The sequence below is a fragment of the Ostrea edulis genome, chromosome 4 (genome assembly GCF_947568905.1).
Source record: "Ostrea edulis chromosome 4, xbOstEdul1.1, whole genome shotgun sequence".
Lineage (NCBI taxonomy): Eukaryota > Metazoa > Mollusca > Bivalvia > Ostreida > Ostreidae > Ostrea > Ostrea edulis.
The window spans coordinates 20338279-20482457 of record NC_079167.1 but is presented as its reverse complement, the minus strand read 5'-3'; the positions used below and the strand labels follow the sequence as shown (position 1 = coordinate 20482457).

Here is a 144179-nt window from a genome sequence, read left to right as displayed (position 1 = left end):
GAAGTTAAGGGTGGAGAAGCTGAAATCATCCCATTTATCATAAAGTTGAGCTGTTAGTTTGCCGTTAATATCTATTTTCAATAAAATATCTAAGTATGAACGACTTTGTTGTGTCTTTTATTTCGAGTTCACAGGGATATATCGAATCGAAATATGAATGAAAAATATTATTGTTAATAGATAAAACGTCGTCGACATATCTAAATGTCGCATTATAGGCCACGACAAGAGATTTTTACTTTTCACGTAGGAGTTTTTGAATAAATTCTGCTTCATAAGAACACGAAAGCAGGTCCGCTAACAAAGGAGCACAATTTGTGCCCATGGGAATTCCAACACACTGTTGGAAGACCTGACCACCAAAGACTACGAAGATACTGTCAACGAGAAACTTCAGTATATTTTTAATTTCAACTTCAGAGTACTAGTCTTGTGCGTGGAATCAGAGTGGTGTTTAACAAAGTAATTTTTCGGATGACTGATCACTAGATATGAATGTTTCCGTTTTCAATTTTTGTTGAAGAAGCAAAATTAACTGCCTATGATGTAAAAAAGTCTCGTCTCTAATTCATCGTAAGGAATGGTGGTGTAAAGTGTTGAGAAGTCATACGTTTTGATCTTGTTAATTTGAGAAAAGTTTTGCGATTTCAAGTTTACTAAAAGTTCTTTAGATTTTTTTTAGAATCCACATTTAATCTACATCACTTCTGCCATATGTTGTGGCACAGTACGTTTGAAATATCTCCTTCACAACTATTGATATTTTCGTTATGAGCAAAGATGGATGCTTGGTAGAATACTTACTGAGATCCAGCGATGTATCTTTGTTTGTAAGGGTTTTTATGAAGTATAGGAATCCAGTATAGGTACAGTAACTCATATTCATCCGACCCATTGACTGGGGTATATTAAATGTGTCTAAAACTGAAGCATGATTTTGAAGAATTTCATCCTTTGAAACCCAGAAAGGGCAGTTGGAGTATAAGTACAATTACCAAAAGTGGAATATTAATTAATGCAAAGTTCGTTTACAACACAGAATAAATAATGAGCCTTACAAACAAAGACAACGTTGTTACAAGCTTTAAATTGTCAGTTGGAACCAAAACATATTCCTCATGTAACTTATTTAATTCTTTTATCGCTACTTGTTTACTAAACGCAAAAGGATAGATGGTACGTACTTTTGTTTTGATGTGTCTAATGTGGGATTTTAATATTCTGACAATATTTTAAATGCATCAAGTTCCTTTTTTTTTTTTTTTTCATATTCAACCCATCGTCTGGCTTAATTTTCGACAGAATATTTGACAAAAATACGATAAATTCTATCACATCGATTCATTTTTGATATTCAAACAATAATTACATTGATACAACGAGAAACTCCGGATATTTACGAAGTATTCAGAAAAGTTTTGAAAGTATGTTTTGTTTTTATCTGATTCTGAATCACACAAACTCTCACTATTATGTAGTTTTCCACTTCCTTTTTAAAAACATGATTAACATAGCGTTGGAAACGAGTCCAAGAGCAGTGACTCTTCATCAAGTTCATGAGAAGATTATTTAAGCGACGTTAAGATTTTATTAGGTAAGGCTTTTGATAAAACCTTTCCTCTGACAAATATACAAAACCCGATGCTTTTAATAGATCTACTAGGACCATGTCTATACGCACGGCCGTCGCACCTTATTGTACATCGGCCGGCGCGGTACAATCTTCGTGTGCGTGGCTCTTGTGGGTGACAGGTCTGTGTATATGTAAATAACTTACATGTGTATATACATGCCCACTGTTTATACATCTAAGAACATGTGATGCTCATCTCAAAAGGGTTTCCGCACAATGACCGACGTTACGCGTTAGTCATGTTAGTCACGAAGTTGGAAGGACGCGATGTAAACAACTGTTTAAAAGCACCTTTATTCTTGATAAAATATTCAAAACACGACGAATTGGTATACATATTGATTGTTAAAAGTGCTTGATTTGGATAGATGCGATAAATATTCTGATGCAGTTTGATTCCATAAATTAGGTCAGCCTTGGGTTTGTACAGATTTAACTGTAATGCCAGCTATTTCAGTAATACCAGGATTTTGCACAGGCACCTAAAGTGTGGTTAGCTTGTATAGATCTTATGTACATACCCCCCCTCCTCCTCCAGAATGAAATTATTTTATACAAAACCAAAAATGTATCCAAAATATGTTATTTCCCCACCGATCACCCTCATAAGTCGTTCTGAATAGTCAGTTTGTACCTTGTGTAAGCATTAGAGATGACCACTTGTGAGATACTATAATATATGTAAAGGTGTGCAACAAATCATGTAAACAAACAGGGGGCTACCTGCTTGGAGACCAATTCAAGGGATATAAACCAACTTTATTGAAGGAATTTCTGCGAACATCTCGTCAGGCTAATGTAGTTCTACTTATGTCTTTTATCTAAATCCCATGCCATCTGTTTTATTTGTCATATTCTGCCATTTATTTCATCGTACCCGAGCTTTTACGTCCATTGACAGCCTTAAAGGAGGTTGTGACATCACGTTGCATCTCGCGTTATCTGTATCATATTTCATGGAGGTCGGATGTTATAATGACTTGAGAAAATCTCGCTAAGTAGATATTTATATACGATAGAGGAAATAAAATGTATTGTGGATTTTTTGTTTTGTCTCCGCTACCAAACATCTGAAATTTAAATTAATTAACTTATGTTTTTGATACTAGGGTATTTGCTAGCGACATTCTGAGAAAAATAATCTTCAAATCAGGCAGATATTTTTGGAGAAGAAATGAGTCATCTTTAGCATCGCTAATTTATATATACAAGAGTTTCCCAAGTGACACATAATTTTCGTAACTTCGTTTTCTGAAGAGTTCCAAATTTTTATAGTTCCGACATCCCGCAATCTAATTAAAATTAGATGTTAGATCCACTCACATACTCGCTACACAAACATCTAACAACATCCCGTAGAGGGTCACGTCAGAGGTCAAATGTGCAACAGCCAATCAAAGTTCTCGCTTCATATCGACAGGGTATTATCCCACAATTCCATGTATTGTTTACGTAAGGAAGAGAAAAAATGGCGGCACCCACGATCGTGACTTGTTTATCGCGTGTTTTTATTTGAAGTTTAAACTATGGCGACATCGGGGATCTTTTCATGTATACTTCAACAAAAAAGACATTTAAGTATCTGTTCTTGTTCATTTTTCAAAGCCTCGAGATCAAATATCTTCAAAGCGGTTTTAATCGCTTCCATTTCTACTTCAGTCGCCATCTTTAATAAGTAACCAAATACAGTATACAATGATGATTCGCATTGGATGCCGATATCACTTTCGCCTTTGTAGCGATTGGTTACTTTTTCATGCAAATTTGACCTCTGACGTGACCCTCTGTGGGATGTTGTTAGATGTTTGTGTAGCGAGTATGTGAGCGGATCTAACATCTAATTTTAATTAGATTGGACATCCCGTATTGCTAATCCTATCAAATTCTTGCATCAAAATGCAATTTTTCAAAGAAAGGAATCACTATAACCATTTATAGGAAAACGCATTTGATTAAGTTATGGGAATTGGTGAGGGAACTAAATCTAGTAGGGAATATCTTGAGTATATCAGTAAAACTTCACGCCTTGCATCTAAGGATTTGCGCGTAAATGCACCTTTTTTCTTCCATCTAATTTACACCCAGGTACTAAGCACCAATAGTAACTTGGATCGTCATCGTAGGACTGCGCATAGCTCTTTACGAACCGTCTGCTAGCTAAACACCATTTGTATCAATGTCAACTTTGCTCTACAATTGGATACTCTCATGCGATAACAGTGTATAAATGTCAATTCTAAGCGGTCGCTTTGACACATGCCAAAAGTTCCGTATTCCAAGAATTTTGTATCCAGTGAAGAGTGTGCTGAGAACTGTTGGATGTGGTATTATCGTCCTGAAAAATTTAGGGTCCTTTCCGGAAAACTTGAAAAAATAGAGAGCAAAAACAACTGGCCAAAGACTTACAGCTAAAATGTATCTAAGATATATCTGTGTACTTCTGGGATTTATATTAACTTCTACAGGTATAAATGTGCCAACACTGTCAAAGGTAACACCCCCACCCCCCCTAAACTATGACACAACCAGATCAGCTGTTCCGTTGCTTTTTCATCGAGACATGAATCTAAACCATTCTTCATTATCCCATTGCCAGATCTAATGAACTTTGCCAATACAGATCATCAGAGAAAGTAACTTTACTCTTCTTGTATTTTAACTTCAATATCTCAAACCCCCATATCAAAAAGAAAAAAAATTTTTTTAGGCCTCATCGAGTTTGAGATAATGAGGTTTGACTGTATATACTTTAATTTGTGATGTACTTGTAAAACGACATTGTCATTTTATTTGTAATGCAGAAATAGTTAACTCTGCTGCTGCTACATGCAATATATTAATCCGCACCACATCAAGATGGTGTCCAAGGGAAAGAGTGATAAGAAATATTGAGTAATAATTGAATATGAGTTTATTTCCTTTGAAAAATTCTCCCCAAGAAACACTGGCTCCAAAAATAACAAATCAATTATTTGTGTTCAAATAAAGTAACTCTCCTCTTTCCAAGGGAGATATGAATTAGTGAATACATATATAAGGTGGTGTTCTTTAAAATATCTTCTCAATAACCGCTGCTTAAAAAATAACAGAGACAGGGTGATAACTGACATAAAGATTTTCGTCTGCAGATTTAAGTCGATCCCGATCACTTTGATTCTAGGGACCAGGATGGGGTCTCGGTAGATATCTTCACGGAAATGAAAAAAAAATTGCAAATTGTCAAAGTGATATGCAAGCATCCATCTATGCATGCCAGGTGTAACTTCAAATTTTTTTCTTCCAAGGGAGATACAGTAGAAATATTTTTAAAGGGACTAATTCATGACACCCCCCCCCCCCAATTTTGTTTTTTAAGTTTAATGATCAAAATCTACTCTCTAGTGTGTTTAAAAGGTTTCACAAAAAATCTAAGGCTATACATTATGACAAGCTCATTGTAGAGAGTTTATTATTTGTTTGGTTGAACAAAGTTTAAAGTGTGTTGTTGTTTACAAAGTCTTCAAAATTAATGGATATTTATCTAAGTTCATTATATATATCACATTCCAAATATTCTTTAGGTGAAATGTGTCATTTAAAAGTGAAGTATGTGACTGTGCCAAATTAAGAAGATTAAATTACAGAATGAACCTTTCACTGGTTTGTTTGTAAACATAAAAAGACTTGAGTCTTTGTTTACATAACACAGAGTTAAAGCTAGAATATTGCTCTTAAATTATCCTCGCATTCAGAAGTTCAAAGTTTGGTTGTTAACATTAAATGAGTTATATTCATAATATGTAACATCAAAAATGAAAATATTAATTTTAAAAAACGTGAAACAGTCACTTTAAGAACAACAGGTACAGGTTGTTATTAAACAAAATGATATTCCAGTATCATTTGTTTGAAAATTATGACTATAGGGACCAGAGGAAACATATAATCTTTGTCCAAAGATTTCCTGCTAACATCTGTTGTTTGATAGAATGGTTTTGTGTCACAATCAGAGCTATTTAAAGTAGTCATATCTTTATCAGGACATGTTGTTAAATGTTAGCATTATGGCCCATGAGCCTTATGTGTATGTCTAAAGTTTATTGAAGAATTGATATTTTGTTTCAGTAACGGATTCATCAACATGAAAACCTTACAAAAGATATGTTCTGTCTATGATTTTAAAAGGTATGTTACGATGGTGTTCTTTAATTCATTCAGTTCTTTTTTTTTTCATTCCCTTGAGACTGGGCTTGCTCAAGTCTTTATGTTAGTTTGCTTTTGCTTTCATGTATCTGCTCGCTTTCATACTTTTTAGCTCACCTGAGCCTTTCACCTGAGCCAAAGGCTCAAGTAAGCTTTTCTGATCAAAATTTGTCTGTTGTCTGTCGGTGTCGTCATCATTGTAGACTTTTTACATTTTCATCTTCTTCTCCAGAACCACTTGGTCAATTTCAACCAAACTTGGCCAAAATCATCCTTGGGTAAAGGGCTTTCAAGTTTGTTCAAATGAAGGGCCATGCCCCCTTCAAAGGGGAGATAATCACAAAAATGCAAAATTAGGGTAGGGACATTTAAAAATCTTCTTAAAAACCACTGGGCCAGAGGAGCTGACTTTTACCTAAAAGCTTCCTGACATAGTGCAGTTTCAAGTTTATTCAAATCATGGCCCCCGGGGATAGGTTGGGGCCACAATAGGGGATCAAAGTTTTATATAGAAATATATAGGGAAAATCTTTAAAAATCTTCTTTTCAAGAACCAATGAGCCAGAAGAGCTAAGATTTATATGAAAGCTTCCTGACATAGTGCAGATTCAAGTTTGGCCCCCGGGGGTAGGTTGGGGCCACAATAAAGGATCAAAGTTTTACGTAGAAATATATATGGAAAGTCTTTAAAAATCTTCTTCTCAAGAACCACTGAGCCAGAAGAGCTGAGATTTACTTACAAGCTTCCTGACATAGTGCAGATTCAAGTTTGTTCAAATCATGGCCTCCGGGGATAGATTGGGGCCACAATAGGGGATCAAAGTTTTAAATAGAAATATATAGAGAAAATCTATAAAAATCTTTTTCTCAAGAACCATTGGGCCATAGAATTTGACATTTACATGAAAGATTTCTGACATAGTGCAGATTCAAGTTTGTAAAAATCATGGCCTCCAGGGGTAGGTTGGGGCCACAATAGGGACTAAGGTTTTACATGCAAATATGTATGGAAAGTCTTCAGATAAGGGCCAAGGTGACTCAGGTGAGCGATGTGGCCCTTGGGCCTCTTGTTTATAATATCAGAAATCAGAATGTGTTCTAGGATATTTGAATTTAAACTGTCACAGAGAGCAATCAGCACACATTTTTTTTCAAAGAATTAAACAGAGACTTGAGCAAGTGTACCTTGAGACTTGCAGCATGTCATATGTTTTGGTAAAATTTGATTCAGTATCATGATTTATGAATTTTGGACCTCTCTCACTAAAGATATTCGTAAAGTTTGGCCTATTTGTACCACAGCAAAAGATATTAGTAAAGTTGGACTACATGTATTTGTATCACAGCAACAGCAATTTAAGAGGGTTAATAGAAATCACCATGTCCAGAATTGTAACTCTCTGGGTAATCCTAGTTTCCCCCCAGAATTCGAGTGACAGTTTTGCATTTACATGTCCACATGTCTGTCTTTTTACCTCACAACAGTAGAAATGTTGTAACTTTTTAATGGAGAAACATTAGTTCTGAAGCTTTTACTTTAGCAAATAGGTTTCTTATTACCAGATGAAGTGCCATGACTCTGATTTGAAATCATTGGGCCAGGTCAAGGTCATTATCATCATCATCATCCATTTTGATTATCGAGGCCAAATTAATCCTGAGACCTGTCTGTCCTTTCTAGTTTGAAGTTTGTTTTTCCATACTTGGTGGTCCATGGATTGACCCTATCCATTCCTGTAGACTCTAGGTCTCGTTTTACCAACTGATTCCGTCAGCTTTGGTTTGCCTGGAGCTTGATATCCAGTGACATTGAATATACAAACCTGTGATATTCAACCTGTACTACGCTCAATATGGCCTAGCCATCTCAGCCTACATGTCTGGATAACATCAGCGATGTTTTAGATGTTAGGCTGAGTACTCAAAAGTGACAGGTCACTTAGAAATATGTTTAAAATTTGTTGTCATGGCCATAACTGATTGTAGTGGAGAAGCATATGAGCACACACACAGCACAAAGGTCATGGCCAAAGAGTGCATTATGACATTGAACAGGTTCAAGGTCTGGGTGAGAATTTTGCAATGGAGGATATTCCAAGCTAACATTGAGCAGAAAGTTTGTGGTTTGATGATGTATCATATTAAACCTTTATCTAAGGTCTTTTGACCAATGTCTAGGTCACTGGTAATTTTTGTTGTTGACATTTTTGTTCAGGCTATATAACTTTCTGATTGGAAGATATTAGAAGTTCATATTTGGCATAAAGGTTACCTTAAAACAGATGGTGTATCTTAATCCTAAACCAAGGTCTTTTGGAGAAATTGTTAAATATGCCGGAATATGAATAAGTCTGGTGGTGATAAGGTGGGGGTGGTCCTGTAATGACAGCTTATGTAATCTTACCCACATGAACAACATAAACATGTTTTTGTTCTGTTTTCAATGCCTTCAATTTCAGGTTGATGAATCCGAGAGCAAAGAAAGGCGAGGCGTATGTTCCCACTGATGTAGAACACATGGCAAACATAATCACTCACGGGGTGAGAGATTGAATTCATGTATTAAAACCATCTGTGTATTCCATCATCATAAAATGTACACATAATCACTCACGGGGTGAGAGATTGAATTCATGTATTAAAACCATCTGTGTATTCTATTATCATAAAACGTACACATAATCACTCATGGGGTGAAAGTTTGAATTTATGTATTAAAACCACCTGTATATTCTATTATCATAAAATGTACACAATTACATTGGGCAACAGGTAGCTGCAGTGATATAACACAACCCGATTTTTGAAATCTTGACATAACAGATTGTTAGGTCATTCTTGGCACACTGATTTTGACTACAAATTAGTCCATTTACCTGATCAAAATATAGGGCTCACGACAGGTGTATATGGTCGACGGGGGATGCTTACTCCTACTAGACACTTGATCCCACCTCTGGTATATCCAGGGGTCTGTGTTTGCCCAACTCTCTATTTTGTATTCCTTATAGGAGTTATGAGATTGATCACTATTCGTTATCTTCACCTTACATATAAGGAGGAGGGTAACTGTACAGTATTACTGCTAGGCAATAGTCTCAAACTATTTACCAGTATTCCCTTTGGAGTAAGAGATAGTGAAAATACCACTACCTGTGCATAAACAAACATAACTTTGGGGTTTCTTTGATATACATGTTTTAAATCGTTAGTGACAGTTATTGAGTTAGGGACAAGATCAAAAGTTGAATTTTTGACAAATTAACATAGTTTTCATCAAGATCCCCTGACCCTTTTCAAACTAAATATGATGAATGATGATCCAAAATTATTTTCAATTATATGTACTTGTAACACTGTATATACCCTTTTTTTTTTTTTTTTTTTTTTTACTATTTATTGACAAATAAATATGTACATGTAGTTTGTAAATCTCTCCGTTTGAAAGTATATTAAAAAGTTGAATTTGTTTTAAAAAATCATGTTATCAATGTCTAATGACAGAAACTTATGGGAATTTTTATCCCCTTCCCCGCAGTTACTTAGGTCTTCGTCTGACATTGATCTTAAGCTTTCTATGATTTGACAGGCCTGCATTATTCCCAGTATTCTGGCCATGCTGTGGATGTTATACATTGTTTAAGCTTTCTATGATTTGACAGGGCTGCATTATTCCCAGTATCCTGGCCATGCTGTGGATGTTATACATTGCTCAGACTAGTCTTCAGTTCCTGATCGCTGTTATCTATGGCTGGGCACTGGTGGCCTTGTTCTCCGTGTCCTGTACATTCCACACGCTGGCGTTCAGTGGGAGATCCCAGTAAGTATTAGTATATATGTTCATTACACTGACAATGCAGCTGGAGAACATCAGCTACTGTAATATGTCAGATATCACTCAGCTACTGAATGTAGTATGTCAGGTCGATATCAACTATTGAATGTAATATGTCAGGTCGATATCAGTACTGACTGTAATATGTCAGGTCGATATCACTAAGCTACTGAATGTAATATGTCAGGTTGATATCACTCAGCTTCTGACTGTTATATGTCAGGTCGATATCACTCAGCTACTGAATGTAATATGTCAGGTCGATATCAGACCTGACCTGTAATATGTCAGGTTGATATCAACTACTGACTGTTATATGTCAGGTCGATATCAGCTACTGACTGTAATATTTCAGGTCGATATCACTCAGCTACTGAATGTAATATTTCAGGTCGATATCAACTATTGAATGTAATATGTCAAGTCGATATCAGCTACTGACTGTTATATGTCAGGTCGATATCAGATACTGAATGTAATATGTCAGGTCGATATCAGCTACTGAATGTAATATGTCAGTTTGATATCAGCTACTGAATGTAATATTTCAGGTCGATATCAGCTTCTGACTGTCATATGTCAGGTCGGTATCAGGTACTGACTGTAATATGTCAGGTTGATATCAGATACTGAATGTAATATGTCAGGTCGATATCAGCTACTAAATGTAATATGTCGGGTCGATATCAGCTTCTGACTGTAATATGTCAGGTCGATATCAGCTACTGAATGTAATACATCAGGTCAATATCAGCTTCTGAATGTAGTATGTCAGGTCGATATCAGCTTCTGACTGTAATTTGTCAGGTCGATATCAGCTACTGAATGTAATATGTCAGGTCGATATCAGCTACTCAATGTAATATGTTGGGTCGATATCAGCTTCTGACTGTAATATGTCAGGTCGATCTCAGCTACTGAATGTAATATGTCAGGTCGATATCAGCTTCTGAATGTAGTATGTCAGGTCGATATCAGCTACTGAATGTAATATGTCAGGTCGATATCAGCTACTGAATGTATTATGGTAGTTTGATATCAGCTTCTGACTGTACTATGTCAGGTCGATATCAGCTACTGAATGTAATATGTCAGGTCGATATCAGCTACTGAATGTAGTATGTCAGGTCAATATCAGCTACTGAATGTAATATGTCAGGTCGATATCAGCTTCTGACTGTACTATGTCAAGTCAATATCAGCTACTGAATGTAATATGTCAGGTTGATATCAGCTACTGAATGTAATTGAAGTATCTGTCCCATATAGTATATACTCATATTCTATACATTGTATTTATGTATGAAATATAATTTTACCCCAGTTGATCCGAACTGAATGGTATGAGTTGAGAAACACCCATTAAGTAGCATAGAGATTTTAAACTGGTCACATGATATACTGCAAATCTTCACTTTATTTTGAGCACCTTTATTCTTTCACATTTTTGGCTTAATTGCAACATACATGTAATGAAATGTATGCAACAAAGCTATTTCAAATTGTTTAGTTAGCTTTGTGCATGTAATATTTGTTAGTATAGACTTTGAGGCAATCAAATTCTATATACAGTGCTCCCTCGATATATTGTCAACTTTTGTCCAAGACTAATTTGGGCAATAAAACGGGGGTGGCAATATAACGAATTCACCATTTCTGACAATTCACTGAGCAGTCAAAAGAAATTCAATTCTGTAAATTTATTTGGGTTCCATTCTGTATAAACATTTAGATTATCTTGAGTTTAATTCAGCAATTATTATTAGTTAACTTGACAACCTGAATACCTTGTCCAGATTGTCACACTTTACCAAGCTACTCTCAAAGTGCAGATGTGATTACTGATGGGCATTAGGTAATTGGCATTGTTATCGGGGATAAACTCTTTAAAAATTTTACCATTTGACTGTTTGTGAAGATCAGTGGTATATGGCATTATGCAGGGTTGGTATTATAACGGGGGGGGGGGGGGGGGGGGGGGGGGGGGAGATATTGAGGGAGCACTGTACTTGTATTAAGTCAACTCAGGTGAACTATTGCAATTGATCAGTGTCCGTCGTTGTGCGACGTGTGTCAAGCATTAACATTGAACATTTTTAACTTCTTGATAACTACTGTCCCAATTCTCTTCAAATTTGCTGATGAGGCCTCTTTGGGACAAGGAGGACATAAATTGTAAATTTCAGGACTCCAGGGGTTATTAGTTTGAATTAATGAATTAAATGTTTCTTAGACTTAATTTTCAGCATTATGTTTTCACTATTTTACATTGGAGTGAAGGATTTTACAATAAATGAGAAAATTTCAGTATGCAGAGTTGATCATAAGTTCTTTTGTAAAATGCACCCCCTGCACTCCTGGGGCCTTTAGGACGGGGCAAAAACTGCTTAAAATTTACCAGTTTTCAAAAATCTTCTCTACAACCACATATCAGATTCTTTAGGAAAACCTGAATGCATAGTGATGCAGGAACAGGAAGGTTCTTACCAAAATCGTAAATTTCACAGTCCCTGGGGTAAAGGTTCTGACTCCAGGGCAGGGCCAAACTTGTACAGTGTATATATATATATACAGGGTTCGAAATTAACTCATGTCCGTAAGTCCGAGACTAGTAGAAAACATGTCGGACTAGTGAACTCTCTATAGCACTAGTCCGTACGGACTAGTGAAAATCCGGAAATCAATTTTGAATTGGTAAAGATTTTAGCAAGATTTGTCTGAGTCTGAGATGTTTGAACTTATGGTTGATTACCTGCATGGTCAGGTGTTTGCATGACTATGACAGTCTGATCTTCCAAACACATGGAGTGCGTTTGAGACCGCCGTTCTTCGAACGAGCACACATTGTCAAATTCCTGCCGATTCCGAACGCCGAGTACACATCACGAGAACATGTTCTAGGTGCAAGAATTGCAAGTAGTGTGGTCTGAGAACATGCACGTTTGTATGCACATGTTCTCGTCATTCGCGACTCTAACACAGTAGTTCATAACACTATAGCTCATGACTTGGTCAATTGAGTGAATTTTATTGACTTTCTTGATAAAATTTCGAACTCCTGTGACTCTAAGGTCTGAACACCAAAACAACAGGAATCTCGAACGCACTTATGGACGTTTATCAAAGGATTAACTCGGAGGTTAATATTGTATGCTTTTGAAGAATAAAATATGGTGGTCTCTTTTTCTTCTGTAGGTGTCAGAAATTGAATTGTTTGCAACTGTGATGTGTTTAGTTTGATTAAAATGAAGATCATTTTTTGATATACTGGACGGACTAGTGAAATGCTTTGCGGACTAGTGAACATCAATAGTGACTAGTCCGTACGGACTAGTGCTTGAAAAAGTGAATTTCGAACCCTGTATATATATAGTATATTTGTGTAAAACATTTAGATAGTATCTTCTTTAATGCTATTGATACTATATTGAAATTAATAACTATTCAGAAGGAGCAGGTAATCCTTTACCAAAATTGTAAATTTCATGATCTCAGGGGTAAGGATTTTGGTTGAGTGGGACCAAAATTATTATAGTAATTATTGTTTTTATCCTTTTAAAAAAGACTTCTAAGATTTTAAGTTTGCTGATACGATACAGTATAAAAACTAAATATTTAGGAAAAGGATAGACCAAAACTGAATTTTGCAACCCCAGGGTTTTAACTCTAGGACAGGTCCAAATTAGTCATATCATGTTGATATTACAAAAATATTATTATATGTGTAGTCTTTCATCAGTATGAGCACTTTTGGGGGCATTTAATTTTAAGAAACACATTTTGTTTTATACTGTTGTTAAACAATAGAATTTAGCTTAGATATGCAGAACAGGGATATTTTTATAGATTTCATAGCCCTTGAGACCAGTGATACTTTTAACTATAATACTCAGGTGATCAATAAAGCCTGTGGGTTTCTTGTGTTTAAGCTGAGCTACTGTGCTGCTTGTACATGCTCCTCTTCTGCTTTAAAACAAATCTCATTTAATCAGTGAGTTAGTACATGTAAATGATCCATTAGTACAATTTCATATGATATTGTTTACTTATAGTGTATAAGTATTACATTGTAGTATGTTTTCATGACATCATTACACGTTCATTACAGGAAGCTGAGGCATTTCTTCCACATTGCCGATCGGGCTGTTATTTATATCTTCATTGCCTCATCGTACTCACCGTGGTAAGTTGTACTAAATTTTAAAATATTTACAAGGATTGAAAGTTTGGCTTTTTTATGCCTTACCATGAACATGGCCAGGGCATATTAGTGTTTGTCACATCTGTCTTCCATCCTTCTGTCTGTCCTGTCACACTTTTAGCCCAGTTTCAAAGAAACTATTCAAGATATTTTATGCTGATACACATTGGTAACATCTATTCAACTGCATCAATATTTTTTATGGTACACTCGGACTGAGTGTAAGACGACAGGTGCTCAATGATTACATAAGAATCAATGCACTCAGCATGGTGTTTGGGATTTCTGGTCCCATATCTTGAATCATGTGTCTCAGAAGTTTAAGTGAGGTTGTTGTTGTGAGGTAGGGAACAGAAATTTGACATTAGTTTTCATTGTCAAGCAAGTACAGGTAGTTCAGCAAGATACCTCAACAAAAAGCATCCTTGGGTAAAGAGCTTTCAAGTTTGTTGAAATGAAAGGCCATGCCTCCTTCAAAGGGGAGATAATCACAAAAAACACAAAAATGCAAAAATAGGGTGGGATCATATAAAAATCTTCTCAAGAACCATTGGGCTAGGAAAGTACAAATTTACATGACAGCTTCCTGACATAGTGTAGATTCAAGTTTGTTAAAACCACGACCCCCGGGGTTAGGATGGGGCAAAAATAGGGAATAAAAATTTTACATGCAAATATATAGGGAAAATTTGTAAAAATCTTCTCAAGAACCACTGGGCCAGGAAAGAACTTTACATGAAATCTTCCTGACATAGTGCAGATTCAAGTTTGTTAAAATCATGATCCCCAGGGGTAGGGTGGAGCCACAATAGGGGATCAAAGTTATATATAGAGAAAATCTTTAAATATGGGCCAAAGTGACACAAGTGAACTGTGTAGCCCATGGGCCTCTTGTTTGTAAGAGGTTGATTGAAATTGAATATAACAAACTCTACTTACAATGCAAGTGACATTTTTTTGGTTTCAAATTGTAGGTTGACTTTGCGTGACTTTGGAGGAATTGAAGATGAGATGATGTGGCTGATTTGGATAATGGCAGTGTGTGGAATTGTCTACTCATACACATTTCATGAGAAGTAAGAGCAATATACTCTACAGCATTACACTCGCCGAGAATTTGAATCTGTCGTAGAGGTTATTTCTGTAGTTATGCCGATTTGTACCCTGTTGAGCTACAGGCCTATAAATGTGCATTGCATGTGGAATGTTTAATGATGGAAGACAATTTTCCAGATTATTATAATTTTGAATGGTATTTTTTTGTCATAGAGATATAAGTACTAATAAAATATGGTTTGTGGTTTGTTTATAGAATACTGGAGATTATTTTGTTCTTTGATATTCGTGTATGTCCTGTAGCAGTCATCTTCGCTAGCCAAGGGTTTTTGGTCCATAAATGGGAGCAGAGTGGACCAAAAACCCTTGGCTAGCGAAGATGTGTAGTAGTAGACATTGGAATTAACACATACTGTGTTGTATTTTATTTTTCCAGATACAAATGCTGGAGATTATTTTGTTCTTTGATATTTGTGTATGTCCTGTAGCAGTAGACATTGGAATAGGGGATTATTGAGTTCTTCCGTTCCGTGTGTATTTTGTCTTTTAGAATCTACCTAAGTCACATGATTTGGCGATATTTTTAGGCATACTTACTTCCGGTTTAGCTAACTACCAGACAGTTTGTTCATTTATTTTACTTACTGGTTTTGATTCCAAAATTAAGAACCAGCGTTATTGGTGTGTGTGGCAGAGGGATGTAATACAGATTTACAGAGGAGGAGGAAACAAGCATGTAGTATAGTTTTTCAGGGAGGGAGGAGGGGGGGGGGGGTGGTAGCCAGAGATGTCTTCACAATATTTTGTCTAGAAGTCTTGACAAGAATAAATATATAAATCAAAACAAGCAAAACCTAACATGTTCTTTTAACATTCAAAATCTTTCAAATTCCAAATACATAGAGGTGGATTAAGTAGTACGACTCATTATACCACAAAATACACACCTTTTAAAATTGGGGGGTTGGGTGTTAGGGTGGTAGTAGCATATGTCATATACATAAGCTCAAGGGAAATTTTTCCCAAACTCCGATTTTTTGAATTGTGAGGAGAAAACATGGATTCACTTCATAACTTCTACCTTGCATTCGCACCATTCACTTCTGCCATTAAATGGCGGTGTGTGTGTATAAATAATAGAAAATGATGGTTGTTAAAAGGGGGACCACTCCCTCCCCCTCCATGATTCTACGTGCATGCCTCGGATGTAGGGATATATCCATTATCAGATTTGTAATGCTGAAGTCACTGTTCATTCCAATGGTGTCCAATATTTGTGAAGATAAATCATGACGTCGTAACTCTCAGTAGCTGGTAGGTCTTCAGTTTTTTACCACATTTTTATTGATGATTTCCAACAATTCAATCAGTTTTCTTTTCTGTTTGGCGATTGACTTTCAAGAGCTTGAGATCAAATATTTTGTATACACAATTTTTTTTAGAAAGGATTTCCAAATTCATACCAATTGTAAGCTCACATAGCCTTTGTAAGTTACTTTTTTGGTAAAAGGAACTAGAAACACTCATCTATAACAAAATTTCTTGAATTCGATAATTGTGTAGAATCAACGTCCATTCTAGTAGGCTTACTTGTGTAATTACGTTAACGATAAACTGGAAATGACTATGCCTAAAAATATACGACGTAATAGTGACTAAATGCAGAATAAACATGGACATAGAACTCCAAAATCCCCTATTAGATAAATTTCCTCTATGAGTAGAGCAATATGTTGTTTCATTGATTTTAAGTATTTATGTTAACGACGATAAACCGGAAATGACTATGCCTAAGAAATATGACGTAATAGTGACTAAATGCAGAATAAACATGGACATGGAAGAACTCGAAAATCCCCTATTATTACATGCTGTATTGTATTTTATTTTTGCAGATACAAATGCTGGAGATTATTTTGTTCTTTGATATTTGTGTATGTCCTATAGCAGTAGACATTGGAATTAACACATATCGTGTTGTATTTCATTTTGCAGATACAAAATGCTGGAGATTATTTTGTACCTAGGCATTGGTGTTTGTCCTGCAACTGTTGCTTTCATGATGGTAAGTCTACATCCTTATAAATCCAGATCAATATAAGTCCAGATCATTGTAAGTCCAGATCATAGTCAGTTCAGGTCATTGTCAGTCCAGATCATTGTAATTCTGGATCATTGTAAGACTAGATCATAGTCAGTTCAGATCATTGTAAGTCCAGATCTACAATTGTAATTCTGGATCATTGTAAGACCAGATCATTGAAAGTCCAAGTCATTGTTAGTTCAGATCATTGTAAGACTAGATCATTGTAAGTCTGGATCATTGTAAGACCAGATCATTGAAAGTCCAAGTCATTGTAAGTTCAGATCATTGTACCAGTGCATTTATAAGTCCAGATTAATGTAAACTTATATCAGTATAAATCCAGATCTCCAGGTCAACCAGTTTCAGAATTTATTGATTCCGAAAGTAGTGATAAAACATAGCAATTTTTACAAAAAAATTCTTTTTTCAGAGGGAATTTTCTTTTTGCATATCCTTTGTATATATATATTTCATTCAGAGGGATTTTTTGCATTTTCTTTATTTTTCAACAGAGGGACTTTTTATTTGCATTTTCTTAATATTTTTGAATATTCAGAGGGAACGTTTGCATTTTCTCTATATACATTAAATGTATATTATTTTTATGCCCCCCTTTGAAAAAGAGGGGGCATATTGTTTTGCACCTGTCGGTCTGTCGGTCGGTCTGTAGACCATGTGTTGTCTGCTCAATATCTTGAGAACCATTCACTTGATGATAATGATATTTCATATGTGGGTTAGTTATGAGTAGAAGAGGATCCCTATTGTTTTTCAGGTCAAAAGGTCAAAGGTCAAGGGTCAATCTACTCTGGACATAGGAATATAATGTCCGCTCAATATCTTGAGAACCCTTTGTTTGAAAGACATCAAACTTGGCACACTGGTACATCCTAAGGAGTAGATGACCCCTATTGATTTTGAGGTCATATGGTCAAAGGTCAAGGGTCAAACTGGGCATAGGAATATACTGACCATTCAATGTCTAGAGAACCCTTTGCTTGACAGACATCAAACTTGGTACGCCAGTACATCTTCAGAAGAAGATGACCTCCATTGATTTTGAGGTCACATGGTCAAAGGTCAAGGGTCAAACTGGACATAGGAATATACTGTCCATTAAATATCTCGAGAACCCTTTGCTTGACAGACATCAAACTTGATACACTGGTACATCTTCAAGAGAAGATGACCCCTATTGATTTTGAGGTCACATGGTCAAAGGTCAAGGGTCAAACTTGACATGGGAATATACTGTCTGCTCAGTATCTTGAGAACCCTTTTCTTGACAGACATCAAACTTAGTACACTGATACGACTTCAGGAGAAGACGACCACTATTGATTTTGAGGTCACATGGTCAAAGGTCAAGGGTCACACTAGACAGGAATATACTGTCCGTTCAATATTTTGAGAACCCTTCGCTTGACAGACATCAAACTTGGTACACTGGTACATCTTCAGGAGAAAATTACCCCTATTTATTTTGAGGTCACATGTTTAAAGGTCAAGGGTCAAACTGGACATAGGAATATACTGTCCATTCAATATCTTGAGAACCCTTTGCTTGACAGACATCAAACGTGGTACACTGGTACGTCTTCAGGAGAAGACGACCCCAATTGAATTTCAGATCACATGGTCAAAGGTCAAGGGTCAAACTGGACATTGGAATATACTGTCTGCTCCATATCTTGAGAACCCTTTGCTTGACAGACATTAAACTTGGTACACTGGTACATCTTCAGGAGAAGATGACACCTATTGATTTTGAGGTCGCGTGGTCAAAGGTCAAGGGTTAAACTGTACATGGGAATATACTGTCCGCTCAATATCTTGAGAACCCTTTGCTTGACAGACATCAAACTTGGTACACTGGTACATCTTCAGGAGAAGATGACTTCTAATTATTTTAAGGTCACATGGTCAAAAGTCAAGGGTCAAATTGGACATAGGAATATACTGTCCGTTCAATATCTTGAGAACCCTTTGCTTGACAGACATCAAACTTGGTACACTGGTACATCTTCAGGAGTTGATGACCCCTATTGATTTTTAGGTCACATGGTCATCCACTCTTGACATAGGAAGATATTGTCTGCTCAATATTTTGAATTGATGATACTACTCTCAATTAAATGATGTGTGTGTGTATAACCCTTTTCAATTTTGCACCATGGGGGGCATATGTGTTTTACAAACATCTCTTGTTTTTTTTACAGAGGGAACCTTCAGGGATATATGAGTTATTTTTGGGAGGTGTTACCTTCATTGTTGGTGTTGTTTTCTTCAAGAGTGACGGCATTATTCCATTTGCTCACGCCATCTGGCACCTCTTTGTACTGGTGGGCACAATGTTTCACTATTACGCGATCAATTTGTACCTATTGGGGCTCGACCAGGATGAGATTATGTTGACTAAGTAACTTAGTTATCTGTTCTTATTTTGTTATAGTTTTTAAAAATATTTATATTTTTGTTGAATCTTCCACAACTGGTTTGTAGAATGTCATTATTTTAGCAAGCTGTGATTTCTTTCCATCTACACGTGGTATCACATATTCACAATTTTTTTAAAAAAATAATTGAATGCAAAAGGTATGATGTACATGTACAAAGAGTTTTAATGTATATTTGAATGCAATGCAGACATACATGTTTCCCATATTTATGTACATGTATATACTCTTTTATGATGAAATTTAATGTAGGAATTAAGACAACATCTAATCCAAAATCAATAGATATGAATTTCTCAAAACTACGTGTATCTATTGTTCATGTGAAATTCCTTCAAGATTAGTTAGCATCATTTTGTAGTATTATAGAATCAAGTTTATTTATGCCATGACATCACATCCAGTGTACAAAAGGGTGGGAAGGTTTTAACAAAGACAGGTTCAGAGGGGGTTCAAACCCCCTTTAAATTGGTCAAAAATACCTATTTTGTCGTATTCTATGCTATTTTACCGGGGTACCGTATATACTCGCCTATAAGTCGGATTTTTGGGAGTCAATTTTTGGTCCAAAACTCTATGTCCGACTTATAGGCGTGTCCTAAGAAGATTGGTATTTTTCTGGGAGGCGTAATGTTGTGTTTAATTTAAACAACTCCGACGATTATCATGGACTACCACACAAATGATTATTGTTCACAAATATCTAGACATAGTGTATTTGTTTATGTATTTTAAAATCATGTATAAAGTACAAGTATTTACATATTTTTGTTTAGTTAAAAATTATTTACCGGTAACTAATACTTTCAATTCAACTAATCTATCGTTTATCGGTAAAATTGAATTACGAACCCGATTTAATATTGAAATATTCATATGTATACCGACTGAAATATATTTCATGAAAAAATGAATATTGTTAACAGATAATTTAGATCATCATTCTTGACTCTTAAAAACTCTATTGTTGATACAATGAATAATACCGGAATCCCACAGTAACAGTTTTCGCGAGGCGCGTGATACTAAGTAAACACGGTGTCAGGTACTGGTAATTAGGAGACCATAATTGTTTAAGTAAACAAGGGATCATTGCCCATAACAGATCAAGGGTTGCGTGTAATCCCCAAACACCTATGGCTTGGATATTGAGCACCCCATAATTATCAATTTCTCAAAATATTTGTTGAAACATAGGTAAAAACACTAGAGCATTGACTTGAAATTGTCAACCGATTCTGACAAAATTTCGTACCGACTTATAAGCGGGTCAATGGCAAATTCCTACAAAATAACCTTAAAAACTACAACCGACTTATAGGCGGACCGACTTATAGGCGAGTATATATGGTACTTGTGAAATGTTGATTGTTAAGACTCCTAGAATAGGTTGAATAGTATTATCCTGTTTGATACATTTTGATATTCCTATGCTTAATTATAAATTTATTAATTAAGCTAATGTGTTAGAAATTTAGAGCCATTTATTTGCAGGCTTGATTTGTCTGTTCAACTATTTCGACCGAATTTCTTTTGACAAAAATCATGACCTATATTGTCTCGATACATTTTTATAGACCGATCTTTTTCTATTAACTCTGCTGTTGTTGACGACCCTTAATATGTCTATATATTTTTTATAGACAATCTTTTTCTTTGTTTTCTATTAACATTGTTGATGACGCTCGATGTGTTTATATATACAGTATTTTTATAGACTATCTTGTGTCTTTCTGTTAATATGAGATTAATACATATACAGTATGTAATGATGTGGACATACAGTGTAGTACATGTATATTGTACTAGTCTGGGAATCCTTATAAAAACAAACGTTACTGTCTCTAATAACATGCATTATCATGATGCTCGTTATAGTACAATGGTGCAAGTGTATTTTATAGGTGCTAAATAAGATGTTCTGGATATGTTTTGTATGTTTATTGTGCAAGATAAATGGCTTTCAATTATGAAGAGACATGATCTTCCTCAGATTTAAAGGAACACAAATATTTGTCTACCTGCAATGCTTTTACAATTATATTAGATAATCTTTGTGGCTTCAGACACACATGCTTTCTTATCCAAGAACCCTGTTTATAACTGTTTCTTTACACACTTTCATTTTATCAGGTCTATTATAGAATCACATGACTTGTATAACCAATGAAATGAAGGCAATCAGTCACCTGATCAATTGAGGGCAACAGTTTGTTAGAGTGTTCACTCAGGTGGCCGGTCAACAGAATAGTAGTTAAAGGATTTGGGATTTTTTTTACTAAAACGTCAAAATGGTATGTTTTAATAGGGATGATTTTATGTAGGGGAACATGTACAATGTTTAACATTTTGTTATAAGTACCAGTCAAGAAACGCCATATATGTTATTTGTAAAACCTTGGATGTTCATAATTATGTTATTTTTCTTTACTTATTTTCAATTCATATTTTGTCAGAAATATCTGTATCACTGTAACGAATCACTGTCGTAAGACAGGACATAAAATTACAGTTTCATCATGGACATCATGTGGGTCACAGCAATCAAAACAAAGGCTGTCCATTTTTACTCGTAATTGTTTTAACATTTTACACTGAAGAACAAACAATTACAATAATTATATGATCCGTTTTGTAAATTACAGGAGAACAAACTTAAATGTTGAGGTTTTCTTTGACCCAAATTAAAACCAATTTTGCAAAATATGGTTCAGCACATAAGACTTTGCATGAGGGTAGTGAAAAAAAGTCTTGGAAGTTACGCCAACATTTGTCACAAAATAGATACTCCAGCATTAGTCACATAACAGATACGCCAACATTAGTCACATAACAGATACGCCAACATTTGTCACATAACAGATACGCCAACATTTGTCACATAACAGATACGCCAACATTTGTCACAAAATAGATACTCCAACATTAGTCACATAACAGATACGCCATTGTCTGTCACATAACAGATACGCCATTGTCTTTCACATAACAGATACGCCATTGTCTGTCACAACAGATACACCACTGTCTGTCACACAACAGATACGCCACTGTCCGTCACATAACAGATACACCAATGTCTGTCACATAACAGATACGCCAATGTCTGTCACATAACAGATACGCCAACATTTGTCACATAACAGATACGCCAACGTCTGTCACATAACAGATACGCCAACGTCTGTCACATAACAGATACGCCAATGTCCGTCACATAACAGATACGCCAATGTCTGTCACATAACAGATACGCCATTGTCTGTCACATAACAGATACGCCAATGTCCGTCACATAACAGATACGCCAACGTTTGTCATATAACAGATACGCCACTGTCCATCACATAACAGATACGCCAATGTCCGTCACAACAGATACACCACTGTCTGTCACATAACAGATACGCCAATGTCTGTCACATAACAGATACGCCAATGTCCGTCACATAACAGATACGCCAATGTCTGTCACATAACAGATATGCCATTGTCTGTCACATAACAACCATTGTCTTTCACATAACAGATACACCAATGTCCGTCACATAACAGATACACCACTGTCTGTCACAACAGATACACCACTGTCCGTGACATAACAAATACGCCATTGTCTGTCACATAACAGATACGCCACTGTCTGTCACATAACAGATACGCCAATGTCTGTCATATAACAGATACACCATTGTCTGTCACATAACAGATACACCATTGTCTGTCACATAACAGATACACCATTGTCTGTCACACAACAGATACGCCACTGTCTGTCACACAACAGATACACCATTGTCTGTCCCATAACAGATACACCATTGTCTGTCACATAACAGATACGCCAATGTCTGTCACATAACAGATACGCCACTGTCTGTCACACAACAGATACACCATTGTCACATAACAGATACGCCACTGTCTGTCACATAACAGATACGCCATTGTCTGTCACATAACAGATACGCCACTGTCTGTCACATAACAGATACCCCACTGTCTGTCACACAACAGATACACCATTGTCTGTCACATAACAGATACGCCAATGTCTGTCACATAACAGATACGCCAATGTCTGTCACATAACAGATACGCCGTTGTCTGTCACAACAGATACACCACTGTCTGTCACATAACAACCAATGTCCGTCACATAACAGATACACCACTGTCTGTCACATAACAGATACGCCATTGTCTGTCACATAACAGATACACCACTGTCTGTCACATAACAACCAATGTCCGTCACATAACAGATACACCAATGTCTGTCACATAACAGATACGCCATTGTCTGTCACATAACAGATACACCAATGTCTGTCACATAACAGATTCACTATTGTCTGTCACATAACAACCATTGTCTGTCATATAACAGATACACCAATGTCCGTCACAACAGATACACCATTGTCTGTCACATAACAGATACACCAATGTCTGTCACATAACAGATACGCCAATGTCTGTCACATAACAGATACGCCGTTGTCTGTCACATAACAGATACGCCAATGTCTGTCACAGCAGATACACCACTGTCTGTCACATAACAGATACACCATTGTCTGTCACATAACAGATACACCACTGTCTGTCACATAACAGATACACCAATGTCTGTCACATAACAGATACGCCACTGTCTGTCACATAACAGATACACCATTGTCTGTCACATAACAGATACGTCAATGTCTGTCACAACAGATACACCATTGTCTGTCACATAACAGATACACCATTGTCTGTCACATAACAGATACGCCATTGTCCATCACATAACAGATACGCCACTGTCTGTCACAGCAGATACGCCACTGTCTGTCACATAACAGATACGCCACTGTCTGTCACATAACAGCTACACCAATGTCCGTCACATAACAGATACGCCATTGTCTGTCACAACAGATACACCACTGTCTGTCACATAACAGATACGCCAATGTCTTTCACATAACAGATACACCAATGTCCGTCACATAACAGATACGCCATTGTCTTTCACATAACAGATACACCAATGTCCGTCACATAACAGATACGCCATTGTCTGTCACAACAGATACACCACTGTCCGTCACATAACAAATACGCCATTGTCTGTCACATAACAGATACGCCGATGTCTGTCACATAACAGATACGCCAATGTCTGTCACATAACAGATACGCCAATGTCTGTCACATAACAGATACGCCAATTTCTGTCACATAACAGATACGCCAATGTCTGTCACAACAGATACACCACTGTCCGTCACATAACAGATACACCACTGTCTGTCACATAACAGATACGCCATTGTCTGACCGATTCACTACCTCATTTTAGTGCATTATATGTACACACCACATAAGACAAGTCAGGCCACGGTATGTTATTTCAATGTTTCATGTACAAAGACAGGAACCTTTCCACCGAAATCAAGAGAGTATAACAAATTACACGTACTAGGCTTATTTACTTCACTCTTCCTTTTTATTTACTTCAGTCTTCCTTTTAGTATATCTTATTCACATTCTGTTATCTGTCTGAGTGCACAGACTTTATCTCTTTCTTTTTAAGTAAAAGTTACTGATGTAAAGAAAAATGTTTTCTTATATAGATCATTCCTGTCAACATATGGAGTGGATTTTTTTTTCCAAACGTAATTGTTATTTTGTTAAACTGGAAGGTACCTTTTCAGGACATAAAAGATATAGAAAAAACATACCACAACCTCATGTAACTTAAGATCAGTGTATTTCATAAACAATGGCATATTTATGATTTATTTATTTCATATCAGAGTTATAGAACAAACTATTTACTAAATATATGATTGATACTTTTAGTTTTTTATGGAAATTATACATATTTTTTTAAAGGGCCTGTATTTTATACAAGAGTGTCCCATTCCTGTAACCCCACCACCCTGTGTCTCATACTGAAGAATTGTATTTCATCTGTTCAAAACAGTGAAACCGTACATGTTTGTTAACTTTATAATTTATTATGACAGAAGATGTGTTAAATATTTTCTATACTATAACCGCTTTTTCATGAAACAGACAGCTTAGCCAATGTGTTGTGGAAAGCAACATTTTCTGTACTTAAAAACTTGCATGTACTTTCATCATGACGGCCATGCCAATGTGTTCAAGAATATAAAGCAATTGTTGTACTTAAAACCTCTATCAGCATGCTGAACAATTAGCCAGCTACTGATGAATTCCTTTATATGCAGTTAAATATAAATATACATAATGTAATAAGGATCCTGTTTGATATCCCAGCATTCTTTGTGTAACTTGGAAGTCCCTTGACAATGTTAAATTTTCTTTCTAATAAGAATTCTGTCTCATTTTACATTTATGGTCCCACATTCTTTGTGTGTGACATGGTGCTTTTATAGAATCACCTGTCTTTCTGTAGAAATATATTGTCTTATATTTTCTGACACTAATCATTGATTTTTCTCTTGTGGAAATACTGTATACCATGTAAACCTGAGCAGCACTGGTGTAGGTTGCGTATGACTCGGAAAAAAATTGTGTTCAATACCCAAGTTTTTTTTAACAATTTGAAGGTCACTTTGAGAAAAATGTGCTAGTTCTTCTTGCAGCTATATCTTATATTCATTATGACCTTGAGATGACATGACTTTGAGCCAAGGTCATTTATCAAAGTTACGATCATAGAATTTAGAATTTTCTTTTGATGTGTTACATTATTATTAATAAGATTTTGTAAGTGCATACCAATATGGTATTGAAGTGTGAAGTTTAAAAAAATATATATGCACCCATATGAAAAGGGATCCCTGCAATAGGACAGCTCTAGTTTGTTTTCTGTGTTTTAAAGGTTTGAACTCTGACATAAAAATGCAAATAAATGTATATTCCTTTTCTATTCTGTAACTGTCTTAAATATGCATTTTTCATGTAGGTCAGCCATATTGCAAGTCACAGATTTTTTTCGTTTTTAATACATGTATATATTTTGTGAGCTTGATAGAATGATCAACTTATATATGGTTGTTTTTAACTTGTTCAGTTTAAAGGTCGTAAGAAACAGATGTGATTAGCAGTAATTTATTTTTAGTATACAGGGTATCCACATGTACATGACGCAGTAGTGTTAGATTCCAGCAAATCAACTGACTGCAATACTGTTTGTATGACATCACATGACGAGTGACATCATGACGGGTGACATCACATGACGAGTGACATCACATGATGAGTGACATCACGATGGGTGACATCACATGACGAGTAACATCACATGAGTGACATCACATGACGAGTGACATCATGACGGGTGATATCACATGACGAGTGACATCACATGACGAGTGACATCACGATGGGTGACATCACATGACGAGTAACATCACATGAGTGACATCACGATGGGTAACATCACATGACGAGTGACATCACATGATGAGTGACATCATGATGGGCAACATCACATGACGAGTGACATCACATGATGAATGATATCACTATGTACTGCTTCTTTATCTTTTATGAGAAACAAGTATGAAGTATAAAAGAAAGAAATAATTGCCCTGTAAAATATAAAAAAATTAGAAGTGAGTGAAAAGCCGAAATCAATATTTAGGGATCAATTACACATACATTAGATGTGGACAATTGCTTCAATGACATCATATACCTTACAAATCCCCCTCCCCCCCCAATAAATTTGTCTCTAAAATACGGGCTATAGACGTAACAGCTCAGGTGTGTTCCAATACATTTTCCATTGATATAATAATTTTTAACATTTAGCAGTACAGTGTATATGCTTACTGAATCCATGTTCTATGAGTTTCCAACTGAAAAACTAATTCAAGGTAAAATACAATGTTTTGCATGGAATAGTTACAAACATGAAATTACATCTTCTTGTCATAACTAAATGACATCCTTAAAATTAAAAGCTCAGTTTTACCAAATGAATTCAAATCAGATTTTATTTTCAAGGCAATTGTATACTTCTATTTCAATATAGATTTCACCTCACTTTTCTTTTTGTACCATGTGAATGTTGGCATGGTCATTATATCTAGTTATGATCTCTGGTGAGGAGAGCAAATTAAGGAGGTACTCTACATCGTCATAATGGCCGACTTCCTTTTAAAACATGGATGAAATTATAAATATCAGCAACATTTGTCTATTCATTAGAAAAAATTCTTGTTTGATATTTTTCTCAGACTGCTTTCTACTAAAACTGCCTGTTTTTTTTTTTTTTTACTAAATAAAGTAAATTTGAAAAATTTAAATTTCAAAATATTGTACATATCCTCCACTTTTCATCCATATTAAATTTCTCTGGTGTAGCATACCTCCTTAAGCTGGGGATTGATTAAGCTGTACATTAATTACCGTGTTTGAGTCTCTGCAGCCAATCGGTGCATTTTACTACTTTATTTTACAAAATAATTTGGCATACCTTTTTTAAAAATGATGTCTTTGTATAATTATTTTTGAAGATATTTTGCTTAGAATTGTATGGCGATATACATGTGATATTAGAACTGTGAAAATCTTTGATCATGCAGAGTTAAAAATAAAGCATATTTCAAATCATAATTATTTGTCTATCTATCTACAATGTTATTTACAAGTCACATGAAAGCAGAAGAATAAATATTCAACATCTTTATTAAACTGTTTTTATTTAGGTAGTGTTTGTATACACACCTGGCCTATATACAGTAAACATTTCTATTAAATATATATGACATGCGGTACATTAAAATTACATGTACATTAACATGTTTAATGAAAGACTTAGTTAAAAAAAATTTTTGCTTCCCTATTGCAACATAAATAAAAACAACATCACAAATCACGTCACCGATAAGTTCGTTCTGGAGTGGAGGACATTGAGCGCCACCTGTGGAGCCAGTTTGTACACGCCCACATCCTGTAGTGCCTGCTCTTTCTCTGGAACGCTGTCATCTGACATTAAGACCTCCCTCAGCAACAGAGCAGAGCCCACCCTCAGACACAGCAGTACGCAGGCCTCGTTAATCCTGAAATTAAAAATAAATCATCACAATCAAATAAATACAGAAACAGCAGTCTGCAGGCCTCATTAATCCTGAATTAAAATTAAATCATCACAATCTTATAAATACTGACACAGGAGAACGCAGGCCTCATTAATCCTAAAATTAAACCAGTTCCGTAGAATCACAAGAGTTAATCTTATAAATACAGGAATGCGTTATATATGGAGCGCCAAAAGAACATATTACTCAAATAATTGAAGATATCTTTACTTATTTTAAGATATCATCAATTGATTTGATGTGTGCAACAAATTCAATTAAAGATCTCTTCAAATGATTAATGATGTCTTTAATTCTGAATTATTGTGAGCATTAATTGAATTCTTGATTGCATTAATTATTCTGCAGAATTGATGAGTGTTATAATTGAATTGTTGCTTTCTTTAAATGAATTAATGACATGAATTGATGCATGCTATAATTCAATTGAAGAGAGCAATAATTCAATTAATGCATGCATCAATTCAATTAATGTATATGCTATAATTGAATTATTGCTCTTTTCAATTGAATTTTAAAATTAAATCAATTGAAAATAGCAATAATTCTCTTAGAGAGAACTATATCATAAATATAATTGGAAATATTTTCAATTCAACATATCCACAACTAAATTAATGATCCCTTAAATTGATTTGTTGCACTCTTTCAAAGAATTGATTAGCATATTAATTCCTTAAACAAAGTTGTTTAACATGAGAGCAATAATTGAATTGATGCACTCATCAAATCAATTATTGCTCTCATGAATTGAATTAAGGTACGCATCAAATCAATTACAGTACTGTAGATTCCTAAAAAATACACGAGGAATTTATTATTGCATAATTTTACAAGAAGTACCACACGCGAAAAAAAATTGTTTGCTTTTATTTTTATAATGCTGAAATACATGTTAAAAATCTTGATCAACAGACCTTTCGCTAATTAATGTTCTCGCGATTTGACGTCCACATTCACTTTGCGATATCAAGTACTCGCATAAAACAGTATTGCACACAATAATTGAATAGATGATATCTTCAATGAATTGAACACATCTTAAATTATTTGAGTATATGTTAACTTGGCGCTCCATATTTATTATTTGAATATTACTAAGTGCTTTTTCATGCAGTCACACACCTGTCAGAAACATGTGAATAATAAAAAGTCTGCTGTTCTTCCAGGCTGTGACATAAAATTTATTCTACCATTCTAGCTCATGTGTAGTAGATTTTCGTATTGGAAATCATCATCTTTGGAACCAGAGTGTGGTCGAGGTGGGTGTACACAAAAACAGGATTTTAATAATTTACAGAAATGTTTTTTTGAGTCTTTCCTTCAGATAAAAAAACAATAGTTTGTCAAATTAACAATAGTTTGTCTTATCAAGCTTTTAAAATGTAAATACAGTCTACTCCGGATATAATGAAATTCAGGGGACCGACCTGAATTCTTCATTATATCCAAAGTTCAATATAACCAATGCTGAAATACACAAATATTGCTACTGGGGGATTTGATTTAACTTCAATATAACAGATAATTCAATATAACCGACTTCAATATAAGTGGAGTGGACTGTACAAGTTTGTTCCAATAACAGCCTTTGGTTCAGAGTGGATCAAGCCACAATAAATAGGTCCACAACTTTGCAGCCCATGGCTTCTCATTTTCTAAGAACTAACAAATTTACTGAGTATAGAAATATATAAGTAAAATTGATGCTAAAGAAACCCACTGTCTGAAGTAATTCTGTGGTTTTGTGGTGTACTCTGCGAACAGAGGAAAAAGGTTCCTAGTCATATCAAACTCCAACTGTTTGGCTCCAGCTTCACTGAACCGGTTTTGTAACACTACCTGTAAAATCACACACACACATATATATAGTACATAATGACACGCAAGGTACAGTAAAATGCAATTATAGCTATTGCTATTGGGGACAAATAATTTTGATTGATTATAAATCTAATTTCTTATCTTTTAAAAATGAGTTCATAATATGTTTTAAACCTATAGGGAACAAGAGGCACATGGGCCACATTGCTCACCTGAGCAGCAGTTCTTAACAATAATTACAAGCTTGAGCATAACTATCATTATACTAGCTGCTTGGTTCAGAAAAAACTTTTCAAAGGTAACGACTAAAAATTCATTAATTATCAAACTTAATTATTAAACGAGACTACAAATTCATCAATTATCATACACCCTTATAGATGAATATGGCCTTTCATATTAACAAACTTCATCTAAGGATGCTTTGTGCCCAGTTTGTTCCCTATACATTTGCATGTAAAACTTTCAATCCCCTATTGAGGCCCATTTCTAACCCCAGGGGTTATGATTTCTACAAACCTGAATCACCACTTTGTCAGAAAGCTTTCATGTAAATTTTAGCTCTTCTGGCCCAGTGGTTCTTGAGAAGATTTTGAAATAACCCCACCCTATTTTTTTTATTTTTGTGATTATCTCCCTTTTGAAGGGAGCATGGCCCTTCATTTGAACAAACTTGAATCCCCTTCACCTAAGGATGATTTGTTCCAAGTTTGATTGAAATTGGCCCAGTGGTTCTGGAGAAGATTTTCTTATATATCAGCATGTAAAACTTTGACCCCCTTATGTGGCCCCACCCTACCCTTAGGGGCCATGATATGAACAAATTTGAATCTACTTTAAACGACGAAGCTTTCTCTTAAATCTCTACTCATATGGCCTGGTGGTTCTTGAGAAAAAGATTTTTCCTATATATTTCCATGTAAAATTTGATCTCCTATTGTGGACTCATCCTACCCCTAGGGGTCATGATTCTATCAAACTTGAATATCCACTATGTCAGGAAGCTTTCATGTAAATTTCAGTTTTTCTGGCCCAGTGGTTCTTGAGAAAATCTTTAAATGGCCCTACCCTAATATTACATTTTTGTGATCATCTCCCCTTTGAAGGGAGATCTTTAAATGGCCCTACCCTAATATTGCATTTTTGTGATTATCTCCCCTTTGAAGGGAGCATGGCCATTCATTCGAAGAAACTTGAACTCCCTTCACCCAAGGATGACTTGTTCCAAGTTTGATTGAAATTGGCCCAGTGGTTCTAGAAAAGATTTTCCTATATATCAGGATGTAAAACTTTGAAAGGAAATGGGCTACTCATGGGGACAGGCACAGTATATTGCCAAGGACAGAGGTAGATGGAGACAACTTGTTGAAGCCTTATGTCCCACCGGGGATGAAGAGGATAAGTAAGTAAGTAAAACTTTGATCCCCTTAAGCGGCCCCAGCCTATCCATGGAGGCCATGATCTGAGAAAATTTGAATCAGCTTTATATCAGGAACCTTTCAGGTAAATCTCAACTCTTCTGGCACACTGATTCTTGAGAAGAAGATTTTTAAAGATTTTCTTTATAAATTAGGATGTATAACTTTGATCCCCTATCGTGGCCCCAACAAACCCCTGGAGGTAACGAATTTTACAAACTTAAACTTCCCTCCACTATGTCAGGAAGCTTTCGTGTAAATTTCAGCTCTTCTGGATCAGTGGTTCTTGAGAAGAAATTTTTAAAAGACCCCACCCTATTTTTGCATTTTTGTGATCCCCTTAAAGGAAACATGGCCTTTCATTTGAACAAACTTGAAAGCCCTTCACCCAAGGATGCTTTTTGTCGAGTTTGGTTGAAATTGGCCTAGTGGTTCTGGAGAAGAAGATGAAAATGTGAGAAGTTTATGCCACCAACGACATACAATGGACAAATCTTGATCAGAAAAGCTCACTTGAGCCTTTGGCACAGGTGAGCTAATAAAAAATCACTGTAAGTGTGAATTATTCATTATAAGCATGTTCACTGCAACTTTGTTTTACTGTAAGTGTGAATTCATTATAAGCGTGTTCTCTGTAACAGTGTTTTACTGTAAGTGTTAATTCATTATAAGTGTGTTCACTGTAACCATGTTTTACTGTAAGTGTGAATTCATTATAAGCATGTTCACTGTAACAGTGTTTTACTGTAATTGAAAATTAATTATAATAAGTGTTTTCTGTAACCATGTTTTACTGCAAGTGTGAATTCGTTATAAGTGCGTTCTCTGTAACCTTGTTTTACTGTACATGTATATTTGAGGTAGGATCAATATTCAGCTGTACAGAAAACCACAACAGGCTTCAATTCATTTGGTATGAGCACTAAGCAGTCCTGCTGATTGATTATAGAGCATTAAAACATTCAAATAAAGTAAACAAACAACTACATTTATTTGCAACTTGTCAATATGAAGAGTTGTTGAAGATTGATAATATTCTAGAGTGAGTCAACATTATTGTATATGTACAGTGTATTAAACAAGGTAACTCATCCTCTTAAACAAAAAAAATCATGGGTAAAGGACTCTTAGTAGCAAATATTCCTCACCTTACATGATCAAATTTTCTGACAATGCATCTCTGCGACACTGCATAACTAACATGATTTAATTACCTCGTCCAACATGAACTTGCTCATTTTGTCTGCTAGCTTCCTCCACAGTTTGACAAACAATGGTTTACTGAGTTTTCTGTTCATGGTCAATAAGTGGTCCCTGAGGACCATCAGCATGTCACAGGCCGCAGTGGTCAGAGAGAGGTCAGCAGATTCTTCCAAATCTCTCCACCTACAGTAAACTATGTATTACAATCTCTCCACCTACAAACACACCAACAGTAAACTATATATCACCATCTCTCCACCTACAGACACACCAACAGTAAACTATATATCACAATCTCTCCACCTACAGACACACCAACAATAAACTATATATCACAATCTCTCTACCTACAGACATACCAACAATAAACTATATATCACAATCTCTCCACCTACATACACACCAACAGTAAACTATGTATTACAATCTCTCCACCAACAGTAAACTATATATCACAATCTCTCCACCTACAGACACACCAACAGTAAACTATATATTACAATCTCTCCACCAACAGTAAACTATATATCACAATCTCTCCACCTACATACACACCAACAGTAAACTATGTATCACCATCTCTCCACCTACATACACACCAACAGTAAACTATGTATCACAATCTCTCCACCTACAGACATACCAACAGTAAACTATGTATTACAATCTCTCCACCTACAGACACACCAACAGTAAACTATGTATTACAATCTCTCCACCAACAGTAAATTATATATTACAATCTCTCCACCTACAGATATACCAACAGTAAACTATATATCACAATCTCTCCACCTACATACACACCAACAATAAACTATATATCACAATCTCTCTACCTACAGACACACCAACAATAAACTATATATCACAATCTCTCCACCTACATACACACCAACAATAAACTATGTATCACAATCTCTCCACCTACAGACACACCAACAATAAACTATATATCACAATCTCTCTACCTACAGACACACCAACAATAAACTATATATCACAATCTCTCCACCTACATACACACCAACAATAAACTATATATCACAATCTCTCTACCTACAGACACACCAACAATAAACTATATATCACAATCTCTCCACCTACATACACACCAACAATAAACTATATATCACAATCTCTCTACCTACGGACACACCAACAGTAAACTATGTATCACAATCTCTCCACCTACAGACACACCAACAATAAACAATATATCACAATCTCTCTACCTACAGACACACCAACAATAAACTATATATCACAATCTCTCCACCTACAGACACACCAACAATAAACTATATATCACAATCTCTCCACCTACAGACACACCAACAGTAAACTATGTATCACAATCTCTCCACCTACAGACACACCAACAATAAACTATATATCACAATCTCTCCACCTAGACATACCAACAATAAACTATATATCACAATCTCTCCACCTAGACATACCAACAATAAACTATATATCACAATCTCTCCACCTAGACATACCAACAATAAACTATATATCACAATCTCTCCACCTACAGACATACCAACAATAAACTATATATCACAATCTCTCCACCTACAGACATAATAACAATAAACTATATATCACAATCTCTCCACCTACATACACACCAACAGTAAACTATATATCACAATCTCTCCACCTAGACATACCAACAATAAACTATATATCACAATCTCTCCACCTAGACATACCAACAATAAACTATATATCACAATCTCTCCACCTAGACATACCAACAATAAACTATATATCACAATCTCTCCACCTAGACATACCAACAATAAACTATATATCACAATATCTCCACCTAGACATACCAACAATAAACTATATATCACAATCTCTCCACCTACAGACATACCAACAATAAACTATATATCACAATCTCTCCACCTAGACATACCAACAGTAAACTATATATCACAATCTCTCCACCTACAGACATACCAACAATAAGCTGTACAATCTCTACACAGCAAAGTCACAAAACAGAATCTTTCATGTTATGCAGCAGATAGATCAGTTGGTAGAGCACCTGACTGGAGATTCTCGGGTCCTAGGTTCAAATCACCGGTGGGTCACTTACTTTCTCTCTTCTCATTACACATATATTGTAAATTTATCTACATTTGTACATGTACTTCGTGTACAATGTACAGAAGTGTAAAACCTGTGGAGCATCAGCATGCTAAAGTAAATGTTGAACTCACTTCATTTTCCTATAAGGCTGTGATCGAGCTTGGACGTCCACAAAGGCATGATTCAGGATGTTCTTCTCCATTTCTATTTTTAACTTGTCATACAGGTCGATTCCTTCGTCAAACACACTCTTGTCTGCCATGAAACCTCCTCCTCCTCTCAAAGCAGGAATCTACAATACATGTTAAACATCTTATTATTGTACAGGAATCTATAATACATGTTAAACATCTTATTATTCTTATTAAAACATCTTATTATTGTACAGGAATCTATAATACATGTTAAACATCTTATTATTGTACAGGAATCTACAATACATGTTAAACATCTTATTATTGTACAGGAATCTATAATACATGTTAAACATCTTATTATTGTACAGGAATCTATAATACATGTTAAACATCTTATTATTGTACAGGAATCTATAATACATGTTAAACATCTTATTATTGTACAGGAATCTATAATACATGTTAAACATCTTTTTATTCTTATTAAAACATCTTATTATTGTACAGGAATCTATAATACATGTTAAACATCTTATTATTGTACAGGAATCTATAATACATGTTAAACATCTTATTATTGTACAGGAATCTATAATACATGTTAAACATCTTATTATTGTACAGGAATCTATAATACATGTTAAACATCTTATTATTGTACAGGAATCTATAATACATGTTAAACATTTTATTATTGTACAGGAATCTATTATACATGTTAAACATCTTATTATTCTTATTAAAACATCTTATTATTGTACAGGGCAATACTGAAAACCCACTTCATTCACAATGACTTTATCTCACGATTTACCAATGATGAACAAGTTTGCTGTGACTAATGTTCGCAACCATGATAATTTTAAACAAATATAAAAGGCATTAAAGGTTTGGTTTGTGGTGAGAAATATTTGTGATGCTGAGGCTTTTGTGAACTTTGCGAAAACTTCTTGCACATGAATAAAAGATGGTTTAGGCCTGACTGTACCTTATTACAGGAATTTACCGTAAATGTAACACAATATATATTGTACAGGGCAACATCTAATCAAAAGGAATTTTCTGTAAATGTAACACATCTTATATTGTTCAAGGCAACATCTTATCACAGGGATCTACTGTAAATTAACACAATATATATTGTACAGGGCAACATCTTATCACAGGGATCTACTGTAAATGTAACACATCTTATATTGTTCAAGGCAACATCTTATCATATCTACTTGACAAATTATATACTTTATTCTGAAGGGAGACATTTTGTAGTGTAATTTCTTCTTTATCTCAATGAAGTTTTGTCCTCATTATACCTTTCTTCCCATTTCACCTGGTATTCTGATATTTGGCATGTAGACACATCACTATATGAAGATTGTCAGAAGGAAACGGGTTAATATAAGTTGCTACAACTTGTTTCCGAATCCTGTGTACATATTACTTATTGTGTATGGATAAGATAAGATAAGATAAGTTTATTCTAATTTTGGGCCCAGAGGGCATAACAGTAAGACAGTTTATAAAGAAGGAAATTCAAATTCAAAAAAGAAAGAAAGTTTACAACATTAACTACAGGTTACATAGACTGCAAACTGTGTGTGGATGCAGCATGTTGGGGAAACAAGTACATACATATATGAATTGCTAATCATGTATATACACAAGTAAATGGACAGTATCAGTATTATACCAACATATGAATAATAAACTGTAATGTGTATATATATACTGACTTATTCAAATGAAATAAAGTTTAATTAAGATTGTCATTCACATTTGTGACCTTCATATGTCCTTGAATAATATCTCGAGATTAAACTAGGAAAATTTGTACATGTCATATCATTCCAACTGTTGGACCTTATATTATTAATAAGGGTTCTGATATCTAGTTTGTAGAACATCACCAAATGTTCCATTTGTCATTATAATTTTTATGAGCTTGTATAGTCTCGAAAAGTCAAGGTCAGACTTCATAGGAAAATTTGATCATGCCAATATTACATGTCGGTGTCTGGTGATTCATGTATATGCATCACAATGTAAGATTTATCATCATAATTTTGTAATGTAATCTTAAAGTCATTCTTATCTCATTGGATATTTACTCAAGCCCTTACAGGGAGCTGAGTTTATATTTAATTAAATAATCCATTTTAATGATATTTCTACTCCATACAGTATGTATTTTGTAGTAATTTACATCTCCAGGAGATAAAATTCAATCTGTCATGAAAAGTTTATATACTACAATATATTAATCGGAAACCAACACAAGAACTGTTCATCCTACTTAACTTTTGTGGGCATCAAGTTTAAATATGAGAATTTGACAACAAATACAATTTTGTTGGTTTGTAAATTCATGAGCTTTTGAATAAAATTTGTGGTGCATTGATTACCAGAATTCATGGTATCACACAAAACAATTAAAACAAAAAATTTAAAACGTGTGTTTAACAAATAAAGACAAAACTATTGTATGATGGTTAAATCTACTCTCTTATTTACCTTCGCATCTCGTTTACCGGGATCTGCTGCGAACTCTACTGGCCGAGCAGCGCTGTGGTACTGTAGTTCCACAAAAAACTGCAACATCAAAACAATTGTCAAATCCCAAGGATAACTCAGACAGCAAGTGCAAACAATGGTTTTGCATGACGATCATAAGATTATTTTGATGAATGCAAATCTTAATTCAAATATAAATTTGAGTTTTACTATATTTCAGTATAACCTGGACAGAACATGTTGACCTACCGTGGCATTGCACCACTCTCGCAGGACCTCAGTTATGTAATGTACAGCGTTAAATATTGCACAAAATGTGTCTCCTAGTGAATCGTGGGTCACTTCTTTCATGACCTGCACAAGACGAATTCTGAAATCTTCTAATAACTCCAGCTGCATGCCAAGAAACTTCAAGCGGTGGTCAGGTGAGGGAAGGTATTTATATCGGTCTGTGAAAAATTTAAACATAACTTAGTTTGAAATGAACTGTGAAAAAGCTCTACACTTCATGTACTGTACATGAATATACACATGTATACTCTGCTGAAGAATGTTTAAGTATGTATTCTCTCTGAGATGTGGTTGCTTGTTTGATATATATTATTACTGTCAACGAGATGTGATCTAACTCTTCGGATCAAATTACTGTAATAGTGATAAATTTATTATATACCCCCTTCTGTATTTTTAAACCCCATTCATAAGATAATGTATTCCAAATTATCAAAATCACAAACATACAGTGAAAATATTTTTTGTGTACACAGTTCATTAATATTTGTGAAGAGGTCGATTATTTTCCACCAAAAAAACATGAGTTGATGCATTGTGATGTCATCAATTTCAGAGAGACATGATTTGGAATCAGATCACCACAGTATGGGGATCTGGAAAGTCAGATCACACTCTGTGAATTTAACAGTATCAAAACACGGATTATTGATGGGTGTATATTTTGATTTAGCTGTGGAAACTTCTTTCCATGTCTTCTAAATTTCAGTTTAGGTAAAAAAAAAATTAACTTCTTAGTTCTAAGATCAATTTTGTCAAAAATAGATGAGAGGTGTTTTTTCCCTTTCTATTTAACTAATAAAAAAAAGATTGGGGATTAAAAAAAAATAAATTCAAAACTCACTATTTTTAAAAAGTTCCAGCACAGAGCAAGCATCAGATAAATCTTCCTCAATGTGCCATGGCAGAAAATTATTTGTGCTTTTTCATATATATTGTCCGAGATAATAATGTCATGATGATGAAATATTTGGAACTACATAATTCCGCCAACCATTTGCAAAATTTTAACTGTTTATGCAAACGTTGGGATGACCCAGACTTAGTCAAATGTTTTATAAATGAAAGTATCTAAACTGTAATCAGGGATTTATTTTTTTTTGGCATCAGACGACCAAATAAGAGAAATTTTATTTCATTTGTTTAAGGATAAAAATAATTAATATGCATTATTTAAACAGATACGGCAGGCCTGAGAAGCAAGTAATTAATTATTTAATGGCCTTACGGAGGATGCAGAATTCCAACTAAATCAACTAAGGATGAAGATGAGATCAGCTGGAACCCTGGTCTAGCAAAGATGACTACACACAAGAACCATCAGCATGTTTTGTATGACGTACCTGTGATGGTTGACACCAGCATGTTTTGTGTGACGTACCTGTGATGGTCAGCATGTTTTGTATGACGTACTTGTGATGGTTGACATCAGCATGTTTTGTATGACGTACCTGTGATGGTCAGCATGTTTTGTATGACGTACCTGTGATGGTCAGCATGTTTTGTATGACGTACCTGTGATGGTGGACATGAGGGTGACAAAGCTCTCGCCACATTCTGGAACCTTCAGCGTGTCAATGTCCGCGATGTTTTTGTATTGTGACTCCCAAGCTGTGGTGGAGGACAAAAGGGAATCCATCTTCTCTATGGCAACTATAATATATATAGTTAAATTGTACAAAACACAAGAAATCCATGAATTCTCCCAAGTTTATTTATATCTGGACTTAAATGTGCCCTATGCGAGGATATTTGAATATACGCTATCTGAGGATATCTGATTTCACTAGTTATATTCTTGGTTTTCTTTGTATATTGTGGGAACTACATGTAAATTTCAGATAAAACTATAGACCCCTAATGTGGTCCCATTCTGATCCTAGCTCAAGAGGAAAGATTAGAACTTTTAATATACATGTACGTGAGGAGGCTTGCTCATTCAATTATTTCTACAATCTGTAGCAATTCTATCTCATAAGATGTAACATGTACTAAGTGAAACACTGAGTTACTGTGATTGTGGTCTTGTCAAATTCCAGGGTCATGGTTAGAATGAAACTAAATCTGTTTGAAATACTGTGGCCTTTTTGGCTTTGTAGAAAAGATTTTAACTCCGAACCCCTATTGTGGCCCCATCCTTTCTTGAGGCCATAATTTGAACAAATATGAATCCTCAGTATGAAAGGACACATTCAGAAAGCTTTATTTTTGTTTACTCTTTCTATTCCAAAATATATAAGTAGCCCGGACCTATATACCTAAGGTTTAATTACTTCCAGTTATCAGCTAATAACAACTACTGTATGCATTAAAGAAACCCCATTACCTATTGATCTGAATGGGGTCATCAACTTGTCATATCCACCTTGCCTAAGAAGTTTGCTGACCACTGGTCAAAAGGTTCTCTGACAATTAACCAATATAGCAAGATGTAAAACAATTAGCCTGGGCCCTCTTCTTCGAAGTTGGAACAATTATCTATTTTTAGGAGGGAACTTGGCCCTTCATTTTCATAATTTTAAATCTCCTTTACCTACATGTATCAACTTTTATTTTTGTTCAAATTAGACTTGGGGTCCTGGAGAAGTTTATAGGAAAACAATACATTTGGAACTAAAATACATAGTGGTGCCTTACACTTTTTTTCTATTTCAATCCATCGGTCAAACACTCTGGGGACAGTTAAGATATCCATGCTGCTGTTTAGACCGGTGGGGTAGTGGTAGATTTGATGAAGTTCATGATCAAAGAATATGGCTTCATCAACAAGGTGACAGAAGAGATGTTCATCCTCCATAATTGTTGGGAGGTCCGCAGCCATCTTCTCCATCACCAACACCACAAGTCCTCGCATGAACTCCACCTGCTCAAAATTAAACATGCATATCAGGAAAAATTATGGAGACTTTATGATCATTTGAAGGCAGTCTTTCTTTGAGAATAAACATCATATAATCAAACCTTAGCATCAACCACATAAAATCCAGCAATTTCCAATAAATGTTGAATTCTCTGGTCCAAAAACGAAGAGTGGTCCCTGATCCAGTTCAAAACTTGTCCAAAGTACCACTCCGGCTGTAAATAATTACAAAACACTATAGAAAATCAAGTACCACTCTGGCTGTAAATAATTACAAAACACTATAGAAAATCTAGTACCACTCCAGCTGTAAAAAATAATAAAACACTATAGAAAATCAAGTACCACTCAGCCTGTAAAAAATTATAAAACACTATAGAAAAATCTAATACCACTCAGCCTGTAAAAAATAACAAAACACTATAGAAAAATCAAGTACCACTGCGACTGTAAAAAATAACAAAACATTATAGAAAAATCTAGTACCACTCAGGCTGTGAAAAATATGAAAACACTATCGAAAAATCAAGTGCCACTCCGGCTGTAAGAAAAATAACAAAACACCATAGAAAATCAAGTGCCACTCCGACTGTAAAAAAAATAACAAAACACCATAGAAAATCAAGTACCACTCAGGCTGTAAAAAAATAACAAAACACTAAAGAAAATCAAGTACCACTCAGGCTGTAAAAAAATAACAAAACACTAAAGAAAATCAAGTACCACTCAGGCTGTAAATTTTGTTTTACAAAATACTATCGAAAAATCTAATTCTATTATCAGTATCTCGAACATTAATATCTCGAATACTATATATGTTGAAGTGAAGTGGAAGTCCAAATGACATCTTATCTGTGTATTTAACCTCAAAATCTCAAACTTTTGGATATCTCAGTTTTTCCTCAACCCCATTGAATTTAAGTTAACAAGGTTTGACTGTATACAACAGCTTTACTAGTTTTGCTTTTAAAGTTACATAAATTAAATTTGATAAGAACATCTTCTCCATGAAAAACACCCCATTACCTTCTCCCAGTTGTTAGTCTGTTTGTTGCCGTAGAAATGGTACTTGAAGCGCTTGTGTAGAGGAGTGACTAAATGTTGAATTGGCAGCAACAGAGGCTTAAAAGAAAATTCCTGTGACAAAAAAGTCAGTGTCTTCTTCTGTACCTCTTTACTCAGGGGTTCTCTGTTTCATCATTAAGTCAGAACTTTATTTGCTATCTGTATTTCTCTGAAATGTGTGGATTCCTTGTCTATCTCATCCCAATTTCAATTTATGTCCTTGTTTCATGTTTGTTTTAAGCTTGAGATACGCCTTCCACTGGTATAATAAAAACTTCTATACATAAAAACAAACCCTCCCCCCCAACGCACACAAACCAATATTTATAATACGTAACTAAATTCTCAAACGTAAAAATATATATCTAGAAATTTTGCACACATGTCTGAAAGAATGATTTGTTTCACACCTTTTATATGGATGTCTGTATTTAAATTCCCATTGGAAAATATGTCTGGTAAATTCGAACCCTATTTAAAGTGCATTTTATATATCACTGTGTGAACTTTATTGTTCGTATATTTAAAAACCACATTCTTGTACATCCTAATTTATTATGAAATATTTTTTAAAGGTTTCAAATATTTTATTTATCGGTACTTGCAAATACAATTTTTCTATGACTGGGACAGGTAAGTAGTCAAATTTTCCAAGGCTTGTAGCTTTTGATGAAAAAGATCAATATGATGTACCTTACAGGAAATAACTATTTATAGGTATCTAAATGTGTCATTTTTGAGACTTCTCTGTATTTTTGGTAAACAAAGGGACGAAATTAAGAAAACAACGCAAGTGATAGAGGGACTACTGTTTTTAATCGAGGCTTAGAAATATTTTGTCTGAATTTCCCGGCAGGCCGAGATTACCGACATTTACTCTATAACCAAACTTTGTTATATCCAATAAAGAATTTCACTATTTTCCTCTCGTAGGGGAATAAACATTATTTTGTAATAAGCATGAATTCATTATAAGCATGTTTTACTGTATCAATAATGCATCATAAACAATATCGCCTCTTTCATTGGTGTTCGGTCCGAACTATTTCAATGAAGGATACGGTAACTGTAGAAGTAGCAGCTGTAAGAAGATGGCGTCCATACTGAGGGATGGATCCGAGGGGGGTGGAGGGGTCTTTATAGAGGTTGCAATTAATGGCCATCCAACAGCTTTCAAACTTTCCTCCAGTAAACTAAAATTGTCAACAACAAAATGGAGGATTCGAACAGGAATACAATTATAGAATTATATCTATAATGAATTTTAAGAACATTTTCTTGAACTTGAGCGTGTTGAGTGCATCTATTCTTATTGGAAAAATTCTTGCATGAATTTTTTGTAAGCAGCATAACTACTGGTACTTACAATATACACATGTCGTGACTAATTCACGTTTACATGTATAATGTATGATAATCAAAAAGTATACCTGGAAAGTCTTGCTTTGAGAAGGTCGTACCAAAACAGAATAGTGTCTTTGAGAAACTGCAGAAGATTCTGACATTGCGAATTCTGTTTCTGTATATAGTATTCTGTCAAGGAGCAGAACTCATCCACTGCCACAGCCGTTCTGTCCGCCATTAGTGCCGAGTGAATCTGAATGCTGAGCGAGAAGACACATGACAACGTCAACCTTAGTAGAACTCAAAGTGAACTTGAGACACATTTATGACAATACAAAGTCAATCTTATAGCAACACTCCAAATGAACTTGAGAGGTGCATGCAGTATGCAAAAAATACACATTTAGTTACTTAGATCATGAGATGTATGATACATTGTTGAAGTTTTATATGCCATAAAATCTTGGAAATCAGTTGAAATCAGTTTTTAAAGTCAGGTGAAAAGATAGCAGTTTATATGCAATTTTTGAAGAATTGTTTATTTACGTGAAAAGTTTCAATTTTGAGGAAGGAGACATGATACAAAAAGAAGTTAATGGTATATACATAAATGATGAATACTTAATGGTAAATACTTTAAAATTATATGTACATAATCATACTATTACTTAAATAATGCTTATTTTCATGATGCACACAAAATCTTAATGGTAAACACTTAAAATAGTAAATATTTCTCTGGTAAATACTTAAATGGTAATGTTTATTTTCATACAAGAGTAATCTGAGTTCGGAGGTATGTTATAATGCACAGTGATAATTTTTGCTTTGTACAGAAACATCATCTACACCTGCCTGATGTTCTCTATGTGTGCGACACATGATAGGTACTGCTTATACTTGTTCAGTTCATCTACTTGGTTGATGAGTGGCGTCAAGTCCTCCACAAGATTCTTGAGTGTTGTACAGTGATCTAGAATATCATGATGTAAAGAGTCACTCTTTGTCTGTAATGCTGTTACAGTTGTCTGTGCTTCTTCGGCATTCTGCAGAGCCTCGTCTACCTCGGGAGGAATATCCCATTCAGTGAGTGCAAGCTGTGAAATTCACACAGAGTCAAATTAAAGAATGCTCTTCCATAAAAGTGGCTCATATTAACATAAAAACTTATACTGTTTATGACACTACATGATAAGATGATGATTTTTTGTGAAATTATTCGTATTGATCAATTTGTTTGTCTATCATCGTAGCTCAGTGGATAAAGTATCGGGTTAGTGACCTGAAGATCCCAAGTTTAAATCCGCCAGTCTTTTGTTCATCTGTTCATATTTATTGAAAATGTTTTGGGAAAATCATGCTTTTCATTCATGAATCCAAAATTGTATGATTTTTGCCTTTTTGGCATAAGTACTTATTACACAGTGCTCTGGAAAAAAACCTCAACAAACACGAGAAGAGGGATTTCGAGGGAAACACTCATTGAATAAAATTATCAATGCAACATTAATTTTGAATTTTAATTCTATTTTCCTGGGTTAGTAAAAAGGTTATTGAGAGTAAAAATGCCAAGTTCACTCGTGAAGACTGCTGATTAAATCAAAACTGAATCACAGCCTTGCAGTTGTTACATGCATCATTAGCTTATTTAGTATATGTTACTACTCTTACTTAAACAGGTTGGGAACAATTCCCCTATAGCGAGATATTCTCGCTAAAATGCGATTATCCCTCTTTAGCGAGAATAAATATATCCTGTACAACCGAGAAAAACACCCGTGGAATACATCTCTTCGTGTTTCACGTGAAAAGAAGAAAAAGTGCTAAAATGTGTGATACTTCTGCAAATATATTAATCAAAACAAAAACACTCACGATGTGTATTGGATTTCAGACTGCTTCCCTCTTACGCAGCAACTTTGACATGCAATTTCATGACTATGTTGTCAATTTCATAGAAACAATTCGCATCATGTTGAGTGCGTGTACCACTTATTCAGCGTTGCACGGGATTTGAGATTATTTTCAATAAAGACGCAAAAACACCTGTTGGTGGTAATGTTTATTTCTCGCTAAAGAGGGATAATTGCGTTTTAGCGAGAATATCTCGCTATAGGGGAAGTGTTCCCAACCTGTTAAAAACAGCTGTACACAAAGATGAATTAACAGCCATGTCATGCTTACACGACTCTCCAATGCCTGTGTTGCTTTCCTTGTCTCTGAATAAAATGATTTTAAGTCAGACAATGATTTGATATCATTCCCAAACTTCTTATTCACTATTTCAACAGCATTTTTTTTGCTCTCATCAGAGTTTGATAAGGGCGCATCCATGTTGGCAAATAGTCTTCATCACAATGACGTTTTTAGAGAGAACTAATTCGAACCAGAAATATTTCGTGTTCAGTTTAATCTTTGCTGATCTCATGAGTTTTTTCATGGACTATTGTAAATATCCTAAGATACTTAAACAGCTTTCTTCTTTTGTAAAAGTTCCACTTTGATTGGAGCATAAAGAAATTTACACGCATAAAATTCGTCGAAAAATTATGTTTTATTCAACGTACGATATGGCATGCAAGATTCAAACATGAATAGAACCTTGAGTTTTGGATCACGTGACATTTATTGAGCGAAAATTCCCATTTACCTCGGAAATCCACATGAGAAGGTAAAAGTTTGATCTTTTTACAGACACTGGTGGTTTCATGTTTACCTTTATCGACCAATGAAAAATTAAAATGTAGCATAATTTTGAACTGTATGCTAAGCCTATTTCACCAACTTGGTTAATGTAGGAGCAAGCACTTGAAGGAAGGATCCGTGTCCCGTGTCGAGGTCCTGTACAAAGACAGAATTTTCACCAGGAAATTTTCAAAGCGAGCCCCGGACTCCTGTTATGAGCAGCTCGAGTCTCATGAAAATTTTATAAACCCCTATTCTATCCGATGATATACCTTAAGAAAACGGTAACATAAAAGCTGTGAAAAACGTATGCATAGATCGATTTTTATAATTTTGAATAGATTTTTTAAATTATACATGAAATTGAATATATAACTCATCATGAACAAAAGGTTGATCTTGACAAAAAGTATCCGGATAAGAGCTCTAATTAGCTGACCTGTGATCATGCGAATAGTAAATCTGTTCCAATCATCGTTTATAATCGAAAATCAGTCGATTGTTGGCAAATTCTTAGCGCTCGATTATTAAAATTTTATTCCAATTAATCGGTTTTTAGATTTTGTTTTCTCAACGACTGTAGTTTTTGAAGAATATTCCTGCCGTGACCTATCTAGTAACCTTAAAAGTTTTGTTTATCCAGGGCTTGAAACTCACTTTTTATGTCACCAGTCGAGCTGGACTGATAAGGTGTAAATTTCAACCAGTCCACAGAAAAATTTACCAGTCCACAGAGGTTTTCAGAAATAAACATTTCATTGATGTTATCAAAATAAAATAACAGAATTTAACTTGATTTGCATCAGACAATATTGTAACACTTATGTGAGATTTATATTTACTAATCTGGTTTATCTGATATCTAGAGAGGAATGCCAAATGTGTGTTTAAGATTCCATAAGCATGTTTTCCAAAATGACGTTTTAGAAAATTGACCAGTCCCATCGGACTGACTAAAACAAATGTCAGTCAGTCCGCCAGACTTTTAACCAGTCACAGACTGACAGGCATATGTTAATTTCAAGCCCTGTTATCGTAATGGCGGTACACACGAAAGCGAAAGTATCCATACACAGGGAATAAAGCATGTTTGCGTGGTCAGATACTAAGATAGACGTACTTTGATTCAGGCATTTAAACGAAGGACCATTGATCAAAGAGAATCTTGATATAATTAGCAAAACCATGTGTGAATTACGCAGGTAAAAACCTTTTTTTTTAAGGGCCACTGTTACTCTGCACGTGCGTATCGTGTTTTGAGTTGCTGATTTAATTTTTACTTGTAATAAGCTGGAGCCTGGTGAACATTCCATTGTAAGTTTCACTTGAACACTTTGTAACAGGTAGCCATTTTTAAACATAGATCTGTTATGGAGAAGTATGCTGTTTAAAAATGGTATCAAGTTGTGAACTTAGGAAAAGAAGGGATCATTTTCTCCTTGGACCTATTTGACACGTGTACTTTTTGATTTAAGGTGCTCGGGTCTGTCAACTTCAAAATGTTATTAGATGAAGATAACAGAGTTATTGAAATTTTTAACTCACTGTCAGACTTTTGGTTGGACAGAATTGAAAGTTCTGTTAGTCAAGACAAAATTTTGTCAGACCAGATGCATGTACCTTGTATTGCTTAGAAAAAAAGAAAAAGAACTGCACCAAGATGCCTTTTATTGCTTTAACAGCAATGCATCTCCCACTCATATCCAGCCAAACATGGTCAGTTTTCCAACCAGGGATTTATCTAGCAATTTTATTTTACTACCCTTTTCCTATAAAAGGGGAAAATTGAGAACCGCAGGCTCGACATGAGCGCCAGAGGCGCGAATATGCTGGGGGGGGGGGGGGGCATGGTTTTTGTCGCGCCCCCCCCCCCCCCCCCCCCCCCCCCCCCGGAAAATTTTGAGATAAATGGAGCAAAATCCTGCATTCTGAAACCTGGGTTTTTTTTCCATAGTTTATTAAGGCCAAAAACACCATGATTATTTAGGGAAAAATATGAAATAATAACAAAAGTAAGCAAAAACCATGTGAGATCAGTACTGTTGTTTAATTTTCTTTTCCAAGTTTACAAGTCAATTTTTCTGTTTTTCTTGTTTTTGAACAATTCAACAAGTTGGTGTAAATCTTCATTTGACAAATTCTTTTCTCCTTCCTCACCCTCACTACAAATGTTGTTACGATACATTTCCATCTTCTGTGTCTAACTCACCTCGTCCATGGACTTCACTGACTAACTGTTTGCCATGGGTTCTACACTTTCACCTTCACGTATATCATTCTTTTGTTTTGAACTTTGACTCTTAAAAAGCTTCTCAATTGTTGGCATCCCAACAACATCTTTCCTTGTAGGCCTAATTCATTTCAGATATGAATTCGCATTATGCGACATTCTTACCGATCAACACATTACTTTGAAGCTTAAACGACGGTATAACGAAAAGCGTTTTAATGAAGAAGGTAAATCAGGATATGTAATAAAACCACAATCGGATAACAACGGAAAAACCACGACGTATCAGAAATAAATATTTTTAAATGTTGTGTTAATAGGGGAATTTTCCATCTCCAAAAGGGGAAATTTCAGGGGGTTTTTAAGAGGGGAAAGGTACCGTTTACCGGTAGTAAAAACAGCATTGATAAATCCCTGCCAACCATCTTGGAACTAATAAACACCATGAAGCCTTTGTAATTTTTGAAGTGGTCCAGGTTCAGTAATTCTTCTTTTATTAGCAAGTTGGTTGTTTGTTTATGTCCCATCAGGAATTTTCCCCTCAATGACACATTGAGAGGTCACCAGGGGTAGGTGCAATACCACAAATTTAGACCTATGCTTTGTATTCTGACTCAAGGCCATAGTAGTGAGGGTTCTTTAATGTGGTAACATCTTCCACAACATTGAAGGTCATATCTGAAAGACCTGTGACTCTCACTGCTAAATGCCAAGCGTTTGGCGAAGAGATTAATAGAATCCTTCATTAGTACGAGTGTGGGATAGGGAAATTCCACCGAAGGGACAAGATTCACAGTCTAGGATGAGGCTTTGCCGAGTCCTAGACCGCGAATCTTGTTCCAGAGGTGGAATTTCCCTATCCCACACGAGTAAATAATGAAGGGTTATTTTTCTCACATTTTACCTACAGTTTAGTGCATAAATTTAGGAGTTTTGAGAAAATTCTAAATAATCAAAATCCTCATTTGAACTTCGATGCAAAAACTAACTAGATAAGCAGAAAGAGCATACCAGAAAATGGTTTACACTGTAAGTGTAAACTAAAAAACTCAAGGTTGTCCACCAGAAAGCTATACTACATTAAAATGTAAAGAAAACAATGCAAAATATTTTACCTCACCTTGTAACGTAAATCTTCACTGTGTAACATATATCGTAGAAAATATATGACGTCACAATCAAATGACGTCGCAGCAGTGTGAGACAGAAAAATCTCACATGGGCAAAGTCGATCTCACACTGGTGATAATGTGAGAAAATTATGCCTTAAGGTTTGACGTGGCCATGGCATGAGCAGAACTCATCGTTGCAACTTTCCAGTCATGAACCGAATGTTCTACCACTGAGCTGCTATGACCTGTCTTTTCTGACTGGGTAGAGGACCTTTTGTTTTGATCAGCCACTTACGTGGCCATGTTGTTTGAGTGGCCATCACTTGCGCATCCTGAACCCGTGTTTTAGCAATTTATCAGTTCAGAGAATTTTGTACTGGCCTTGTCAACCGGACGGACAGTTTTCGACAACTCTGAGATAATAGGATGCATTTGTTCATTGCAAATGCCATCAGTGTATGCCAAAACTGAGGTACCTTGGTGCTGTAAATAGAGATAACACAGAAATCAAAAAGCATGCGACTAGCCTTTCACTATACATGTATCAATGGTACCAAGACGTTGAGAGGGCCCATGGTTCTAATAATTGCTTAGTTTCAGAAAGAAATTGTTGCACAGTGACATGGACAAAATGACTGGATGAGGTGTAAATTATGTTCATGGTTGTTTTTTTTTCTGTATGCTTGTCTTCTCAGCTTATTCAAAGGTTAATTAACACTAGTAACAGAACTAATGGTTTTGTTAATGAATTAGCTACTTTCTTTGGTTTATCATTTGGAATTGTAACATTTAACTTAGAAAAGACACGTAAAGTAAATATCACAAACCATATAGAAACAAAAACTGAATGTCACGAAATTCGAAAACTAACCTTCGTAGTTGTCTTAGAATTGATCAATTCATTGGGGACCTATTTAATAAATGAGACACCTTTTGTTGATTGTCCATAGTTGAAGTAGTTACTACTAAATGTTAAATGTCAGTACATGTAGTTAAGTGGCCTCCATGATTTGTAGACAAGGATGACATTGATTGTTGAAGATCAAATTACCAATTTACATTGGCATTCAGTCATATGTTCGATTCAATGTCATCCCACTATCCAATAATACTAAACTGATTTAATTTTATTGTTTGGTTTTTTTTTTTAAATTCAGGAAGTGTTCAAATATTAAAACACAGCCTTTTCAATAATTATAATACATTTTTTGGTTTTGTATTTAAGTGAAAATGTCGGGAATAGCCATTGGAAGATTGGGTGAAGAACGTAAAAGTTGGCGCAAGGACCATCCATTTGTAAGTTATGTTTGAAGAACAGTGTAAAATTAGGACCATTCATTTGTAAGTTACAGTGTAAAACTAGGACCATCCATTTTTAAGATATTCTTTGCTATTTGTGTTTTCAAGAACAGTGTAAAACTTGCATTATATCCTGAGTAGATCCTTATCTTTGGGTTTTTAACCAGTTTAGCCATTAATGTACTCAGTGTAGAACCAATTTAATTATACATCTTCTCTTTGTAAAAAGAAATTAACTGGAAGATATTCTGCATTGTAGGGCTTTGTTGCAAGACCAACTAAGAACCCAGATGGCACATTGAACTTGTTGAACTGGGAGTGTGCAATACCTGGCAAAAAGGGGGTTAGTACAACATGCTTTATGATTTCCTTTTTATAACATATACAATATACTGTAAGTAGGGAAATTATGACTTCATCTTTTGTGACCTGTTAGATGCACTGTGTTGTAGACTCCATGGGAAGGAGGGTTATACAAACTCAGAATGTTGTTCAAAGAAGATTACCCCAGCTCACCTCCCAAATGTAAGTCCGATTTACCTCGTCAAATTTACTTCATTAGATTTACCTTGTCAGAGCTCACGTGATGATTTCTGATGCCTAGTTTGTATGTTATCTGCCTTTTATGTATACACCTTTCACATTTTTCCATTTCAACCAGACACAAAGCATGTTTTTGTTGAGGATAAAAAGTTGTTCAAACAAAGGGCCACAACCCTTTCCATTTAAAGATATCACAAATCAAAAAACTTGAAAAAATAGCATGACATGTTTTAAAAAATGTTCTCAATACCCACTGTGCCAGAAACTAGCAGAAAAGGTTCTTTAAATTATGAAACAAAGATTCTAATTTGTTTAAATCTTGACTCCAGGGCAACAACAGGCATTGTAAAAGTGTTGTATAAGATTATATAGACAAAATCTATTAAAACCTTCTCTAGAACCACAAGAGTACACATACATGTAGTTATATCATACAAGCATCCCTGTGTTGTGGAAATGTTCAAACCCACAATACCCGCGTGGAGCAACAGTAGGTATTCAAAGTTTTATATATATATATAGGATCTCCCATGGTTTGTGGTTTGATGTGATTTATATTCAACAAGTTGTGTGTTTTGGCTCGGGGATAGAAAACACACAACTAGTTGGATAATACTCATCCAACCACAAACTGTGGGAGATTCTTTTTATCACATGTTAACCCCATCCCTAGTTATTCATTAACATTACTGTATTGTTGGGAATTTTGCTTCCTGGCATTTCGTAAACAAACTACGTAAATTGACATTTGTTTGTGGCGTCACAAACATCGTAGGAAAACATAGTGTAATTATTGAAATTTATGTAATGGGTGATATCCACTGGATAAAGGAGTAGATATACGTGATAAAAAAAATATATTTACATTTTCAATGTTTTTGCCTTTGATATCTTTACCAATTCAGATTGTAATGATAGCCATTGCCTCATGAATGTGTTGCAGTTGTGGACAATGTGCATATGGATCTAAATAAATATAGTATGTTTATTTCAACAGCTGGGTTATCTGACAGAAATGAAAGTAGAATGTAAATTTTATAATAAAAAATTCTCATTTTTGAAATATAATGATGATTTGAGCTACGAGGCGTCTTGTCTGCATACTTTTCTGGAGCTAAGGTGCTTCATGAAGTATGCTGGCATGAAGTGTCGCAGTTCATACCCTCATGTATTCTCAAAAACGAAATTTATTTTTTAAATGTATGAAAATCCTAAAAAGGAAACTTGATCTTAAAAACCACAGGGATGCAGTAAAAGAAATTCAACGGCTCATGTGAGCTATGTGGCCCTTTGGAAATTTATTGTCATGTTCATGTTACAATTATTATTAGACTACAGGTGAATCTCGTTAACACAAAGCTAATGATTGTAGGCAAGTTTGAACCTCCTCTGTTCCATCCCAATGTGTACCCCTCAGGCACAGTATGTCTGTCTCTACTGGATGAGGAAAAAGATTGGCGACCAGCGGTCACAATCAAACAGGTATGATAAACTACCAAGGGCATGCAGAGCAAGTACAGTTTTGTAGCATCCAGCAAGTGATAATAATTATTGTTTCTAAGATCAATGCTGAAATGTCGAACTGAAATCATGAAAATGTACATGTTGTGTGTAAGTTGATTTAGTGAGGTGTATTTTGTAGATTTTACTGGGTATCCAGGAACTTCTAAATGAGCCCAATGTCAAGGACCCAGCACAGGCTGAGGCATACACCATCTACTGGTATAGTCTTACTTTCATTTCATGCTTTACACTGTCTACTGGTATAGTCTTACTTTCATTTCATGCTTTACACTGTTTACTGGTATAGTCTTACTTTCATTTCATGCTTTATACTGTCTACTCAATCGGAACTCCTCGAATGTCTCACTCCATAGATCTCGGATGTAATACGATGACATCCATGAGTGAATTTGATGCATTGTTAACTATGACGTCACAGCCTACTGCACTACCTTACATATGTCACAGATTACAATGCGTCAAATTCTCTCATGGATGCCATCATGATACATCGGAGATCTATATCGAGTGCGCGAGATATTCAAGGAGTTCCAATTGCTGTCTACTGGTATAGTCTTACTTTCATTTCATGCTTTACACTGTCTACTGGTATAGTCTTACTTTCATTTCATGCTTTACATTGTCTACTGGTATTATCTTACTTTCATTTCATGCTTTATACTGTCTACTGGTATAGTCTTACTTTCATTTCATGCTTTACACTGTCTACTGGTATAGTCTTACTTTCATTTCATGCTTTACACTGTCTACTGGTATAGTCTTACTTTCATTTCATGCTTTATACTGTCTACTGGCATAGTCTTACTTTCATTTCATGCTTTACACTGTCTACTGGTATAGTCTTACTTTCATTTCATGCTTTACATTGTCTACTGGTATAGTCTTACTTTCATTTCATGCTTTACATTGTCTACTGGTATAGTCTTACTTTCATTTCATGCTTTACATTGTCTACTGGTATAGTCTTACTTTCATTTCATGCTTTACACTGTCTACTGGTATAGTCTTACTTTCATTTCATGCTTTACACTGTCTACTGGTATAGTCTTTCATTTCATGCTTTACACTGTCAACTAGTATAGTCTATTATCCCCTTGCAATTTAATGCGAGAGGGGATATATATAATATCAACGGACCGTTTGTGTGCAAGTATGAGATAGTACATTTTTTGCTCGATTGATTTCATATTTCCATTATTTTAATTTTGTTATCAAGAGAGGAAAAAAAACCTATTGTTGAGATTTGACCGTTTTGTTGGGATGTAATTTTGTGGCTATCATTTCTGTACAGTCATACATTAAATAGATTGTGTATTTTGTTGTGATTTGTAATTTGTGAAATCTACGAATATTAATTAAGCCTCAACAAAATCTAATAATTCTTCAGTAGTTTGTTTTCATTTTGATACACTATTTTTTTGTATAATTTTATTTCATTTCATATTTTTTGTTTACTGTATAAAAGACAAAAAATTTTTCAAGGATATTTCATGGACCAAATGAAATGAAACCACCCCCCAAAAAAAAATTGATGAGAAATGAACAATAAATATGGTACATCACACACCCCTCCCTCATAAACAATAAATGCACCACACAGCCTTTCCCCATGAATTGATATTTTAACATTGTTGCACTCTTTTGGAATGAAACACTTTCAAGTACGAAAACAGATTTAAAAACACAAGTGTTTGGCAAAGTTGAAAGCTTGTACGGTAACATCTCCACAGCATTATCTAACTACTGGCTTCCAGTGAATGGAACAAACATCTTTCTGACTGTGCAAAATCTTTAAAGATCATAGTTTTAGAAAGTTGGGTTTTTTTCAATATGTATTTTATGTTTCAAAAAAATATGCATTTTTTAAATCTCTTTTTCAGTCAAAATCGAGTGGAATACGAGAGGCGTGTTCGAGAGCAGGCCGTGCGGTTCCGAGATCCCTCCTTATAGTCTTGGTCGAGTGTCAGACATTTCAGGGATATTTTGTTCCAACTTTCAGCACTGATGGCGAGACTGTAGATAATTCATTCAACAGTAGTTTTAAATTTCTTACTGTGCTTTTCTTCATCATCGGGTGGGATTTGATAAAAGTCAGTCCAGATGTGGCTGCTTTATTCTGGACAACTGACATGTTTGTGTGTTCCGACTTTTGTACGAGTGTCCAGTGAAGCTTGACCACCTCTTGTGAAACTGTTGGTGTCTGGTTAGTGAAATGAACTCCTTAAGAACGAGCCATTTTACCACCCATCGTATACAATTGTAAGAAATCTCTGATGATATTTACAGTTTATTAACATGTTCAGGTCTTATGTTTTCATTTAATCATGAAAGTTGTGATTTTTTTTTTGAAAATAATTTCCAAAACATATTATTTTTTTCAAAAGAAAAACAATTTTTTTTAGATGATTTTTGAGAATGTCAAGTCATAGGGTAATGATTCATTATTTGTACTCTGTAATGATGATGTTGTAAATAAAACATTCTAAGAACTTGCTGAGTTTTACTTTTCCCAGGTTAAGGACTACGGATATCGATTGACATGCCTTTCCTTGTAGAGTTGTTGTGACTCCACCCCTTTTGTTTTGGTTCAGTAGTCTCTGTCTTTCACAAACCATAGCCTGTCCATAACTCTGCTCTCTTTGCATGGATTGAAGAACAGAAAATCTCTAGTTGTCTTGAATCAAATATAATGACTCCAGTCAAAGGGTGAAAGGAAATTTTAAGATCGTTTCCGAACTACGTACACATATTTTGCTTTCTTTTGAGATATTTCAAACTGTAGTATGTTACTGCCCATGACTTACAGGGGGGTTGTGAATGAATGTCATGTCAAGCCAAGATCACACAATAAGATAATGAAATTGTTTTTGAGCTGTAGGTTTGCCAAAGGTCTGTCCCGGTTACAAAACAAAAGAAATCCTGATGACTATGAAGTTGTGGAACATTGACTTGTGTAGCATTTTAGCTCGCCTGAGTTTTTCTGATCACCCATATTCCGGCATCCGTCCATCGTAAACTTCTAACATTTTTAACTCACTGGGCCAATTTCACAATAGGGGATCAAAGTTTTACATACAAATATATAGGAAAAATCTTCTCAAGAACCACTGAGCCAGAAAAGCTGAGATTTATATGAAAGCTTCCTGATATAGTGCAGATTCTAAATCGTTAAAATCCTGGCCCCCGGGGGTCGGATGGGGCCACAATAGGGGATCAAAGTTTTCCATACAAATATATAGGGACAATCTTTAAAATCTTCTTCCCAAGAACCACTGAGCCAGAAAAGCTGATATTTACATGAAAGCTTCTTAACATAGAGCAGATTCAAGTTTGTTAAAATGATCGCCCTCGGGGGTCGGATGGGGGATCAAAGTTTTACATACAAATATATAGGGACAATCTTTAAAAATCTTCTTCTCAAGAACCACTGAGCCAGAAAAGCTGATATTTACATGAAAGCTTTCTGACATAATGCAGATTCAAGTTTGTTCAAATCATGGCCCCCGGGGGTCGGATGGGGCCACAATAGGGGATCAAAGTTTTACATACAAATATATAGGGACAATCTTTAAAATCTTCTTCCCAAGAACCACTGAGCCAGAAAAGCTGATATTTACATGAAAGCTTCTTAACATAGTGCAGAGTTAAGTTTGTTCAAATCATGGCCTCCTGGGGTAGGATGGGCCACAATAGGGGATCAAAGTTTTGCATACAAATATATAGGGAAAATCTTTTTCTCAAGAACCACTGAGCCAGAAAAGCTAATATTTACATGAAAGCTTTCAGACATAGTGCAGATTCAAGTTTGTTTAAATCATGGCCCCTGGGGGTACGATGGTGCCACATGGGGAGATCAAATTTTTATACACAAATATATAGGAAAAATCTTTAAAAATCTTCTTCTCAAGAACCATTGGGCCAAAGAAGTTCACATTTACACGAAAGGTTTCTGATATAGTGTAGATTCAAGTTGCAAAAACCATGGCCTCCAGGGGTAGGTTGGGGCCATAATAGGGACTACGGTTTTACATGCAAATATATATGGAAAGTCTTCTGATATGGACCAAGGTGACTCTGGTGAGCGATGTGGCCCATGGGTCTCTTGGTGTTTTTTTTTGTGATGGCTGACTTAAAACTTGAGTATGTCATTGACCTAAATGTGCGTAATGATCTTGAAACTTCATTGTCGGTAACTTTTCCAGATTTTGAAGACACCCGAGTCACTTCCATGTATTTTATTATGGTATGGCACAGTGCATGTCTCGACACCATGTGTGTCAGATAAAAAGTACTGTTAAAAGTCATCAGACTTGGTAAACATTTCCGAAAGACAATAGAAGCCAACTGTTTTTCAAAGTCAAACTTCCATTCATAATTCAATGTACACCATGTATGAATAAAAATGTTGGTACCAAAAATAAAGGTCTTGTCACAAGGAATACATGTGTGAAATATGAAACCATATCACTAACCATAATTCAAATTTATGACTAAGGTCAAAGTTTTTGTGAACTAACAGACCAAAAACTATTTGCTCCTTAATCTCAGATTACCAGGGCATAGAAAGAGAAGAAACCAGCATAATGTTCTACAAGACTATAAGATGCTCTCTTGCATCAAGTAACAACAACACTTCTAATGCCAGTATTTCATTGTGTGATATCCAGGTAACCATTTCAGTCCCTTGTAAGTAATACCAACAATTTTTCAGTTTCATAACAGTTTAATAAAATACACTGCAATTGTGACCAAATATTGGTACTACACCAAACAATTATAACTAATAAGTAACAAATTTTGCTCTGACATTGCCGTAATATCATGATATCATTTAATACAAAATGCCAATCCACTCTTGGATTTAGTTCCTGCATACATACTGCCCTCAACCAATGACTCCCCTAACTTCAGACATTACAATGTCATCTACCATCAGATGACGATCCCTTGATTTAATGAAGTCGTTTATTGGACTGAAATTGGGGTAAATTTTTGTGACCAACTTGTAATAAACTCAAATAATTCTACTGTCTTTTGAGGAATTTATTTTCACAAATATTGAACTTAATAAGTGTCACTATTAAGTCTCAAGTTAGGGCAACTAGAACTGTTCTAATAGGACTAATACCCCCTGCCGGGAACATTGTATGGTGGGAAAAAGTGAATTTGTGCTCATTGTTATTTAAGATATACTGTAGACAATGACAACATAGCGCCCCCCTCCCCCTCAAAATGGATAAAATGAATAGCCATTACTTCCTTAAATATTAAAAAATCTCAATCAGAATAGCAGTTTTACACAAGTTTTAGTTAAATCTGTTCATCGTGTTAAAGATATACTCTGGACAAATCGATCTACAGATGGATGGATAAGGTGATTTCAGTATACCCTCTAAACTTTGTTTTCAGGGCGGTATAATCACTAATTATTTCCCCTTCCTTCCCAACCACAGGGCGAGTCGTAATGTTCAGAACAACAAATTATTTCCCCTTCCTTCCCAACCACAGGGCAAGTTGTAATGTTCAGAACCATATAGTACCAGACAATCTATCCTCTGGTTACTGGGTAGTTCACTTTTTTAAGACACCCTTGCATCACACCAAGTCGTCCTTCGGTTATTTTTAGAACTTTCAGTTTAAAGCTAAGATTGGATTACACCTGATCCTCAGCCACACTAGCTGCCATCATGGCCTGCTGTAGAGTATCACCAATGTTAGCATCAGGTGCCATAGCTACAGCCTCAATTTCATTGGTTGAAGCCACCTCCGCCTTCGAATTTCCAGATATTGCCCCTTTTTCACCTGCAGAGTTTCCATCGCTTCTCATGTCCTCAACTGACGATGCCAACAGAGTAATGGTTTCCAGCGTCTCTTCATTCTGACCATCAGATACAGCTGAGGGATTCATAGCCACAGCTTCTATTTTGTTAATATCTGAAGGGTCGATGGTGACAGCCTCGATTTCACCAACAGAAGATGGTGCCATGGCAACAGCCTCTATCTGGTTATCAGATAATGGTAAAGTCACAACCTGGCCTCCATCGTTGATTGTGGAAATGGGCATCATAGCTAGAGTTTCTCCCGTTTTAGAATTGAGAATCTTCATGTTCTCATCAGCATCAGTGATGACAACAAAATCATCAGTCACTTGAACACCCTCCAGAAAGTTTTGATCCACCTCTCCTTCTGTGATAATCTCTACGTTTTGTAGGTCCTCGGCACTCAGCCCCGTCTGTACCACCACATACTCCGTAGCCTCCTCTTCCTCCTGCAACAAGTGTAGTCAAATTTCATTCAAGAAACCATAGCCTTCAATGCTCACTTTGTGTTGCTTTGCTCTTACATAAAATGAATACAATCAATTTTGGACACAACGAGTCTACACCAGGGTTCTCTGTAGGATTTGTTTTAAGACAAGCCTTGGACTCGTGGTTTTTGAAAAGATTTAGTCCCAGAAATTTTATTTTGAGTCTTGGCAAATTTTAATGACTCCAGAAGTTGCATATAACATGCTCATATAAACAATACCTGTAATCTAACTGGATTAGACACCAGATAATTAGCTGACCTTATCTGTAATTTACCTGGATTAGACAGCAGTTAATAGGCAGACCTTACCTGTGATTTACCTGGACACCAGATAACCGACAGACCTTACCTGTGATTGACTTTGTGATTGCTCATCATCAACTATGTATTGCTGGGTGTCTGCTACAACAGATGAAAATTCTGCCAGCACTGTGAATTCCTTCTTCTCCTTCTCTCGTGCTTCCTGTAGCTGACGAGTACAGGGAACTGAAGACAGACAGCAGAATGAATCTCATGGATATAGTACAAATGTATCTTTTATTATGAAATGTGACTTGACTCATGATTTTATTGCTTTTTATATGACAAGAGATCCAAGAAGCTGGTATATAATGATGTTGAAGTCATTGTGTAACAACCTTTAGCTTTTAAGTGGCGATTCAGAGTTCCGTGTTCAGCAAAAGCTCGTAGACAGTGCTGACATTTAAATGGTCGCTCTCCTGTGTGCATCCTCTGATGACGAAGCAACGACCCTTTTTCTCGAAATCTTCTGCGACAAAATGGGCATACATATGGTAGAATGGTTGTATGAGTTCGTAGATGGACTTTCATCGCATTCTGAAGGGAATAAGGAACATCGTAGAATTGAATTCATTGTACTAAAATTTATCTTCACATTCATGTTTTTGAATACCAATCTTCTATGGTAAAGCTAACTAATAATCTCAAACTGTTGTAAACAGAATGTACCCTTACATTGGTTTTAAATGCTTTGTGACAAACAGTACACATGAAAGGCCGGTCTACAGAGTGGATTTTGAGATGTTCCCTGACGTGGGATATCCTCTTGAATAGTTTGCCACACTGGCCACACTTAAAGTTCCTGGATTCATTATGAACACTGAGATGTTTGGACAGGGTATCCTTGGTGATGAAGCTCTTGTGGCAGTGCAAGCATTTATGGGGTCTATCACCTATAACAACAAAATTTATATTTGTAAATTGATTTGAGAGAACATTACTGACAGTGTACAGCTTACTGATGTTAAACATTTTGAACAGACAAAAACACATGTATTATTTCAGACTGATTTTCTTCCCTCAAGAAAAGAGGAGCAGACACTGTGGAGCTATTATTATAGTTTTGTTACCTATATGAGATTTCATGTGGAGTCGGAGGTAGTTTTGACTCTTGACAGCCCGGGCACACACTGGGCACTTGTAAATATTCCTGGCCCTGTGTATTGACGGCTCTGGTTCTTCAAGCTCCATGTTTGAGGGAAGTTCCAATAACTGATTGACAGCAATCCGGGCAACCCTTCAAATATTCACAATAAAATGTTATTTGTATGTTAGCTGCAAGCAGGACATTTTATTTTAGTACAGAAAATACATGTATGTTTCAATTATTGTCTTGTCAAAGATTGTACCTGCTTTGGTCTTGGTTATTTTCTGAAATGGATGTTCCTTCTGGAATTTGATTGATAAGTTCTGATCCCTAAAATGAATATAGGACAAGTTGTACATGAATTACATTACACGTTAACATGATGGGGTTAGAATCCGTAAATTCACTGAAACCCAAGACCAGCGAACAACTGTTGGTTTCAGATAATGTTCCAGTATATACACTGTATGTGTACTTATTTTTAGCGTAATCAAAAATTGGCGGAATCTGAGATGACATATTATTTGGCGTTATCATGATTTAGCACTTACATTATGTATGATGATGAATAAATAACAATTTTCAAATTGCAGAGCAACCATAAATTGGCACCCTTTCTTCATCAAAAGCACTAAAATATGAATCCCGCTCAGATAAGTACACAGGCAGTGTTAGATACTTGATACATGTAACAGCCTGTGTAAAATTTTCTTTTTGATACATGTAACATCCTGTGTAGAATTTTTGTACCCACCTTGAGTTGATTTTGATGCAGTGTAGTCATGTGATTACTGAGTTGACTACGACTCTCTGCCACAAAATGACACATTCCACACCTGAAAGGTATGTCTGCCAGGTGGGCTCTCAGGTGAATCTTCAGAATGTCACAGGACAGGAAGTCTTCCTTACACACCTGCCAATATAAAGATTGCTCAGAAAATGCAGTATCTTAGATTAACAAGAGATGAACACAAAATACAGGGCCTAGAAGTCAAAACAATAAGTCTACTCCAACAATCCTGAAACAATGAGGGAAACTGTGTGAGGATTCTGACAATTGCAAAATAACAATGGTGATGATATGGGAGGCCTGTCACAATCACTAAGAGCTGGGTGTGTGTGTTTGGGGGGGGGGGTGCTATGGGAGTAAAGGTGTGAAAGGACATTAACAATCATTAAGCAATAACGTGGAGTTGGGGGATGCTGGTGAGTACACATCTTCACTAGCTATGGGTGACAATCCACGGTGTTTATTCGCCATGGCAGGGATCGAAAAATTAACTTTTTTCACTACTAGCAAATTTTAGCTAGTGGATTATTTTCCAACTAGCGAAATTGAGCTTTTACTAGCATTCTTCAATCGATTGTTGTTTTACAGGAATTTAAGAAAACAAGCATGTATCTATATAACAAAATACATGTATAGGGAAAATCTAAGACTCTTCTTTAAAGTGCAATAATAAAAATAATATTGAGAATTCTTTCATTTCAAATTTAATGAATTATCAGACAACATACATGTATCATTGGTGCATGATGAGGGTCATAGGGTACACTTGTGCGGCGAACTTGCTGTCCAGAGATCTACCACCTATTTACAACATTATGTGGTTTGAAATCTTGAAGACTGTTTGCGCCAATTCAACCTATATGTTCAAAACTTTTGGAAATTTCATCTAAAAAATTCTAGTTGAAAAAAACCCCGAGAACTCTTAAGTGTTTGACTATAGACTACAGAAGGACACCGCGGACAAGATCAACATGCTTGCTATTTAAATCAGACGTCTCAGTGAGACACCCGATGTGTGCATGAAGTAGGCCATCTTCGACATCACTGACTGAGATGACCTTGGTCTTAGTTATTTATTCGATCCACGTTTACTTTTTCAATACTTGTATATTCATTCTGTAAAGCGTTTCTATGCACAAGACAAAATTATTGTAAACTTCATAGTACAGCCAATAAACAAGGAAATCCGGAAAAAAGATCGTTTTTTTTCCACTCGCAAAAAGTTGCGATCACTTGTGATTTTTCACTTGCAATTTCAATTTTTAACTCGCATTTAGCGAGTATTTCCCCTTAATTTCATTGCCTGCATGGATCGTCACCCTTGGCTAACAAAGATGGTGAGCAAAAAGACATCAAATCCTGCATACCTTGCATTGTGTGGGATTTATGATTTCCCCCTCTAGGATGTTGTCTGTGGACAATGTGACCACATCCATATTGATTTCCTCCACCGTGGCAGCAGCTTCTCCATTCTCATTGGACGCAATGACCTCTGCGATCGCACATTCTGTTTCCATGTCCCTTACTGCCTCCTACAACAAATGTACAGGTCAGATAGGGAAATGTATTATCTAACTGCCTCCTACAACAAATAACTGCCTCCTACAACAAATAACAGCCTCTTACAACAAATGCACAAATCAGATAGGGAAATGTATTATCTAACTGCCTCATACAACAAAGGTACAGATCAGATAGGGAAATGTATTATCTAACTGCCTCATACAACAAATAACTGCCTCCTACAACAAATAACAGCCTCTTACAACAAATGCACAAATCAGATAGGGAAATGTATTATCTAACTGCCTCCTACAACAAATAACTGCCTCCTACAACAAATAACTGCCTCCTACAACAAATGTACAGGTCAAATAGGGAAATGTATTACCCAACTAAGTTGATTCATGGCAAATATGAAGGGGATTCAGCAATTTTTTTCTACCCACTGGTACCGGTACCCATTCAATTGGGAAAAATGGCGTCAAAATCGAACAAATTGGGAATTTTCTACCAATGTATTGGCAAAATGATTTAAACTAAAAGAAAAGAAAAAAGAGAACAAAACAAGAAGTAGTCATCTCTTTACAAACTTTTTTACACTAATATTTGCTGTTGTGAGACATAAGGAATCGTCATAGGCTCGTATTAGAATTGTCGTAGTTCTACAAAACACGCGCACTGCCATGATCTGTACTTTTGATTTAATACCAGAAGTGGACATTTTAGTTAACTTGTACATTTCAGACTAAGAAAATTACGATGTCAGCGGTCTATTTTTCGGCAAGTAAATTGGGAATTTATAGTCTCAAAATTGGGAAAAATCAATGGTTTTTGGCATTGGGAATGGTACCATTTATCGGTACCTGTTATAAGGAAAAAAATCGCTGGGATTATATTTTCACAGTACCTCCTGTTCCTCATCCTCCCCAGAGGGGATCAGTTTGGGTTCCACTTTAGCCTGAGGTCCATACATAGCATTGGCTGACCAACGTTTTCCATATCTTGGCAAATCAAGGTCAGATTTGTTCTTACAGGGCACCCTTTGTATAAATAAACAGGTACATGAATTGTCTATCTATATTGAATGAAGAAATCATTGTGAATATTGGTTAAGAATAAAAATAAATAGTAACATCCATGTATATACTCTTATGAATTTTCAACTGCGATGGACTATTCATGAAAATTAACATTTTCAAAAGCTAAAAAAAACTTGCTGGGCATTATTGTGATATTCATTGTTTTTCTTCTGCGTAGTTTATTCCCTTCTACTCTGTTTTTTCATATCAAATCTTTTGTTAGTGCTTTGCTACACTTACCGTGATTTTAGATGCCTTGTTAGAGCTCCCGATTCTGTAAAAGTTCTTCCACACTCATCACACTTAAATGGGCGTTCTCCTATCAAATATATATCAACATTTAGACATGTTAGATATGTGTGTTGTTTTGTACACTCCCTAAATTCTCATTTTTATAAAAGGCTCTTGGTAAAAAAAACTTCTTTGAAATTAAGCATGTTTGGTAAATTCTCTCCAAGAAATGCATGAATAAAAATAAACCTGTGTGTCTCCTCATGTGCCTCTTCAGAGAACCTTTGGTTTTGAATGCATAGTTACATCCCTCAATGGAACAGGGAAAATCTCTACTTGTTGAGTGGGTTAGCATGTGAGCCCGCAAAATGGGTGCCTGACAGAAATATTTTCAACAAAATAAACATCCATTTCAAAATTTTAAATTAACACAAATCAATAAATAGTTAATCAAACACAAACCATAAACATTCACCAAATTCTGTACCAACAGTATCTAACAAACAGAAGCAGCACCTCTTTGAATCTGTGTCCGCACATTGAGCATATATACGGCCGGTCCCCCCTGTCCTCCGTCTGGATAGGAATGTGTTCCACCTGAACTTCCTTAGTGTTGCTCTTGGTTGTCACACGGAGCTCCTCCTTGATGTTGAAATCTGTGTCAGTGGGGTCAGGGTCCTCTTGGACTGTGGCTTCAATCTCCTCCTGGACCTCGCTCTTCTCCTCACCGTCGGATCCATCCCCTACAGATGTGGTGTACTCCCCTGACTGATCATGTACGTACTCTACGTGTCTCCTCAATGTGGCTTCCCTGCATTCCAAAAATAGTTTCTCAAATGAAACAAGATGTACTGTGAGCAATGCTCACTAAGAATACTCCCCGTTTACCCCAATCTCCCAAAGGGTGTTGTTAATAGCTATAAATTACCTCTTTCCTCAGTGTAAAAATATGGTATGCCTTTGTAGAAGAAAATGGAAGATATAGTCTGAACACAAATCCATGGCATAAACCTATAATTTTGACCTTGAGATCAAAGGTCAAGGTCATAAAGAGGTCAAGGTCATAAAGAGGTCATGAATGTACATGACACATAGTCTCATGGTGATACACCCATGTCTTATGGTATGACTATGTCAAAATCCTATAATCAATTTTAACCTTGAGCTCAAAGTTCAAGGTCATATAGAGGTCATGAAGGTACTCGACACATCGTCTCATGGTGATACACTAATGTGTCAAATATGATATGCCTATGTCAAAGAACAAAGAAGTTATGGCCCAGACACGAATCTGCACAGACAGACAGACGGACGGACGAACAGACAGACAGAGTGATTCCTATATACCCCCCAGAACTTCGTTCGGGGGGTATAATAAAAGTTTTATATTGGTTTTTCACTTGTGTGTGCATTACTCTTTTGGAAATTATGACAGGTGCTTTATTTTTACAAAGATGGCTACTTGGTTAACATGTGATGGATATACTTAATGATTGATTGATTGAGGTTTTACGTTGTTTTGGCAATATTTCAGCCATTTTACGACATTTAACCAATTGAAATATGTTTGGTTGTGAGTTTTTCAGTTTCCCTGACGGTCCCCAGCGAGCCTAGACTCTTTTTCGAACATCAGGGAAACGCTCTTTTGCGTGCCAAGGGGGTTGTGATCCTTGACATGGGACACCCTTTAAGGTCTCATCCGACGGGCATGATATACTTATTGTCTTTGAGACAATATACTTAATGTCTCAAATGCAAATTTTCAACAAAACCAGGCAAAGTCTATACTTGTTACCTGTTGAATTTGATGTTGCATTTTGGACACCAATATGACTGTTTCTCGGTTATAACCAACTCTGGATTTACTGGCTCTGCAACCTTCTTCTTTCCTGTCAATCACATAAAATAAGAAGCATTTAGATTCCCTTTAGACATACAGAAAGTGTAAGTGCATTTCATTGTTTGAATAAGTAATGTTTGGCATGCAAAAATCTGATTCCAAGAGCTTTACTTAAATTTCAAAATCTACAAGCCGAAATCTTTCAGTTTTCAGTACTTATTTTATTACAGGGACTAAAATGGTGCCAGTTTTCTCCTCAAAACTACCAAATTCCACAATCTGGTTACCCGTATAAAATTAACTTAGCCATATTAAACATTTATCATAGAACAAACTTCAACAAGAAAATAGAAATCATGAATTTAAAACTACATGAAAATACAGTGGAGCCTCGTTAATCTGGACACTTTGGTTCCCAGCAAAATCGTCCGGATAAATGAAGCGTCAGGATAATTGAATTGTATATTTTCTATCTTTACATAAGTAACCAATATATGCCTACTTTATTGATGCCTAGTGAATTAAACACATTCCATTTGCATTAGTAAATAAATTATGATAATGTTAACATTTACATGTATTTCAAAGCACTAAAATTTAATGTACGTGTTCAGTGTATTTGCCTGTGCTTAAATTGTACATATATATGAGCCCTACAAATAAATATACAAAACTGTGTACCGTATGCACTAAAACAAATAATGAAGCACTATATGTAACTATAAGTAAATAAATCATTAGTAACTAACATTATCATTTACACTTCAAACATTTCATCACTTTTACTTCTTAAAGAGGCTGGTTTCCATCTGTCACGATTCACGGGTTCGGCGGTCTGTTAAAATAATCTTCATCGTCCAAAGTTGATATAAGAATTTTGTGATTATCATGTCAGTTGAAAACATTCTTAACCAAAATTCAATCTGCCAGAATTTATATTTCTTATTCTATAATTATCCAAGACAATATCGGGAGAATAAAATCATTTAAGCTCGTAATATCAAGACCTACTACTGCTTTGATCTAGCCACACGTACCTATTATTTTCATGATGCAATAATAACGGAACAAAACTCCGGTGAAACTAACATTACGGGTACATACAAAATTTTATTGTCATTTTCACTTCTACCCAGAGTTTAAAAATTCGAAAGCAATAAAGCTCTACAGCATCGTAACAAGAATCAATCGTACACAGGTACATTCTACATGTGTGCCATTATAAACGTTAAAAACTTACTACATATACATGTGCATGAACATACATGTATATTTCACGCCAATCAACAGTATAAAATCCAGAATCTAGAAGTATAATCTACACTCTTTAGATTTGCATAAGCCGATAATCAATTTACGAATCAGTACAACTGACATGTGTAGCAGTTTAAAAATTATCATTACGGCATGATGTTTAATTTATTAATACTATTAGGCTATTGATCAAGACTATAAAATAATATGCAACAGATGTATTTACAAAATTCAACACTACACACAATAAAGATCTTATGTGCGTAAATTGGCAATACAATGTCTCGATCTAACTGACATATCATCACACACCACCTAATTATAGGGAGGTGTTGACAGGGTACAGGTAATCGCTTCAAATTAGACAGTTTGGCTTGTTTTCTTTATAATTTACGCCTTGCTAAAATTGTCCGACACAGACCTTCCCTAAACAAAATTACCGTCCGGATTAACGGTACAATTTTCAATCCATTATAATGTTTTGTAGTAAAAAGTGACCGTCCGGATCCGGAACGCGAATTTCCGGATTAATGATGCAAAATAATGTATAAAAATTCCGTTCCCTACAAAAATCGTTCGGAAGGTGAAGCGTCCGGATTAATGGCGTCCGGATTACTGAGGTTCCACTGTATTAAAAATATCTTAGCAGCAGTCTGCCAGCAGATCTAAAGATCATGATGTATGCAGTTTCACAAAGGGCAAAAATAGGTTGAAAGACTTTTTTTTTTTTTTATAACAATCTGACAGTGATTCCGAAGGTCCGTACCAATGTCCGGTAATTTTTGTTTTGGTCCAATCAATATCAGTTGTTGGCCGGACCAAGTGTCCGATGATTTTTTTTACCAATGAAATACATGATCAGGTAAATTTTCAATTTTTAGCAGCATGTCCCAAAATTTACTCTGTTTTTTAGTCAATGCAAACAGAAAACCTGTTTACGTTGAACTCAAATATCTATCAAACTTGCAATCATCTTCAATTCCCCCAGAGAGGATGATAATACAATTGAGCAATATCCCGTGAAATTACAGACATCTTTGAAGCGTTTGAATTAGGTAATAAATAACAAGTAAATAAAGCGTTTAAACTGATCAAGAAGTACTTGAACAACATGGACACGTTTGATTTGAGTTACGCGAATTGCTCGAGTTTTAAAAAAACGTATATTTCATAACACTGGTGTTGAACACGGGTTGGAAAAGTTTACTCCACTGACGAATCTGAAGTGAAATGCTTGGGCTAATAAAGTACGTCGCTGATGCCATTCTGGGACAGAAATTCAAATTTACATGAAAGCTTCCTGACATTTTGTTAAAATCATGGCCCCCAGGGGTAGGGTAGGGCGACAATAGGGGATCAAAGGTTAACATGGGAATATATAGGGGACATCTTTAAAAATCTTCTCAAGAACCACTGGGCCAGAAAATTCAAATTTACATAAAATATTAAGCTTCCTGATACAGTGTAAATTCAAGTTTGTCAAAACCATGGCCCCCAAGGGTAAGGTGGGGCCACAATAGGGGATTAATTTGCAGGTAAAATTTTGGTCTGGTAAAATGTGATGTGACCAAATGCCCAGTAAGTACCAGAAGACCTTGGGAAGCACCGATCTGAATAATTGGGTAGTGGGGCTATTTGTAACTTCAGAAAATATGTTTAAGGACGGTGATATGGCTTATAAACATTGTATCCTAAAATAACTTTCTGTAAATGGCAAGCTTTATATGTATCTTTGAATCAGGTGGCTTAACAGGTTGGGAGCACTTCCCCTATAGTGATATATTCTCGCTAAAATGCAATTATCCCTCTTTAGTGAGAAAGTAAACATTACCATACACAGGTGTTTTGGTGTCTTGAATTGAAAATAATGGCAAATTCCATGCAGTGCTGAATAAGTGCAACACATATTCACTTCAGCATGATGCAATTTGTCTCTATAAAATTTAGAATACAATCAAGAAATTTCATAAAAATGTTGCTGCGTAAGAGGGAAGGAGGCTGAAATGTAATGCACATCGTGAGTGTTTTTGTTTTGATTAATATATTTGCAGAAGTATCAGACATTTTAGCACTTTTTCTTCTTTTCACATGAAACACGAAAAGATGTACTCCATGGGTGTCTTTCTTGTTGTATGGGACATATTTACTCTCGCTAAAAAGGGATAATCGCGTTTTTGCGAGAATATCTCGCTATTAAAGGGGATGTGTTCCCAACCTGTTTAATAGAATAATAGTTAAGTTTTAACCTCTTTTTCGCTGTTGTTTGTTTTCTTTCCCACTCCCCCTTTCCTGTGTGGCTTTCTCTGGTTTCTGGACGAGCTGGGGCACCAGCATACGTCTGTCGCTGGTCCTGGATAACTTGACTTTGAAGTTGTCATGTTTCACCTTATGTTGAAGGTAGTCGCTCAGATTTGTGAAGACAAGCTTACATTTCTTACACAAGTGAATATCCTCATCGCCCTCAGTGTCGGTGTCAAATCCTGTATCACAAAACGATACATTACTCTATTTTTTGCACTAGTACTAGCGATCAAGCACGTGGATAAATCAACTGCAACATTGAGTTAGACAACAATGGCGGTATGTGAGAAGATTGCATTAGGTATTTAAAATAACAACAACTGCATTTTGCTGTAGAGTGACACATTCTTAGTGTGTGTATACGTTCTAATTAAAATTTGCATTAATTTCGTCTGCTTTACCGTCAAAAATGATTGTTTCTGTTGTCTGGTTGTCGTTCTCTGTCATGGCGTCTTCCTTGCGACTGTCGTAATCTCTCCTTCCGCAAGAGGGAAGCGGGAAATTTAAAAAACAACAACAACAAAACCGAATCCGCAGGTGCATGTGGTAGAAAGGAGAGTTATAGCGAGTAGAACAGATATTAAACTGCACTTTTCCTTTATTGGTGAATAATATTCATTCTTTACTATTTGTTCAAACAAGAGGCCCATGGGCGCCATGGCTTACCGGACATAATTTCTGTCAACACCCTGCAAATTCCAGGTTGAATATCTGTTTCTTCCCTTTTCTCCAACCCTACATGACGTAGTTGCACCGCTGCTCCTCATTTAGTTTTTCTTTAAGGGGTCCACCGAACATAAATTCACAGTGGGCTTTGAAAGCCTTAAAAGTCTGCTGACTCCCATGCCATCCGAGGATTTTGTTCCTTAACTGATGTCATCTTGCAAAAATAACTATAAATTTTCAGTGTAGCATCAATAATAATCCTAAACATAACAGTCTCTGTTGAAGAAGACCTAATTATAAACCCCAAAAGGACCCCCCCCCCCCCCCCCCCCCCCCATGTAGATCTATATACATGCACTGTGTTAAAGTTGATCCATCATAACCCCAAGATTCATAATTTGAATTTTAAAAAACTTGAATCCACACAATATAGGAACGTTGATTAACATTATGATATAATTTAGTGTGGCCCTGCTACTCTTGAGAAATTATTTCGTGTATTCCCATATCAAACATTGATCTTTTGTAACCAGTTGAACAAACTGAATATGTCTGCATATTCTAAATTTTAAATGACTAATCAGTAATCATTGTCATCTGTTATTGAGATGCAGGTTTTTGGAGATGTTTCCCTAGATTTTCCCACGCCAAACTTTGATCCCCTATCATAGTCCCACCCAATCCCGGGGGTCACAATTTGAACAAACTTAAATCTGCACTACCCGGGGATGCTTGCATATCAATATACATGTGACTAATCATGACCCTTCTGTTCCCAAGAAGATGTCCCCTATATGATATTATATTCCCATGTAAAACTATTGTATTGTGGCTCCACCCTACCCTCGGGGACCATGATTTGAACAAACTTGAATCTACTTTATGTCAGAAAGCTAGCTTTCATGTAAATCTCTTTTCTTTTTTTTCTGGCCCAGTGGTTCTCGAGAAAAATTTTAAATGACCCTACACTATTTTGCCTTTTCTGGATTATCGCCTCTTTGAACGATACATGGCCCTTCATTTGAACAAACATGAATCCCCTTTACCCAAAGATGATTTGTGCCAAGTTTGATTGAAATTGGTCGAGTTGTTTTGGAGAGGAATGTGAAAAGTTTGCAGGCATACCGACGGATGGACAGATAATATATACTTGTAACTGAGTAATATCAAATGTTGTCTTAGTTACATATAATATTGAATGGTATTTTAGTTAAATGTAATTCAGTAAATATTGAATATCATAGTTACATGTAATTCAGTAATATTGAGTGTTGTCATAGTTACATGTAATTCAGTAATATAGTGAATGTTGTCTTAGTTACATGTAATTCAGTAATATTGAGTGTTGTCATAGTTACATGTAATTCAGTAATATTGAGTGTTGTCATAGTTACATGTAATTAAGTAATATATTGAGTGTTGTCAAAGTTACATGTCATTCGGTAATATTGAGTGTTGTCATAGTTACATGTAATTCGGTAATATTGAGTGTTGTCTTACGGTAGCTATACATGTGATTCTCCATCCTTTTTCACTTCATAGATAGATAATGAAAATAACAATGGAAGAATAAAAATCTGATTACTTTATATAGGCAGCTGGAAATCAAATTATGGAAAGATAGAAGATCTAGGGTTTATAGATTACATGTAGGAATCACAACAGATTGGCAGATGTGAGTACACCTTTAAACACATATGTTGTCCTCACCTCATAGTTGGTGTGGATTATTGTATTGCATGTAGCAACAGCTGTGTCGTTTATGTACAAGTACAGTGTATATTACATAAGCAAATCCCGATAGCGTCCATCTTCATAAGTCAAGGGTTAATGATTCGTAACAACGAATCAATAACCAAGGTTGACTTGTGAAGATGGACAGTGTCCAATATTACTGAATACACATGTAGTATACATATATATATATAAATGTAATATATATAGGAGAGAGGAGAAAATCTTTGGCTGGACCGGGAATCGAACCCGGGACCCCTGCGTTACTAGTCAGGTACTCTGACCAGTGAGCTATACAGGCCAATATCCACGGTCCGTATAGCCTTAACTACTACACACGTAACCCGGATGTCCTGCGTCACTGAATATGTATGTAACCCATTCAGTTAAATGTCACCGATATGTATCTTGTTGAGGTGGATGCTTATGGAGCGCCAAATTAACATAAACTCAAATAATTGAAGATATCTTCAATTATTTGAGTTTATGTTAATTTGATCTTCAATTATTTGAGTTTATGTTAATTTGATTTTCAATTATTTGAGTTTATGTTAATTTGGCGCTTCATAGATGCTTGCATGGTTGAGTATACCACCTCTGGTGTGTCCACGGATCCGTGTTTGCCCTACTCTTAATTGTGTATTCTTTATAGAAATTCTGAGGTCACGGTTCGCTATCTTCACTTTTTCAAGTAAATATTGGGCACTGTCGTGGTTTATTTATTTATTTATAGATAGACAGAGATAGATCAGGCACGTATCATCATTTTTCAAAGTGGGGGTTGGGGTGGCAAACGACTTTAAAAAATCTTGATAAGCCAAGAAGAGGCTTTAAAAAAAATTTCATTTCATTAAATCGTTGGGAGAGGGTGTAGTCTTTTTACTTTCGATGCTCATACTTAACTAAATAGTTTACACTCATCTTATTCACTTCTACTGTCGTAGAAAGTAGGGGGGGGGGTAGGCATCCAATATATCTCTTATTTGCATGAATGGTCATTATAAAAAAAAAAGGGGGGGGAGACAGGTCCCTATATGCCCCTCCCCGATTGTACGTAGAAAGTAGGGGGATAGGCATCCAATATATCTCTTATTTGCATGAATGGTCATTATAAACAAAGGGGAGACAGGTCCCTATATGCCCCTCCCCGATTGTACGTGCCCCTAGATATAGATGATACTGTCGTGGTACATTTAACATACAGTTATATTGAATGCTGTTGCGGTTACGTGGACAATAAGATAAATGTACATATCGTGATCATACATTGGATTGATTGATTGAATATTGTTTAACGTCCCCCTCGAGAATATTTCATTCATATGGAGACGTCTCCATTGCCAGAGAAGGGTTGCAAAAGTTAGGCCTATGCTCGGCGATTACGGCTGTGACACGGGACCTCGGTTTTTGCGGTCTCATCCGAAGGACCATTTAGTCGCCTCTTACGACAAGCAAGAGGTACTGAAGACCTATTCTAATCCGGATCGCTACGGAATGTGATGCATTGGACTAACACTGCCACGGTCACGTGATGTACGGTAATACTTGTTATTGCAACGTCTTTCCATGTGCCCGGTGTGATTTAGCTATGTCACTACAAACTTAAGATTATCAATGTTTACACACATGAAATCGATTGTCTTTAAAAGTTAGGGATAATATTTGAATTTCAGATTTAGTGAATCTCTCCCAAGAAGCAGTATTGAAACAAACAAGCAAATATTTGGTAAGGATTCGAATCAAAAGTTGACCACTCGAAGGCGTGAAGACCTTCAATGAACATTTTAAAATGCGAAAGTAAAACGATTATTCTCTTCCGCTAAGCAAATAAATATGTTTTCTTAATTACCAGATGGTCAAAGGGTATTAAACTTTTAAAATGAACACTGTATTTGTTTAAGTTTGGACACTAAAATAGAGCCTGGTGTTTGGTCGTTTTTTTTTTTTTTTTACCGGGGTATGAACAGTAGGCGCTCCTAAGCAAACAGGGGTGAATGAATCAAGGGTATGTATGTTTAATGTTATAATATTCATACATATATATATGCTTATATGAATGACAATGATGGACAACAACCAGCCAATGTTAGAACACTCTACCTAATCCAAGTGACGAACGGCGCGCACCTACTCGTAGCCGCTCCCGTTCATAGATCAAATTGCTTAATTGTAAATTTCCCTGTGTAAGAAATTGCAAAAATTATCGAGATTTTGAATACATTAAAAACTGAATAGAAATTCGATTTTTAAATCAGCAAGAGATATGAAACTGTACATGGTGTTTGATTTTTAAATCTCAAAGCTAAACAGCGGGGAGAAAAACATGGACTACCTATCGACACTGGTGAAATTTTCTGGACAACTTCATCGACATAGAAAGGTAAGTAAATGACTTTTATACCCGATTTGTTTCCTTCAGAATCAAATATCATTCGAAACAGAAAATTAAAGTGGACAAGTGAATGTGAATAGGTTGCCATTTCGTTTGTCATGTTTTGGAAAGAAAATATCACTATTCAGCTCTGCGTTTATGTCAGTTTAGGCAATTTTGAATTGAGAAGGTGTTAAATGCACCACATTTGATCTCTTTTCAATGCGCTCATGCTCAAATTTCAATTCGTAAAATACTTCATTAAACGAACAGACACACGAGAAGACTGAGAAGTCGTAAAGGATGGAATTAAAAACAGGAAAATTCGTTATATTTGTTGGTGATGAATGGATATTAAATGTAAGACCACAGAACAGTGTAAAGTAAACAAGACTGAATTAAAATGTAAAACGAACAGAAGCTGTCAATATTCCCCCTTTTTGCAAAGTAAATACTTCTAGATTTTATGAAATCAGAAATAATCTATTTCTTATGGATTTACAGCACCATTCCGGCGCGGATCCCGTGCCCAGAGAGATGGGGTCCCCGGGGGAGCGACTGCGACGATGTGTACGACTGGTCATCGTCTGTGTGCGGCTCTGTCAACAAAGCCAGAAGAGGTTAGCCCGACGAAATTATTTAATTGTTGATGTTAAGCGGCAATGTTATGGTTCAGTTGCTAAAGAATTCGAGAGCAAACAGAATCGTATCTGGTTTAGCACTCGTGTTTAATAAGTATTCGTCATAGAATTGAACATAGTTAATGTAGTATAAGTTTTATCATTAGAGGAGAAGGAGAAATTAATGAACTATACTTCCACGCATCGACTAAGTAATTCTCCCCACGCACCGACTAAGTAATCCTCCCCACGCAGCGACTGAGTAACCCTCCCCACGCACCGACCAGTTTTAGTAATCTGCAATCCGTCTTCCTTACTTTGAAATTATTCTTTGAACACAACACGTGGAGTTGGGCACTGTCGGATGCGTGATATTGAACACCACATGTTTCTTATGAATGAAATAATATAATATTCATTCGTACAACAAATAAAGCGTGAATATTTGTTTTGGATACGTCGGAACATATTGTTTTGGAAGAAAAATGTAAGAAAGAAAGAATGGAAGAAAGCAAAGAAGGAAGAAACAAACATGACCTTCTAACATGTTGTAGGATGGGATCTCTCTAGATAGACTCTACGTGTTGTCATAGGACAAAATATCACTAACTATACCCCATCTATTTAACTAATTATTCACTAGCTAATTTTGCAGGTAGGGATTTCACTAATTATACACAACCTAATTTTGCAGAGTGGAATTTCACTAATTAATGACTAGCTAATTTTGCAGGGTGGAATTTCATTAACTAATGACTAGCTATATTCGTTGCAGGGTGGAATCTCATGGCTCGGAATTTCTGTCCGTTCTACAGTATATGAACACATTGGACGTCGACAGAGGGGGGCTGTATTTCGACCCCTCAGACTACAGGAAAACCAACAAAGAGGTCAGTGCATATATTGTATAGATTTCAGTGTATATATTGTATAGATTTCAGTGTATATATTGTATAGATTTCAGTATATATAGTGTATAGATTTCAGTGTATATATTGTATATATTTCAGTGTATATATTGTATAGATTTCGGAGTATATATTGTATAGATTTCGGAGTATAGATTGCAGTATATATATTTCAGTATATATAGTGTGTAGGTTTCAGTGTATATATTGTATAGATTTCAGTGTATATATTGTATAGATTTCGGAGTATAGATTGTATAGATTGCAGTGTATATATTTCAGTATATATAGTGTACAGGTGTCAGTGTATGTATTGTATAGATTTTAGTGTATATAGTTTATAGATTTCAGTATACGTATTGTATATATTTCAGTATACATATTGTATAGATTTCAGTACATAAAGTGTATAGATTTTTGTTATTTTGACTTTTATAAGAGTACATCTATTGTAAGTTACTTCAAACAAAAATTTTAAATTGAACTTAGATGTGGAAATTCACAGATCTCTGTACTACTTGTTATCAAGATGTTAAAAAAAAATGACGGAAACAGATTTATCACCCAAATATGCATAGGTACATTAAAGAAACCGAGTTTAAACATCGTGCTTTGAAACAATACTAAATTGCACGCGATTTTAAGATCCTCATTACATTTCGTTAGATACATTCAGTCTTATTACTTCATAAATCACGAGCTCCCGGTAAATTCCTATATAACGCTAGACTACTTGATAATCACCCAATCGCTAATATTTGTTTTCCTTTATTCAGGTGCACTTCAAAGGCACATTATGAAAAACAGACACAAACAACCAAATAAGACAAGCGGTTATCATCAGCCTTATAAGGAAGTAAATAACCTCTTGACAAGATTATAAAAACCCATGATCTGTGGTTGGGACTTTGTGTCTGAAATGAACGGCGGTTTTACCTCGTAAGCCAACAGTCGTGTTACTCTTTTGAAATATTTAAAGAAAAGTTCTGACCTCTTGGGTAAAAAAAATCTCCAGTTGCAAAGAATTTTCAGCATAATCAATCTATCTAATTACTTCTACACATTGCATGTAGAGTATTTAAAGTGTAAGTTGTTAAAGCTGTCTTTCTGAATATTGCACTGCTTGACATTCGACGTGCGATGATAGTAATTACATATCCATGTATCGCTAAGTCATTAGAGGGTGAGAAAACACGTTCAGGGCTTGATGTTATCACCGATAATTAAGTACAGCTATTTGTGAGAACCAGGCAGGGAGTGATTCATGACTTTCTCAGATCTTCAGGAAATTTTGATATAAAGTTTCATGGAACACTAGAATTAACATCATTGGAAATTATGATTTTTTGGTCAACCTGTGTTGCTATGGAAACGAGACACCATGTGAAAGTATTTGTGGAGCAAACAACAAATGACATATTTTGTTAATTTAGCTACTATTTTTAAAATGCTTAAAGAAATCTTCCGAAACCAATAAATCCAAATATTTTTTTCTTCTGGAAATTACACCAAAAATATTTAACGCTTATCATAATAATATTATTATTCATGATTTTTAGTAAATGTTTAATTACAATTTATTGTACATTGTTTCATCATTTAGATTTCTCCTTGAAATCTAACATTTTTCAGGGACATGTTATGAAAAAATTCCACATCAGCCAGAATTTTAAGGACAGAAGATAGAAAGTGCACACCCATAACAATTAAGATTAAACCCATGGATTAAAAAGAATATAATGTGTTTACTATGGTAACGAAATAACATGAAAATTCGTTTTTTACCAAAATAGCATAAATCATCACATTTTGGGTGCATATTGTGGAAATTTTTGGGTAAATCAGATAGAAAGTACGCATACTAAACAGTAAACAGTACAAAATTTTAATATAACAGTGGCTTTTTAGTACTATTTTGTTACCATAGCAACTAATTATCCCAACAATTCATCTTCAACAAAAATAACATGAATTGTCACATTCTGAGAGGATATTGCCAAAGAAGAACGCATGTTTAAAACTTTTGGGTATATAACATCCTAAACATTACAAAATTAAGATAAAACGGGTGGGGTTTTCACTTACTATTCAGCAACAAAATATCCCAATAATTCATTTTCGACAAAAAATGAAACAAATTATCACTTTTTGAGAGGATATTGTGAAAAAAAATGAACACGTGTTTAAAACTTTAAACACAAAAGACAAGTGTGGTAGAGTTATCTCGCTTGACTTAGGATATTTTTTTAATTTTGTTTATTAATAGGAGAGGTTGCCAGTGGAGGCCAGACGTATTCTACAGAGACCCCAGGATCTCCGGACAGACAGAGAGATACATTACGTAAGACAATCAGAGTTATCGGAAACTCACTTACACATCATAAAACGAGACTCGGGCGATGACACACTACCTTATAGCAGGGACCTATATACTATATAGCTCCCTGCTTATAGCCTTTTCTTGACGAGTATATAATTTTGACGATTTCTAAAGATTCATCAAAGTACATTAGTATACATATACATTATATAAATAAATAGATAAGAATGAACTCACAAAAAAATCAATGTTTATATCATATAAACAATGCAAGAGACCATGATTTACCTTAAATTCGAAATTTTTAAAGAGTACGCGCCGGGTGCCCCTTCCCAAAATCCGCCACTGTTGTAGACATTTGTGTCCCAGCAAAAACTCGGCTATAGGATATCATACGAAGAAATTGGGGGAAATGGGGGCGTTAGGCCAATTTAGATGTGAACACAAACTTCAACGTAGTGTGAGACGACTACTAAATGATAAGTTCTATTACTATATACTGGGTGTGTAGAGAATAATTATATAATGCATTAGGAACATCCCTGAGATTGGAGAGTTCACGCTTTCACATTACTACCTTATTCTTAACAATTATTCAGTCTTCCTTCTATCAAGAATCAGTTCAGAAATTGTAATCAAATTCTATCCAAATGACGATTTGGGGAAGAAAAACAACTCGTCATCAAATATAAACCTTTGTAGCCTACTGTTTTGTAAATGAATACCGCTGAAAATCGAAGATTTTTTTTTATCACATTCATTGAAATGAGTTCTACCACGACGACAGCTAAGAAAGGAGTATTTAGTTTACAGCTAGAAACCTACTGCTGGATTTTTGCTTCCTTTTAAAGAGGACAAATTGAATAATAGTTTAAGCCTTACTTTCCCAATAATTGGTGAACCGTCTTGTTTTAAATCATTAGTGAACTTAATCCAGCCTGGCTAAAACCAGAGCTAATAATTCGTGTCCATTGCCCTGACAAATCAATATTGTGGGGATTGTGATGTCTGCGGTGTATCGGCTTTCATAGTGTGCATCTCTATATTCCCTTGTCTACATGAATTTTTATATTGTGTAGATGTGCAAAAAAGTTTCGGAATTTCCATTTCCACCCTTGGACCCAAATGGGGGTTGAAAAACGTTTATATATATATATATATATATATATATATATATATATATATATATATATATATATATATATAAAGAAATGAAAAAACAAAACAAAACTGGTTGGACCAGAACTCCTTTTACAATTAACACAGTAGCCAAATCATTTCTGGAGATGATTGGTGGTGTCCTTTAGATGTGCAATACGTTTTCTGGATTTTCTTTTTCACCTTAAGGGCAAATAGAGTGAACAACGATGAATAATAATAAAAAAAACAACAACACCAAAACCTTGGTATTCAGCGCATTGCGTCATGTGCAAAAAGAATATATTTGCTTAAAGGGTTGGAATCTCAACCATTTTAAAGATATTTGAACAATCAAAAAATGACAAGGGTTGGGATGACCCTGGGACACTTGCCCATCAGAATACTCAATCCATCTTGATATGTGCAGCAGAAAAACATATGGTTTAGGAGTTAGGACTTCACTTGTTTTAAATATATTTCAACATATTATGGAATATGATTTTGGATTACTCCTGGGCACTTGTCTAACATTCCATCTTAACATACGCAGCAAGAATAGGCCTATATATAAGATAGGATATGTTATATGGTAGCTACTGTGGGCTTCTTTGCTAAATGTACAAGTACGACGGAAAGAACACATTATAAAGATAAAAATATTACTGTCTTATAACAGCATCAAGAACAATCTCTAATTCGTCTTCCTGTTTCAAATGCCGGGGGTTTTGTAATGAAAGGCCAGATTTTGTCAACATCTATGGACATATATGTCGCAAAAAAAAGAGAGAAAGAATTGGTCGTTTAGAAAATAGATTTAGGTTTCTTCGTTAGCTAAGGGCGAAGATCTGCGTTGTTTCTCTACCCTGTGGATCGTCACGTTTGGCTGACGAAGATAAAACAGTTATTATTGTATGAAATTCAGAAACCTTTCTAAATAGTATTTACTTTTCATAAAATCTTAATCAAATGTAGACTCTGATAATGTCTTTGTTGTTTGGAATACTGCTACAAATCGATAGAAACAACACGGAAGCTTATCTCTTTAATTAAACGATAAAGCTCATGGATACCTACTGAATTTTGTGGAAAGATTATGTCAATGATTCATTATGTCGCCTGTTAAAATAGACATTGAATTGAGACCGTTCCAGTTTCATCAAATGTCCGTTTTCATCATCACTATAAAGTACTTCGGACTTGGATGACGCTCAGATAAACAGAGGGAAATTGTCAGCGACGTTCATGCGATTCGGCATCAAAAAGCTTATCCAAAATCTATCACACATATTAACCTTAAACTTAATCCGGACTAAGGTATCTGGCGACAAAAATCGTAATTTCAGGTCTAATTTATATCAACCAATCGATATTGTCCACATAGTAAAGTCTACAGCATATTTCTGACAGCTCTGGCATTCGTCGGTTACATTATCAATATGATATAGATTTCATTGCAAGGAATATTATGTTCCTTTGTATACATATACATTGTCGCCATCACGATATAGGGGGCACCGCTAGACCGAATTTCTGGGCATTCTCTCACCAGAGGGCTCGCTACGCAAGCTTCACTTTCACCTCTGTAATCGTCTGATAAATAGTTCGGCTAACCACATGATCTCGCACGGACAAAATAGCGTCTTTGACTCCAACAGAAAGACACGTTTCTGTTCTTTGTGTAATGTCAGATTTTCATCATTATAATCTAATAGTTTTTCTAATGTACTTTTATGTAGAGTCCATAGTTACGAAGTGAAAGAGAAATTAATACATTTGACAAGACAAAATAGTTCCATAAATATGGAGGTTACACTAACGTAATACAGCGTTTCGATACCTACCAATGTGTTTTTAACTCATAAATTTATGTTTCATTTATGAAAATGATGCAGATTTATTTTATTTTCAAAGACGCTCTGTTTTACAAAATTCTTGTAAATCAGACGATAACAGAGGTGTTGTGGAGCGTAGCGTAACGCCCTCTGGTGAGAGATTGATTTCTGGGGTGTCATCATACGTCATTGAATATCAGTTGTCTTTGTTGTGCCAAATAAAAAGAATTGGATAAAAAAGAAATTATATAATCTACAAAGTACAATTTCTCTTAATGAAGAAGGTACAATGAGTTGCTATTCAGGAATTTCCTAAAAGAAATTAATTCAATATTTGAAAACGCATGAGGGCCAGTATACGTCATGGGTATATTCACATTCTATTGTCATTTCTGTCGGAATTAAATTTCTAGCTGTTGAAATAGACGTACTACATTTATAAAGATTCATACGCCAATTATTTACACCTGCATTGCATTCATGAAGAAATGGCTATCATTGCGATTACGGTAGTTAAGATATCGAAGACAAGAACATTAGAAATGTAAATATATGTACTTATCAACGAAACTGTAGTTTTTGCCAAATCCACGGAATTTGTTGTAGACGAAAATGGATGACACCCTAATGTGGAGACATTGTAAGAGACATCACGGTAATGTGGACACGTGATGGGAAAGTTGTAATCTTGTAAACAAATACGACAAATCGACACGATGTAGACATGAGTTTACCAACATTTTAAAAAGGATGTACACGATGTTGAAAATAACAACACGACCTTGCTCATCAAATGATAGTACATTTGTATCATTGGAGACCCTAGTATTCGCATTTGGTTGAGAAGAGGCAGCAATGCCCTCTGAAAAGAACCCTGCATGGGGCATGTGATATTTGTTTATATCAGACATAGTAGGATTAATTCTTGCTCGAGGTCTCATGTTATTAAACACTAGGCTTTTTTTTTTATGCAATTAAACTATAGGAAACCAATCATACAGGCCAACAGGTAAGAAATTAGCATTGTTGGTATTGATTTTACATCAGAAACGTCACGTCAAAGCTGGAATTGGCAGAAACGACAGATAGAACCAGAGATGCAAAATTCAGATGGAATTTTGTTAAATTCAGAATTTAATTCACCATCTGGGGATTGTCAATTTTACGGAACTAAATACATAATTTGTTATTAATTACCGATATTAATGACTTTAATTGAAATAAAATCAGGTTCTGTTATTAACGATTTTACATTTTCTGCTTGGATAGCTCCAGATCGTTTTACGGAAGATAAAAGCGTTTGCGGAGTATCCTAATGAAATGCAGATCAAGCTGTGCCAGGTCGGATGGTTTGAGGCGTAAGTATAACTAGCAAGAGCCAATCATCACCTTTTTAAAATCGGTGAAAAATACCTAAGAAAAGCCAATGCAGATGATTTGTTGTAAATCTGAGTACAGCAAGAAAATTCTATGTCGTAAGCCTTGTTAATTTTGAATATTGTGTTGTGATATGCAGTAACTACAAAAATTATGTCAACGCCATCAAAACTTTCGTCAACGCCAACAAAAATTACGTCAACGCCAAAGCTGCAATACGAAGAATTTCTTTGTAACTGTATCTAGATTTAAAATTCAAAATTATCTCTTACATGATTAAAACCAGAACGTATTAATCTCATAATGAAAAAATGTATTAAGCTTGCTATATATTTTTTATAGATCAGTGGCGGATTTAAAGGGGGGGGGGGGGAGCCGGCGCGCCCCCTCCCCTTAAAATTTTCAAATTGAGGGTAAATCGTCGTCTCTTGTTTAGAAAATGTTAACGATAAAAGAAGCAATAATTTCTTCCGCTCTCAGAGAAATAAATGACGAAATCTTTTGATTTATTGAATTACTTTTATTTGAGAACTTAATTACATTTTTTCCAAAAATCCATAGGCCTAAAATTTGCGTAATTTTATCAATTTCACCTTATCAAAAATGACAGAAAATAGTAAAAATGACAACATAGGAGACATATTTCAAGCTCAATAAAATCTGTAAAATCCAGGAACTTCCGGGGGCTTTACTCCCTGGGCACCTACTGCGCTTCGCCCTGTACCCACTGGGGGCCTCAAGGCGGCCCCCAGACCCCCTGCCTCATAAAGTTACCCCCCCCCCCCCATCGTGATTCTTGGATCCACCCTTGTAGATATTGTAATATACTTCGCCCACAGATAAGATTAAATCTTTTTTTTTTTATCACAGGATAGTTAAATATATATTCCCAGTGTATATATAGCTTGGAAGGGTTTTAGTCTAGCAGGGCCGTAAATTAACCTTCAATTTGGAGGAGGCAGGAAATTAGGCGGGGGTCTGGGGGCCGCCCAGGCCCCCAGACGCTGAGCACATTTTGTGCACACTGAACACGTTTCGTGCAAAATCCTTGATTCTAGGGCCTTCTAAGATGTTACTTGACTAACTCATTCTAAAAGAAAGATTTGGAATGCTTTTTAAGGGAGGTATCATGTTCTTAGTTATTGGAAACAACATAAATTCTAATGAACTTTAAATTTTAATTTTTTTTGGCTCAAAAGTTGGAGGAGGCAGCTGCCTCCTCCGCCTCCATGTAATTTACGGCCCTGGTCTAGAGATGTTCAGTGACTTCTCCTTCGCCAAACGCTTTAGTAGTGAGAATCACAGGTCTCTCGGGTGATAACTTAAAACAGAGGTCTCGTGTCGCGGCAGGTGTTGGCACGATAAACGACCCTGAACGCCAAGCATAGGTCTAAAGTGGCACTTCACCTGCAGCTTGTGACGTTTCAATGTGGTTGATAAAGTATCGAGGGGACTTAGAAAATTAACAAACAAGCGGGGTAAAATCATGAAGTATTATCAGTCAATTCTAAAAGTCGGTTGGAATCGCTGTGTTCGGAGGTACCTAATGTAATAGCGAATGCAGCATCTAAGTTGAATACTCGACTTAAAACTCCACCGAATGAAAAAATCTTCAGGGTCATTTGGAAGATATCGTAATTTGTCTCTAGTCATTGGCTTTTTCCATCGTGCCACACGCGAGGATCCATTGCTCTCTTGATTACTACAGCATCACATAGCAATGTCTTATCCAGTCTTCACACCATCCTACCGATGTTTTACTCGATTAAACGGAAATTCCGGATGATATCGTTATTATATTTCAGCAGCACGCCTGTCACTAATGACTTAGTGTCAGAATAAATACACACAGTATAGACAACACAAATATGATTTAAGGAATATATGTTTTATATAATCTGCGAAGCCAACTGTTTTTATGTTTTCCATAATACAAACAGCCGAGACATCAAATTTTTGGTTTCCATGTCAAGGTGAAGGGAAGAACAGCGTAGTTTATTACTGATAAGACATTGGTATGAAAACATCCCAATAAACATGTAAAATTATTAAGCTTACATAGAAATTGTTACTTTTATGGATGTTATGGTGATGAGCAATAATAATTCTACCAGCCAGTTTATATTCTCATTTCTTTTGCGGTTATTCTCTTTTACTTGGGGAATGAGATTATAAAATTGTGGGATATTCTGCTATTGAGCGACTGTAATTCAAAACGAAACTGATAAGTATATACAAAATTGAACGGTGAAAAATGTATACAAAACGGAACCGGTTAGAAGTGTATACAAACCGGAACCGTGAAAAGTGTATATAGAAAACTGAACCGGTGAAAAATGTAAAAAAAAAAATTAAAAAAAAAATGGAACCGTGAGAAGTGTTAACAAAACGGAACCGGTGAGAAGTGTATACAAACGGAACTGGTGAGAAATGTTTACAAAACGGAACCGTGAGAAGTGTAAACAAAACGGAACCGTGAGAAATGTATACACACGACTGCATAATTAATTATCCCTCAACAAATTATTCTCTTTTCAAACCAGCTGGCAATGCTTGTATATGTTTTTATGTATTGTCAATGCCGTTATTCGTATATAATTAAAACCACGAACTGTTAAAATTACAGATTTACTTCTCCCAAAAACGGAATTAAAAATGATAAAGACAATACACCCAAAACGTCACAGCTACATAACCTGTTCAGTTGACAAATAGATTGCTATCGATGTGAGGGAAAATCAGAAAATCAAATTTAGAACAGAGCTAGTGTGTGAATAAGCGTTTCTAGATAAGGCGACAATACTACCGTGTTTGGTATTAGTGTGATTGGTCCCATCAAGTGGCGCAGATTCTCCCTCTTTGCCACGGAGCCTGTTTGTTACTGTCAGGGTAACATCCCCGGACTTGGACCTCCTCAGAAATGACCAGACATATAATATTGACATTGTCCACTCATCATGATAATGGACTTTCTTAGCTTCGTTATTTTAACGTCTTTTCATTCATTCCCAAGTATAGCGCCGGTACAGAAAACTGGGCATTTATTGCCAGGAGTATATAGTGTTTTTACGAGAAGGATGTTTAGATTTGACACATGTGAGCTTCCTTAGAATCTCTTCTCTCTCAAGACGACAGATTTCAGAATGCTCTTAAAACATCAGCCCAGGCAGAGTCTCACTAAATCACGTGCATGTTGATTTATTTAGAAAAGTAATCCCCCAGTATGTCGTATTCTTATGTTCTTTTCTCTCCCAAAAGCCATTCAAAATTTCTGGTAATTTTCATATTTATAACATTCGTATGGGTCTCCTCTTCGCAGATTAAGCAAGGAAGTATCCCAGTAAATACTCAATCTTCTTTTCATGTGTTGAATGTGTTAAGCACTTAATTCAAAATGAAAGGCGACACAAGACACACAGACAGAGGTCGTTTTTAGATGCATTTTCAGCTGCAGAACTGGACAAGACCAGCTTTGTGTGATTAGTGAATAACTTTTCTCTTGAATTTAGATTGGATATGTATTAATATGTTTACGTTTGCATCTATAGTCTCCATTAAAACAATATGATAGTTCAATGGCCTGATATTTTATAGTTAAAGATTTTGTCATAAAATAAATCTGTATTTTGTTGAGCACTTTCAAGCTTTTCTTATTAGTGGCCAGTATATGTGATTGTAAGAATGAAAGTCCGTGTCGTGTATATAAGGTTTTCCTGCTAGGTGCATTGTTTCCATATCCTTTTGTTCTGTCTGAATCCTGCCCCACTCTTAAGTTGACAGTATTTTCATATCATATGGTCTTTGTAACAGTCAGTCAGTCAATCTGAATGTCATTTCACTCTCAAGCTGTTCGTACAGGTTTTTAGTTTGCTAAAACAAACATCTATCTTGATTTTTCTCCTTGAATCTATCTTCATTTTTGCATTTTGAATCGAAGATCGGTCCTCATATTCATAATGAAGTTGAATGCAACAAAATTAGCCCCCCCCCCCCCCCTCCAAAAAAGATCCTATATTTTTCATGAATGTTATATATTTCGCGTATGAATATATCATATGTGTACTTCATTTACATGGTTTTGAGGGGAAAAAAGGTTGCCAGTTATTTTCTTAATGTTTAACCGAGTATCATTTACAAAATTATTTTTTGATTGTATACATATACAGTACAGTACCATGGGATTATTAACATTTGTGTAGGCCAAGTCCTTTGAATTTTCCAAATGTTATACAGTAAAACACACTTATAGCGCATTGCTGGGATAAAAAAACCCCACACCAAATGATTCGTTATAAACGCAATTCGTTATATTCAATAAGTTCATAATATGATTTAAAACTACAGGGAATGAAAATCACTTCGCTGCAGGCATGAATTCATTATAAACGTGTTCGCTGTAACCCTGTTTTACTGTAGTTGCATTGGGATGAAATTACATGGAATGGTTTCTGTACATATTCTTATCATCAATATACTAGTAAAATAACTGCTTTAGATTTCGTTGATCTTTTAAATTCGTGAAAAAGGATACCGACGAAAATCGAGCCCTCACAATATATAATAGTTTCACGGTATTTGAAACATATTCTGCAAATAAATGGCCGATGTCGACCTTCTGGAGAGTACAAATATGTCTTTGATAAGAAAATGCATATACGCTAGGTATTCATTTTAATTAGAAATTCTGATTTCGTGAATCATATTTGTGTTTGCATAAACCACTGCAATTTCAGGTACAATCCACGGCGGGCCATCGTGAGACAGGACCAGCTCCCGCAATCCTTTTACTTCATCATCTGCGGTACAGGTAAGAAACTATGTAACGATAAGACACCGTGATATAAGAAAGAAAACCCTGTAAACCTCATTATCGGAGGGTCAAGTGCTCTCTGACGTGTTTCATACCGATTGTTAGACCGTTTTTGACACACTGATTTTATATACCTGATCAAGATATAGGGGCTCACGGCGGATATGACCGGTCGACATGTGATGCTTACTCCTAGGCACCTGATCCCAGCTCTGGTGTGTCCAGAGGTCCGTATTTGCCCAACTCTCTCTTTTGTATTCATTAAAGGAGTTATGAGATTGATCACTGTTCGTTATCTTCACTTTTTCATCAATAACTTTTGTAATACTGACATTAACCATTGAAACTCACATGTGATCTTTTTTCGAGATTTTGTGAGGAAGATATTTAAACAGAACCCCACCCCCTCTCTCTTTCTTAGATGTGTCCATAATGTTACCAGTCAATATACATGTATCAACATTTAAAAAAAAAATCTTTTTAGAGATAGACTTTTTACAAATACATGTAACGATGGCACTATCCAATATAATACTAGTACACAAACATGCTGAAATAGTGTTTCCGAATGGACAACATCATCGTGTTAATATATCTTTTAAAGGTTAACAAATATCTCTCCGCGGCAGTCTGCTCTAAAATTCCCAGCTGTTTAAGTAATCTTAACAAGAGACCGGGGATCACAGGCTGCATGAATTTTATAATTCCGGGAAACTTTTTAGCAAACTTTGACTGTTTTATTAGTATGCGGGGGATAGACATCATTTTGATGGATAGCTAACACACAGTCCTCGTTGCAAAGTCTAAAATTCCGCGACCGTTTTCATGCTATAAAACTTTGTGACATATATTATGCATGTTTTATACCTATAAAAATGGAATTTGTACATGGAAATTTACGATATCTTCCAGGGTAGAAAAGATCATGAAATCTTTTACAATCTTAATAAAACGTTGTATTCATCAGCCAAAAAATCAAATGCGTTTGGATATACATTGATTACGTTGCTAGGGAATACAACAATGGTGTGACTAGGTACTATATTGGTATGCGAGGATAATGAACTTAAATATAGAATTCTCACATCAGGAATAGCTAATAGAAATGCCAATAGATTAATAAATAACTTGACTAATAGATCATTAGATATATCAGTAGAAAGAATACTAAAATACTAAAACACTCAATAGATAGTAGGATAATCACGAGTCCGTTTGTATTCTATTAATGAAAACGAGAACTTGCCATCACAACTTATTGTAAATCATAACTGCATTCACACATTAAGAATAGCTAGCAAACTGGTAAACGATTCATAATAATCATGTCCACCTACTGATCTTTTCTCGGTGGATCTGGTCGAAACTTTAGGCTTACCTTCCTCCTTGGATTCGGTCAACGCCCTAGAAATAATATCCTCCTTTGATAACGCACCAGGATTTACATCCTCCTTCGATAACGCGCCAAGGTTAACATCCTCTTTTGATAACGTCTTAGAGTTGACATTCGCCTTGAATAACGCTTTAGGGTTGGCATCCTCCTTGAGTAACGCCTTAGGGTTGATATCCTCCTTGAGTAACGCCTTAGGGTTGATATCCTCCTTGAGTAACATCTTAGGGTTGATATCCTCCTTGAGTAACACCTTAGGGTTGATATCCTCCTTGAGTAACGCCTTAGGGTTGATATCCTCCTTGAGTAACACCTTAGGGTTGATATCCTCCTTGAGTAACACCTTAGGGTTGGCATCCTCCTTGAGTAACGCCTTGGGGTTGACATCCTCCTTGAGTAACACCTTAGGGTTGATATCCTCCTTGGGTCTAGTCGACGTTCTAGGTTCTAATCATTCCCGGATTTGGTAGTCACCTTATGATTAACTTCCTCATTTGATTTGGTTGATTCCCTAGGACATATCATCTTTGAAGTTGGCCAGCTTCCTGGGGTTACCTTCCTTCTCATCATCCTCTCTCATCTTTGACGTCACAAAACATGCAACTGTTATCTGTATTTATGTCAATAACTCACTGTCCAAGCTCAAAGTTGCATCGTCACTAATATACCTTTTCTGTATCACACAGGAAGGATAGAACTATTTTTGTGGCTAGGGAATACTAAAATATGAATCTTATAGACAATTATTAGATGAATTGATAAATAATGTGTATTCTGTTATCTTTGAACTGAAATACTTCTAATGTAATTGTATGTAATGGACGAACGAAATTCTGCAAGTAAAGTTCGACTCCATGTCAAGAGAGATCTGAGTGTAACCAATTCGAAGATGTTCAAAGGAAAAAATGAGAAGGAACTTTATGTGAACAATGCTTATCATACATTTTTTTTTTTTTTTTTTTTACAAGAAAACGATTTAAATAGTCTTTTAATTAAAAAAATTGTTGAATTATTTTTAAGAATTAAAATACAAACATACAGACCGCACGTATATGCTGTCGTCGTTTTATTCAAACAACTAAATTGAAAATATTTGAAAGGGGGAAATTCTCAATAGGAAATTAACCATAATGAAATGATTTGGTTTTTTTTCGTAATTAAGTTATTTCTATTTCATTACAACAACAGTGTATGAATTACATTTTGTAACATAATCAAACAAGTCATTAATTACATGTATCTGAAAAAGGTGAAGATAAAAACAGTGATAAATCTCATAAACCGTGTAGCATTAACTGCCTCGGTTTTGAAATTCATCGTACGCAGAACATGTTCTTGTGTATCAAACCAGATGGGATACATAAACATCAAATGCAAGCTGATAATGGAATATTACTTTTGAATACCCGGTATGGGAAGTTGACGATGGAGAAACTGAAGTTTGTTAGAAAGTTGAGTTGTTATTTTTCCATTACGTCTATGTTCAGTAAACTTCCAAATGAAAGGTGAAGATAACGAACAGTGATCAATGAAAGGTGAAGATAACGAACAGTGATCAATCTCATAACTCCTATAAAGGTGAAGATAACGAACAATGATCAATCCCATAACTCCTATAAAGGTGAAGATAACGAACAGTGATCAATCTCATAACTCCTATAAAGGTGAAGATAACGAACAGTGATCAATTTCATAACTCCTATAAAGGTGAAGATAACGAACAGTGATCAATCTCGTAACTCCTATAAAGGTGAAGATAACAAACAGTGATCAATCTCATAACTCATATAAAGGTGAAGATAACGAACAGTGATCAATTTCCTAACTCCTAAAAGCAAATATGAAACAGATGTCAAAGACTGGTGTACTTTTTATTTCGAATTCACTGGGATATATCGAATCGACATACGGATGAAAATGAACATTGATCATGGATAGAACGTCGTCTATGTCCGATTGAAGGTCACAGCAAAATATTCTGCTTATATAGAAGTTTTTGAATAACGTTTGCTTCATAGAAATACAAAAACAGATCAGCTAATAAAGGAGCACAGTTTGATTCCTTTTCACAGCAGAGATTCTGTGATTTATTTAAACACACTGATGTTCAACATTTTGATGTTAAACGTATAGATGTTTAACATTCTTATGTTAAACATACTGATGTTAAACATTCTGGTGTCCAGCATATTGATGTTAAAGGGAAAGACAACCCTAACCACATTGTTGCTTTTATGAATAAACTTACTTATATCGTAAATGATAGTTTTTAACAACAAAAATCCTTGCTTAACGATTAAATCAATATTAATTTATCATATATTTTAAATTACCCGCCGCTAAGAGAGCGGCCATTGAAGTTTGATTTATGACGTCACATCGTCGGTTCCGGTTTATTTCATCAGCAGCACTGTAAACATGACAAGTCACGAACAGTTTAGTTTGGAGTCGTATAATTTTGAGCCCGTTTTTTCGCAAGAAGAAATTAAAAAAAAGAAAACGTTCGGTCGAGTCGCAGTCCAAGAGACGGTACACGTTTCTTCATACAAATGACTCGAACCTCAACATGTCATTACTCAAATGATCGATCCACGGTTTACATAGTCTTTTCTTTCAGATGACTTGGTTGGGTCAGGAATTTCGAAAGAAAAAATTCACATTTCCCCTTCGCATTAGTTTAATTAACTGCTTGACAGGAAGACATCAAACTATTCATTCGTAAAATCTACCACATGCACATCTTTGATGATCTTAGAATCACATCAAAACCGGAACAGACGGTATGTCGTCAAAATTATTGCTTTTTGTGATTTTGAATATAAAAGAGTTCCACATCATGTCAGCCTTTATAAAGAGCGGGAATTTAAATTTTTAACGTTTTCAAATTAAGGTAGTACTCTACATCGTCATAATGGCTGACTTCCTTTAAAAACATGGATGACAAAATCGATATCAGCAATATTTGACTTTTCCTTTTCCATTTAAATACCTAGCCGAGTAGCTTAGTAGGTTAGAATACTGACTGCTGAACTGTAGGTCGCAGGTTCGAGTCCAGCAGGGGTTTTAAATTTTTTTCAGATTACCTTCTACTAAAACTGTATTTTTTGACAAAATAAAGTAAATTTTCAAATTCAAAATATTGTTGTACATATCCTCTACTTTTCATCTACATCAAATTTCTCTGGTGTAGCATAACTCCGTAATACTGAAGCTTATCTAGGCCGTATATCAACAGAATAGTATGACAAAGTTTTATCTTATAATTCATCCTATCATTTATCATGTATTTTTTTTTTGGTTTGCCTTCCCCTTTAAACATATTGGTGTTAAACGTATTAATGTCAAACATTCTGATGTTAAACATTCTGGTGTTCAACATACTGATGTTAAACATTCTGATGTTAAACATTCTAATGTTCAGCATACTGATGTTAAACATTCTGATATTAAACATTCTAATGTTCAGCATACTGATCTTAAACATTCTGATGTTAATCATTCTGATGTTCAGCATACTGATGTTAAACATTCTAATGTTCAGCATACTGATGTTAAACATTCTAATGTTAAACATACTGATGTTAAACATACTAATGTTCAGCATACTGATGTCAAACATTCTGGTGTTAATCATACTGATGTTAATCATACTGATGTTCAGCATACTGATGTTAATCATACTGATGTTCAGCATACTGATGTTAAACATACTGATGTTAATCATACTGATGTTAAACATGCTAATGTTCAGCATACTGATGTTAAACATACTGATGTTAATCATACTGATGTTAAACATGCTAATGTTCAGCATACTGATGTTAAACATACTGATGTTCATCATACTGATGTTAAACATTCTAATGTTCAGCATACTGATGTCAAACATTCTGGTGTTAAACATACTGATGTCAAACATTCTGGTGTTAATCATACTGATGTTAATCATACTGATGTTCAGCATACTGATGTTCAGCATACTGATGTTAAACATACTGATGTTAATCATACTGATGTTAAACATGCTAATGTTCAGCATACTGATGTTAAACATTCTGATGTTAAACATTCTGATGTTAATCATACTGATGTTCAGCATACTGATGTTAAACATACTGATGTTAATCATACTGATGTTAAACATACTGATGTTAATCATACTGATGTTAAACATACTGATGTCAAACATTCTGATGTTCAGCATACTGATGTTAAACATACATAATTGCACAAAGTTTACATATTAATCCGTCGTTTCTATCTTCTGCTCTGGTCACATCTGGGTCATCCTCGGCAGGCTTGAGGTAAGAAGCTGAATGGAGTGGAGTGAAAGTCAAAAGCTAGTCTGCTGTAGATTTGTTAGCTGATCACCCTGTTGACATAAATGACCTTAAAGTGTTTTATTTTGGTAATTATACATATTTTATGCCATTTTAAAATTTCATTAATTTGTGGTTTTGATATTGTTTTATTCTTCTTTTTACCCTTGTAAAGCGCATTAGAGTAATATGTTTTATATAAGGCGCTATATAAATTTTATTATTATTATTATAAAAAGGTAATTCTCCCTCCTTCATTTCTTGTGTGCAAATGCAGAATTGATGTCAACTTACCTCTATATCAATCAAGATATGTGAAAACCAAATACCTGTCAAGATATGTGAAAACCAAATACCTGCCAAGATATGTGAAAACCAAATACCTGTCAAGATATGTGAAAACCAAATACCTGTCAAGATATGTGAAAACCAAATACCTGTCAAGATATGTGAAAACCAAATACCTGCCAAGATATGTGAAAACCAAATACCTGTCAAGATATGTGAAAACCAAATACCTGTCAAGATATGTGAAAACCAAATACCTGTCAAGATATGTGAAAACCAAATACCTGTCAAGATATGTGAAAACCAAATACCTGTCAAGATATGTGAAAACCAAATACCTGTCAAGATATGTGAAAACCAAATACCTGCCAAGATATGTGAAAACCAAATACCTGCCAAGATATGTGAAAACCAAATACCTGTATATAAACAAAGCTAACTCGGTACATTGCTTTGTTCACAGATTGCGTTGCCTTTTTGCACAAGCCTAATGTAATATGTGACAGAACAAAATGGGCTTTTCTCAGTGTTAGATAGATTAAAGGGGAGCTTCAAAGACATTTACTAACACCCACATTTTAATGAAAAAAGCGTTAAAAGAATTGTCATTGCAGTAAGCAGCAAATTTGATATGTTGACAGCTGTATGTAAGGTGAAGATAACGAACTGTGGTCGATCTCATAACTCCTATAAGCAATACAAAATAGAGAGTTGGGCAAACACAGACCCCTGAGTATACCAGAGGTGGGGGTCAGGTGCCTAGGAGGAGTAAGCATCCCCTGTCAACTGTTCACACCCGCTGTGAGCCCTATACATGTATCTTGATCAGGTAAACAGAGTTATCCGTAGTCCAAATCAGTGTGCCAAGAACAGCCTAACAATCCGTATGACATACGTCAGACAGCATTTATCCCAATGACAGGTTGTACTGGCAAACCAGAAAGTTATAAAGACCACAGAATTTGCGAAATGGTGACTTTAAATAAGACTGTTGAAACATCTGCACCATCAACTTGTTTGTCAGTAGTCTGCCTCGATTTAAAAACTAGTCATACACAGAACAAGTTCTAGCGTATCGAATCAGTTCAGGTATATACACACCATATGCAGGTGGTCAAGTAATGGAATGTTGCTACATAGATATGGGAATTTGACGATGGAGAAGCTGAAAGAATATTTTTCAATAAAATATCTAAGTATGAGGCAAAAGTGGACGACTCTGTGGTGTCTTTTATTTCGAGTTTACAGAGATATATCGAATCGACATATGAATGAAAATAACTACTGTTAATAGAAGGAAAAAAAACACGTCGATATATCTAAATGTCGAATAGAAGGCTTCAGCAAGAGATATTTTTTTTCTCACGTAGAAGTTTTTGAATAAATTCTACTTCATAAGAAGATAAATACAGGTCAGCCAACAAAGAAACACAATTCGTGCCCATGGAAATTCCAACAAACTGTTGAAATACCTCGTCACCAAAGACTACGAAGATATTGTCAATGAGGAACTCAGCATATTTTGTATTTCAACTTCAGAGTACTTGTGCATGGAATCGGAGTGGTGTTTAACAAAGTAATTTTTTGGATGACTGATCACTAGATATGAATATTTCTGTTTTCCATTTGTGTTGAAGAAGCAACTAGCGTCTAGTCTTTAATTTATCGTGAGAAATGGTCGTGTATCCTGCTGTAAAAACCTTATAAAACAATGAGCATGATGATTACCAATTTATATTTCACCACCTTGTATTGGGAATGACATTCTTTTCAAGTTGCCATACCCTAATTTGATACTTCACCTCAATGAATCAGACATTTAGCTTCTGATCTGTGTACACTGTATGCTTGTGACAGGCTGTTTCTTTTCCCAATGCAACTGGTACATACAATACAAAATAATGAACATTAAAAATTGACAGGGAAAATGGATGATAGGAAATCATTTCTCCAACGCCATCAATTCGGTAAACAGGGTATCTGTTGAGATCACTGAGTCACATACATGTACATATAAATAATCATTCTCTACCCAGAGTTCCGTGCGCTCCTTGCGTAACGCGCCCTCTGGTGAGAGAATGATAAATAATACGTTTATCATCATTTAGAATCTTCATTACATGTGAGTATTTAGTTCAAACATCTAGCTTTTGATCGTACAAATGTATATCTAATTCCAGATTAATGTTACTCCACTCCATTTCACTCAGCTCAACTTTTTACCCCAAGCCACCCTTGTCATGGGGACGTAAATAATTTGGATCGTCTGTCTGTGTCCCAGTCTATAACTATATTCACCTCATTCTATGCTTATTTTACTGCATTTTCGTCTGAATGCGATAGAACTCAACAGTAACCGACTATCTGAAGGCTGTACTTCCGGTGTCGTGTTTCTGCGACTCAAAAACGGAGAGCAATACAACTGATTAAGATGGGAACCTAAAAAGAGAGATTTTGTGGAACAAATTAAGTTAGTTATCTAAAAATACAGTTTTAGATGTCACATCTTTTGTTGAAGGATACTACGAAATACAAGTATGGTGCTAACAAGATTTAACAATGTCACCCCCAGCTATGTATTACGTGCATTACGATGGATATTCCGGCAGTGTTAGTTAAAAATTGTTTCCTATACCTCCACAGAAAATGAAATAATTTTCATTACTGTACATAATGAATTCATTCCAAGTTATTTTCATGTTTGTTTGAATTCAAGATTTAAATAATTGCTACGGTTATCGATCTTCATTGCGGTTTTAAATTAATAATTTTTCTCTTCCACGACACGAATGAAAATGAAATGGCAACGAGAAATAAAGCTGTGGGCAATCTTTTTATATAACACTTGTGTCTCACGCGAAACAAATCGACACTAAGGAATTATTTTATCCGTCTTCTGTCCATCCGTCAATTTCACAAAGACGTCCTGGAAGATAAAAGACCTTGATATTTTGCATTGATGTTGTTTTTGTAGAGTCATTTGATATATACAATGATAACCGATGCCCCCGCATACCACACATCATTTGTTTATATGATTTATTTTTATATATATATACAATGATAACAGATGCCCCCGCAGATCACACATCCTTTAATTGTAAGATTTATCTTTTTATTTATACAATGATTACAGATGCCCCCGCATATCACAGATCCTTTAATTGTAAGATTTTTTTTATCAATACTTTTTTTTATCAATACAATGATAACAAATGCCTCCGCAAATCACACATCCTTTCATTGTAAGATTTATTTTTTAAAATTTATACAAAGATAACCGATGCCCTTGCATATTACACATCCTTTATTTTTTGACAGTGCTAGTGACGGCCCACAACAAAGGGGAGCACAGGACGAGACTCCTGGTCAGTTTACACAGAGGAATGTCCTTTGGGGTAAGAGGAATATCCCTTTGGAGTAATACTTTGATCAATGTAAATCGATTATTGATCATGATGGATTGGTAATGAAACTTTATGCTCTCAAGATCGAGGATTGGGAGCTTGGTTTGGGTCTCTCTGTTGGTCTGCATTTAAACCTCGTTCTCAACTACTGAATTATGAAAGACGAAATATTAGTCAATATGGATTTGACTATGTTAGGGGACAATTTTTTTTCACAAACTCATTTTGTTTGATTTGTCGGATGGGGTACTTGCCATTCAATGCACAAGGTAAAATAATTGATTTTTGTATACTCGAAAAATACCGGTAATTAAAGCTGAAACAGGGCAGTTGTTTAAGCAAACATTCTTTGATATTTGATTGAAATAGCGGGATAAATGCTTATGTGACAATTCATGATTATAATTTAGGCGATAATCCCTGACTTACTGATGGAATGCAATACCCAATTTTATAAAAATTGTAAAAAAAAAAAAAAAAAAAAAAATCAGCCACAAAAACAAAATGTGTTTCTAGAACATGAATGTGATATAGTTAACCTAAAAGAATGGATTTTGTCACTCAGATACGCCTAACCGTAACCTTTTAGTTGAAGTATATAAAGTTTCTATCTAGTAAGTAAGCTCAACAGTTTGGACCAAATGTCAAAGTTGCTGTCAAAGAAAGAGACAGACACACAACACCTCGGCCGACCTTCAATCTCTAAGGTTTTTAGTACTATCAAGATTTATTAATTTTCGAAATAATTTACAAGCACATGTATTTAGCATGTCAAAATCATAATACTGAAATAAGATATATGTATGCAATAGTTCGAAAAATTGATGAGGGGAAGGTGTCAATGAGTCAACTACTTCAGGTGTTAAAATCCAGGTAAAATGGCGAAGATCGGCGATCTTTATTCTCAATATTTGTCTGTAAAGCTCTAAGTACATTCGTTATTTTAGTTTAAATGAAGAAAAATGTCACAACTGCTGCTAGCAATGGAATGATTGTCAAAAGTGAAATTTTAAATAACTTGAAGACGTTAAAGCTATTTTATATAACACAATATAAGGTTGATTTAAAACACGTGATGCTGTATCGTATGGATCGGGGCACTAATCAAAGTCAACTTGAATCGTTTCACGGCTTTGTTAGTTTTCAATAATCATTAAACCATTTCCTTCCCCAGTACACAATTTGTTACATACACTCATATATCTTCCATTTAATAAAAGATTACCTGTCATTTAATAGCATTTAAAGGGAACAGTACAGATTAAAACATTTTAATGACAAACCAACGGGGAACGACACTGTTACACAGACCGTGGGGACGGGAGATATTTTAACAAAACTACTAGGATAAATTGAGAACCGGAAACGTTAATCCGGATGTGATGGTGTTGATTCCATATTTTGACTGTAAGGATTAACAATACACAATTGTGATATTAAAGTTGGGAATGGAAAACTTCCGTCCGGAGTCTGAGATGTGTTTACATTCCGCTATTTTGTTGTAGGAGTTGGCAGTGATTACAAAAAAGCGCCGACAAGCTACAGTGAGCACGCAGACCTTCACCGAACTCCTGTGTATCTCAGCCACGGTTAGTAGTGCGCGAACTTGGACAGAGCATCTGTGTATTTCCGCCACGGTAAGTAATGCGCGGACTCGAGCAGAGTTCCTGTGTATCTCCGCCACGGTAAGTAGTGCGCGGACTCGGAGAGGGTTCCTGTGTATCTCCGCCACGGTAAGTAGTGCGCGGACTCGGGCCTAGATCTATAATCCACGTCAAATGGACAGTCACTAACTCCGGCCAAAATCGTAAGAGGATTTTGATATTAAAATCTATTTCCTTAATTGCCTTTATTACAATCATGCGTTGTTATTTTATAGTATATTTAAAGTTTCATTCAATTTCACGAATAATCTTCTTTACGAATTGGTTTAAATTGGAAATTAACATTACATAAATTTTGTAATCTTTCACAGGACTTTGAGACGATTTTCATGGCGGGCGGTATAAAAAGTGTGACCGACCCTCGTCACAACGCCTTCCTAAGGTAAGATACCCGGGACCTATAATCGATTATATCAAATCCTTGTTAACTCAATGAAACACATATTGATTGCCGCTTTCTTATTGTGGAGGCAGGTGGTGGTCTTTAAAGGTTTTGTATTTATATTGATAAATATTTTTAAACAGTCGATAAGAACCAGAATAGACTTTCTAGACGTTGAACCTCATGTTACTGATAACTTAAGCCACCTTATGAACACGGGCATGTTCTCTTCATAACATGGACTCAGTACTTGAGTTTTGTTTCAGCAAAGTGCGATGTCTCCGCGACTGGCCGATCGAGTCTCTCTCTGAAAATCCGCAAGCATGTATGTTCCATTATTTCAAGTAAGTACTAACCGCGTCGTTTTACTGCAGTCTACTCCCTTCAAATGAACGATAAAGCCTTATAAATGTTTAATGAACCTGTATTGTGCAGTCATGAAGATTGTAATCGGATTCCATGTAAATTAACCAACTATGAAGACATCACAGAATACCCGTGCGGAAGGTCGTGCGATCTCTACAAGATCATATCGGGGTATCTTTCAACAGCTTAATCAGGAATGGTCCAAGTTGTTTTGTTTTATACCGGTTTGATGTAATGATATGATTTTAATTTTTTTTTCAGCCGTGGGGAGATTTTGGTTCGCGACAGTAATAGGTCGGACTGGATCTATATAGTGAAGTCGGTAAGTGCGATACAGAGCTAGCAGTCGTTATCTGATCAGCAGGGGCCAGTCAAGTCGCCTTTATTAACTGTTACAAAGACAGAATCGTGCATTTTAAAACAATGCTATTCCAATTTTTTTTCCTGAAGTTTGTGATTAACCTATTAATCATCACACATATTTTTAATCGGAGTCGGCATGAAAGAAGATCCAAAAACTCGTTGATATTATTTTTTTTTTTAGACCCTTGCCATCAATTTTTAGGAAAAAAGACCCCCCCCCCCTTTCCAGAGAGCGGTCCATCTGTAAAATTCTCATCTTATTTTTATCCTGCAATGCACATTGTTCAAAGTCATTACACAACTTACTCTTCTGAAGGTTATGGAATTTTAAAAAGGCAATGAGTTTCCGACAAAAAATGTCAACAGCTTTTGAAACATTTTGTATCGGACGCGGACCAACATTGTGAATTACCGATTTCATAAAAGAATTCACTGGATAATTGTAAAACAAACGTTTATGCAGAAGAATTTATGTCCAGATAAAATACAAGGACATTTGTTTGGAAATTGTTGTATACATTTAAACAGAAGACTGTTATATACACCCAAACATATGAAACTGTAACAGAGGCTGCTTGTGTTTGCTCCTCACTATGTCACCTACGCAACAGAAATGCATGACTCCTCTGTTTCGAAAAACAAGTTCTTGAACTACGACAATTCATTACTTTTGAGTTTTGTTAACCATAAAATAAGATTAATACGAGCAGATTCCTTGGAACCCGGTTACTGAGCGCCCTCTCTGGTTTTGATTATTAACTGTTTCCTTTTAGAAGAATTTCGTGTAATCCATCAGCATTTTCCTGTCCCCATGCGCGAGTTTCGTCGACTATCGTCTGCGTGGCTAGGATCTAGTATCCTTACAGGTCCTTCCTATCGATCCGGTAACGATTTTATATTGCATTTTATGATGACCGAGACTCTCAAGTTCTCTCGCGACTCAAATCATATGAGAAAAATTCTATAGAACATTATAAACTGCAAAAACTAATCACGGCGGAAAAGACCTACTGTTAATAACAGGCCGACACGGGAAATTGGCGGGAATTCGGCGACCTTGACTGGAACTATTGTATCACGCAAGGGCAGGAACACACGGGATTCGATATCGAAATTTTTTTAATTTTCTGTGTTGCTTGTCACGTAAAGCAATAAGTTAGATTCCGTCAGCCCTATTAGATTTTTTACAAATCAATATTCAAACAATTGATAAAGCATCTGAATAAAATATGAAATATACTGTTACATCGATACATTGTAGGGCAGTCTATCAGTTGTGAAAAAGTTAAAAAAGGTAGAACCCGAAAAAAGTCGTCCTCGAACATTCCATAGCACTAAAGGTAAGATATACAACGCACACTTTACCCAACGTTATAACGTTAAAATCTGTGTTCATCGCGATCTAAATATTGTAATATTTCATTAACTATGGACAAGAAAATCTTAATCTGACAGCTGTACCTCAACACTAGCAAATACAATATATCACTGTCAGAGGACTCGGAACAAATGCCGACATTTCATATAAGTGGGTTTTTTTTATAATTCAAATTAAAAGGTAAACAACTGGAAGACGACCATGACGAGTCTAAATCCTTTGGCACGTGGTCCTACAGATTACATAATCGTCACAAGCGCCCTCTGACGGAGAGAGTACCAGAAACATACAAGACCAACTATGAGCTTGAAAGACGTCTGGTAAACTCTTTATATTAGTAATCAACAGAGCTTCAATCATCTATTTTTTTTTGCCTGCCTGCCAGTTTATTTGTTTGCTGTAATTTTTTTGAGTTTAGTTAAATTTTTATAATTTTTACATCTTATCAAGAACATCAAAAATTCCACTCTACTGGAAGCTCTTTTGTTTTAAAAGGACCAAACACTTCCGGGTTACTACAACACACGTGACAGGCTTGGTGTGATTGATTATGATGACGTCATCAGTAATTACAGAGCGCGTCTGGTGAAAAATCAGGAACCCGAAAACTCGACAGAGGACCGGCAAGTGACAGAGGAGCCAAATCAATCGGAAGAAAATGTCCTTAAACTGCCGCACGTGCAAAAAACTACAAAGGTAATATTACACTATCAGAATATCGCGTGTCAGACGGTGTAATATTTGATTTTTTTCCCATGTATACCGTAACAATATCGTGATATACACCAATAAACAATCCATTTGATACAAGACAAATGTAAAATTGCATAGAGATAGGAAATTATAGAAAACAAATGCAAAACGATATAATACAAAATAGAGAAATTATAGAATATAAAAGAAAAATTAGAGAATATTAACAAGGGATGCTTATTCCTCTTAAAGACCCAACTTTAAGTTAACGTCCCCAAATTTTACCTGTGTGGTGATCAATGATAAGCCACCGGTCACTCAAACTTTTAACAATAGAGCTTAGGTTGATTGACATTTGCAGAGACCATGGTCTACTGCTACCTGAGAAAGATGTTTTGATAACAATCATGGCTAATGATGACCAGCAGTCTTTAGATCTCAAGGAAAGCCCTGGTATACCTGAGTTTTGAGAGCATTGACTCACACCTAGAATATTTTAATGGCTAACGTCCCCTACACAATGCTATTTATCATCGTATTTTCTCTCTCCATTTATATACATGTATTATAGATTAAACAATCAGAAATCAAATAATAATAATAAAAAAAAACCAAACATAAGTTATTAGAATATTTTCTATTAATGATTTATTATGACTTTATATTTATAAAAAAGGAACAATTCTTTATTGGCGCAGCACATCAACATGTAATGGTTATATTGCCCATGCGTAAAACTGTTACGGTTGTAAAAAAAAAAAAAAAAATGCTTCTGTTTGGGATACCACATGATTATAAATTACACAATCAGAAATCAAACAATAGTAAAATAGCATAAATAAGTTATTGAGATATTTCTATTCATTATTTATCACGGCTTTATATTTATATTGAGAGAGAGAGAGAGAGAGAGAGAGAGAGAGAGAGAGGGTGGGTTATATTTATAAAGAGAGAGAGAAATGTGTAAAACTAGCAATAATAAAGATAGATGAAATTATATGGCATGACAATAGTGTTGCATACGTATGACAATAATTACTAATTTAGTCAATGATTGAGAGTAAGGGAGAGAGAACAGGGGGGGGGGGGACTAGCTATGTGTCAGCTTCTGTTTGGGATGCCATCGTTACACAAACACTACGTCCACAGAAACCCTAAAGAGAGAGGGAGGAGAGGGGGGGGGGGGTAGACTTCGTGTCAGCTTCTGTTTGGGATACCACCATTACACAAACACTACAGCCACAGAAACCCTACAGACGGCCCATATTGAGGGGTATCTTGATCATTCTTCATTTGGTTGTACATGTACACAGATCTACTTGGATTTATTCATTCTCTCGAAACATGGATATTTTACCTACTACACTCACGACACCGCGAACTCCCGGGACACCAGGCTCCGGGATCATGAAACTGTCTTAAAGTTAAGCCAAAATTTTGACTTTAAATTAAGATTTGAACTTAGCTAAGATTGCTGACTTAAATGGATCACAAAAAGAACTTAAACAAATCTTAACTAAGATTGTCTTAACTTAAGTCTAAGTCTAGAATCTTAAATTGCTATAGCAACAAGGAACTCTTTTGCGTAGAGATAGCAAAAAAATATTTAAAAAATCAAGACACTAAGCATAATTTGTGATAACCTGAGAAGTTTCCTGTGTATATCATAAAAATATACACAACAACTGATCTCTTGGCCAGGTAAATTCCAGGTAAATAACATTGACCATGGATAAGCTCCGCCCACATTCACTGATCCGTGGAGAAACCGTACGGTTTTTTTTTTTTTTGGTCTTTAAGCACCAGATCCCACCTCTGATGTATCCGGAGGTCTGTGTTCGACGTCTTGGACACCTGATTTCACCTCTGATGTGTCCAGGGGTCTATGTTTGCTCTCCTAGACACCTGATCCCATCTCTGGTGTATTCAAAGGTCTGTGTTTGCTCTCCTAGACACCTGATCCCATCTCTGGTGTATTCAAAGGTCTGTGTTTGCCCTACTAGGCACCTGATCCCACTTGGTTTGTCTGGGAGTCCGTATTTGCACTACTCTACGGCTTAATTTTGAATTCTTTGTAGGATTTATGAGATTGTTCACTGTTCACTGTTCATCTTCACCTTTTAGCCGAGTTGCAACGAAGTTGAACTCGGCTATTGGTTTGGTGATGCGGGCGGGCGGGCGGGCGGGCGGTTGGGCGTCAACAATTGGTTTCCGGATGATAACTCGAAAAGTTTACAATCTAATCAAATGGAACTTTGATATATTGTTGGGTACCAGGTAAGGAAGACCCCTGTTGATTTTGGAGAAAAAAGGTCAAAGGTCAAGGTCACAGTGACCGAATATAGAATGAAAATTTCAGAAATATTTGGTTTCCGGATGATAACTCAGAAAGTTTAAATCTGAATCAAATGAAACTTTGATATATTGTTGGGTACTAGGTAAGAAAGACCCCTATTGATTTTGGAGAAAAAAGGTCAAAGGTCAAGGTCACAGTGACCGAATATAGAATGAAAATTTCAGAAATATTTGGTTTCCGGATGATAACTCAGAAAGTTTAAATCCGAATCAAATGATACTTCAAGATATTGTTATGTACCAGGTAAGGAAGACCCCTATTGATTTTGGAGAAAATGGGTCAAAGGTCAAGGTCACAGTGAACGAAAATAGATTTAAAATTAAAAAAAACAACAGTTTCCGGAGAATAACTTGAAATTTTTTAATTTGAATCAAATGAAACTTGATTATATTGTTGGATACCAGCAAAGCAAGGTACCTATTGATTTTGGAGAAAAAGGTCAAAGGTCAAGGTCACAGTGACCAAAAATAGATTGAAAACTTCAGACAAATATGGTTTCTGGGCAGTAATTTGAAAAGTTTAAAACTGAAATTAGTTCTTCACAATTATAAATATGCCACATCATTCCTGACTTTACAATGTATCCCATGCAACTCGGCTTTGCACCCCTGGGTGCTTATATAGATTTTTCATTAAGAACAAATGGAAAATATAGAATGCCAATGAAATGCAATTCATAATTTAAAAAATGCTTCCCGTGGGGATCCGGGTTAGAATAGATCTTCAGTACCTCTTGCTTGTCGTAAGAGGCGAAGAGTAAATGGGGCGGTCCTTTGGATGAGACCGCAAAAACCGAGGTCCCGTGTCACAGCAGGTATGGCAGATAAAGATCTCTCACTGCTAAATGGCCATAAGCGCCGAGCATAGGCCTAAATTTTGCAGCCCTTCATCGGCAATGGCAACGTCCCCATATGAGTGAAAAATTCTCGAGAGGAACGTTAAACAATATACAATCAATCATAAAAAATGCAATACAAATAAAAAAAATATACAACACAAATGAAAAATTATAACGATGGGGTTTTAAAATTCATACATTACAAATGGGAAATCATACAATTGAATGCAATTGGAATTTTACACAATCCAAATGAAAAAGATCAACTACATCTTTTGCAACATTTGACTTGTCATAATGGCATAAAACTACCAGTATTCGAAATAAAACAAATTTTCCGTCAAATTAAAAAAAAAAATAATTTGGTATGATAAAAAACTTTTGTGTATCATGTTTATGATAACTTTAAGAGTATATATATAAATATATATATATACATGTACACACTGTGAATTAATGAAATCTGACCGGGGTGTATATGAGGAACAGTAGACATGTGCATCACGGCAATCGTTTTCTCTTTTTTCCATATCACAGCATAACCTTGTGAACACGGTAGGCTGATTGTATGCTGCATGCAATATTTTGAATGGCTCTGACGAATTCTTTATTAAAACTTTTGCTTCATCAACTTACTCCAGAAAAATAAAATTTGTAATGTGTTATTATATCATATAACAGCATGTATTGAGTTCTTGACAATATGGATAATTTTTGTAAATAAAACTTTATTAATAAGAGCGTCTTTTTCTTTAATTGAAAGTTTTTTTGTTACCGCTTGAGACTTGTTTTTTTGGTAATCATTTTACCAGTAAGGTTTAATAAGGGTTTGCTTTGATTTCAAAATATCGCATTACAATGTAATTACGTTTTTATTATTTGTTGAGAATGAAAGAATTTACATAATGACAACGCTTTTCTGCATTAAACCCCCAGGGCGCCTATCTCTCATCGAATTTCAACAAACGAAACAAAGAAAAGAAAACCTCATTATCGCAGGAAATCGCCAGGAAAGAAAGGGGTTAGTATTAAATGGGAAACCTAATGAAGTTAAAACAAAAGGTATATGAAAATATTTTTAATGAGTAAAATGAAATGATTCTGTAAATTCGAAAGCCATTACGCAAGTTTACCCGTGTATACTGTTAATTCGGAAACCATTACTAAGTTTTCTCGTGTACTTTTATCTCGGAAACAATTATTTCGGTATTTTGGTGTAGAGTTAATTAATTCGGATTTGTTGCACGCAGTAGATCGTTACAGACCCCAGGCCATTGTGTGGCTGCAACAGAATACAAATGTTTAATGATTTAAAAAAAAAATCAACCAGGAATAAGGCTGCAAAAAGCCTCGTTAATACATATATATACATGTATGTAAGAACCCTTTGGTTGTGAATTGCTATGAGAATCGAACCCATAACCTCTGATACGACGATCCAGTGTTCTACAACTCGTATAATTCGATCCATTCCACTTTTTAAATTTCTTTATAGTTTTCAGCCACAACTATCACTTTTATTTCTTAGAACTTCAACACAAACTGTCCACTCAAGTGGAAGGCCGGAAGACGATCGTCAATGAATACGACAATCGTCCGCCGTCCCGTGTCGTACTGACAGAGGCGGATCTCCACCCCGTGTTTATCGTGGTGCAGGTTTTGGAAAAAGGACAATACTTTGTAAGTTTGCTTTATATCATTTGGTGACCTTGTATTATTAGAAAGAGCTTATGTAAAAAAAAAAAAATAATAGTTCATAAGACAGTATTAACAATGTTGCTTTTCTTGGTATGTCAAAACGATTTGGTAACCGAAAATGCTGAACCATTACAATTGGAAGATGGTTAAAGTATGTCGTAAACAAGATATGGATTGTTTCATATCTATGACAGACAAATCTCGCGAGACCACTCGAATGGCGGTCAACAGAGCGTCAACGAAGCCGCAGCATTTAGAGATATTTTGGCACAACATTGTATGCCTTAATTTTGTAGAATAGTGTCTTCGAGGTAATTTCAGTTTATCCACATGACGAAGGATTATGGGGGATTACTCTAAATAGCCAGGCGGACGGAGAAGAGACAAAAGACCAGTCAATAAGCCACGCGAATCACTTGCTCAGCATTCTGTACATTCGTCTGATGTGTTTGAACCGCCCCGTGATTACGTACTATCAGATCACACATCTATTCATATTTAAAGCCCTGGTCTTGACCATTTCAGGGAATTGCTAATATGATCTACCAAGACCAGCCGAGCATGTCGCTGGTCAGTAATGGTGCAGAATGCATAATGATATCCAAAAAGTTTTTTATGGAGAAGAAAACGGATGCCACGATGCGGAGTATCTACCAGTCGGTACGTTGACATTGGTTTCATTTTCAGTCACGTCATTTACATAAACATTGACGAGAAAGCACATAAATATTTACAAGAGTCTTCCTGATTTTGATACAAAGATAAATTGGCTGGGGCATTCAGTGATTTGTTGCCACACGATAGGACTCAGAGTATTGTCCATTCGTGCTTATACGAAATACAGACACTTCCTGAATAAGGAATTTTGTATGGTGCCTGCGTTCTTTGTGGATGTCCACGTTTACATTCCGTCACAGTTTCACCGCAGTCTCATCTTTATAGAATTATTCAGTCTCATTGTAACAAGAAATACAGGAATACCGCTGTTCTCTTTTCATTTAACATACTTGGCAGCGACTGATGACTCATTGATCGTCCTGAATTAAATGTTCATTTAGGAAAATAATTTTCTAATATAGACAATTTCGTGTTGTTGGTTTTTTTACTGTGGTAATCATACGGGTTTCACTTGTTCATTATGGTATAATTTAGGCTTTCTGTGATTGAAATAGTTATGGCATGAAATTTCGATGGTTTCCTGAATAATCACCAATAATATCCAAGATGTGAAATAGTGTACATGAAATAAAATAGAGTAGAAGACACTACGAAATTTTGTGAAAAATTAAACACGCTTGATTTAAATTTAATGTTTTTATTCATCCTACGCCAGAGTCTGAAATTTTTCACGTTGAATTTGTCGGTCGGTCTGTTGTCATTTTCACAATTTCAATGTTACATTCGTTTCTACATTATATACATATAAAATTGACTTGAATAAACTCCATCTTTTAAGAACGACAAGTGTAGATATTAAATTCCACTGTATCCACATAAACAGCCAGACAAATGTATTCATGCTATTTTTGTTGATATACCAGGAGTCACCATTTCCAAATGACGAAACTCTACAACGACAACTTCAGAGCTACGTCAACTGGCAGTCTCACCGGAAGCGGGTTTACGATAGGATTGTGGGTCGTCTGAAGGATAAACAGATCAAACGGAAACAATTCAGTCCTCAGGTACAAGGGCAGTACTGTTTCAGGACCGGGCCAACCTGACCTTCGCAAAAGCAATAAAATAAAAACTACAGAAAACGCCATAATCAAGTGTATACGAATTATTGAAAATGGCGGCCCGACCCTGGAAACATAAATGGAGGACATTTCCGGTGACACAGTAAACGTAAACATATTTGCGTGTCTGGTTGCAATAAAGTATTAACTGCAGTGACTACGGCTGAACACCTTTGTGATCAGTAGCATCCGTAATGAGCCCATCGATTTCTGCAAGAATACGGCCACGGTCAATGACTTGAGCCCGGTAATAAGGCAGTTAACAATTTGTAATATTTTCGTTGTGAACTTCTGAACGTGCTCTCAATGTAAGTGTAAAAGACCAGCACAGAAGTCGAACTTGTCAGAGAATTAGTCTGATCAGGAACTCACTAATCTTTACAATTGTGTGAGGCCATAGTATTTCGGCGGTTCTCTGTATGGTCACGTGCTTTTCTGATCAACGCGGGTTTGGGCCACTCTCCACTCGCTCAGTAATGTTACATGTACTTGTAGCATTCATAGTAAACATGACTGGTTTGTTATGATTGACTATTCAGCTGATGAGTTTGTGATATGTTTGTTGTATGTATTAGAGGTTTATAAAAGTTTTACGTGAAGAGAGTGCTGACGAGCTGCAATCCTATATAGGACACATTGTTTTGATTATTTAGCATTTAATCTATCTATATCAAGACGACACGAGGGGAAATATGATAATATCTCTACATTCAATCAAAGGTCATGTTTGACAGTACCAAATTTTCATATTTGACACGTTCCATCTTATTTTATGAAAGGTGTAGATAACGAACAGTGATGAATCTCATAACTCCTATAAGGAATACAAAATAAAGAGTTGGGTAAACACGGACCCCTGGACATAGCAGAGGTGGAATCAGGTGCCAAGGAGGAGTAAGCATCCCCTGTCGAACGATCACACCCATGTTATGTTATCTGAAATTGTGGTTTATAATTATTTGGAGGTCTTCTCTGCTGAATGGGTACATAATTTTATGAAAATCAACGTAACACCTTTTTGAATCTGTTCTGACATTGCCAGGAAGTGTAATGTATAAAGTGACAATTCATTCGAAGCGGAGAGCAGAATATCGCAGATAAGATCAGAAATCACTTTTTTTTTAAACTAACATCACATTCGTCTGTAATTTCTTTCTTGAGAAAATTGATATGGTAGCCAATTACCTTAAGACCTTACATCCCCGGGGTTCTGAAACTGTGGTGTAATCTAGTTCCAGCTAAGCTTATTTCCCCATACATATACTTTAAAAAAAAAAATGATTCGTGGGTTCTGTTCCCTATGGTATCCATGGATATAGCGGCAACAGTTCACCAAATGACTGTCACATTGAAAAATGAATAAATAACTGCCTCCGCTGGGATTTTAACAATCAACTTCAAATGCAAGAACACGGAGGTTCTGCTCTTTATTTTTAATCTTTATGTTATAAGCATTAGGACGTGTCCATCAGTCTGTCACAATTTAAAAATGAGTATGAAATAATAAAACGATGAAAAAGAGAATCTCATCTATTTTTGTTTTTTTTTTCGAGTAGGAGATCTGTGTATAAATTTCTTATACAAACGACTTTATTTTTATTCTAGTATTCAATACTATAGTAAAGCATAGCTGATGATAAAGCATGTTTCGCAACAGATATTTGCACAGTAGAATTAAATCAATTTTATTGTCGTTTTGTAAATAGATTTGTCCTCTGATGATGCTTAATCTGTAGAGTGATCAGAAAATGTTGACTTAAAGACATGTTCATATTTGTTTCCGAGTGGAAATATTGTCAAATATTTCTTTAAAATTTTTAAAGAAGTATTATAAAGACTGTTTTCACGATTTTTCAAGAAAGAATCTAGGCAATGAATTTTAAAACAACCAACTGTTTAAATAATCAAAAACAGGTGCGTGCGTTGTATCGTCACTACTAACATGCACAGCAGACAAAGATTTGGATTTTAAACAATTTTTCTTATATGCAAATTAGAAAGATTTTAAAATTGGCTCTGCAATAAGTCAAATTTTATAACAGCGTTACGACGTCAGAAAAGTACAGATACAGTGCATGTCACAGGTTGCATAGCAACAATTACCACGTGGTACACGTCAAAACATGGCCTATCTAAAATAATATCCGAAATTTTCCTTTGGATTCGGGCATCTTCATGTGATACAGGGGCTGGTAGAATTTTTCCTGAGATAAATAAATAAAATCAGCTTTCTAATTATTACAGCTGATTGAAAATAACATACAAATATGTGTAGAATCTTTATTGTACGGTATGAACGGAGGGTGGGGTGGTTAGACCGGAAGCTGACTTTCAAGTACCTGCTGGTGTTCGAAGCAAACAAAATTGTGTGTCTTGCTGGATGACTATGTGTTTTTGTTTACTTTGATGAATGTTGAGGAAGAATTAATTGACAAGTTTTGATTGGGACCCCCACCCCCGAAGTTAGTATGTACAGTTGCGCGCAACGTTAGTAAGAAAATAGCATAATTTCATACTGGAATGCGACTAAATAGCCATTGATGAGTTTGGTAATATAAATAACGGAATATATGATGGTGAACTAATGATTCCCGGATAAAATTATCGATTAGTGCTGAGGGATTTGGAAAATCCTGTTTTATTTTTACTGACAATCTTTTAGAAACCAAAATTTCCTCCTTCTAGGAAGATAGTGGTATTCCATTGCTCCGAATGGCATGTCTGATAGACCTCCATTATCATACTCCATTCATTGTATAAGCTAGTCCATATCTTTGGTGCTTGGTGATTAAATTGCCATTCGGAGACGTACGTTTTTCATAAATAGAACGCATGTTGCTGATTGCCGAGTTTGGTAAATTTTGGTCAATACAATGACCCTCGGTTTAAATGTCCCCATTTCCCGTGTGTGGTACTAATCATTCACACGGTAGATGACCGATAGTAAATCGGAATTGTAATGCACAATGGAATTCGTATCCCATCGAACAAAAAATTGAAATTTGTATTGAAATTTCCGCGTTAACGAGGCATACACTGAAGAGAATCTACTGTATGACACTGAATACAGGATTGATTGTATGATTCGTCCATCTCTGAAGTGAAAACGCAACCAATTTAAACTACCCGCATCTAAAAAAAATATAGATGAAAGATATCTGTTGCACAAATCTACTGACAGAGATTGAGTATTGATTTGAATTTCTCGTGGATGATTTTTGCATCCTGTGACTAGCGTAAAGTGTTCAGTGCCGGTGTTCAAGGGGAAAATCACAATATTGAGAACCACCAGTTAGCCACTAATGTGTGGTGAAAATAATTGGCTAAAGATGAACACTATCAAGATGATAAGACCCAAAACTTGCTCATTACAGCAGAAATATAATGACTCAGACAAGCGTAGTTCAGCGGATTTCTAGTGCTATGCTCGTAGAAAGTCCACTTGACAATATTTCCTGTGTAGCAGAGCAAACACAACAACAAATCTCTACGTAGAAGACGTTGTGTGACAAGTATGCTGAGAAATTGGATAAGGATGTAGTTACAAGGCAATGATTTACGGGAACAATCGTAAAAAAAAAAGACAACCCACACACATACACACACACCACAAAACACGCTATTCCATGGATAGTTGCACGGAATTCAATACATAATTATTAGATATTTTCATCTATTGTGTAACCTTATGGTTTCCTGGTGGCAGCAAAACGTCAAAGTATCTTTCAAATCTTTCAAACAACAGGCACTGCGTTGCGGGTGCTTGTAATAGCCACCATGCTCTTGCATCAACACATGAATCCCTGTATGCGGGTTAAAATCGAAAATCATCTTTGAAGTAATGGTGACACAGGGAATATATTCTTTTGGTCGAATACTGTTATGCAGAGACAAATATTGTCCTCATTTATGAGTTTATTGGCGAGACTGAAAGTTTACTTTCAATATAGTTATTTCTTCAGGGCCGCTCTCACGACATCTTACGGACGAAATTGAATTTTAAAAAACCAAAAATCATTTTCTCTTTAAAAATATGTCGCGTTTTGCTTTTAAATAATCAAAAAATATAAATTACAAGGTTTGCAGAATTGGATATTGGTGGCAAGGTGTTTGTCCCGCTGCCGCTTCTCTTGGATTTTAACAGCAACGAAATATCAAAATATATCAGAGGTCCACGGGTTTTTATGGTCAACCGAGTACAACAAAGTGTTAGACTAGTAGTGTTGACAAAATAAAGTCCTTCATTCTTCAGTCGATATTGCACTTTTGGTTGGTGCAATAAAATCACGGATTGAATTAAAATCAATATGCTGCAATATTTCTAAAGATTTGATGCATGTTCGCCGTATGATCCTGATCCATTTAGCCACGTCCTGGGACTAGATTCCCTGATTCAGGGACCATAAATTTTACAATTTTAGTAGTGACATCCGAGAACCAGGTTATGTACTACGTGTAGATGGAAGGGGTTAAAGATTTTCAAAGATTTAATGCATTTTCAATATCCATATAGACACATGCTAAGGCCTGGACCTCTGACCCAGAAACCTGGCTTGAAGACCATAAACTGAGAATAGGCTTCAGTCTAAATTTCAAATCCAGCTAAATTTTGAAATGATTTTAATAAACAAACAAAATTTCATTATATGTTTGCATTTGATTTTTTTTTTTTATAAACCTGCATTTAAAAAAAGAAATTGGATAAATCTTAGGATATAAGTAATAAAAATTTTGACGCAAGTCTATTATCAGTTTATGCTAACCAATGTGGAAACCTGAACCCCTGACCCAGAAACCTGAACCTCTGGCTCAGAGGACCTTGAAAACCGCAATTTCTCCTTATCCACTCTTATCATTAACACATTTTGTTATTTGGTGTCTAGGAGTGGAGATAGTTTAAGGGAAATGCATTTTTAATTACAAGCCCCCACAGATACCTCTGCAACCCTTGCCATGGATTTACAATTTTATGAGACCTACATGTACTTGCGCGTCTTGACGATGCAGTTTATTTACTAGAAAATGGTAACAATCATATTCCTTTGACCTCACCCAAAACTGAAATTAAACTGATAATGTCGCCGTCATAAAGTTCTTTTTGTCAAGAACCATCGGATTAAATACTTTATCCCAAGTTTAGTTGAGTTTCATGTGTGAAAAGGACCCTTTGTTCAAAGTCTTGCAACGTCCCCCTCCAGTCGGAAGAAAAATAAAATCTTAATAAAGACGAATATCATGAAATATATATAAAAATGACATTATAGCTTCATTATATAAACAAGATTCTAATGTACTCATATAGTAACCCCGGGGGACAGGATGGGACCAAGATAGGGGTTTATATTTTTCCATGTAGTAGATAGTGGAAAACCATCATCCCTGGGTTATGTTCGAAGCCATAATAGAAATAAACTTCCTGTATCAACAACACTGGGGTATCATTTGCTAAACCAACAATAGTGCAATTTGGCCAAATGGTCTTCATGTATTCTCATATAGTATAAATTCAATTCTGTTCAAGCCATGTCTTACATTCCATAGGGTGATGGGTTAGGCTGCAATGAAAGTTTGCATACCAAGCATTGTATATGTAGTATAAGTGTGACTCCCTGGACCAGAATTTATCTACAACAAAAATCCGAAGATTACCCGTTTAGAACCATTCCAACATAATCATATATAGCAACATTTTTTTAGTTTGTCTGGATAAACAGGTGAAGATAACAGTGTAATCTAGGCAAGTAGAGCAAGCAAGGACCCTTGGACATACCTAACAGAGGTGGGACTGAGTGCCAAGGAAAGTACCGTAAGCATCCCCTGTTGACCGGTCACACCCGCCGTGAACTCTCTATCGTAATCAAGAAAACGGAGTACTCCGTAGTCAAAATCAGTGTGTAAAGAACGACAAAAAACAATTGGTATGATACATGTATATGCTAGAAAGCATTCGATCTAATGATAGGTTGTGTTTGCAAATAAGAGCATTATAACAAGCTAGAATTTGAAAAATGCTGATTTTAATTGAAACTGTTGAAACTCCTGTATACTTCATCAATTTTTTCAGTAGCCTACCTCGGTTGAAAATTGATACGAGATCATTAAATTTGTGTATATGCTTGTCTAGTGGGGAATTTGACTCACTTCGCGATAATTTGCGTTCCAAGTGAGTTTGTCTCATCACATTTATATGTTTACATACTTGGTGACTTGGGTGAGCGTTGCGGGTCTATGGGTTTGATATCGACTTTAGTAGGCTATTTACCAAATTTGGTAAAAATTAGTTGTGCGCAAGAGGAAGTCGGAAATGTTCACATTTCCTCACGACGGAGAAAACCAAAGGACAGTTAGTCCTGATCATTTGAGTGCCGCAGGTAACCTGAGAAGCACCTTACTATAAAGGACCTACAAACTGCCCCCTGGGACCTAGGGGGCGGGGCTAAATTTCAAACGAGCCACGTGAGCTACAAGTCTTACCCGAGTTATTTTGCTCTTACGCAGATGATATACAGTAAACAGTGAAATATTCGCCCCCGTTTTATTTTCGCCCCCTTCGACCTTGTTTACATAGATTGGGCAAACTTGTTATCTCTCTTATTTGTCTTTTAACATAACTTTGGGCGGGCAAATTTAAAACGGAGCGAAACCGTCAGCAAAATTAATGCTGAAAGGCGAAAATAATCTACAGCACATAGATTTGGAATACAGACAGTGACCTCGAAATAAGCCAACATGCGCACTGGACAAGTACATACACTACACATACACTACAATTACATGCACTACACATCTCAGTGTTCGCATATCATTTAGAAAAAGACTGTAATTATGTGGTAATCAACAGCAGTCAGCATGCTGATAGATGAAAATAAATCATTTATACATAATTTGATTTAAAATACCCTTCCAATTTGAATAAAGATAAGCAGTGCAACTTATCTGTTATTGTCAGGGCAAGCTTTCATGATACATATCAGTGCTCACTGTATCTAAGCATGCACTGAACTTGTAATAAATGCAAATCATAAGCTATCTGTTTTCATTAAAAAAACAAAACAAAGCAGTATAAAATAAAGTCCACAATACATATAGTACTCCTTCAATATTAAACAGAGACGGAGATTACAGTAATTGATCCGCTAGTCCTTACAGTAATTGATCCGCTAGTCCTTACAGTAATTGATCCGCTAAGTCTTACAGTAATTGATCCGCTAGTCCTTACAGTAATTGATCCGCTAGTCCTTACAGTAATTGATCCGCTAGTCCTTACAGTAATTGATCCGCTAGTCCTTCGATCCCTGCATGCGGCAATCATTTAGAATCTGATGTAACGTACTCTGTATTACAGCCCCGGGATCTTGTTTCATATACATGTGATATCGCATCTCAGTTCATCGGGAAAAAACTAAACCTTCCACAACTGGCTGACGCTAAATTCCCTCCAGCATCGACAGCACGAGACACTCTGACGTCACAAGACATAGGAGGTTAGGGATTGTACCGGTTGTCCATACCTTTGTGTTCGGATTAGAATTATTAATGATTCGCAACACGCAGATACCAAAGATGGCGATGCTTGAGTTTGTCTTGTGACAGAGAAGATAAATTAATTTGGCGTGTTTAACTTTTATTCTACTGCAAACAACTACACTATTCAATTAAACGTTCTCGAGAACTGATTGATATGGGGTCATTTGGTCTCGATCTAACACTCATTGTCTTTAATGCTAACTTCGCATTTTAGTCCAATTCTTTTTGCATTATTCAACAAATTTGTTTTGTTGTCTTTAGAGCAATTTCTTCGATTTCTTTATCAAAAACCGACAGTCCACGCAATCACCTGTTATTTGCATTCAAATTGAACTACATTAATTTCCAGTCACCCCTACAGCGCTCGCTTGAAATCCCATTTATATGATCGAAGGACAGTATCTCGCTTTAAGAAGAGCAGTGGAGGGATGCGACCGTCTTCTACAAAGGTTGAAGCTACTGACGGGTGTAATTAAGAAACAATTCTTACGCGCTCAGCGTTATCGTTTCCTCACTAACCGTACACCGATGAAACGAAAATACCCAATATTCCACTCAATACTCGGTCTTCTTGCTAACGATGATTCAAGATTTGTCCATAAAGATTACGTACATATTGACAATATGACAATTTAAATCAATTTTACTCTGTCACATTGTATTTTTTATCTGATTAAGCAAACAACGACGGAGGACTCACATATATTCATAAAATGGTAATATTGAAAATACACTGAAAACGATGAAGGATTATTGCTATTATGCAGTACCTCAGTGATAAACTCCCTATCACTGAATCACGCATTTTTCTTTAACATCACTTTTGGACAAACTGGATGTTTTAGTTCTCATTTGTGCCACCATGAGATCCGTGCGTATACTAGGTCGTCTGACATTTGGAGCAATTGTTCCACAAGCGTCAGACATTTTTCTCCGAATGGACATACCCTTTCTTCCGGTTTGTGACGCGCTTCCGCTTACGTAGAAAGGATGGACCTTCCGATGCTGGGAAGGACTCATTTCTAACGGAAGATTCCCCATGTCAAATAGTCTTGTAAAGGATTCTTCGATGTTGATGTTTTTCTTCGCGGACGTTTCTATAAACATACAGTTTTCATAAATTTCGGTTAGATGCAGCGCTTCCGCCGGATCTATCACGCGAGATTTCTCTCTGTCGCACTTGTTGCCAACAACAACAACGGGTATTCCCCCTTTCCGTCTCCGTTCACCTACCCTAGTTCTACACTGTGTCTTGCATTCTAGAATTTGTTGACACAGACGCTCCACTTCTTCAAATGATTCCCTGCTATCTATGCTGTACACCAATAGAAATAGATCCCCTACAATGGAAATCTAAATTCTTGTATTTGGAGAACAATCAACGCCATGCGTAACAGGTTATCCATGTCTAAATATCAAACAAAACACAATGGAAATTCTTGGTTGTCATGAATCGAAATATATTGTATGCATGTTGAAATTATACATGTACATTTATTTACACTGTAGTCTATCTAAGACTCTTGTTTTCAAAATACTGCGAAATGAAATTATGCAATCGCTGATAGTTGAATGAAATAAATCCTAATAAGGATGTTTTAACTCCCTCTTGAGAGGAAATAAAAGAGGAATATATAGCATATTTATACAGTAAAACTTGCAATCCAAGAAGGAAGATATCCTATTGAATTCCCACTTGCTATCAATTATGCAATAAAAATCTACTATGTGCACTACTAAAATACATTCAGATTTTGTCTTTTGTATTCTAGCATTTTTGGTTTATCTCAAGGGGTGAGTGTTGTACAACGCTGTCTATAAATAGATAAATCATTGGTTTGTAGAACACATATAAATTTATTTCCCTTACCTGTTATAATGGACAGACGCCTCATGGCGGGAAAAGGGTGATTTCCGGAAGTATCGAGAATGTCCAGACGGTAGGCCTCTCCTTTGATGCGGTAAATCTTCCGGTGAAAATCTTCAATGGTCGGAGTGTAGCTGTCGTCAAATTTATTGCACAGGAAACGCGACACAATGGAAGTTTTGCCTACTTTACTTGACCCAAGAATTACAAGTCTTTGGCAGTTTTCGGGTGCCGCCGTATCACCTTGTTCAATCAACGCCATGTTGGTAGATGATGTCACCTCCGCTGACCAACACGTGCAACGTTCTTGTTCTTCGTTTTCAAAACGCTCCACACGCTCTGGTTTCCAGTTCCATAGCTTTCTGCAAAATATGAAAGATCCCATTACAGCGGGCGCTGGTCTAAGCGCTTAAACTGGTCATTACATCGCCTTTCAGTGTTGTACGGTGATCAAAGCAAATATAACGAGTAGTAGAATGAAGATCAAGGGAAAAAAGAATCAGCAAATTTGCATGCCGTATTAAGTAGAATGATCAATACACACAGAGCGAATACTAATCTTGGTTTGATAAAGTCAATTGCCTGTCGGTAACGGCAAGGCGTGGACTTCGACAACGAGTCCCCACACCAAGGACGCTATTCCATTGATTGACAGTCGCAACATTGGCTTCTGCGCATACACCTAGAATATCATACTGGAGCCATCATTTTTACAGCTCTGCCAATTGCGCATAATTGTACGATAGAGTTATAATTGTTCCAATTATTTTGTGTGCCAAATCATGTTTTTTACGGCATGGGCTATATTGTCAATGGAAATGACGAATTTGGCGAGAGCGTAAACATCGTTGAAAGATCGATTAACCTAAATATTGTCACACAGATATTTATGTTTGTCATAAGAAACCGTAGTGCAGCGGCTGGAGTAAATAACCAAAGATCAGACAAAAGCATCTACAGACGGAAGATTTTCTGTCATTATTCGTAATTTTTAAAAAAGAAATTTGTACAGTTTTCACCAAATTTTAAGAAGCTTTCTGAATATATGAATTCAGAATTATTTTTTATTGATATTTTTAGATTCCTCAAAATTTGTGATTTTACTAAGGTGTTTTCAAGGAAGAATACACACGGCATGACACATTAATAAGCGTCATCACACTACCCTCTTTAATCACCAGATATCTCAAAGGGAGACGTGAAGTTTGTCCCGACCTGAAGGTCCCATGATTTGTCGCACAACAAAGAGTAGTATTTTCCCCCCAGAATCATGTGTTTTGTTAAGTACCTTGACCTGTTACAGACGATTTCTGATCAGACAATATCGGTAATTGGTTTCTGAGCTATGTCTGTCAAGTTGGTTATCGAATTTCCAAGATTTCATTACGCAGATTAATTTGAAGATGAATATCGCCACTCTGCCGGGAAAATCTCTGCAGGGCCGATATATACTTTAGAGTTTAATTTCTCTGATCCCGGACTTCCTTCCTACTAGCGTAACATTGCGTGACTTTGAACTAAATGAGAGCAATTGTGAGATTTTAACGAGCTCTTACACCGAAGTTTCACGTACGAGGAATTTTTGTTTGATCGATGTTTGACATGTGATTCAATAGAAACACCAAACACCAGTCCCCCCAAACCGACAACATGGTAACACACAGACACCAGTCCCCCCAAACCGACAACATGGTAACACACAGACACCAAACACCAGTCCCCCCAAACCGACAACATGGTAACACACAGCCACGCTTCACCACAATCTTGGAATAAAGTGGCTTAAAACATTAATAGGCATTCGGCTAAAACAATAAAAGGAAATGCTATCATAATGCATTTAATTGTGTAGCTCCTTTGATAAATATGGAAAGAGTGTATCTCTCTTGATAAAAAAACAAAACAAACTCCCGTATTGATGACGTTGTCGATACGATCTCATACCCTGCTTCCGTGGAATTCAGAAGTGAGCAGGAAAATACACCGTGGGCCGAACAATTCGACATAATGTTCGACTTAAAATGTGTATATAACCTGTGATAACATTGGTCATTACAAACATTGATGGATGGCGATCACCTAGCGATATTACATGAGATTGTCCAACTCTCCCTAACCTCTACATCTCCTGCTGGCGGCACTAGATAGTCCCCTAATTAGTCACTGACTCACTGCCCGGTGTCTCCCCTAGGAAATCGAAGTTGCAAGAGACAGCAGCCTTGGTGAACCCGTGGTCCTAGCTTGAAATTGAATTTTAGTATTCAGTGGACGGCGTTTTTGTGCATTTAAGAAATAACGTTTTCAATGAACATGGCGTTATAAACTGCAAATTGTGTTAGCGCATAATGGAAAATAATTCGTAATGCCAATACTCACTGAAAAACGTTATCTAATGCTGATAGTTGCGTTTTTGTTTTGTTTTTCTTCGAGTCCCCCTGTGTGCGTCCGTTGTGTGCGTCCTTGACATGCAATATACAGTACCCCACAAATCTAATCATAGATTAAACAACATATAGACACTCGGTAGGTTTACCCCTGTACACGATAGTGACCAGAACACTCGGTATGTTATGTTATGGACAAAACTGCTTCAGTAACCCGGGTCATATGTATTTCAAAATGAAAATCAATCTTAGAATATGATGACATAGTTTACATTTAAGCTCACAGGAAGGTAAAAACGCAAGAAAACTTTCGCAATTCCTCATCTTTGGCCAAACATTTAAAAATATAAAACAGATTTTGCTTAAGAAAATATGGAGCACACACTTGCCTACCTAAGTTTTAAGTCCAATTGGAAATTCAAGAATAGGCAGGACAGTGGCATGGAAAAACTATCTGTCAATGACTTCCTCTACACGTACAGGTGATCCTCAATACAATGGGCATGGAAGAGTTACCTCCCCTGAAAGTAGTGAAAACTGATTTACCTGAATTTCTCTGAAATTCATAAAAACAATAAGGAATGGATACCTTTTCAATAAAATTCTCATTTCTCAGTTTCTTATCAGACTTTGTGGTTAGACAAAAATATCATCTATTATGCATAAGTTTTTAACGTAAGACCCCGTTTTTACTATTGTTACAGACACATTAATTTGATTTTATTTTAAAAAGTGTCATTTTTTGTTCAAAAGAATCAAAACACAATAAACAAAATATTTTCATGGAATAACATACACTGCTATACCTGTCCATTATCATCATATATTCCAGCGTTTTTGCCTTTGATATCTTTACAAATTGTAATGATAGAGATTTCCTCATGATCGTGTTGCTATTGTAGACAATGAACGTATGGATACAAAACTTGATAATTATAGTACGTCTATTTTTACCGTTCGGAATTTCAAGAGAAATGAAAGTAGATTGTAGATATATAAGAAATAAATTTTTGAAAATTCATGAGGATATGAACTGCAACGCCTTACGTCGGCATACCTTTTCATGAAGTACAAACGCGCTAACAATTTTGGTATATTGGAATAAAATGTTATAGCTTTATTCAACAAAATACAATGTATTACTAATTTAAAATTTGATCACTAGAAACCCTGATGACGCATGTGATTACGTATCAATGCACACCTCTGCAGCACGTAACAGAATTGATATCCGGGACACAATTCTTCCGATACACAGGCTATTAACATCTCATCCAAAGCATGCGTCACGTGACAAAGATTTACCAGATGACAGTAAATTACACAACATGTAGGGAATTATTTGGACAAATAGAGAAGAACTACTCAGAGAGGTCCGAGCTCATCAAAACATATCCAACCGAGTTTCCAGTATATAATACTAATATATTTGAATCAGAAGAAGAAACAACGTGCTATTTGACGTGTTAATTCGGACTTTAAACTGTCAAATGCCCAATATTGGAAGCAAATTATATTGCAGCATGGAAGAGTAGTGCGTTATATTGTGAGTCGGATACAATTGCTGGTATCAACCCGCCTGTCAAAGCATGATTCCAATTACATTTGACTAAATATTGCGTAGAATATTTTTAATGGGATATTTGTAAAGATCGTTTACTTCAAACTTCAAAACAGACTTAATATTGCTTCATTCAAACTTTCACTTGCGTAATCATCTCTTCGATAGATAATAAAAATTCTAAACTACTGTACGTAAAAAGAGTAAATGATCATAACACACCCTCTTCGTATTTCATTTTCAGGCAATTTTCTCTCACATTATCCTTAGTTTCACGGAAATCGCACAATTCTAAACCACATTTTTGTCTGCGTTTCTCTCTTTTTTCATTTTCGACGAAACTAGTAATTTCCCCCTACGTAAAACTAGAAATGTATGATTAAGAACATCCTAACCCAGTGATAGGATTTTGTGATTGTATGAAAACTGCCATGGAAGGCATACAAATAAATGTGTGGGCGGTAAAACGACAGACTCACAATTCTGCTGATGAGAAATCCAAATAAAAACATTTACATTTTCAATGTTTTGCATTCGATATCTTTACCAATTGAAATGATAGCCATTTCCTCATGAATGTGATTGATTGATTGTATCTTGTTTAACATCCCTGTCGAGAACATTTCACTCATATGGAGACGTCACCATTGCCGGTGAAGGGCTGCAAGATTCAGGCCTATGCTCGCCCCTTGAGCAGGGAGGGTTCTTTATCGTACCACACCAGCTGTAACACGGGCAATGTGCGTATAAATCATGATACATAATGTACAACTATTTTAACGGCTAGAAATTCCGACAGAAAAGAAAGTAAATTGTAAATATAAAAAATAGATTTTATTTTGGAAAAATACATGAGGATACAAACTGCAATGCTTTACATCAGCATATATTTTATGAAGCGCGTTATTTCTTAAGCACAGCGCATACTCTCATCGTCTCTGCCAACCCTTTAGGTAGCTCAATGGTAAAGCGTTCGATTCGTAACCGGAAGGTCGTGAGTTCGAGCCCCGCTCGTGTTATGGCTTTGTAAGAGGTAAACATAGATAGTGATTGCTTTTTCGCCAATCGCTCGGCATTTATAAGTGAGAATCACTGGTCTATCGGATATGACCTTAAAAACGGAGTGCCCATGTCGTGGCAGGCGTTGCCACGTTAACGAAACCTCACTGATACAACCGTCAGTGTTAAGCATGAGTCGAAATTTGTGTTACTTCACCTACAGCTGGTGACGTCTCAATATGAGTGAAAAATTCTCGATGGGTAATAAAACAAACATCCATTCGTTAGCTTGGAAACAAGCGAAGTCACGACTAGCGGAATACCTTTTTTTTTTTTTTTTTTTTTTTTTTTTAGAATTTAAAGAAATATTTTTAAACATGTTCTGATTTCTAAATATAAATTTAGCGGGTGGTTATGGTAAATATGTACATGGGAATTTTGGATTTATTACCACGTGTTAAAATTGAAGAAAATAAAACACAAAAAAAACCAACAAAAAAACACTGTGAAATTCTGTAGAGATACATCCTAGAGTAAACCTTTAATGTATCTTCAGGGAATTTCAACATGAGGGGGTGGGGTGAATGGGGGTAGATGTATACGTGTTTTGGTGTCTGTGTATTATATTATTCCAATCTGACTGAAGTACATACCTATATTGAAAATATATAGGTTTGTTCTTTAGTCAGATTGTATATCATTTTGTAACATCAGATTGCCATTATATAATATTATAAAATCGGACAATTTTGTCGACTCGTTCGCCATGAAGATGGCTGAAGTTTCACCTTGCCTATGATTATTTTAAATGGACAACGACGCTGAGGCCGTTGATCTTGCCACATTCATTTCATCAAAAGAAAAAGAGAAACACTATCAGCTTCAAAACAAGAAACATAAAAGAAGATTAAAAATTTCTGATGATTTGTCAGCGGACCGTAGATGTAATGAAAAATGCTCTTTGGTCATGTATATTTTTTAATAGACAATATCTGTTAGATTCACGGAATATACTCTTCTCATCCGAAAAATTATTTCGCCATTACAGCTCCCTGTGATGTTAATTTACTGCTAGACAAACTCTTGTCGATCAAAAGATTTAGACATAAAGACAAATTAGTAGAAAAGAGCCATACAAGCTCCTTCATTGAACATGGTCGCTAGACAGTAAACAAAGGCAATCAATTACTAAGTGCAGCTCACCTATCCACGGATCAAAGAAATCGTCAAGGTACCGCTAATGGTACCTGAAGACATACCCATTGACAACCCAAGACGGAAATTGATACCTTTTTTTAATACTTTATTTTGATTTACATCGTAGCAATGTTATGTTGTAGACCTACTATGAAATATATAGAAAATTGCTTATACAATAAGATACTTTAGATGAACAGATTTCTGTCGATGTCCAAAAAGACGTACATGTTTTTGTAGACAAGCACTGGGGTGATAATCCAATACAAGCCCCGAGTAATATTTAAATAATGCCGTAACACAAAGATATCATATTCGATATAATGATAAATCAATTATTTGAAAATTTTGCCGCTCAGTTTCATATTGAATATAGCTGAAGATCAGTAGCCTTCTGGAGACCAGAGAGCTACAGCTCCACCCCATATAAAAATCTTCGATTTACAGCGCAGAAAAAAAAATGCGCAGTCGAGACCTTATATCGCAAACTCCCGTCTAGGCTTCATTACGTAACCTACGTATAGACCTCTCCTCAATAGTAACTACTCGGCTATTTCAGTAACCGCAAATGAACCTCGTATGTGGATCGACGCCATCAGAGTTGGTTGCTACGTATACATAAACGTAACTATGACGTCACAGTCGTACGTTACACTATGAAACGTGAACTTTCAAATGCATCTAAGATATTATACACATCTAAGGTATTGTACCACTATCAATTTCCACTTACATGTTATGTATTAGAGTGAATAAGACGTTAATGATACCAAAACTGAATCTGTGGTGAAAATATAAATAACATATTATTCAGGGATTCGGTTCTGGCCTTTTAACACTCATCCACGGGCGCGTTTCCGGCGAAGAAATGCATCGATTTGATGCAATTCTTGCGCCGATCCACGTCCGAGTCTTCTTACCGGTTACGAAAAAGGACGAGCGCGTGATCCGATTGGACCTCTCCTATGTGACGCAGTACAATATACAGATTTGTATATTGTGAGTCCGCGATTATTACACGGGCAAATAACACTAAAAAAGTAGTTCATATTTAAAAGTTTGAAGATAATGTATGGATTTTATTCTAAACATAAAATGATCAAAAGATCATTAAAAAGTATGGAGACTCTGTACAAATTATAGTGTATAAAAATAAAGCCTTTATTTATCCAGGATTACATATTCAGCGATAACGCTAGTTTTCAATACGGTCCTGCATATAACATACATACAGACATATATTAGTAAAATAAACACAGATTAAAAGAAGTAGAATACATATAAACTTAAGAAATAATTATGAATAAAAGATAAATAGGAACAAAATGAAGCTTAAAAAGAATGGTGATAATCTCTAAGATAATTTCTCTTAAAACACACAACACTTCTTGAGTTTCTTATATTTTCACTCAAGGCATTCCACATTGTGCTCCCTGAAATGCTGAAAGATCTCCTAAAATATTCTGTTTTTGCCCTGGGTATATACAATATATTTGAATTAGAATTTCTAGTTTGCCTCTGACTGACTTCTGATACATATTTAAAAACGTTTAAATAATCTGGCATTAAACCATGTAAAACTTTATACACTAAAGTAATGAACTTGATGTTTACGTTCTTGTTTTGAACTCTTTACGTTTGACGTTATGTTTTTTTCGTCATTCTACAGTGACGTCACACAGTATACGCAAGAAATCGTGATTCCATAATGCCTAACTGGAAGAGTTTGATTTGTGAGCAAACAAACTCTGGCGGAAGTTTGCTCATATCGTTGTGTTCTTGCATCGGCATCTTAAAAATTGAATGTAAACAAGATGTGTTTGTGAAACACAAATGCCCCCGATAATGGCAATTCCAAACATGGCCAATGTCACAAGGACAAATATCTTGGTACCAGTGGAAAGATCTTGTCAAATGAAATGCTCATGTGAAATATCAAAGCTCTAATATTTACCATTAAGAAGTTATGACCAATGTCAATTTTTCTAAAAGGTCAAATACCAAGGTCAAAAGGTTTAATACCCACGGAAAGGAATACAAAAGTTATTAGCAAGGTCAAAGTTTTTTAAAAGTAGGTCAAACTCCAAGGTCAAAGGGTCAACAATGTTGGTACCCACGGAAAGGTCTTGTCACAAGAAATGCTCATGTGAAATATCAAAGCTTTAACACTCATTGTTCAAAAGTTATTAGCAAGGTTAAAGTTTCAGACAATGACAGACAGGACAAAAACAATATGCCCCCCGATCTTCGATCTCTGGGGCATAAAAATTCCTAACATATTTTCCCACTATAGTTGTATCCAAACATACCTTCAAATATTCATCAAAGGCCCATGTGACCCAAAACCTCACATCAAATGATTCCTTTTGTTGACGTAGCCATGTTAGGTACCCAGTCAAATCGAGCCCCATCCATTTCCATACTCGTATACTATTTCTAAAACAACGTCTATGTGAACAAATATCATTACAAATACATAATGTATATTAGATAAATAATTTGGATGAAATCATTCCAGTTCGTTTAAAAAATAACTGTTTAAACAGGTTTGAATATTGAATTAAATTCAGTTTTCATTACACCTCGCTATTAGTGGTGGGTGCGAGCATAGGATTTCATAAATAAATTCAATAAAATAGCTCATAGTTTGGTCAATCGAGTGAATTCTATTGATAAAGTTTCGAACTCCTATGGTGTGAGGATCAGACTATGCTTTCAGAACATACCAGGATTTCTTTTTAATGCTCAACAGCTATACTTTTACATCTAGAGAAATTATACATTTTTCATTAATTACTCGTGGTTATGATAGCTGACGACCGAATGCATGAACGTGGTTCGTTTTGACTGGGTACCTAACATGACTGGGTACCTAACATGGCTACGTCAATAAAAGGAATCATTTGAAGCTGTGAGTTTTCCAGTCGAATGGGGCTTTAATGAATTTTGAATGTACAGGTATGTTTGGACACAAGTATAGTGAGAATATATGTTAGAACTTTTTAAAATCGTAAATGTTTATGACGGCGATGCTAGAATACAACGGTATAGGGCTTCAACCGTGCACATATTTTTTTCTGCTCCGTAAATCGAAGGTTTTTATAAGGGATTGATCTGTAGCTTTTTAGTCTGTCCCAGTACCCCCCCCCCCTCCCCCCAAGAGCTGCAACTACATATTGAATGCATTTTATAGTGGAAATATTGCTTGATCCGCGTCTTAAAAGCATAAAATGCGTCAAATTTTACCAAATGATCTATGTGGGTCGCGATTAGTCACTTGCTTATTCAATTGGCGAGAATGTTGCATGCAATGGTAAGTTTTGATGTAGTTTAAAACTTTCATAAAATCAAAAACCGCAAATTATTGCATTTTCTGATGAGCCTATTTTCAAGAAGACTTGTTTCGTGTGATGTCAATTTCCCGTACTTTCTGTCGGAGCGACTACAAAGTCGAATAGTGCAGTGAAGTAAGCATTAAATACGCAGCCTATACATATTTTTTTTGGATGAAGATTCGTTTGCAAACTTTACATTTAATAACTACATTTTTAAATTTGATTGCCCCATATCCCATAAAACACACACATTATATTCCGGGTGTTGCTAAAACGCGGAACGGAAAACGAAACGAAATTTAAGAATGTAACTAAGATAACACAAGAAATCGGGAAGATATGCTTTCTTTTGATCAAAATCAAAATTTTAGGAATTTGTTAAAAAACGATGAAAGAGTTTTATCTTAAAATTCTGCACCATAATTTGATCAAGTTAAGTTGTATATGAGATTACAAAGCGTTTTACGAGAATATTGAAAATTCGGCATTGACAGAGGTATCAGGTAGAGAATAGTAAGAGCACATAGGTTTAATTGCCCCCCTTCTCATGACAAAATGTCTTTAACGCAAATGTATATACATATAATACAGTCTATGTGTGAACTTACAAAAGGGAGTGTGGTATGTATAAAACAACGATAATTCATGATCTTATTCAGTCAGCAAATTAAACGTCTGTTTGATTTATTATATTTTAACTAACAGAGACTCTATGACCGAAACACTCATACTTGAATTTTATTATTTACATCAACAACGAGATAACCTTTCAATTCCACTAAGTTCGATTTAAAAAGGGCTTGATTGGGGAAAATTGTTGAAAAAATATTATATCTTTTTCAATGTTGTTTTCGAGGGGGTAGGTGGGTGGGGGTTATCTCTTATTCTTTGGATAGATTCATAAAATCTTTCCTTAAAGTGGCAGTCAGAATAAAGTAATATTTAAAAGGGACTAAATCACAATTCAAGTCCTGTTCAGTATATCTTTTATTTTAAATGTTAAACAACATACTGTCATAATCGGGGGTGGGTGGATGGGTGGGGGTGTTTGTCAGAAAAACCTCGAAACAGGGATGGTATTCACAGGTGCTTGCTTGATATTTTTCAGAATATAACTTATAATGATTTCAAAATACATACGCATTTTTATGGGGTATTTGAAACGGTGGATTCTGAGGACGACTCCACATTCTGTTTGTAATATCTGCTTCCCTTGTTCATAATAAGCCTTTTGATTTTACAAAATGCTGACCTCCTCATAACATTATTGCATACAATATTTTCCGTTCCGTTCCACGTATAGCAACACCCCTTATTTCCCGCCTTAAATCAACCAGTATTAGAGCCCAGATTTGCTCTGGTCCAGTTCCCAATAACATTGCTTTTCAGAGTACAGTATTGCTTTAATTCCATGGCAGTTGATTGAATATTTTACGTCCCGTCGAGAATTTTTCACTAATATTGGGATGCCACCAGCGGTAGGTGAAGTACCACGAATAGACCTATACTTAGCGCTTATGGCCGTAGCTTCTTTAACGTACAAATGCTTGCCGCGACACGTCACCTCTGTTTTTAAGGTCATATCCGAAAGACCCATGGCTATCACTTCTAAATACCAATTGGTACAATACGTTTGCAGTTAATTTCTCCAAGGGCTCGGTAGTACATTTACAAGATCCAGCAATGCATCTTTCTTTGTCAGAGTTTGGAATTCAGTAGACGTACGGTAACTCATATCTATCTGCCCATTGACTGGGGGGTATTAAATGTGTTTAAAGTAGTTTCACCCTTCTGTGACGTCATAAGATTTTGCAAAATCAATGATTTATTTAGATTTACGCATGATATTACCATAAATTTTGTTGGAATGTTTTCTATTGATTATTGTAAAAATCTTGTTAAACATAAAATATTTCAAAAGCTTAAGTTATACATAGATATTCAATATGTTTCAAATTATTGAATCCAAGGGCAATAACTCTGTTTTCATGGAATCCTTTATCAAGTACATTATCCGATAGATTTTCTTTATTTTGTACAGAAATTTTGAATACTTTTGTAAAGAAGCAGTTTCATGAAATTATGAATACTATTATATCGTTTAAACCAATTTTTGTGAAATTTTGATAATGCTGTTGAAGGAAAATTACAACTTTCTGACGTTCAACGTTGGTATATGATTTTGTATATGTGTCTCGCATCTTAAAAAGTATGATGACCTATATATTTTATTTCATAATTTATTAGTTTAAACTCTAAGAAATTGAAATAAATACACATTTCAAACTTTTATCAGATAATAATGCGAGTATGGAGTTACCTAAAAACTGAAGAATGGTTATGAAAAATTTCGTCTTTTGAATGTAAAACTTATACGGTACCAATTTTGATGCACCAGATGCGCATTTCGACAAATAATGTCTCTTCAGTGATGCTCAACCGAAATGTTTGAAATCCGAAATAACTATGAAGTTTAAGAGCTAAATATAGCCAAAAACAGCGTGCCAAAAAAGTGGAGCCAAATTCGTCCAAGGATAAGAGCTATGCATGAGGGAAATAATCCTTAATTTTAAAATGAATGGGAATTTGGAGTATGAGTTGGATCACTAAATGTGGAATTAAAGCTAAGTTCGTTTAAAAATTAGCTTTACAAAACAATGTTGTTACAAGCTCTGTCAACTGTAAGTTGTAACCTGTACACATTCCTCGTATAACCTATGAAAGGTGAAAATGACGATCATTGATCAATCTCATAACTCCTATACGGAATACAAAATGGAGAGTGGGTAGACACGGACCCCTGGATATATCAGAGGCGGGACCAGGCGTTTAGACACGGACCCCTAGATATATCAGAGCTGGGATCAAGCGCTTAGACACGGACCCCTGGATATATCAGAGGCGGGATCAGGCGCTTAGACACGGACCCCTGGATATATCAGAGGCGGGATCAGGCGCTTAGACACGGACCCCTGGATATATCAGAGGTGGGATCAGGCGCTTAGACACGGACCCCTGGATATATCAGAGCTGGGATCAGGCGCTTAGACACAGACCCCTGGAGTGAATATATCAGAGGTGGGACCAGGCGCTTAGGAGGAGTAAGCATCGGTGACACTCACCGTGAGCCCTATACCTTGATCAGGTAAACGGGAGTAATCCGTAGTCAAAATCAGTGTGTAAAGAACGGACTAACAATCGGTATGAAACGCCAGACAGCCGAGAGGTTGTATTGGCAAACTAGATCGTTCTAACGACCGTAGAATTTGCGACAGGGGATCTTTACTCCTAGGCACCTGATCTCACCTCTGGTATATAGAGGGGTCCGTGTTTGCCTAACTCTCTATTTCGAATTCCACATTTAAGAGATTGATCACTTCGTTATCTTCACCTTTCACCATTGGGTCTTCCATAAGCAAACATGCTAAGATAGAAAATCCCCATTGACACGAAGTTAGAGCTAAACCGCCATGACGATACCATATTTTGGCAGAGCAAAAAGAGTCATGAGGTTGGAAGAGACTTACCCAAGAGTTAGAACATCACTGAAGTTATGTAAGCTATTACGGGGGTAATCAAGGGGGCCAAGTCAGCTGACTTCCATTTCAGACTACAAGTTGGTTGGTTGTATATTGTTTAACGCCCCACTGGAGAATTTTTCACTCAAATGGAGACGTCACCATTGCCGGTGAAAGGCTGGAAAATTTAGGCCTACGGCCTTTGAGCAGGGAAGGATCTTTATCGTGCCATACCTTTTGTGACACGGAGCCTCGGTTTTTGTGGTCTCTTCCGTAGGACCGCCCCATTTAGTCCCCTCTTAAGACAAGCAAGGGGTACCGAGGACCCTTTCTAATTCGGATCCCCACGATATTACAAGGCGTGCTACTGAAATTTGCAGCATTACTATCATCAACAATATTAATATGGTCTTCATAGGAGGGGGGTCCCGTGGGGATCCGAATTAGAATAGGTTTTTAGTACCCCTTACTTTTCGAAAGAGGCGACTAAATGGGGCTGTCCTTTGGACGACACCGCAAAAATCGAGGTCCCTTGTTACAGCAGGCGTGGCACGATAAAAGTCCCTTCCTGCTCAATGGCCATAAGCGCCGAGCATAGGCCTAAATTTTGCAGCCCTTCACCGACAATGGTTACGTCTCCATATGAGTGAAACATTCTCGAGAGGGACGTTAGACAATATACAATCAATTAATCATTGGAGGGAGGATCAATCCAACCGGTGCCTCTATAGAAAGAATAAGAGTTCGAGTGAATAGCCATGTGGTTACTCACTTACATGCAGTTCGGGGGATACATCGGGTACCCATAGTTACATAGGATCAACAAGGACATGTTTTAGAGATAAGGGCCATCTTTCGGACATGGGTAATGACTTGCATTTGTATAGATTTATATTATTGACATTGCATACCGTTTTAGATAATGCTTCTGTTCAAGTGTCCCCATGAATTGGCGAAGATAGGCCATGGATGCGCTATAGTCACAGTATTTTTTTTCATTTATTGTTGCTGTTCACAAGGTTATTGAGGCTTTATGGTTTTGTACTGACGCACACGCAGTCAGTTTTGTTTTTATTGTCCCGGTAAACTTCTAAGTATTTGATATTGATCTCCATTAGTGTTCGAGTGTGGCAAGAGTGCTTTAAATTTCAAAGCAACATAGTAGCTAGATAGGAATTATCCCCATATTGGTTCTTTATAATTAAAGCAAAGCCCACTCTTACTTTCGTTAACCTCTTGGTATCGTATAAGATGCCCTATTGGTAGTGCAATCTATGTTTGACATTATAGACTCGTGACGGCTATTTGGCTCACCAGTAAGGCAATAATTAATACCTGGCTCCCTGATTGTAATTAGCAGTCGTGGACAATTTCACCATAGAAAATTTTAAGACGTATTGTGCTACATATATGTTTGTTTTTTTGTATTTGCCAAGGGCACTCAAGTATAGGCTTAATGCATCTTTGATAATTACAAAATAACATATACATCAATTTGTCATAAATGTCCAGGAAATTAAGTGGAATTTAATTCAATAAATCATAAAATACAGGTCTTACAGCTCATCAATCAAGAATAATAAACTCGTAGACAATCGAAGAAAAGTTCACCACGTTGGTTTACTTTGGGAGGCAGGCATTGCAATCTACAGATAAATCTTATTGATATTGTACAGAGGTACCAATCAAATGCGCCACGCATATCTTAAAATCATGTAATGCCTTTTCTTAACGGATTGAATAAATAATGAGAACAATGTCGAAACGAACCGTGGGTGGTGCTGGAGAAAATAAAATCCATGACCATCATTGCATGTCTTGCTATTTGTTTTCATTGAAAATTTCGATTTGTTAATTCATCTTGTACCATAAAGTGGATTCGTTCGAAAAACTTGAATTCCTTCTAAACAAAGATGTACATGTATCTTAGTTTTAAATTGTATTTATGTTTTTAAAAAAACAAGAACCTGATTAAATACATACACTGTATCATTTGAATTGTTGAGATTGGAAAATAGGTGTATTTTGTCGAGTTTGCTTTTACATGTAGTTTGTAAAGTGGTCCTGAAGAAGAGGGTTGAAATACGAGAGGTTTACAAAGACACATGAATAAAAAGCTATACATTAGCGAACCACGTCAGTGTATTCATACGTGTACAGGTTCAAGACCAGTCTTGTATCTACGACTAGAAACATGTATTATGGTTCCGATGAAGCCGTTATTTTGGTAAACATTGTCGTTGTAAGATATCCAGCCAGCATAACCCCTGTACATGTAATTGAAAATTTACTCTTCCCTTTTATAAGCAATGAGAGAAAATTGGTTTGGAAATTATTTCAAGTCAAAGATATCTAGAACATGACTGTTACTATGATGTCCAGGTGATTAATATGATTTGAATAAGCCTTGATATTAATACGAGACCCAAATGACAGAAATCAGGTTTGGCGGAAATTGAGATGGGCGAAATTTAATCTGGCTTTGTAATGAAGTTTCCTTCACACAACTAATACGATATGGAGTTATCTTAATGATAGAGAGCGGCTGGCATGTGTGGATTTGAATATGATACGAAGACAAGAGAAAGATATCACTTGGTTTCCCATATTATTTATCACAGGAAGACTGGTACTGGATGTGGTTTTGCAAAAATACAAAATTAAATTATTGTGCCTCCTTGACTAATCAATACTTGATCTCAAGAATCACCGATCGGTACTTACAGGTAACACAATGACTAGGTAAAATTGTACACCTGCATGAAGTACATACCTGTAAAAAAAAATCTCACCAAGAGCTTCCTAACTATACCAAAAGTGTTCTCAGAAAATCTAAAATTTCAGGAATGGTAATTTTAGTAATCTAGCTTGATTTTTGCCAGTAACCATCCGATTGTGTTTGATATCTATTGAATGGAATATTCGTCAAACGAAAATATCAAAATTTCTGGAAATATATTAATTTGATATATATTTCAGATGCATGTAATTCACCTATCATCAGTAGTGTTTGTCCGCTTACTATCTCGGAATCCAGGTCTGCGTTTACGATAATGACTTGTAGATTTCCTTTGAAACAAACTATCCACGATAATCTACATCACCACAATGGCTTACTTCCTTTTAAAACATGGATGAAAATATAAACATCAGCAATATTTTTATGTTCATTTCCAATTTCATTGCCTAGCTGAGTAGCTCAGTAAGTTCGCACGTCTACTGTAGATTGCGGGTTGGCGACCAGCAGAGATTTTAATTTTTTTTTTCCAGATTGCTTTCTACTAAAACTGCATTTTTTGACTAAATAAAGTAAATTTGAAAGTTTTTAAATTCAAAATGTTGTACATATCCTCCACTTTTCACCATATCAAATTTCTCTGGTGTAGCATACCTCCTTAAGCGCTGTAACTTCCTATATAAGTAACCGTCATGCTCACTTTTCACGTGCGTTGCCAGAGACAACCACGAGGTCTAGGTACCGCATAATTAAGGTAAGCACCATGATTATTGAAGATGAGTCCATCTATTTGAGTTGAATGGAGGAGATAAAATCCCTTGAGCATGCTGTGGAGGGACTCTAGGATGTTTGTACGTAATTGTGCATTTATTATATCACAAAATGAATCTCACTTACCACTTAAAGATGGATAGAGTGACATAAATGAAATTGACACATTTATGAGTGATATTTGAAATGCAATTAGTAATTCATAGCAATGTTGAGCGGCGTTAAAATATCCAGTATGCTGACTACTGCATGTAAATGACAGCATGAACAAGACAATCAAAATGATTTTGATTTTAACTTATTTTTAAAACGATTGCTTCTTTGCATATATTTCTAAAGGATCGTTTGTTACATGCGGTCACTTAAATACGAAAAATTTAAAATATCTTCAGAGAAATCAAAAGTACTCATATTTACATTTCAACGTACTTCTTTTAAAAAAGAAAATGTTCAATATTTGAATGACATTATAGGACGATAAGATCAGCCTGACATCACAATGAAAAACTAAGAAATAACTGTGACACCATGATGAAAACTAAACACTAACTGTGACATCACAATGAAAAACTAAACACTAACTGTGACATCACAATGAAAAACTGAACACTGACTGTGACATCAGCCTGTGACTATTACGCGCTGTTGTAACTTACTGACTGAGCAGCCCAGAGTCTTAGAAAGCCTTCAATACGAGTGTTTCCATAACCAAACACAAAAACTTTTAAATTTTTAATATCCATAGTGCTAGTAAATGCAGACAAATTGAGCAACGTGCGTTAGGTGTCAGTCATTAGTAGCGCAATAGATGTCGCAAAAATAAGCAATACACAGTTAGTGCCTGAGCCGATCACACGTTAAACAACATCTAGAACTCTCTAAATATTTTTACTACAGTAGCACAATCATTTATCTTTCACTTACTCTTTTCCTCCGAAGAATTTCCAAAGACTGCCAAATGCATGAAGATCGAAAATCATGGAAAATAATGATTTTATATAGTCTCAGGAAACAAGTAGTGACTCGTGGGGGAAAAAATCCATATTAAATAGCGATATATCAAACCCTGGAGAGCTTGGGACCAGAGTAGGCGACAATGAGAAACTTAGCGTCGCGTCAAATCGCTACCGCGCTCTGATCAACATATATCTCTGTATGTCTTTGAAATGCAAGAAAAATAAAATCATGCATTGGAGTTAAATATCGCCACCACTTCTTTAGTAAATATTTAATACTCTGAATTCTAAAACTTAAATTTCCACCATCAATATGTAGATTCTTTGTTGCTCATCAAAATTATTTATTCTTGTTAAAATGTATCGGGGGAAAAAAACCCAAACCCAAACCAAATGGAAAACAAATACCCACGACAAAACAACTTCAGAATAACTTTTCATAAAGGCATTGCCTAGCTCCCCACCTCTGAACGTTATTCCTACTGACCATAAATTACTGAAATTCTGTTAGATTATAGTGATTTGTAAGTGCTCACATCCTCCATTTTAATGTGTTATTATGTCACAAGAATAATATTGCAATGACAATCAAAGGACAAGATTATGAAAGTGAAGAGTTTTCCATACTGATTCCTGTATCATGAGGTTAAAAGAGCTTTAATGCAACTGTCCAATGGAGATCAAAGGCTGAATGCGTTGATTAAAACCTATTTCATGTACTTGCGACATCAAAATATCAATCACGCATCTTAATTTCATCATGTTTGATGCATACGACTCGTGATTCTGAAACCAAACAGATGTAAAGAAGGTAATTTTTACCAGTTGAAAGAAAATGTAGACATTTCATTTGTTTGTAACATTATTGAAAATAGAGATAGTTCTGTATTTCACACCTTACTACAGCATATATAGACTTACAATCAGAATTAGAACCACATTATAATCATCAAGCAAATGAAGAAATTTATATCTGAGAAATTGAAGACCCAGGAGTCTTAATAACTTTTCACCATCAATTCAAAATCAATATATCTCTAATGTTTGTTATCGAAACTGAACGAATACCGATCGCAGTGGTTCTGTGGTTAGAGCGTTTGCTTCGTGATCTAGAGGTCGTAGTTTTGAGCCCCGCTTGTACCTGAGACACGTCAAACCAAAGATATAACAAGAATATCAGTAAAACAGGGACGCTCCCCGAGGTACATAACCAATGAAGTACTTCATAAGATGAATAACTTGATAAAGAGATGTTTCTCCTTGTAAAGGCAATATTTAGTGTTCAGATTTATGACAGCAGGCTTGTTTACAAAGAATGGTTGAAGTAGAGGTCTTTTTTCATATACAAGCCATATGTTTTGATTGACACTGACCTTTCAAAAATGACGTTGAGTGACCTTTTTACGAAAGTCATTTGCACAATGATTAATAACTTTAAAAACTATTGAAATGTGTTCATTTCATATATAGGGTATATGTTCTGAGTGACCATGACCTTTGTAAAATATCCATTGTCAGAAATTCATTCTCTTATTACTTATTTGTGTGATATATGATCAATAGTATTCAATACACGTTCAAAAACTCTTGAAATAAGTAGCTTTTATATTTAAAAAAATGTTCCATTGAGTTTTTCATACGTTATTTGAAGAAGCCAAAGCTAGTTCATACTTGAATTTTTCAACACCACAATATAGACTGAAATTAATGCTTATGGATGTTGCCAATCAAAGGCTCTTTAAACCACCACGGGTCATGGATGATATTCCTTCCGAACCATGCCGCCAATTTCTTACACTCAAATCTACAAAAGAATAGATACAGTCAACATTCTTCGTCATAAAAGAATTCAGTCTTGTATTCCAACATATTTCAAGTTCTACACTCTGTATTTCCTACAAATATACTTCTACTATTGCATCCAAATTTTAAAATTATAAACAAACTTTGTAGTACCTAGGTATAGACATCTTTAGCTGCAGAACTGTAGCTCTCTGAAAAAATATTTTGACATAACAGAGAGCTACAGATCCACCTCTTATAAAAACCTTCGATCTACGGCGCACAAAAAGCTGCGCATGGTTGAGGACTTATATCGTTGTATTCTTGAGTTGCTGTCTCATAAATTTAATATAAAAAAATTTCTTGACATATTTTCCTACTATACTTGTGTCCAAACATACCTTCAAATATTCATTAAAGCCCCATACGACCCGAAAACTCCCAGCTTTAAATGATTTCGTTTGTTGACGTAGCCCATCAGGTATCTGCACATAATCAACAATATTATATGGGGTAAGTCACTTGTACCATAGTTTACTATCATTCATTATATTTTATTATAGCTTTCGGAAGCGCGGTCGCCTGTTAATAATATGGTGACAATTTTGTGTCTTTACATCACACTTTGAACACTATATATTTCTATTAAAATGACTTTATATCACCAAGCATTGTATGAACGTTAACTATTCTTTAAAAAAAACCCATTTTTAAAAATGCATCTAAATGTTTGGACTGTTGGTTTTAATATTTTTATTTCATATTTACTCATTTTCCGACTAGTAGTACCGGTATTTGCTTCAAAGAATTGAAAATATATATACAATTAAAATTCTAAGAAACCGTATTTGTGCATTTTTCTGTTTAAAAATTTAGCAACATATTTAATTGATGATGACAGTTATTCTTAATTTCAAAATCCTATTTGATAGTCTTCAATGTAATAAATATTTTGACTGATTTGGCTGATAAACATTTACATGTATATACAATGAATTAAAAAAAAATCGGTGAAACATGAGCGAAACAAAAAAATAAAAATAAAAAATTAAGATTTGTATGGCACGAAACCATAAAAGAAACACAAGTCTGATTGGCCGCCGGTGTTTCTTATCACGTGACTCGGTCTTTTTATAAAGTCTTCATAAATGATACCCGTATTTCTACTTACACGTGTTTCTCGACTTGTTCGCACACTTGGAGGAGAATAGGGAAATAGAAAGTCTTTAGGACGAAACCATTGACGATATTATCTTGTCTCAAGCTACAAATGAGATTGAGTGTGAATATTTATTTTGAGAACTTAGTCTGAGTCAGTTATCCGTGTTTAATATGGGCAATTTTGATCTGGAGGATCCTCATACAGTGGTCTGGACAGTGATGGGTTTTTTTCCCGAGTTTGTGGCCGGGATTTGAAGAAAAGTGTGGGTTATGTACATATAACCCACACTTTTAATAAAAGAAAGCACGCCAAACTATGGTACAACTTCCCATGTCAGGAGTGGATTGACCATGTAACTTAATAATCAATAGGGTTCATCTACTCCTTATGCTGTACCAGAGTACCAAGTTTGGTGTCAATCAAGCAAATAATTCTTAAAATATAGGAGACAATATAGTACTACGTCCAGTTTAACCCTTGACCATGTGACGTCAAAATCAATAGGGGTCATCTTCTCCCGAAGATGTACCAGTGTACCAAGTTTGATGTCTGTCAAGCAAAGGGTTCTCAATATATTGAGTGGACAGTATATTCCTATGTCCAGTTTGACCTTTGACCACGTGACCTCAAAATCAATAGGGGTCATCTTCTCCTGAAGATATACCAGTGTACCAAGTTTGATGTCTGTCAAGCAAAGGGTTCTCCAGATATTGAGCAGACAGTGTCTTCCTATGTCCAGAGTAGATTGATCCTTGACCTGCAAAACAATAGGGGTCCTCTTCTACTTATAACCAACCAACATATAAAATATCATTACGATCAAGTTAATGGTTCTCAAGATATTGAGCGGACAACCGACTGACAGGTGCAAAGCAATATGCCCGTCTTCTTTGAAGGGGACATAAGAATATGCTGGAGTTCCTCATTGATAATATCTTCGTAGTCTTTGGTGATCAGGTCTCCCAACAGTATGTTGGAATTTCCATGGGCACAAATTGTGCTCCTTCGTTAGCTGATATGTTTTTATATTCTTATGAAGCAGAAATTATTCAAGAACTTTTATATGAGAAAAAAATAATTCTTGCAGTGACCATCAATGCTGCATTATTATGTGACATTAAAGGGAAAGGCAATCTTAATCACATTGTTGTTTATATGAATAAATTTATGACGTTACACCGTCTGTTCCGGTTTATTTCATCAGCAGTACTGTAAACATGACAAGTCACGAACATTTAGTTTTGAGTCGTAGAGATTTGAGCCCGTTCTTTCGGAAGAAGAAATTGAGAAAAGACGTTCAGTCGAGTCGCAGACCAGGCAGACGGTGAACATTTCTTCATATAAATGTTTCGATCCTCAAATTGTCATTACGCAAATGATGGATCCACAGTTTATATAGTCTTTTCTTGTCAAATGACTTGGTTGGGTCGGGAATTTCGGGGGGGGGGGACGTTTTTCACATCTCCCCTATCCATTAGTGTAATTAACTACTTGACAGGAAGACATCAACCTATCTATTCGTAAGATCTACCACATGCATATCTTAGATGATCTTAGAATCTCATCAAAACCGGAACAGATGGTGTGACGAACACAAAAGAATTATACATCATGGCAGCCTCTATAGATGGCGGGAATTTCAATTTTTAACGTTTTCAAATTAGTACTGACGCTTATCTAGGCCGTATATCAATAGAATAGTATGACAAATCTTTATCATATAATTAATCCTATCATTTATCATGTAAAAATCTTTTGGATTGCCTTTCCCTTTAACAGTAATATTTTCATTCTGATGTCGGATTCGATATATCCATGTGAACTCAAAATAAGACACCACAGAGTCGTCCACTTCTGCTTCATACTTAGATAATTTTATTGAAAATAGATGTTAAGGGCAAACTAACAACTCAACTTTATGACAAACGGGATGATTTCAGCTTCTCCATCGTCAACTTCCCATATTTATGTAGCAATATTCCATAATCACTTGCATATGGTGTTTGTATCTCTCAACTAATTCTATACACAAGTGCTTCTGCGCCGTATGGTCAGTTCTTAAATCGAGGCAGGCTACTGACAAATAAGTTATCGCAATTCACCTTTGAATTAGAACGCTTTACTCATATAGTATTACGTTGTGTGACGACACAATTGTATGAGACGATTGAACAGTTTGAATGACATGTTTGATGTAATACAACAAGAGTTTTCATTGGCCGATTACAGCCCGACCACTTTCTCGAGCGAATTCAGGTGATCAGATAAGATGGACGGACTAGAAAATTACTAGGCCTAGGTGGAGAACTGTAGCTCTCTGAAAAAATATTGTGAGGGAACAGAGAGCTACAGATCCACCTTTTATAAAAAAAAAACAAAAAAAACAACAACAACAAAAAAACCTTCGATTTACGGGGCACAAAAAGCTGCGCACGGTTGAGGCCCTGATATCGGCGTATTCTTGTGTTACCATCTCATAAATTCAACATAAAAAAATCTTAACATATTTTCCTACTATACTTGTGTCCAAACATACCTTCAAATATTCATTAAAGCCACACACGACCCGAAAACTCGCAGCTTCAAATTATTTCGTTTGTTGACGTAGCCATGTTAGGTAGCCCGTCAATTCGAACTCTTGCTATTGGTATCTATTCATAAAATTGGTTGTAAGCTATGTATTCGCTTTTCGTTTATTATCAACACGAATAATTAATATAAATTAAAAATATAGTTTTTCTAAAGGTAAAATAAGCTCTTGATTAACGAAAATGCCACATAAGCCCATTATGGTCCCTAACACTCGTGTGGCAGAGATGGAGACCGGTCCAGACTAACGAAAGCCGCATTACCGTGAGTTTAGCTATTTGAATAATTATCATTTAATGGAACTGGGATGATATATTATTTAAAATATTTACCTAAATATTTGTGAGGTATTAGTTCACATCTAGACGCTATTGTGCAAGTATGGAAATGAACCGGGATTCGAATTGACTGGCTACCTAACATGGCTACGTCAACGAACGAAATCATTAAAAGCTGCGAGGTTTTGGGTCGTATGGGGCTTTAAATATTTCAAGGTATGTTTGGACACAAGTATAGTAGGAAAATATGTTAAGATTTTTTTGATATTAAATATGAGACAACAACACAAGAATACAACTTTTTCTTTCTTCCTTTGAAGTTTGTTTCCATCTGGCCGTCATGTTTTCAAATGCCGACTACTCTCGTATAAGGGAATTTGGGCGGACTTATACATATGGACCAATGAGAGTTTCTGTTACATTTCGCAATTGTATTACAAACAGATTCAATTGTGTCGTCACACAACGCAATACTATACCGGCCAAAACGTTCTAATTCAAAGGTGAATTGCGATAATGGTGCAGGGGTTTCAACAGTCTCGTTTAAAGTCAGCACGTCGCAAATTCTATGGTTATTATAACGATCTAGTTTGCCAATACAATCAAATGCTATCCGAGGTGCTTCATACCGATTGATAGGCCGTTCTTGGCACACTGATTTTGATTACGGATACCTCTTGTTTACCTAATCAAGATAAGGGCTCATGGTGGGTGTGACCGGTCGACAGTGAATGTGGTCTCATATGAAGGGCTGCCCCATTTAGTCGCCTTTAACAACAAGCAAGGGGTACTGATGACTTATTCTGGCCCGGGTCCCACAGAGCTATGGCTTATAGAAGTTATGAGATTGATCACTGTTCGTTATTTTCACCTTTGATAAGAAACTTGTATGTTCTGATTGACTTTAACTTTTTCAAAATTACCTGGAGGGACATTGTTCCAAAAGTCCTTGTCTCAAGGAACAATACTTGTCACCAATGATATCAATATGTGATGAAAGATGTAGGAGATAGGAACTAGGACGGACACGACAGTGACTATATGCTCCCCGAAAATTTTCGGGAAGAAAAATACGTCGTGACTGCCCCTTCGCCAAACTCTTGGCATTTAAAAGTGCGAGTTGCGGGGCTTTCGGATGATACCTTAAAATTCAAACGTTTATACGTTGAAAAAACTTCATGGTTAGCATCATGCATAGGTCTAAATTTATGACACTTCATCTACAGCTGGTGATTTCTCGATATAAGTGTTTTGTAGGGAGGTAATACAAAACTACTGAAAAATATTACTTCATAATGTATGTGGTTTTATTATTACGTCATATACTTGTGTAACATATTTCGTTACCACCTGCATATGTTGTAAACTTATGTCTCTCTGATTCTCAATACGCGAGAGCATGTCCTGTGTATGATTAATTTTTAACTTGAGGCAGACTGACAAATAAGATGATGTTAAAGGGGTTTCAATAGTATTGTTCATTTTGAAGTTAACAATTCGTAAATTCTATGGTCGCTATAATGATCTAATCTCCAAATTACAAGCTGTCATTGGGCTGAATGATGCCTGGCGTGTTTCATATCAATTGTTAGACCGTTCTTTACATTCTGATTTTGAATACGGATGTCTCCGTTTACCCAACCAAGATTTAGGGTGTAACCTGTCGACAGGGGATGCTTACTCCTAGGCACCTGATCCCACCTCTGGTAAGTCCAGGGGTTCGTGTTTGTCCTTGTCTTAATTTTATATTCTTTATGGGATTTATCAGATTGATCACTGCCCATTATCTTCACAAACCGGTCGCGGTAGCTCAGTGGTAGCGCGTTCGCTTCATAAATGGGAGGTCGTGAGTTCGAGCCCTGCTCGTGCCATGGCCGCGTCAAACCTAAGACGTTAAAATAGATAGTGATTACTCCTTCGCCAAACGCTCGGCATTTGGAAGTGAGAATCACGGGTCTTTCGGATATGACCTTAAAAACGGAGGTTCCGTGTCGCGACAGGCGTTGGCACGATAAAGAACCCTCACTGCTACGGCCCTGAGCGCTAAGCATAGGTCTAAAATTGTGGTACTTCATTTACAGCTGGAAAAGTTTCAATGAGTGAAAAATTCTCGACGGGACGTGAAAATAATCAATCAATCGTTATCTTCACTTGTAAATATAACGTCATTATACTTGGATTTTCTTATACTTTCACTCATATTTTATCTGTGTTATTTGTTTTACGGTCTTTTCCAAAAGCTCATAGGAAAGAAAATGTGGCACTATTTTACTGTAGAAAACTTGAAAAATTGGAAAATGCGCATCGCTATCTAACTGAATCCCATTAACATCAACAATGACATAATAAATGGGTGGATTTTCTCGCCTTTTTTCAAACTAGCAAGCACCACGCAATGTAAAATATCACCATTTTCATTGATATTTCTTTTTTAATTATAGATTTGCAAAATTGTTTAATTTTGATGACATTAACCAATTAGAAGAAGTTGAAAATATCTTAATTTTTAGGCTGATAAATGGTAAACACGTAGCGGTACATTTTCCTTTGATGCCATAAGTTTACTTGATAAAGTTTTTGGCTATTGATTTTCTATCCTTTTACAACAGATATTGAATAACAGCATGCTCTGAATGAAAGCTAGTGGAAGTAAAGATGAAAAATATTCAATTGTTGATCTAAAAAGAAACATTATAAACTGGACTCCGCTTTAATGATTTTATATATAATGTAGGCTGTGGTAATCATGTGACTAGAATAACGTTCAGTATCAGATCATTGCCAGAGAGTGGTATATTATGAGCAAATCGTGTAGAAGAATTAATTCTTCTACCTCGTAACCAGCTTGTGATAGTTCTTCAAAAGACACGAAAGCTGTTCAAATGTAATAGTCTTTCATGAACCAGGAAGTATTCCAAGTTCAATGAGCTTTTCATGAACCACGATGTATCGGTTAATTGGAAGACGGAAATCATTCAGTCCAGTCAGATACACAGAAAACACACCTTTACGACATTTGTCAATATTTTAAAAATCGCTGGATTTCGTTAATTAAGGTGGCTCACTACACTTTGAAAGGGTTTACCAAATCAGCACGAAATTATTTGATTATGAAAGATATGATATGTAATAAGTGCATATGCTAAAAAGGCGGAAAATATGCAAGTTTGAATTAAAAACAACCTTGAATTTCAAAAATTTATTTTTTAACCAGTGATATTTAAAAAAAAAAACTTTGTTCGGAACATTGTAAAAATGGATGACAAACACATGGAATAGGTAAACATTTGACACACTGATATTTAGACTTTAAACTAGAAACACTAGTTACATGTACAAGTATTCCAATTTTTTTATATGAAAGGTGAAGATAACGAAAAATGATCAATCCCATAACTCTTATAAGCAATACAAAATAGATAGTTGGGCAAACACGGACCTCTGGACACACCAGAGGTGGGATCAGGTTC

General features: G+C 35.8%; 6 protein-coding genes across 10 annotated transcripts; 3 read left to right on the top strand and 3 right to left on the bottom strand.

Moving 5' to 3' along the window:
* Positions 1-1264: 1264 nt before the first annotated feature.
* Positions 1265-19962, top strand: LOC125669669 (monocyte to macrophage differentiation factor-like). Its single transcript, XM_056162209.1, has 8 exons — positions 1265-1594; positions 5738-5797; positions 8275-8356; positions 9478-9635; positions 13759-13833; positions 14826-14927; positions 16903-16972; positions 19213-19962. Exons 2-8 carry the CDS (start codon positions 5754-5756, stop codon positions 19414-19416), a joined length of 735 nt encoding a protein of 244 aa, XP_056018184.1. The 5' UTR covers positions 1265-1594; positions 5738-5753; the 3' UTR covers positions 19417-19962.
* Positions 19963-28106: 8144 nt separating this feature from the next.
* Positions 28107-45659, bottom strand: LOC125669668 (RAD50-interacting protein 1-like). Its single transcript, XM_048904373.2, has 14 exons — positions 45485-45659; positions 44156-44397; positions 43387-43560; positions 43018-43149; positions 41918-42080; positions 40993-41106; positions 40669-40894; positions 39547-39684; positions 37990-38189; positions 37741-37818; positions 35224-35384; positions 32995-33166; positions 30262-30380; positions 28107-28499 (listed from the first exon to the last, which is right to left on the bottom strand). The coding sequence occupies exons 1-14, from the start codon at positions 45632-45634 to the stop codon at positions 28313-28315; spliced, it is 2256 nt and encodes a 751-aa protein (XP_048760330.2). The 5' UTR covers positions 45635-45659; the 3' UTR covers positions 28107-28312.
* Positions 45660-45851: 192 nt separating this feature from the next.
* On the top strand, positions 45852-55182 carry LOC125670800 (SUMO-conjugating enzyme UBC9-B). 2 transcript variants are annotated; one of them, XM_048906187.2, is made up of 7 exons: positions 45852-45971; positions 50553-50623; positions 50886-50969; positions 51079-51151; positions 52542-52651; positions 52812-52891; positions 54574-55182. In XM_048906187.2, the coding sequence occupies exons 2-7, from the start codon at positions 50558-50560 to the stop codon at positions 54641-54643; spliced, it is 483 nt and encodes a 160-aa protein (XP_048762144.1). In that variant the 5' UTR covers positions 45852-45971; positions 50553-50557; the 3' UTR covers positions 54644-55182. The 2 variants fall into 2 exon arrangements, with proteins under 2 accessions (XP_048762144.1, XP_056018153.1); XM_056162178.1 differs by having other exon boundaries at positions 45969-46269.
* A 2214-nt stretch (positions 55183-57396) lies between these two features.
* LOC125671413 (transcription factor E4F1-like) lies at positions 57397-69864 on the bottom strand. Its single transcript, XM_048907147.2, has 15 exons — positions 69789-69864; positions 69333-69566; positions 65788-65881; positions 64509-64803; positions 64242-64368; positions 64002-64080; positions 63590-63722; positions 62547-62711; positions 61144-61302; positions 60652-60719; positions 60373-60539; positions 59978-60195; positions 59641-59839; positions 59352-59488; positions 57397-58961 (listed from the first exon to the last, which is right to left on the bottom strand). Exons 1-15 carry the CDS (start codon positions 69832-69834, stop codon positions 58347-58349), a joined length of 2736 nt encoding a protein of 911 aa, XP_048763104.2. The 5' UTR covers positions 69835-69864; the 3' UTR covers positions 57397-58346.
* A 2959-nt stretch (positions 69865-72823) lies between these two features.
* LOC125670440 (uncharacterized) lies at positions 72824-109570 on the top strand. 4 transcript variants are annotated; one of them, XM_048905612.2, is made up of 19 exons: positions 72824-74167; positions 74663-74778; positions 75554-75668; positions 77953-78027; positions 82248-82336; positions 87089-87162; positions 96484-96560; positions 98075-98206; positions 98545-98615; positions 98882-98959; positions 99243-99303; positions 100606-100684; positions 100903-101042; positions 101218-101418; positions 105147-105164; positions 105546-105630; positions 106138-106289; positions 106833-106967; positions 107849-109570. In XM_048905612.2, exons 1-19 carry the CDS (start codon positions 74111-74113, stop codon positions 108029-108031), a joined length of 1938 nt encoding a protein of 645 aa, XP_048761569.2. In that variant the 5' UTR covers positions 72824-74110; the 3' UTR covers positions 108032-109570. The 4 variants fall into 4 exon arrangements, with proteins under 4 accessions (XP_048761569.2, XP_048761571.2, XP_048761570.2 ...); XM_048905614.2 differs by having other exon boundaries at positions 72825-74167; positions 98075-98158; XM_048905613.2 differs by lacking the exon at positions 105147-105164 and having other exon boundaries at positions 72825-74167.
* Positions 109571-116214: 6644 nt separating this feature from the next.
* LOC125670471 (dexamethasone-induced Ras-related protein 1-like) lies at positions 116215-120335 on the bottom strand. Its single transcript, XM_048905660.2, has 3 exons — positions 120218-120335; positions 117444-117802; positions 116215-116913 (listed from the first exon to the last, which is right to left on the bottom strand). The coding sequence occupies exons 1-3, from the start codon at positions 120265-120267 to the stop codon at positions 116363-116365; spliced, it is 960 nt and encodes a 319-aa protein (XP_048761617.2). The 5' UTR covers positions 120268-120335; the 3' UTR covers positions 116215-116362.
* Positions 120336-144179: the final 23844 nt, after the last annotated feature.

Coding starts and splice junctions, on each gene's coding strand:
- LOC125669669 (XM_056162209.1), top strand. CDS start 5,754: ATGAAAACCTTACAAAAGATATGTTCTGTCTATGATTTTAAAAG. Junction 13,834..14,825: donor GCCTCATCGTACTCACCGTG/GTAAGTTGTACT, acceptor TTCAAATTGTAG/GTTGACTTTGCGTGACTTTG. Junction 16,973..19,212: donor CAACTGTTGCTTTCATGATG/GTAAGTCTACAT, acceptor TTTTTTTTACAG/AGGGAACCTTCAGGGATATA.
- LOC125670471 (XM_048905660.2), bottom strand. CDS start 120,267: ATGCCACTGTCCTGCCTATTCTTGAATTTCCAATTGGACTTAAAACTT. Junction 117,803..120,217: donor CAATTGGACTTAAAACTTAG/GTAGGCAAGTGT, acceptor CATATTTTGCAG/AAAGCTATGGAACTGGAAAC. Junction 116,914..117,443: donor GCGTCTGTCCATTATAACAG/GTAAGGGAAATA, acceptor TTTCCATTGTAG/GGGATCTATTTCTATTGGTG.
- LOC125670440 (XM_048905612.2), top strand. CDS start 74,111: ATGGACTACCTATCGACACTGGTGAAATTTTCTGGACAACTTCATCGA. Junction 74,168..74,662: donor AACTTCATCGACATAGAAAG/GTAAGTAAATGA, acceptor ATGGATTTACAG/CACCATTCCGGCGCGGATCC. Junction 98,207..98,544: donor ATCTGTGTATTTCCGCCACG/GTAAGTAATGCG, acceptor AATCTTTCACAG/GACTTTGAGACGATTTTCAT.
- LOC125670800 (XM_048906187.2), top strand. CDS start 50,558: ATGTCGGGAATAGCCATTGGAAGATTGGGTGAAGAACGTAAAAGTTGG. Junction 51,152..52,541: donor CCCCAGCTCACCTCCCAAAT/GTAAGTCCGATT, acceptor TAATGATTGTAG/GCAAGTTTGAACCTCCTCTG. Junction 52,892..54,573: donor GAGGCATACACCATCTACTG/GTATAGTCTTAC, acceptor TCTCTTTTTCAG/TCAAAATCGAGTGGAATACG.
- LOC125669668 (XM_048904373.2), bottom strand. CDS start 45,634: ATGGATGCGCCCTTATCAAACTCTGATGAGAGCAAAAAAAATGCTGTT. Junction 41,107..41,917: donor AGACTAACAACTGGGAGAAG/GTAATGGGGTGT, acceptor AATTATTTACAG/CCGGAGTGGTACTTTGGACA. Junction 30,381..32,994: donor GCAAGTTCATGTTGGACGAG/GTAATTAAATCA, acceptor GTGATTTTACAG/GTAGTGTTACAAAACCGGTT.
- LOC125671413 (XM_048907147.2), bottom strand. CDS start 69,834: ATGACAGAGAACGACAACCAGACAACAGAAACAATCATTTTTGACG. Junction 60,720..61,143: donor TGCATCAAAATCAACTCAAG/GTGGGTACAAAA, acceptor TATTCATTTTAG/GGATCAGAACTTATCAATCA. Junction 60,196..60,372: donor CCACATGAAATCTCATATAG/GTAACAAAACTA, acceptor TTGTTGTTATAG/GTGATAGACCCCATAAATGC.